Here is a 144,179-nt window from a genome sequence, read left to right on the forward strand (position 1 = left end):
GAATTGCTCATTGTTCCAGATATGTCCCCACGAACACATCTCGTCCACAGTGGCTCCTCTTTAATTCCGGTTCCCGACTGTCCGAGGGGGGGAGAGACGCACAGGACCCCGCGGATCCCTCTCCCGCTGACACACGGTCCCCGTCTTGCGCCTGCTGATTGGCTGCCGGTGGTCAGGCTGCGCTCGCTATTGGTGCGCTGTCGCCGGGGCGGGGTCCGCCGACAGTCGTGAGGCGGCGGCAGCTGGAGTTGGCGTCAGACGGGCTGCTGTTTCGGGACATCCTGCAGCCTGGGGCTTTCGGCGGTCGGGGTGGGCCTGTTACCCCTCAAACCTCACCCAGAGTCCGGGGTCAGGTACGAGGAGAGAGGATAGGCTGTTTGATACTTCTGTTTTGGGGGGAGCGTATAGGCTCCCTGTACCTGGGGGGAGTGAGTCAAGGGTGGGGAGGAGGAGGCTGCCTGTAACGGGGAAGGGTGGGGGTAAGCTGCAGGTAACTGGGTAGGGGGTGGGTATGGGTGCGATAGGCTGCCTGTATCTGGGTAAGGGGGGAGGGGTGTTGGGAGAAAGGGTAGTCTGCCTATACTGGGGTGAACTGAGGCTCTCTGTATGGGGGCGGAGAGGAAAGGCAGACAAGGTTGGCTGCGGCTAGGTAAGGGGGTGCAAAATGAGTTTGTTTCTACCTGGGGTGGAGGGCAGGGGCTCTGTGTGTATTGTAAGAGGGGTCTGTGTCCAACTGCCTGTGTCAATGTGGGGAATGATCTTTTGCTTAGGACCTTCACTGTCTGTGAAGGTCTTGATTAATTTTGTCTGACACTGGGTATTTTCCCCTTTCTCTTCTTGGGTTTCAGTAGTCATTAGTGTGTGTGTGTGTATTTCACATTTTTAGAAGGAAGTTGCATAGTTGGCCATAGTGTATTATACTGTGGTGTGGGTAGGAAGCAAATCAGAAGACATCTGGTGCTCCTTCGACCAGCTTTTGCTTTGCCTAGTGGGGTGATGGGGGATGGAGCTTCCCTGCCACAATAACTGTGTGCAATTTCTGCGCAATAATCTATTTTTTGTTGTCTACTTCTCTAACCACCTCCCCCTTTCCTTTCTCCAGGAATTTGACTGCCTGCTGTCTTCAGCTGTCACATCCTCCAGCCATGCCTGTCGATTTTGCCAGGAAGCTCTGCCTTAATCACTCCCCTCCCTTTCACAGTTTCTTGAGCCACCAGGACTTCAGAGGAGTCAACAAATCCAGACTGAAGCCTCTGCGCTCGTGCCTGAATCTTCGTAATGCAGAATGCCTGGACAAGGAGGGATGGAAAGTTTGCCCCCCTAGTAGTGTTGAGAAAAAGAAGGTAGTTTTCGCTGATACGAAGGGTTTTTCACTCACTGCTGTTCAAATGTTCTCGGAGCTTGAGGATGATTTGTCAGACCTTCAGTTTGAGCTCTCTGACCTCGCAGATTGTGATCCACAACCTACCAAGAATGAGAAGCTGTCTTTAGACTTTCACCTCCCCACTGAAGATTATTTAAGCTTCCGTTCTCGATTGCAAGAAAACTTTGTCTGCCTTGAAGACTGTGTGATCCATGAGAAGTTCATTTCTGGAACAGTCAAAGTTAAGAATCTTGACTATGACAAAAAAGTTATGATTAGAATCACCTTTGATTCCTGGAAAAGCTTCCAAGACATTGAATGCATTTACCTGAGCAATGCATATGGCTGTGTAGACACAGACACCTTCTGCTTTCAGATCCACCTGCCAGAAAGACTCCAAGCTCTCTCAAAGATTGAGTTCTGTGTATGTTTCAAATGTGGCCAAGATACCTTCTGGGACAACAATAATAAAGAGAACTATAGAATTGTTGGTGGAGGTGGGCAGTCAGCTGGTGGAAAAACTCACTATTCCCAGGAATCATCTTATTATGACATTCGGGGGAAAGCACAAGAAGTAGATTTTGAACAGTTTGGCAGTCCCCGATTGGCTGACTCGATATTCTCCCAGTGGCAGAGCTGGGGTAGGTTTGACGGTGGTCCCTTCTGGTGAAAGCTTCTGGTCCCCGATTGGGAATCAGCTAATTATTTTAAAATAATAATTTAAGTTTGGGTTGGATGTATGATGTCCACTGACTCAAGGTTTGGTGGGCGTTGCATGAACACTGAATACTAAGTGTGATGCTGTAAGACTATAGCTTCATCGCTCTGTTGCTGTTGACGAGACTTGATTTTATTGTGACCCTGATCTTCCTCATCTTTTTGCCTGGTTTACAAAGTGGCAGGGAATGTCCAGCATTTGGCTAACAGGATGATGAGGACGTGCTTTGGAATAAGTGTACTGTTTTGATTAGAATAACATAATACTGTACCTGATATCTTAAAATGTCTACTGTAGTAAACTTCTGGCCTGCTGTCAATGACTTGCAAAAGCAGAGGCGGCGGTACCTGAACTTTGAACTTCACAAGTCAAACTTGCACATACAGGACACATTTGTTTAACTATTTGTCACTTGTTCATTGTTCTGTCCATAATTTGTCACATAATAGGACAATTATCTTTTGCTAATGGTGATATCAGTGCTCCCAGCAAGCTGTGGAAAACTGGGCTGGTGTTGCAGTGATCACTGAAGTTAAAAACGATTTAAGGTTGCAAATCAGGACCACTTTCTTGGATCTGGTGGCACATTTAAACAGAGAATGGATAGCTATTGCATAGCTAGCTCCCCATGGTATTCTCAGCCCTCCTGATGTTTTCAGAGTGCTTGTTTTGTTAAATGTACAATAATACTGTTCTTTTAGTTGTATTAACGTTTTGGTTCTTATTGCAATGTCTTATCTCGGACAGATGCTCAGAGCATCTTCAAATCCTGCCTACCTTTGCATCTTTCTGCACACGAAGCAATAGAGATAGCTCAGTCTTCATGCCAGTGAGGAGGGCGATACTCTTCAAAGGGCTGGAAGGATTGGAGTTTTGCCTCTACGGCTTGAACTGTGGCTAGTTCGGGGTGATGAGAACGCATGTTAAATTTGCCAGTTTGTTCATACTTTCAATGAGGCAATTCCGAAATTGTGTGGCTTTGAATTACGAAATGATGACGAGGCTTCCTTCATGTTTTAACACTTTTTGAATAGTTTTATTGAGTGCTTTGATTTTCATTGAGGCTGCAAAGTGGGTGCTCAAACAAGATTACCTCTTAATGTTCAGCTATCCAACATAAGTAAAATGAAAAATGGATAAAACGATTTAATAAATGAGACTGCTGGGCATTTACAGGCAATGTTTGCTTTACAGTGCTTCTGCAGAGTTAAGGGAGATTGAAGTGACTCAGCTGCATGAAGTGTGAATCTGTTAATCGATTGCTGTTAACAAAAGGTTGTTATCTTCATAATGAAAACTTAATTCATTGCGGGGGGGGGGAGGAAGAAGCTTAAAATCTTTGCCACTGGTACTTCTGGCTCTCCACCCCCCCCCACCCAGTTTGACTTTGTTAGTTCCTGAGCGCAGCATCAGACTGTCACTAAGAGTGGTATGCTGTGTCACTAGGAGTAGTATGCTGTATCATTCACCATGATGTCCTGGTGGGGACTGAGCAACTGGTCTGGATCAGCACTCTCACGGGACCACCTGGGATTGCCCACTCACTTGCTAAAATGACATCTGATTTCCAGTTGCTCAAACAGCGTTTGGCTGCAGGCGAGGAAGATGTACAAGATGTTAAATTGCAATAGTTTGTAGATTGGGGTTGATTTCATGTATAATGCCGGCTGATTTTTTTTTGAGTTGACGCTTCCAGTGTTATTTTAAAAATAAAATCTTTTTCTGAACTTGGGGGGCTTTTTGCACTATTTGATGAGCCGCTGGCAGATTAGGAACCAAACACTAGAAAACAGATGAACTGAATGAGGTTTCTTTTGCATGAACCTCCCTGCTGGAATGTTAAAACCAGCGCACCGTGATGGAAAGTGATTCTGGGACTCACAGGACAAAGTGAGGTGTGGCAAAAAGATTCCCGTGAATTTATAAATTCTGTGAGACCCACTGATCCCAAGATTTGTTTTTTTTTGTTCATTGGGTGGCAAATTTAGGGGGAAAGTGCAGGAGGAAAAACGTTTTGGGAAAGTGAATCTTTCCATCAATAAAGACTTGAAGTAATAACACTACGATGAGCTGTGACATCTCCAGAGGTCTCGAACACTGCAATAAGTTTATGGTGGGCACTTAGGAAAGGTTCAATACAGAGTTAACTCAGTGGTGTAGGAGAAAGATGCTTTCCTCATTGGTTTTTTTGCACTATGTACAGACATTTGGTAATGGGGCCTCATAGTATGAAGCAATGGTTATTGTCACCTGATTAACTCCCTGTGTGAGATAAGAGAAATATTAGCTGTAACAGGGAATGTGGTTCTGTTTTATAACTCTGATGCCTGCCTGTTCTGAAGTATTTATGTTTGTATTTGTTATGCTTGAATATTAAATTAATGCTATTTTGTATATTTAAAAAATAAAGGTTACATGGAGTTAATAATTAATTTGGTGTGTTTTTTTCCTCTGCCGACCTTTTGCAGGGCCACTAAATGGTAATCTTTTGTCTTGCACAGTCTGGGGGTGATTTCTTTAGTCATCTGTGATTTGGTGTTGAAGTGGGCATTGTTGACCATGGCTAAATGGGGGTGGAATTACCAAGTTCTTTAGTATTGCCTTGGATTCTACTACTACATACAATACGCCGCTCACTAGAAATGAAAAGTGAATTCCTTTGCACCTCCAACAATTTGGCATCTTCCGAGGTTTCTGTCCCCATATAGTGGTGCCCTAGGCTAATACAGCTGAGCACTGGCTCTGTCATTGTGCAGTGTTTACATTCCAAACTCCTTGATGATCCTGAAAACAATGGAAACCAGCTGATGCAGCTCAAGCCAGCACATAATTGAGATGCAGCTGTTGATATTGACAGGGAGCTGGTCTTCCAGGTGCTGGGTGTAACTCGAGAGTGAGTCCCTCTTTTTTCTTTTACTGGTTCAGTTTGAAACTAGTCTTTGGGCATTGTTCGACCAGCAGCGGAGGTCTCTTCCCTAAACCAATAATTAAAATAATTCCTAGTCCTTGATGGATGAGCAGTAGAGGGGGGCACCAAATGAAGGAAAAGCAAGTTACAACAGGGACACTTCTTGACCGTAGGCTGTAGGAAGTTCATATGAACACGTAGGTTTGCTCAGCACAAGTTACGGATAAATGGGGTTGAAGCTAGTTAGGATGCAAGTGTACTAAGTTCCAGATGGGATAACGTTGGAGATCGTCAAGGGCATTGAGAGGGTTGAATCATGGTAACAAAGATTTTTGGCATTGAGATGGAGAAGATGTGGTTGAAGTGGAGAAGGTAATTTGAGATCTTGCTGTTGGATTGGAAATTCAGAATAGGATTAAGACAGATCCAGAGAATGCAAATGGTCTGGTTTTTCTGTGATGATTGGAAAGCGGCAAAAGAAACTTGATGCAGGGGTTCGAAGAAGATGGAGTTGGTTTTTCTCCATTCTTTAGGCAGCCTTGGTTCACTCAGGACTAGATGTGAGTAGGGAGGGACGGAGGGAGCTTTAAGTTGAGAACAAGATCTAAACATTGAAATGTCATGTCTATTACAAGCCATGGTATTTTATTTGGGCAAGCCGTCCAAGAGTATTTTTTTTACTTGGGTTCTAGACCAGAAGACAAGAAGATCTTAAATGTTGGTCTTTCTATATGGAACCTTCTATGATGATTGTCTCTACTTCAGTGTGGCTCTTATTCCATGCTACTGCAACTAAGAAATATGCCTATCTGTGGCATTTAATTGTGGACATCTTTTGCCAGAAGATATATTGAATAGACCAGAATAAGTCTGGAATTTTTCCCCTCTATGGTAATTTCAATGTACACCCAGGAGCAGCCTGTTAAGTCCAGTGTTCTGCTTTGTAGAAGTACAGGATGTATGTACCCTGACAAAGTCCAAAGCATTCCTTCCACATCTTGGTGTACAATTCAGTGGGCAATGGGCAGCTGTCAATCCCATTACAAAATCTTCAATAGTGAACCTTTCTCAACTTGAGGGTGACTAATCTTTGTACTTCTTTCTTTTTTTTCGCGAAGAAAAAGCATTTCAGGATGTATATTGTATACATTTCTCTGACATTGAATTGAACCTTCTGAACCTTTGAACCAACATGATTTTGGAGACCCACATTCAAGATGGATCTCAATAGATTTTTTTTTGTAAATTAGTGAAATTGAAGGGTATTTGACGAATACACAAATAGTAATGAACTTTAAGGGTCCAATGACCTTTTGCCAACATATGTTAAGTGTTGCTATGGTTTATGTTGGAGTGTAACGAGACCACACCTGGAATACTTTGTACAATTTTTGTTCTCCAATAATGCATATGATGCATTGCAGCAAAGATTCACTGATGGATATCCGACCTTTCGGTACTTTGCACCTGCTCTGCCATTCGCTGACCTAATCTACTTTCTTTGCTTGGTCTCCATAGCTCTTGACTCCCTAACTGAGGTTTGTAATCTCTGCATTAACAATATGTACTTTCAACTCACTTGTCTTAAATGGGCACCGATTTATTGAGACAATGCCCTCTGGTTCCAGTTCTCTGCTCAACATCTACGACGAATATTGCGTCAAGAAAGTTAACTCTCATGCTTCTAAAATCTCTTTTCTATACGCAGAATCACCCTAGTGTTCCTTCCTTGTGCCATTCAACCAAATCAATAGAGACTCAAGGTTCAGTCCTATCCCTGATCTTGCTGGCACCTACGTTAGGTTAAATTACAGTGGCCAATTCGTCCACCAGCATAGTTTTGGGATGTGGAAGCCGAGGAAACGGAATGCAAACTCTCCACACACACACCGCGCCAAAGATCGGGATTGAACCCATGTCATTAGAGCTGTGTCACTGCTGCACAGTCTCTGCCATCTTGCGCTTTCTGTTGCTTGCATGGAATGGCTTGAATATCTTTCTCAATGTATGAAGTGTCACTTGGAGCGAAGGTTTGCTGGTGATGAGAGAAGGAGAGAGAGTTTGGAGATTTGCACGATTTTAAACATTTCTCAATTTGCTAACAGTAAGTGTTGCAGTGATGCAAACTGGAAAATGCTGACTATAGATTGATCTTTGGAAAGATTCCTCGCCACAGATGTTGCCCAACCTGCATTTTCTGGCGGTTTCTATTCATTTCAGATTTCCATCAATTGCGTTTTCATTACTTTAATTTTGCGTTTGCTGCTGCAGCGCGCGCTCAGGGCCGCTGGGGGGCGCTCGCTCTCGCCCGTGCCCGCCGTTCCCCGGCGGTGCGCACGCAGCACGCTGGGAGCCCGCCCACGTGCGCGCGCGCGTGTACGCCGCCCCGCTCAGTGATTGGTGGGTTTGTGACGCGCGCGCAGCCCGGGCAGAAGCTCCGGGGTCGCGGGCCGGGGGGGAGGGTGGTGGGGCGAAGCTGCGGGGACGCGGGCCGGGGCACGGCGGAGGCTCGGGCTCGGGGAGCGGGGCCTGCGGGGCGGACAGACCGGAGTACTGGCGGCTCCTGCCCACGCGGTGAGGGAAGGCGCCGGGTTGAGGGGGCAGCTGTGGGAGACGGCCCGCTGGTTCTGAGCCCATCCTGGAAGCATGTGGTTCCTCATGCCCTTCGACAGCCTGGTCTGTACCCTGCTGGGCATCTCGCTGACCGTCTGGATCACCCTCCTGCTGGTCTTCATCATCGTGCCTGCCATCTTCGGCGTGTCCTTCGGCATCCGCAAGCTCTACATGAAAACCCTCCTCAAAGTTTTTGAGGTAGGTCAGGCTGCAACCGGCCTCGCTGAGTGGGCAGTAAACGACCCGGGCTGGAGGGACAGACCCTTGGCCCAGCAAGCTATTTTAATGCATGCCCTCACCTGTTTCTGGGGACTCTTAAAATAGCCAAGTAGCTCCATGTCTGGCGGCAGGAAAAGATTGGTGATGGAAACGGTATTGCAACTTAATGGGATGAATTTGATCACTAGCTTTTCTTACCCAGTTTGTGTAAACCTCTGAGATGGCAGGATATGACTAGCGGGCTCTTTCAAAGGCAGATGGGGTCCTTAATTGTATAAACTGAGACTAAATTAGAGTACAGAAGCGAGTTACGTTCCGCTTTTCGAATAGATAGGACCAGAATGAGTATCTTATTTAATTTTAGGCATGATTTTGGAAAAATGTCAGGTCTTTGTAGACAATGCTGGAACTTACTAACATGGTATAAGGAATAAGAGACTTCCATGTTAATGAATGCATTGCAGTAATAAGGTATTTTTCAGAGAACATTCTCCAGAGCATAGGAAGAAACAAGGATGATTGCTTTGCTGGGGATGTGCTGTCAAGCATGCTGACAATGAATAGTTGTGTTGGAAAATCACAGAGGGGTGTGAGATGAATGGGGCTATAATAGAAGAAAATTAAAGCTTATCCCGTTGTTAACTAGTTTTCCTTGGTGTGAATGGCTGAAGAAGGCAAGGAATTACTAAAGAGTGCCCAAAATCTTTGAGCTGGAATAGAGGGATAGTAATAGACCTAGTCTTCAGGATTGTGGTTAGATTAAATCCAGTACTTAAGTGTCAATAGGAGAACATTTTGAAGGTAGAAAGGATGAGCTCTAAGTTTAGTATTAATGAAAAGTTTAAGGATTGTCCATAAGTACTTAATTTGGGAAATGTTACTAAAATCAGTCTCGACAGAACCAGGCAGACATACGCTGGCAGTCGCTTACATGTACAGTTGCAAGAAAAAGTTTGTGAACCCTTTGCAATTACCTGGTTTTTCTGCATTAATTACTCATAAAATGTGGAATCATCTTTGTTTAAATCACAACAATAGACACGTGCAATCTGCCGAAACTATTAACGCACAAACAATTGTACTAGTTTTCGTCAATACTGAGTACACCATTTAAACAATCACAGTCTATGTTCAAAAAAGTATTTTTAACCTCTGGGGTCTACAAAAGCCATTTGGAGTTGGTGTCCAAATCAATGAGCTGAGATTGGAGGTGTGGGTTGTGGAGGTGCCCTGACCTATGTATTTTTAAAAAAAGGACCTGCAAGGTCAGGTTACTGACAGAGCCTGCTCTTGTCAAGAGAGATCTGTTTACCTCAATCAAAACAACTTTTAGAGGACTTTAGAAGAAGGATTGTCGTGATGTATAAAGCTGGAAATGGCTATAAAAGCATTTCTTAAAAACCCAAGTGTTCATCAGTCTACAGGAAAAGAAAATGTCTACAAGTGGAGGAAATTCTGTACTGTTGCTACTCTCGCTAGGAGTTGGTGTTCTTGCAAAGATCACACCAAGAGCAAAGAACCCAAGGGTAACAGGAAGACTTGCAGAAATCTTTAGACCTTGCTAAAGTCTCTGTTTATGTGTCTACTATACGAAAAACACTGAACAAGAGTGGTGTTCATGGAAGGATAACATAGAGGAAACCACTGCTCTCCAAAAAACAAACATTGCTGCATTTGCTTCAAGTTTGCAAAAGACTACCTGGGTGTTCCACAATGCCTCTGGGACAACGTTCTGTGGATAGATGAGACAGAAGTTGAACTTTTCGGCAGAAACGCCCATTGCTGTGTTTGGAGGAAAAAGGGCACTAAACACTAACACCAAAACCTCATCCCAACTGTGAAGCACGGTGGAAGGAGCATCATAGATTGGAGCTGCTTTGCTGCCTCGGGGCCTGGGCAGCTTGTAATTGTTGAAAGAACAATGAATTCAAAATTGTATCAAGACATTTTACAGGAGAATGTCAGGGTAGTGGTCCGTCACCTGAAGCTTAATAGAAGCAACAAGCCAATGATCTGAAACACGAGAGTAAATCAACAGCAGCATGGTTTAAAAAGAAGAAAATTCATGTTTGGGATAGCCAAGTCAGTCCACAGCTTAACCCAATTGATATGCTGTGGCATGACCTGAAAAGAGATGTTCATGCAAGGTATCCCAGAAATATTGATAAATTGAAACAGTTTTGTATGGAGAAATGGTATAAAATTGCTCCTCGACATTGTGCAAGTCTGACCAGCAGCTACAGAAAATATTTGGTGGAGGTTGTTGCTGCTAAAGGAGGTTCTACCAGTTATTAAATACAAGGGTTCATGTACTTTTTCCAGCCTGGACTTAGAATCATTAAACATTGTGTTCAATAAAGACAAAAAGTACAATTGTTTGTGTGTTATTAATTTAGGCAGAATGTGTTTGTCTATTATTGCGACTTAGATGATCTGATCACATTTTGAGTAATTAATGCAGAAAACCAGGTAACTGCAAGTGAAGATTATCAGTTCCTTGTTGACAATGTTGAGATTTATTAAAATAGTATTGAGAATATGCAATTTCTAAATTAATTATAGAATGCATTACTTCACTAATGGCTGGTTGGCGGGGGTGATAATGTTGGGAAGAATAAAAAAAACATGGACTATTGTTTGTTTGGAAATTAAACACCAGCATCGTCTGTTGTAGGCAACCAACCTGCTACTACCTCATCACTGCATAATTCAGTTCACTGCTGCTCAATACTCCACCTTTTATTCTTTCTTTTAAACATCCACATCCTTTTTAAAAGCTATTCTGAATTCTGCAAAATTACTGATTCTGGTCAGGAAATTCATTGTTTAGTTCATTGGTATAAATTCTACCTGCCCTTCAGTTCTTCTAGTGATCCATTACTAAAAACCTTTCATTATCAGTTCGACATCCACGGAAAGAGATTTTGGCCCATCAAATCATCTCAGTTTTGCACTGTTCTCATAGATAATCACAAATACTGTTCTGATGCAAGATCGCAAGCCAGATTAAGCAGCATCTCATTTCAGATAGTGTCACAGACCTGATGTATTAATGCTACCCGATCAGCTGAGTGCTTTTGGCAATTTCTGATTTTATGCCACCTAACCTTGTCCCAATGAAGGAGGCTGAAAATCTTTGCTTTTTGATAAGTTTACATAATGAATTTCTCCTGCTTCCTTTCTCAAGTAGGCCCATCTATAACAACATATTATGTTGAAGATTAATGAAAGTTATGTTTGGGTTCAGGCCTGCATTAATTCACTATACACCCTTTTAAAGATTTTGTAATCTGAATGTGGAGTCTTAGAGCATGGAAACAGGGCCTTCAGCGTAACGGGTACATGCCAGTCAAGGTGCCCGTTTAAGTGTTTGTCATTTGCCCATATCCTTCAAAAGCTTTCCTCTTCATGTACCTGTCCAACTTTTATGCCTTTTAAGAGGCACTGTACCTATTTTGACCATTTCCTTTGGCAGTACATTCTACATATGAACTGCGTAATTAAAAAAAAAAGTCCCTCAAGTTTCTATTAAATCTCTTACTTCACCTTAAACCTCTGCTGTGTAGTTTCTGATTACCTATGAACAATTCTATGAAAATCTGCAAAGGATAGGACTGATAAAGGAGGAGACAGCTGCTAAGAGGTGCCCTGTAAGCTTAGGATAGTACAGTGACCATAGCGAGTAGAGCAGCTACTGAGTCCAATTCCAAACTTTTGGCCCTGTGTGTGTGGTGGTTGCACTTTCTCTCCACAACTGTGTAGGTTTCTTCCAGGTGATTGTGTTGCCTCCCACATTCGAAGTACGAGTCTATGACGGCGAATGCACTCTGAATTGTTCTCACACAATTACACAGCAGAGGTTTAAGGTGAAGTAAGAGATTTAATAGAAACTTGAGGGACTTTTTTTAATTACGCAGTTCATATGTAGAATGTACTGCCAAAGGAAATGGTCAAAATAGGGCCAAAGTTTGGAATTGGACTCAGTAGCTGCTCTACTCGCTATGGTCACTGTACTGTCCTAAGCTTACAGTGCACCTCTTAGCAGCTGTCTCCTCCTTTATCAGTCCTATTCTTTGCAGATTTTCATAGAATTGTTCATAGATTTAAAATCAGGGCGCTAGATTTGGGAACTGGGTCTATGATTTTCCACAGAAGCTTGAGTTGCATTGTGGAGGAAATTCAGACTATTAATTGTTTACATGTTGTAGGCATGGAAGATGAGGTCAGCATGGACTGGATGGGCCGACAGATCGGTTTCTATAATTCTAGATATCTTTCACTTGCTGTGCAATAGCAGAATAAGTTTGTCATGTTAGTGTTCTGGAGTATACAGGTCACAATCCCACAGAAAGGCGAGCCCCTTGGATCGGATCATATAGGCAGCAAATCTGCTTTGGTCTATAGCTAATTCCTTTCAAGTTGTATAATGAGTAGTGTTAATACTTCGTGCTTAATGTTGCAGTAGCATCAAAACAGCTGTAATCTAATCTTGGTTTTCATTTTTATGAAAACAAAGTTGTAATCATATAACAATTATATATATCATTCGAGAGATTAGATAACAATTTAGCACAAGTATTTTTTTTAATACCCCAGTACATACTGTGCAAGTTGTATTGAAGTTTGGGGCGCTGCCTTTTTGTGTGCTGGAAATGTTTTTTTTTCACATCAGACCCTTGTGTTTAAACGAAGACATTGACATATTTTAAATAGAAGATACTGTTATTTATTTAATCAGTATTTCTGTTTTCAAGATCACAGACAATGTGATTTTAGGCAAGAGTTATTGACAGTTTACTACTATGAACTCACAAGGTAGTGAGCCCAGAAGCAGAAAACTCCATCTGTTTTCATAAACTTGAAACTGAATGCAGTTTTTCCAAACTTGTAGGAACTAGCTCCTTCTGCATTTAAAACGTCATTGACAAGCTGGCACGAGGAAACCTGCAGATGCTGGAAATTCAAGCAACACACACAAAATCTTACTATCTCTTCTTTCAGTTAGTCCTGATGAAGGCTCCCGGCCCGAAACTTCGACTGTACTCTTCCTATAGATGCTGCCTGGCCTGCTGCGTTCACCAGCAATTTTTGTGTGTGTTGCTTGTCAAACTGTTTTCAGTTCCTCAATACAACTCTCTCTTAGGAAGCATCTTAGAGTCATGCATTTATTCACTGCTAGGTATCTGGCAGTCCAGCACCATAATGGTATACTGTATTTTTATATCCTTAGTGTGGCCCATCCAGGGGTGTAGGACTGTCTGTTCTCAAAGTTCAAAGTCAATTTGTTATCAAGTACATATATATCAATTTGAGATTCATTTTCTTTTGGGCATTCACAGTAAATACTAAGAAACACAATAGAATCAATGAAAAACCGCACACAAGCTACCAATGTGCAAGTCAACAATATACAAAAGGGGAAAAAAAAGATGAGCATTAATTATGGAGAACTTGAGATGAAAAGTCTTTGAAAGTGAATCGATAGATTGTGGGAACTGTTCAATGTTGGGGTGAGTGAAATTGAATGGAATTATCCCCTCTTGTTCAAGAGCCTAATAGTTGAGAGGTAATAACTGTTCCTTAAGCTGGTGGTATGGGTCTTGAGGCTCCTGTACCTCCTTCCTGATGGCAGCAGCGAGAAGAGAGCAAGGCCTGGATGGACAATGTGGCATACTCTCTAATTCTGGCACTCAGTTCTTCATTCCTTCACTGTCAACCGGCATTATGTGCTAAAATCTCTGGAGTGAGCCTCGAAGTCAACAGCATTTCATTTTGGGGAGCGCTATTTATTGAGGCACAGCTGACGTGAAACAGTGGAATTTGATTCCCTTTAGATAATGTTGTCAAAGGTCACGTTGATGTGGAAGTGATTATGTGGAGGTTGTGGAGAATTGTTGCATAATTTGTCAGAGTACTTGCAGAACTGGACTAAGTCTACTTCAGTACGTAATTTAGCAAACAAAAAATGTTTCTGTTTTGGTACAATCAGTTTCTGAAAAAGCATAGGAGATATATGGGTAATTTATTGGTCGTATTGTAATTTTTTTTGGTGTTAGGCTAATTAGAGAAATGGAACGATGACTCCCAACTTGAGACTAATCAGCCCATCATGCTTATGTCAGCTCCTGGATAAGCACTCTAGTGAAATTTACAAAAGTAATCCTAATGTTGACCTCTGGGGAAGTGACATTATAAATGGCTATGCTGTTTGTAAATTATTTCCTTCTCTTTTTCCAGATTTGCATTCAGGCTACCACTGTCTGTTATGTCGTTCATTGTCAAACATGTTTTGAAACATCACACAAATCTCATCAGTACTTTTGTAATGCTGGCACTGCAGCCAATGCTTGACATTGATTTCCCGTTCCTAATTGCTATAGAGAACAATTTGTGTAGCGAAGTTGCTCCTACTGTAAGAAGTAGGATCCTGGATCTTTTTCAGCATCTGTGAAGGATTAGAGATGTATTTCTTCAAGATTCACAATTGTTTAATGTAATTTCCTGTAATTGTAAGGAGAATGAAAAAATTGTTAGTCTGGATCCAATGCAGCACAAAAAAAAATAAAAGATAAAGAATGCAATAATTAAAAAAACATAAATACAGTAATTATAAATATATAAGATAGCTTATATGCATAGATTGGTTGTATGTCCATAAAGTGACACTAGGTTATACATAAGGTGGCTGATGGGAAGTGGTGAAGGTAGTGAGTGGAGGTGTTGATCGGTCTTACTGCTTGGGGAAAGTAACCGTTTTTGAGTCTGGTAGTCTTGTTGTGGATGCTATGTAGCTTTCTCCCTGGTGGCTCATGAACAGGGTGTGTGGGATCGTTCAAAATGTGACTGGCCCCTTTCCAGCATCTTTCTGTATGCACGTCCTTGATAGTGGTGCCAGTGATAAATTGGGCAGTTTTGACTGCACACTGTAGAGCCTTCCTGTCTGCTGCAGTGCACTTTCTAAACCAGCAGTAATGCAACTTGGTAGGATGCTCTCTGCTGCACATCTGTTGAATGACATGAATATGGATGTGCAAAGTCCAGCTCTCTTCAGCCCCCTCAGAAAACAGAGCCATTGGTGAGTTTTCTTTAGTGTGTCAGATGTATTCTCGGACCAAGAGAGGTTGTGTGTGATGTGCACTCCCAGGAGTTTAAAACTGCTTGCAGTTTCTGCTGCCGTCACCAATGTAAAAGGGGGTGTGTGTTCTCCTGAACTCGATAACCATCTCCTTTGACGTCTTGACATTAAGGAAAAGGTTATTTACCTGGCACCATGCCTCAAGGTTTTCTGCCTCCTCTCTGTAGGCCACCTCATTGTTGTTGGTGATGAGCCTCACCACAGTCCTGTCATTAGCAAACTTGATAGTGTTGCTTGGGTGTTTGGAGCAGAGTGAGAGCAGAGTGTACAGCAATGGGCTTTGCACACAGGCTGGGGGGTTGGGGGGGAGGTGGAGGATGTTGGGCAGTTAGGAGCAGCTATGCATCCTGACTGATGTCTGTTCTTTAGGAAATCCGACACTCAATTGCACAGTGATATGTTTAGACCACTGAGCAGGAGTTTGTTCACGGTCTGTGGGACAATAGTGTTGAATGCCGAGCAGAAATCTAGAAACAGCATTCTGGCATAAGCGTCCTTGTTTTCTAGGTGTGTCAGGGCCAGGTGCTATGGCTGTAGTGGTTCTGTCGGTAAGCAGGTGTCTAACGTGACAGGATTGGAGTTTGTGATATGTGCATTGATCAACCTAACAAAAGGGATCATAAATTGGAGAGGAAGGCTTGGTGAGCTGCTGTAAAGCATCGTAATGATGGTTTACACAGGTGTGTCAGTGATGAATAGAGTGAATGTGTAGGATATATTGATGCTTTGTCCTGGGTGGTGTTGAATTTGATTATTGTTGGAGCTGTCTTGTTTTAGGTAAATGAAGAGTATTCTATCACTTGTCTGCAATACCTTATAGAAACAAAGTCTTTAGAGAGAGTCATTCATCGTAATGTTCTCAGCTTGTGACCTCTTGTAATCACAGTGTTTGTGTGGCTGGTCTGGTATTGTTTCTGGTCAATTGTAATAGATATAATTGCATGTTACTTGCCATGTATTAGTCCAAGCCTATGTACAAGCCAGCTCTGGCTGCAAACAGGCCTGTGTTACTTCACTATCTGTGACATTTGAAGTTGAACAGCATCCTGGTGGAATTACCACTGAAATGGTGAATAGGCCATTGAACTAGTTCGAGGTGGTCAGGCCTCGGACAGTTGTCTGAGGAACTCCTGCAGCATTGCTCTAAAAACTACAGATTATGTGCCAGGGAACACCCCCGCCCCCCCCCCCCCGATTCTTATTGGTTTAAGTTTTACTGGTAGCTCTACACTCAGTCAGATGCTGTCTTAATGTGAAGGACGGTTATTCTCACTTTTACTCAGCATATTTTGCTGTTTTTGGACCAAATGTTCAAAGAGGTTTGGAGCTGAGTGGTCCTGATAGAAAATCCTAACTAATGTTTTTAGCTGGGAATAGTTAGATACATTCTTTCTGTGGTGTTGAGTGTTTTGCAATTTCTTTCTGTATTTAGAGAAAAATCCTACCTTCTATTAACAATTAACTTTAGCTGTCACACATGCATCAAAACTTGTGAAATGCATTGTCTTGTTTCAATGACCACCATTGTCTGAGGATGTGGTGGGGGGCAGCCCACAGGTGTTGCCATGTTTCAAGCACCAACATAGCATGCCTACAACTTGTTAACCTTAATCCGTACGTGTTGGAAGGTGGGAGGAAACTAGAGCACCAGGAAGGAACCTACGCAGTAGTGGGGAGGGCATACAAACTTTACAGACAGTGGCAGAAATTGAACCCTGATTCTGGTGCTGTAAAGTGTTGTACTAACCTCTACGCAACCATGCCACCCACATTGTGGAGTAATACCAGAGGGCATGTATTTAAGGTGACAGGAGAGGGGGTCATTTTAAAGAAGCTGTGTGAGGCAAGCTTTTTAGACAGGAGTATGTCTGGAATATATGTTGCTATTGGTAGATACATTAGGGCCTTTTAGAGACGTTTAGATAGGCATATGAATGTGAGAAAAATAGAGGGATATGGACATTGTGTAGGACTAAGGGATTAGTATAGTTGGCTGTTTGATGACTAATTTATTTGGTTCTGCACCACATTGTGGGCAGAAGGGCTTGTTCCTGTGCTGTACTGTTCTAAGTTCTATTAGATTCTTTATGATGCTCTGGGTGTGGTGTTTACAGAAATGTGAGAGAAAAGACAATATTCCTGTTAATTAAAAGCACCAGTGGATTTTAGTAAGATTTATGCATTGTCGTTTGTAGGGCTCCCCTGCTGTTATCGCAAAACAGTATGTGAAAAAGGGTAAACAAGATATTCTGCAGATGCTAGAAATCTAGAGTAGCACAGATGAAATGCTGGAGGAATTTAGCAGGTCAGGCAGCATCTTTGGAAAGTTTATTCCTCTCCATAGGCGCTGCCTGACCTGAGTTCTGTTTATTTATGTACTTAGCAATACAGCGTGGAGTAGGCCCTTTGAGCCTTACTGCCTGGCAACCCTACAGCTGTGGTTTTACCCTAACACCTAATTACAGGACAGCTTACAGCGAACAGTTAACCTACCCGGACTGTGGGAAGAAACTAGAGCACCCAGGGAAAACCCACGCATTCCACAGGGAGGACATGCAGAGAGTTCTTACAGAATGGTGCCGGAATTGAAGTGAATTGAAGACCTCAAGTGCAAAGTTTAAACTTAGTGACAACAACTTGATTATTTTTACTGTATGATTATGGAAAATGCGTGACAAGTTGGTTTGAAATATTTGCAAAAATCATCAGTATACCACGCCATGACAGAATTTAATCAGCTTTTAACCTATACTTGCACGGGCAAGTTTCCTTCATTTGCCTTTTTGGATGCCAGTCTCACCTTCAGGCTTCACCTGAGAATGAGGCTGGGGTAGTTCAGTGTTATGGTACTGGAATGTTTTTGTTTGGTTCAGTTCAGGATGTAGAATGGAGTAATAGTTCTCAGTTACTGCTTTCATTAATAGTTATTAAAATAGGTACTTTTGCTTACTTTAAAATTCAAACAGATCAAGTTTAGGTGTCTATAATAGCAAATAACACATAACATCAGTATATTTAAAATCCATGTTTATACTAATTCGGCATATTCTTTGCTCTCAAACATTGATTTTTTTTTGTATTATTTAACTAATACAGACCTGAACAATAGCCAGATTGTGGGGCACAAATTACAACAGGAGACAGAAAAAGGCAATGTTACAATGGTTTGGGGGGGGGGGGTAGTTCAATATATAGGTATATTGGAAAAATTGAGACAGTGCTGGATTCCAAGGAAAGGAATTTGTAGAATGCCTATGAGATGGCTTTTAAGAGCAACTTGGAAAAGAGCACCGAGAAAAGGCAATTCTAGTTTGGGTGTTGTGTAATGAGCCAGATTTGTTTAGGGAGCTGAAGGTAAAGGAGCTCTTAGGAGACATTGATTATAATATAAATTTCACACTACAGTTTGAGAGAAGCTAAAATCGGATGTATTGCTACTACAGTGGAGTAAAGATAACTCCAGAGGCACGAACAAGGCGCTGGCCAACGTTGATTGGAGGGGGACACTAACAGGTATGATGGTACAGCAACAGCGTTCGGAGTTTCTAGGAGTATTTTAGAAGGTGAAGGATCACTTCATCCCATAGAAGAAATATTCTAAAGGGAGGATGAGGCAACTGTGTTTATGAAGGAAAGACAAAGACAACACAAAAGCAAATAAGAGGGCATATAATATCGCAAAACTTAGTGAGAAGCTAGAGATTTGTGAAGTTTTTAAAATCCAAACTGAAGGCAACTGAAAGAGCCATATAAGGAGAGAGAAGATGAAATATGAAATTAAGCTAGCCAATAATGTAAAAGAGGATACCACATGGATTTTTCAGATATATAATAAAGGAGATCAGAGTTTAGCACTGGAAATTGCTGCTAGACAGATAGTAATGGTTAACAGAGAAATGGTGGACAAACGTAATAAGTAGTTTGTGTCAGTTTTTACTGTGAAAGATGCCACTAGTATGCCAGAAATTCAAGAATGTCAAGAGGCAGAGGTGAGTGTGGTTGTGATTATTAAGGAGAAGGAATTTGGGAAGCTGAACGGTCTGAAGGTAGGAAAGTAATCTGGATCAGCTGGACTACACCCCAGTTTCTGAAAGAGGTAGTTGAAGAGACATTAGTAGTGATCCTTCAAGATCCGATAGATTCTGGAATGGTTCTGGAGGACTGGAAAATTGCAAATGTCAATCCACTTTTTAAGGAGGAGGGGAAGGCAAAGGACAGGAAATTATAGGTGCGACTTCAGTTGTTGGTAAGATGTTAAAGTCAATTATTAAAGATGAAATATTTGTGTACTTGGAAGCACGCAATAAAATAGGCTGAAGCTGGCATGGTCTTTGAGGAAATAACAGTCAGGATGAAAGAGTCAGTGGACGTTGTTTACTTAGATTTTCATAACATCTTTGACAAGGTACCACTTTTGAGGTACCTTGATAAGATAAGAGCTCATGATATTGAGAAAAGACAGTAGCGTGGCTAGAGGATTGATTGGCGGAAGGTGAAGAGTAGGAATAAAGGGGACCTTTCTGCTTGGCTGCTGGTGGCTCATGGTGTTCCGTAGCAGTCAGTGTCAGGTCCACTACTTTTCACTTTATATATAAATGATCTGCAGGATGAAATTGATGACTTTGTTGCTAAGCTTGCCGATGATCCAAAGGTAGGTGGATGAGCAGGTAGTGTTGCGGAAGCAGGAAGTTTGCAGAAGGACTTGGACAGATTAGGAGATTGGGCAAAGAAGAGGCAGATTGTGTACCGTGTAGAAGGAATAAAGGCATAGACTATAAAGCAAATTCAGAAATCGTAAGTGCAAAGGAGCTTGGGAGTCCAAGTGCAGGATTCTCCAGTGGTTGACTTCCAGGCTGAGTCAGTAGTAAGGAAGGCAAATGCAATATTAGCATTCATTTTGAGTGACCTACAATGTAAAAGCAAGAATGTAATGTTGAGGCTTTATAAGGCATTGGTCAGACAACGAAGGGTTGTAGAGAGAGCTTTTTGGCACATTAGCCTACATAAATCAAAGTATTGAGTACAGGAATTGGAATGTTATATTGAAGTTATATAAGACATCAGTGAGGACTAATTTGGAATATTATATGCAGTTCTGTAAACCTACCTACAGGAAGGGTATCAATAAGATTGAAAGAGCACAGAGAAAATTTACAAGGATATCTCTTGGACTTTATGACCTGAATTACAGGGAAATGTTGAATAGGTTATGTCTTTATTCTCTAGTGTGTAGGAGAATGTTGGGAGATTTCATAGAGGTACACAAAATTATGAGGGTGTATGAGAGGTTTTAAGGGGAACATAAGGGGAAACCACTCAGAGGGTGGTGAGTGTGTGGAACAAGCTGTCAGCGAAAGTGGTGGATGCAGTTTCGATTTCGACATTTAAGATAAGTATGTGGAATGGAGAGGTCTGGAGGCTTACGGTCCAGGTGCAGGTCAGTGGGACTAGGCAGTATAATAATTTGGCACAGATTAGATAGGTCAAAGGGCCTGTTTCTTTGTTGTATTGCTGCATGAATGTGTGACATACTTGAAGTGTTGTGAGCAGTTTTGTCTCCATATCTAAGAAACTATGTTTACAATGAAAGGCTTAACGTATGCCTAGCATTTACTGGCTCTGGGCCTGTACTTGTTGGAGCTAGAAGAACAAGGGAATCTCATTGAAACCTACCAAATTTTTAAGGCCAAGGTAGAGTACATATGGAGAGGATTTTAATAGTGGAAGAGTCTAGGACCAAAGGGCGTAGCCTCAGAATAGAAAGGTGCCTCTTTAGAGCAGATGAGGATGAATATTTTCAGCTAGAAGGTAGTGAATCTGTGAAATTCATTGCCACAGACAGCTGTGGAGGCCAAGTTATTGTATGTATTTAAAAGCAGAGGTTGATAGGTTCTTGACTAGTAAGAGAGTCAAAACTTGCAGGGGAGAAAAAGAGGAGTAAAGTGGGGTTGAGAGGGAAAATAAATCAGCAACAATTGAGTGGCAGAGCAGACTCAACAGGCTAAATAGCCTAATTCTGCTCATTTGGATTATGGTCTTGTGGATAGCAAATTTCTGAACAAGTGTGCTATTCTCAGCGTAGCCAATCCAAGCTATCTCAGGATGATTGAAGCTATGCTTCAAAGACATCGTCAAAGCCTTAACTTCTGTGCTAGCTCATGGGAATCCCAGTGCTACGATAGAATCGAGCATTGATGAAACATGTGGAAACCAAGCACAAACAATGGAAAAGTGTTTGCAAGAGCTCTAACCACACCCAGCTGTTTTGCCAAAAGCCGCCTGCTTTACATGTGGTAGTGTCTATGTAAGCCACTTGGTACCCATGGAGCTCAAAGATGGGGCTGTTACTGAAGAATTTATTTTTATTGAGCGTTGCAGCAAGGTACAGGCCCTTCTGGGACCACCCACCCTCACCACCCAATTACATTCACGTGACCAATTAACCTACTGACCTGCACACCTTTGGGATGTGGGAAGTAACCAGAGCGCCCAGGAGAAATTCATGCGGCCACAGGGAGGAGTTCTACAGACCAAGTTAATAGCACCAGTAGTTAATTGCAGTCAAAAACAAGCTTACTCCAAGTGTAGGAGTCTAAGAACAGACTCAAATCATCGTTGAATTTTAGTGGATGGATTAAATATTCATTCACCCAGTATGGAGTTCCTGGACTGTCCTCAAATTACAAATGCAAAATTGGTGGCATGTGAACTTGGTGGCACATAGAATACTCTATGAGATAGCCTCTGTATTCTAAGTCTACTTGACATAAAGGCAAAATAGGGAAATAATCAGCTTGTGTAGTGTAGGGCAAATGGTAGTGAGGACGCAGTAGGCAGAGCTGCGTGGATCAATGTGGACTGGCAGTGTTATAACTGGTTGTGTTATAGAGCATCCCATCATTCTGGGCAAGGTTTATATAAACAATCTTCTTTGATATTGATGAAGGGGTGGATTTGTAGCAGCAGTCCTTTATATTTTGTGTTAGCAGACATTGAATATAAATAACTCAGTGACCAACAGGATTCAGCCACGGTGCCACATTTGTAACTCAGAATAGATTTATGCTTCGGATTGAATTTCTGAACCATTCCACGGCCTGTTAGATGAAGGATTTAAAATCTGCCTATTTTTATCTACAGATACTCAGTAATAACTGAGTCCTGATCAAGATTACTCACTGAATTTGCAGCCTGATAATCTGTTTAAACATAAATCAAAATTTAAATTCTGACATGAGTGGTTCCTTAATACTAGAGTTGTCTATTAAAAGAGGTGCCAAACTGGTGAAGCTGCAATGTAGAACTCTGCTAATACACATAAACAGCGTGATGGATTGGAAAAGCTAAGTGATCTCACACTCAGTAGTTCAGAACAAAGCTCAGGTCATACTACAGCTAGTTATGAATGCTTAGGACTGCTGTGTTGAAGACCCTCCAAGAGTATTCCATCCTCCATAACAACAGGTTGAAGCAGCTGAATGTCATAGATGAAGCTGAAGCATTGACATCTGCTTTCAGTCAGAAATGCAGGATAGATGATCCATATTTGCATCCTCCTAACATTTCTACCATCAAAGAAGCTAGTAGACAGCTAATTTGGTATTGAGGGGACTAAGCACTGAATATAAATGAATGTAAATTCACTTACGGATGGGCAGGGGAGTGGAACCCTGAGCTGGAGAGACACTTGAGAAATCAGGGGGACATATTGCAGTGAATGTGAGTAGGTTTAGCAGACATGATAACTAGCAAAGAGGTAGGAGACTGGTGGTTTGAACTATATTTATTTCAATGCAAAATGTTTAGTACACGAGGTGAACAAGCTCATGGCATGGATTGGCTTTGTAAATGTGACTGACAAAACAGCAGGACTGACAGTTGACTATTCCAGTTACAGTATTTACTTATTTATTGGGATACAGCGTGGAATAGGGTGCCCAGCATTTGCCGATTTAACCCTAGCCTAATCTCAGGACAATTTACAATGACCAATTAACCCACCGTTCAATACATCTTTTGGACCGTGGGAGGAAACCGGAGCACCCAGAGGAAACCCACACAGTCACGGGGAGAACATACAAACTCCTTACAGGCAATGGCAGGAATTGAACCGGGTCACTGGTACGGTAAAGCATTGTGCTGACCATGCCACTACCGTACTGGCCCATGACAGATCCAGGTAACAGAGGAAAGGGGCAATGCCTTTCTGATGAGGGAGCGCTTAAGAACATAGGATATTCTTGGAGGGAATCGTTCAGTGAGACTATATTGGTATTGGTTTATTATTGTGATATTTACCACGATGCAATTTAGCAACCATCTATACAGAACATTTCCAAATACAAGTATTCTGAGGTAGTACAAGGGAAAAGCATAAGAGAATGTAGAATATAGTGTAACAGTTACAAAGAAAGTGCAATGCCTGTTGACGATAAGGCACAAGGACAATGATGAGGTAGATTGTGAGGTCAATAGTCCATCTTTAACATGTGGGTAAAACTTGGAAACAAAAATGTGATGATCATTTTGATGGGTCTGTTTCAAGCCTTCTCATTATCAATGGGAATTGGAGGACATAGAGGAAGATTTCAAAAGGTGGTAATAAGGTAATAGAACTGGGAGATTTTAACTTCCTATTATTGACAGAACCAGCCACAGTGCAAAGGGCTTAGCTGGGGTGGAACTTGTTAAATGTATCTAAGTATGTTTCCTTAGTATATAGAGAACACATCATTGAACCCCCTCCTGAGAAATGAGGTAGAGCAAGTGAAAGAAGTGTCAGTCAGGTACCACTTTGGGACCAGTGAACATAAATATTTTAAAACTGATAGAATTGTGAATGAAGATAGGATGGTTCCACAAATTATTAAGGACCTAAACTGGGGCAGAGCAAATTTTGGAGATATTATTTGGGGTCTTGTGTGAGCCTGCTTGCAGGTAAAGGGACAAGTGGAAGGTGGGAGGTTTTTAAGTGTGATGTTAAGAATCCAGGGGCAGCATATCCTGTTGGGTTGAAGGCCAAGGCTGGCAAATTTAGGCTATTGTGGTTGTCAAGAGGTGTTGAAGCTTTGGTTGGGAAATAAGAGAAGCCGTATATTAGATTTAGCAATTGGGAATGAGTGACTCTTGTGTAGGAGTATAGGAATACTTTAAGAGGGAAATCAGGAGGACAAAAAGAGGGAATAAAATGGATCGAATAGGCAGGGTTTTGGATAATCTTGAGATTCTAAAAGTATATTGAGAGTAGAGGAAGTAGATTCCCTTAAAGATCAGCATAGCCATCTTATGTTTGAAGCCAGAGGAGGAAGATGTGATTTTTTTTAGTGAATTTCTCTGATCAGTTTTTACTGTGAAGAAGATCATGGTTGCTAAGGAATTGAGACAAATGGACCACAAGTAGGTTACCAAAGAGAAGGTATTGGTTGTTTCAAAGCACATTAAAGTAAATAAATCCCTAGGAATTGACCATGTGTATCCTCAGACCTAGTGAGGCCCATCGGAGATATTTCCTTTATCTTTAGCCACAGGTGCAGTTCCAGATGACTGGAGGGTGGCTAATGTGTCATCATTTAAAAAGGGCAGCAAAAACAAGCCAGGGAACTACAACCAGTGGGCCTGACATTGGTGATGCACAAGCTTATGGTGGGGTTCTAGGGGACAGGATATACTAACATTTGGACAGACGCAGTTTGATTAGGGTTAATTTGCATTGCTTTGTGTGTGGGAGATTGTATCTGATAATTTTATTAGATTTGTCTGTATGGATTGTTAGCAAGGCCTTTGACATGGCCCACAGGGTAAGCTAGTTTGGAGGGTTAGATCGTATGAAATCCAGGGAGAGCTAGTTAACTTGATTTATATTTGGCTTGATCGTAGGGAGCAGAGGAAAATAATGGACCATTGTTTCTCTTGAGTGGAGAGCTATGACTAGTAGTATGCCACAGAGATCATTGCTAAGGCCTTTGTTTACACTAAGTGGTAAAGTAGATAGTGAAGAATGATATTATAAATTACTGGAAGATCTTGTTCAACTTGGTAAGTGAGCTGAAGATTGTCAAATGGCTTTCAATCCAAATGAATGTGGGGTGTTGCATTTTCAAAGTCAAACCAGGGTCAGGGCATTAAATAGCAGTTCCCTGGGGAGTGCTGTGGAACAGATGAGAGCAAGTATTTAGTTTGCTGGAAGTGGTGGCTCAGGTAGACAGAGTAGTGAAGAAAGTGCTAGGCACATAGCTGTCATCAGTCAAGGTATAGAGTATGGGCCATGATGTGACAGTTGTACAAGGCATTGATGATGTCACACTTTGAATTTTGTGAAGGGTTTTTTTGGTCATCTGTTCTAGGAAAGGTGTTATTAAGCTGGAAAGAATGCAGAGAAGATTTCAAGAATGTTTCCTGGCGTCAAGGAACTGAATTGGGAGAGTTTGGGCATGTTGGGACTTCCTTGGTGTGTCGAAAACAGTGACCTTAGAGGTGTATAAAATCACAAGGAGATTAGCTAATATGACTCCTAGCCTGTCCACAAATTTCTTGTACCATTTCTGATACTTCTTTCCCTTTTATTGATCTTTCTGTCTCCATTTCAGAAAACAAAAGTAGTGCAGATGAAGGGTCTTGACCTGAAGCATCAATTGTCCATTTTTCCTGTGTAGATGAATTTCTCCACAGGCTTTTTTTGTTAGTGAACAGCTGCTTGTCCCATTGGATTCAACTGGAGGCGACGTAAATACACATATGAATTGATAGATGTCCTTGATGTGATTTTAAAGCTTGATCTGACTTTTAATTGCACTTTAAGATTATTTTTAATTTTCAGTAATTCTAGCTGAATTAATTATTTGAATAGAATGTTTTCCCATATTGCTCCCAGCCAAAGGGAATTTATTGTACAGGTATATCTGACAAGGTTTAAAAAAAAAGAACAAGAGGGGCTGGCTAATTTGATTGTATCTTCAATATGCTGTGTAATTCAGTGCATTCAGCTATTGCAACAAATGTGTGTGGTATGGCTTTGATTATTAATTGGAATCAAAGAAGAACCTTCCATTCTATGAATATTTTGCCTTTTCATGTTCCCTGATATTGTCACTTAGCCTGTAGTATTCCTAAATTGTAGGACTGTTAATTTGTAGATAGTTTTGAGAAATGTAATCCTTTAGAAAAGAGATTGTTGAAATATTTGAATCTGGAGCTGACGTTCATAAATTATGCTTTTGGCACTAACTGCCTGGAGGCAATTATACCGTTCTATGTTTATAGTGTACGAACAAGCACTTCAGCCCACGATGCTGGCATCAAACACAATGCTGAAAATGTCTATACATGATCCATGTCCCTCTATTTCCGATCTTGTGTGACTATCTTTTGGCCTCTTAATCACCACTATCATATCTGCTTCCATCACTCCACACAGCGACCCATTCCAAGCACCCACCATTCTATTTAAAAAAAACAATATTGTACACACATCACCTTTAAATTTTCACCCTCTCACTTTAAAATACATGTCCTGTAGTACTTGACGTTCTTACCCTGAGAAAAAGTTTCTTATATTCTTATCTATGCCTCTCATAAACTTATAAACTTCTTTTAGGTCTCCAGAACTCCAGAGATGGATAGATTCAAAGTGCATTTATTATCAAAGAAAGTATAAATTATACAACCTTGAGATTTATTTGCTTATAGGCAGTCACAAAGCAAGGAACCTGAAAAAACCCAATTTAAAAAAACAATTCATCCAACAATCTCTTTTGACTCCCTGCCATCAGCCAGGGGTACTGTAACTGTAGTGTTCTCGTGCAGTGTGTTGAAACTCTGACTAAACTCCCAGTTAAACCGGAGCCAATGAAGACAGAGTCGTAGTAAGGTTAACCATTTACTGTGCACTCTTCCACATTAACATCGTATGGTGAAAACGGTTGATTAAAACAATACAAACATATGCAGTGTCTGATTCATTCTGGAGACCAGGCGTGCTCTCTTCTTTTAGCGAGTGTCTCCAGCCGCCCCGAGTAGTGGGCGAGTTGGTTACGTCAAACCGCCATCAGGCTCGAGCCGATCCTGTGTTTGAAATTGAAAAGCCGGCACGTGCACCACCCCAACCGCCGCTTCCTTAACAGAAACTGCGTTAATATTTTTACTTCAAATACATTCTTATGAACTTACGGCGCTGCTTCTATAATGTTTCTTTGTGGGTTGACACGGAGCTCTTCACGATCATGCTGCACGCATGGCACCCACCTTTTACACCTTCTCTGAACCGGAGGTTACACATAAGACGCGGCGAAACCGGAGGTGACGTCATCACATGCCATGATATACCGTAGATAATGAATGTACCTTTGTTACACTGTAACTTAATTATCAACCTTTAACTTTAACTAGAAAATAGTTACAAACAAATCATTTAAAACGTAGACCCAACAAAGTCAAATAAATGCCCTAAGGGCAACACAGTAACATTAGGACAAGGACTGTTAGGATGGGAAATGGCTTCTGCCCCTGGACTGTGAGACTACTGAACTCCCTTTCACCACCTGTCTCATTATGTATGAAGTGCCAGTGGTGTTATACTGTTGACTTTTTAACTTGTGTTAATTTATTTGTGGTATTATTACTTTGTGTTATGTGTGTGATTATATGTACTATGTTGTGTAGGAATGTTGTTTCGTTTGCCAGTGTACATGTATACAGTTGAATGACAATGAACTGAACTTTTTAACAGCTACAGTGAAAATGTAGCGCAGGGATTATGCAATTTCCATTTAAAAGTCCATTTTACAGACTAACTGCATACTTTAAATCTTCTCTATTACTTCATCAAAAAAAATACTTGGGTTACCTTAAACAAATTGCTGCTATCACTAGTTAAATCCTTTATTTTCTCCTGGATTTTTTAAAAAAGGTTTGATGTAATTGACTAGCATGTAGTTAATCTCCCTTCATTAGACTGAGCTCCAAAACTTTGAGTCTTCAATTTATCTGGTATCCCTTCTCGTCCAGGACAAATTCAAAGATTCTGAACAGCCATTCAATTTTTACTGTTACTTCCCCCCTAACCCAGAATGTATCCTATCTGCGCTAGTTGTCTTGAGTATTGCCATTATCTTGAGTCTTCTCTTTATCTAATAAAAATATTTAAATTCTGTACTGTTTTCCTATTTCTGCTATGTTGAATGCAATGTTTGTCATTTCAATTGTCTACCACAACTCACTTTGACTTCTCAAATTTTGGCCTTGACTGTACCAGCAAAACCTAATATCATTTTGAGGAGCAGGAATGTTAAAACCCTCTGAATATTCATCAGTTTCAGATAATCAGCGTTTCAAGTTTGTACAGTTCTATTTAGTGATCAACTAGTGAATGTTAACGAAGTTTCTCCCTCCCTCATTTCGAAACGTGCTCGTTTTCGAAGTTTTCTGAGCTTATATCAAAGCCCCACCCATAATACAAAATGATTATCTTTAGTGCCAAATGAAAGATTTTTTTTTAACAACCCGAGAGTAGTGACATGTTTTCTCATGCTAGATTGGCATCAGAAAGACAGTTTCAAGAACACGTGATGTTGGATAATATGTTTTGAGTATCTCGCAGACTGGGTGTACACATTAGTATTTGGATATAAAAGATTACAATAACAATACTGTTCAGAAATATTATTTTTCAGTTGTCTTTTTAAAAGATTGCTATTAATAGTTTTTGAACAGATTTTCTAAAATGCTTCATTTACTTATCATTAATCTCTGCTCAATATCACCATGGCACACGAAAGAATTTTTTTAGAAAATTATCACCAATTTGGGCATACATTCTCGAACATTTCACTGCCCCGATTTACAGCATTTGTTTTTATGTTATATTGGTGCCATATGAAATGTTGTGCTTTTGGATTCCTTACTAATAGTCTGGTTAACTTCTAAGCTTTTGACAGAAAAGGGAATGATCAGGGAGGGAGTGGCATTTGTGACAGTGACTTCAGCCCCTGATTTAACTTTCCCAGCATTTGATGAGAGAGAATTTCTTATGAAGGTATTAGGCATTCTGGGCACAATGTACAATGTAAGGATTTAGAAGGCTGGTTCCTTTTTGTTTTTTTTTCTCCATTTCGTCATTTAAGGTACAAGTATCCTTTTATTGATCTGGGATCATTATCTAGACTGCATCAAAAGCAATTTCTTCAGGAAAGCTTTCTTTTCCTGTTTTAATATTATACCTTTCAATGTTTAATTTTTAATCCAACTGAGCTAGAACACTTCCTTATCTCATTAAAATTTGCTTCTTTCTAATTGCATGTCCTCACAATTGATAATTCTTTCATTCCTTTCCATTGTAAGAAATTGGTCCATGTTGTTCCCAGGAACTAGATACACTATTGTGTTATTACTTGTTCGGAAATATACTGATGACGAACGCTTTCTCAAATGTTTCAAGTATTCTAGTCTCATTAGAGATTTGTTGTTCCTTCCTTTTCTCCGCTCCTCGCCTCCACCCGACACCAAGGTTTCAATGTAAGATGAGAGGTACTGTATTTGCAATGAGCCATAATAGCTTTACTTGCACAGCTGGATGATAATGATGGTGAAAATATTTGAAGAGGAATCATCTCTGAATCTAGACCAGCATTCCACCCTCAACTTATACCACACACAAAACACAGTGAACTGGTCATTCAACACAAAAAAGCCAATGAACTGGATGGCATGGTAGTGTGGCGGTTAAGGTAACGCTACTACAGTGACAGCAACCCAGGTTCAATTCCCAGCACTGTCTGTTAGGAGTTTGTGCATTCTTCCCAGGACCGTGTTGGTTTCCTCTAGATGCTCTGGTTTCCACCCACGTTCCAAAGATGTACGAGTTTCTAAGTTAATTGGCCACCTGGTGTCACTCGGTTTTGTTGTGTCAGAAGGTCCTGTTAATGTGAATAAAAATTTAAAAATAATTATTTTGTGGAATCTTGTAGTGTGCGAATAGTTTTTTGTCTCTGAGAGGTATGATGAGTTCAGGTATCAAAAACAAGAAGGCATAATTTTAAGTGAGTGGTAGGAGTGGATCATAGTGGTATGTTTTAAACATAGTGCGGTTGCTATTTGGAACATGCCATCAACTGAGGTGGTGGAATTGGATACAGTCACTATATTTAAGAGGCAGGAGGATAATTGTATAAGGCCAGAAAGATCAGCATGGGCATGGTGGGTTGAATGTTATGTTTCTGTGCTAAATGACTGACCTTTTCAAAGCATATGGTGTGATAATATTTTACAATAATCTGAATTGTACGGTTCATCTTGGGGTTTACTGTAGTTCATTGAACCCAGTTGTGATCTGTAATATTTACCCAATGTTCAAATACATGTATCTCACCATATACAACTCTGATAATCATTTCTTTGAAGGCATACTTAATAAGTCACTAATAGATTAATAACCATAATGGAATCAATGAAAAACTGCATCAGTCGTGCAAAATGTGTGCAAAAAGCAACAAAAAGAAAGAAGTAAATAAATAAGCAATAAATATCAAGAAAATGAGGTGTGGAGTGTTTGAAAATGAGTCCATAAGTTGTGAGAACATTTTTGTGATGGGCAAGTGAAGTTTGGTTCAAGACCCTGATGGTTGAATGGTAATACCTGTTCCTGAACTTGGTGGTGCAAGCCCCGAGGCTCTTGTAACAGCTTTCTAATGGCAGCAGTGAGAAGAGAGCATAACCCGGGTGGTGGGGTGCCTGATGATGGGTGCTGCTTTCCTGCGACAATGCTCCATGTAGTTGTGCTCAATGGTGGGGAGGGCTTTACTCGCAGTGGGCCCTGTATAACTGTTACAAGACCGAAAGCAGTGAGCATCCAGTCAGCATTCTCTGTCAGCGGATACATTTACTGCTGTCTTGGCTTCGAATTCTTGCTGGTGTACTTGGCTGATAGGGGACGCAACTTTTCAAGCTGCACAAGTAAGAAATGGGAGAGCAACCTCTGAGCCAAGGTTTCATTTGCACTGTTTATGGACAGGCTGTTCTTGTCAATTTCAAAATTCTTTTCTCCAATGCTGTGATTAATTGAAGTATCAATTGTCCAGCATTCTTAGAACAGTCAGGGATTTACAACTGTGAGGATTCCAAAATGTTGGATCTCCACAGTTGTTAAATAGCTTCGTTGGAGTTGGTGGCTATTTATTGCTGAGATTATGTTGTGTCATCAATGTTTAATGTTGAAATCCATCCAGGACTTGTAGGTAAAGTGAAACTGAGCCATATAGGTCAGAAACGTTTGATGTCGGGTCTTCACCGAATTCCCTGATCTCGGTCAGGCTGATGGCAGACATGTGACCTGATGCTTCTGGGCTGTGGGTAAATCACCCAAGATTCCCTTTCCTGAACACTTTTCAGTGATACCCTGTGCAGAAAAATATGTTGTTTATCTATAAGATAAAGGAAGAGTAGGGCATGACTATGTCATTATGCAACAAATGGATTTAAATTGAAAACAATGCAAACTCTGTCATCATATAGCCTTGAAGAAAGACTTATTTTTAACACTGAACTGATTCATCAAATGCACCGATGTCTTTGCTTGGAGCAGCAGTTGTCCATAGTACATTAGGTGGAGGAGTGCTGCCATAATCTTGTAGCAAGTATGGAACCATACAGTTCCCAGCAAATCCAGGCTGACTGTTGTTATCATTTATTGTAATTCAATCCACTTGGATTAGATCTGTGCTTGGTGATTCAGTACTTGTTTAGAGGCTTCTTCATTGTTGAGAATAACTGCCTCCATCTGTGTTGCAGATTCTAGCCACTGCTTTAAAAAAAGCTTCTCAGCTGCCTTCTGTAGTTCTTGCCTCTCACCGTAAACTTACATCCTCTTGTCCTAGATAGCCACATTGTGGGAGAAAAGATTCTTGTTATCTACCTTTTAAATCACTCCCATAATTTTGTATACCTTTATCCAATCACCCCAAAGCCTATTCCATAGCATAATTTCAAAACTCAGTATGAAATATCTCTTGGCAACACACTCAACATGCTGGAGGAACTCAGCAGGCCAGGCAGCATCTATGGAAAAGAGTAAACAGTTGACGTTTCGGTCCAAGGCCCTTCATCTCTTGACCAGTTTCTATCTTTATAAGTTGGGATTGTCACCAAACAAATTCCTACAGATGTAGTATTGATAGTACCCTGACTGGTTGTATCATCATCTGGTACAGCAATTTGAATGCACAGGAACACAAGAAGCTGCAGAGAGAGGTGGAAGCTGCCCGGTACGTTACTGGCATATCCCTCCCCACCACTGGTCATATTGAGAGGAGACACTGTCTCAAGAAGGTAGCATCTACCTTCAAAGATTTACCACAATTCAGGCCACGCCATCCGTTCACAGCTATCATCCGGCAGGAGGTACAGAGCCGCAAGTCCCATACCACCAGGTTCAAGGGCAGCTCAACCATTTGGTTTTTGGATTAACTGGCAAAGCCCTAATTGCCAATTGGGTTTAGCAACACTATAGCCACTCTGGAATTTTTTCCCTCATATACAGATTGTATATAATTTATGTTTAATTTGTGTTTTTCTTATGAATGCTTCTGATATGATGCTGTGTGCCTGTGATGTTGCTGCAATTAAGTTTTATGTTAAACTTGTGGAATAGTGCTTTTGACAATAAACTCTACTTGACCTTTTCTGAAAAGCAGATCTTTGCATATTACCAAGTTGTGTAAGTTTAATCACAGGACAATTTACAGTGATCAGTTAACATACTAACCAGCCAGTGTGTCTTTGGACTGTGGGAGGAAACCCACGCGCACAGGGGTAGGAATGTACAAACTTGCTCACAGAGGATACCAGAATTGAACTCTGAGCTGTAATAGCATTGCTCTAATCACTACACTGCCATTTATTCATGTTGAGCAGAAACACTGGAGTTAAAGACATTGCTATATCGTTGATCAGTAAGAATTGAGAATGTATGTTCTTACCTAGAAAGCCAAAGTTAGGCAGCATCTATGGAAAGAGAAAGACATTACATTTTGAGTTAGAGATCCTTAATCAGACCTTCTGATTATTGCTACCAGTTCCAGTAGATTTGGACCCTTCTTATTGGGGCCAAAAACAAATTCCTCTGCCTGGTCAGTAGTTAAAACACAAAATGTTTAAGCAGATGAAATTTATGTCTTTAACCTCTTTTGTACCTTTGTAATTGTTTTGTCAATCTAAGTGTCTTTGCAACAGATCTTTGTTTTCATTATAGAACATTTATCAGTGGATGTGTCTGTTTTATTTTTCAGTGGGCAACACTGCGAATAGAAAGAGGAGCCCGTGAAAGAAAGCACCTGATCTATAAGACTAACTCTAATGGTAAGTGCCAGATGCTAAATGGACTGCTATTTTGACAATGTGTTGCTTTGAAGAAACAAGAGGTTATCAACTTAGCAATCTTTAAAGTTAGGGATGGGTTAGTCGAAAGCTGAATTTGATTGATTTGTGTGGGAGTTTAGTGTCCTGTTGAACAGTGAGGTACCAAGTCAGTACTGAATATTGAATCTGTAGGAATTGAGGAATGTGGCCTATCACTCTACCATTCTGGTGTTTATACTGCATATGAGTTCAGTTGGTTTTGAAACTTTCCCAAAACTATGAGTCATAGAATTATATCGTTATGAGACTGTTCATGGCAAGCATCATCGGTTCATTCCTGTTCACGGCTCTAATCCTGTTGATCTGATTATTTTCTTATTCATTCCTCTCTTGTTGAAGACACTGGTTTGATTCTGTTTCAATTCCAGAAAATTCTATTTTGGTTTCTTTATTAATTTTTCAGAATCAGGGGTTTGGATAAACCAGTCTTTCCTACCCATCTTTAATTACCCTTGTGCATTTCGTACATGATACACTCTTGTCACTACTACCTTCTGACGTGCTCTTTATGTGACTGGTCTGTTTGAGTTTTAATCAGTTAGGTCACTCACGATGTTGAATACCATTGGATGTAAGGAGTAAATGGTGAGCCTTTTTCTGGAGATCGTCATTGCTAGGCTCCGAGCCGTACAGCATGGAAACAGGTCCTTCGGCCCACCTGGTGTCCTGGCAACCAAGACTCCCAGGTGCCTGCATTTGGCCATATTCCTTTAACCTTTCCTATCCATGTACTTGACAAAGTGCCTTCTCAATGTTATTAATGTACCTGCCTCAATCACTTCCTCTGGCAGCTCATCTCATATCAAAGATAATCTTCAACCGTTACCCTTTGCTTCCTACCATCAAGCCAATTCCTATCCAATTAGTTAGCTCCCCATGAATCTCATACAATGTAACTTTCCATGCAGCATGCTGTATGAAACTTCTATCAAAAGCTTTACTGAAGTATTTCTAGGCTATGTCTTCCACCTTGCCCTCATCGATCTTCTTGATTACTGTAAAAAACTAATCAAATTTATAAGATGTGATCTCCATGTTGATTATCCCAAATCAACTCCTATCTTTCCAATGGCTAAATCATATTCCATTTTTTAAAAATCCAGCTACAGAAATAATTTCAGAAGGATATTGCTGGGACCTGAAGGCTTGAGGTATAAGGATACATTGTATAGGCTGAAACTGTTTTCCCTGAAACATAGGAGGTTGATGGGTGACCTTGGAGGTTAATAAAATCATGAGGGACCTAGAAAAAAAATTGATGTTCACCTGTTTTTTCCCAAGCTGGTAGAGTCTAAAACTAGACTACATAGATTTAAGGTGAAAGATTTGACTGTCGAAACATGGAGGAACGATCACAAACTCCCACGGTCCTCGATGCTCCTGTGATATCAGTCTCTGAGGTTGATGTACCACTGCTGGAACCTCTGGTGGGTCTGACCTGCTAGTGGAACAGAGCAGATACTGAGAAGACATAATGTCTGCAAGATTACTTTTTTTTGAAGATAACTATATCAGATTGTTGCGTAATATGTCTCCCAGTTTGGACACCGGTCCCTAGATGTTTGACACAGGTTTTTGCCTAGGGTGGGTGCAGTTTTTGTCATGCTTGAACTCATTGCTGAGGCCAATGCAGGGTGATCCGTTTCACTTTATTCTTTATTGGGTTTATGGTATATTAGAGTAGTTTGGTGGTTATTTAAAGTCAACCAAATAATTCCTGTCTATGTAAAAATATTATTCTTCACATTGCTTTTGCGTCTTTTACTCAGAACTGTAAATCTGTTTCCAAGTCCTTGTACTATAGAATAATGGGAATATTAAGTCAAGTTGATCCAGAGGGACCATCAAGAAGAAAAACAGGAACAGCTTCCCCCTATTTACTCTATCTAAACCAGTTATAATCATCTTCACGCAAACACGAGGAGACCTGCAGATGCTGGAAATTCAAGCAACACACACAAAAAATGCTGGTGAACGCAGCAGGCCAGGCAGCATCTATAGGAAGAGGTACAGTCGACATTTCGGGCCGAGACCCTTCGTCAGGACTAACTGAAAGAAGAGAAGGGTCTCGGCCCGAAACGTCAACTGTACCTCTTCCTATAGATGCTGCTTGGCCATGCTGCGTTCACCAGCATTTTTTGTGTGTGTTGCTATAATCTTCTTCACCTCTGAAATTTCATCTCACTTTTTTTTCCTGAAAGGAGGAAAAACCTCAGCTCCTCTAAGTCTGACATTACAATAAGACATCTCATTCTTGGAATCAATCAGCACCCTCTCTAGAACTTACACATCATTTCTATCGGCAGTATCTAGAATTAAACATACACTTCAGTTGTGCTTGTATTCAATGATCTGATTTTGCACATTTTAACTCTGTTTATAGGTTCCATATGCTTCAGTAACCAGTCTCTCTAAATTTTCTATGACAGACAAGAACTTGTATACTTATACACTCAGATCTTCAGTTTCTGCACAGACATAAGAACTGCAATTTAGCCTGTATTGTCTCTCATTTTTTTTTATCTGCCATGATATGGTACTTAACTCTTTGCTATATTAACTTTCATTTGTCACTTATTTGCCTATTCAGCCAGCCTCTTGTTTGCACATAGTCTATTACTATATTTGCTATGCTTTCAAATTTTGATTCATCTGTAATTTGGAAATATTGCCCTAGCTAACTATGCTAAGTCAGTAATAGATATCAACCACAGCAGTGGTCTCCAGAACTGACCCCAACGAGCAACAACCCTTTACCATTGCTGTCTTTCTGCTGGTGATTATTAATTTTGGAAACCTCAATCTTGCAGTCACAAGTTTGGGGATCTACAGGTTCACTTGCTTGGTCTTTCGTCAGTTCAAAATTGGATAACCACAACCAACAATGTTCTAATAGTGTAGAAGGCACCATTAGAATATTGGTTGTGGTTATCCAACTTTGGGTGCCCATGGAGTGCCACGGTAGTTTAGTGATTAGTGCAACGCTATTACGGCTCAGGGCTTCGGAGTGCGGAGTTCCATTCCAACTTCATCTGTAAGGCGTCTGTATGTCCTCCCCGTGGAATGCGTGGGTTTTCTCCAGGTGCTCTGTTTTCTCCCCACAGTCCAAAGACATACTGGTAGGCAAATTGGCCATTGTAAATTGTCCCGTAGTTTGGCTTGGGTTAAGTCGTGGGTTGCAGGGCGGTGTGGCTCAAAGGGCCGGAAGGACCTATTCTGTGCTGTACATCAATAAATAAATGCAAGATCTCCCTCCCCTTTCTTGATCTCTGTCTCCAGCACTAAAGACAGGTTATCTACTGATATCCCTTGTAAACCCATTTATTCTCACAGCTACCTGGGTTATACCTCTTCCCACCCTGTCGCCTGTAAAAATGCCATCTGCTTTCTGAGTCCTGATGAATAGTTTTGGCCCAAAACATTGACTGTTTACTCTTTTCCATAGATGCTGCCTGGCCTGTTGAGTTCCTCCAGCACTTTGTTTTGTGTTGCTTAAATAGATACAAGGCCATGGCAATTTGCGGAGGAAGGGAATCGGAAATTCTGGATGTTTAGCAACTCAGAGATTTAGAATAACAGTCAAGATGCCAGAGTTCAGTCCCACAAAACAATGTGGCATTTTAATTCAGTTAATCATCTGAATTTTAAAACTAATGACAATGGAAGTGCCTATACATGAGTGGTCCCCAACCACCAGGCCGCAAAGATGTGCTACCGGGCTGCGAGGAGATGATATGATTTGGCAATATGAAACGATATGAATCAGCTGCACCTTTCCTCATTCCCTGTCACGCACTGTTGAACTTGAACACCCTCCTTCCCCTGTCGGCCAGTCCGCAAGAATATCGTCAATATTAAGCCGGTCCGCGGTGCGAAAAATGTTGGGGACCCCTGCTATATGTGACTCCTGACCTTACAGCAATGTGGTTGACTCTGAAATGTCCTATGTAGCCACTGTACAGTGTTATAGCTGCTGACCTTGCCAGTGCTAGCACTTCCAGAGTTCATATCACTGGCAAGGCCAGTGAGGTCACTGTTAGTCTTGAGTTGGGTGCAATTCACATTCACAGGCTTTGTTCCCTTTTGGAAGCAGGTGCACATCTCTTTTTAAATAAAAATATGTAAAAGAACAAAGTGAAAAAGACATTTTAATTGGTCAAGTGGGAGGTGTCAATGGCCATGCAATTATACAGTAAAAATCTTATTGCAACATTTGTAACACGCTTCAGGTATGTGTCATCTGTGCAAGGTTTTTCAGAGGTCTTTCACATTTCCAACCAGCAAAAGTGACACTGTGTTTTGTTTTATATTACAGGGATTATAGAGAAAGAACCCACATCTCTGGAGGAGGAAATAAAGCAGATGAGACAGAGTGGCAACAACAGAGCCCTGGACAGTCGAGAATTTGAAATGTCTGATATCTTCTACTTCTGCAGGAAGGGTGTTGAGACTATTGTGGATGATGAAGTAACAAAACGATTTTCTGCTGAGGAATTAGAATCTTGGAATTTGTTGACAAGAACAAATAATAATTTTCAATATATTAGCCTTCGTCTGACTATCCTCTGGGGACTGGGTGTTTTTGTACGATACTGCTTTCTACTTCCATTGAGGTAGGTATATATTTGTGATATGTTATTGTCTCACATTACAGCTGCTGGTGGAATGAGACTTTGTGCATCATTAAATGCGGTTGCAGATTCTCGGAATTTCTCCTGACTTTTCAGTAGCTTTTATGAAATACTAGGGGTTTGGCTTGTTCAAATTAGGATCACTGGGCAGACATGCATATGGATGGCATGTTTGAATAAGTTGCCCTGTGACTGAGCAACCTACTGCCATATTATCTCCTGTCCAGGTTTTCTGTACTCCATTCCTCTTCCGTAGCTTTGACGTCGAAGGTAGCTAGTGTTGACACCTGGATTTCAACAGAAGAATGGAAGAGATGGAAAAAGACTTTAATTGTCACACTAGCAGAGTGGATCTTGGAGTGCATTTAGATTCCCACACTCAGTTGCAAATTTCAGAAGTTTCAAAGGTACATTTAATGTCAGAGAAATGTGTACAATATACATCCTGGAATGCTTTTTCTTCCCAGCCATCCACGAAAAGTTAAATGTTAGAACCCCAGAGCTCCCCCCGCCCCCACCAGCTCCCCTCCTTCCCGCCTGTAAGCGACAGCGAGCAATGATTCCCCCCTCCGCCCACCGGCAAAAAAAGAAGCATTGGCATCCGCCACCAAGCCCTCAAGCGTGTAACAAAAGCAACAGCTAAGACACAGACTTGCAGTTCACCTGGTATTTGACATTTCACAGGTTCCCTCTCTCTCCCTAATAAGGGGGAAAGAGATGTCTCTGTTTCACAGCGAGAAGGGAGACATAACAAACAACTTACTGGTTTACGATGTTAAAAGTCCATTGCGTCGCTTTTTCTGAGCTCTGTGTCCAAAGATCTCAGGTCTCTGGGTACACAGCCAAAGACCTTCCAGCTCCCACAACACACTGGTCTGGGGCACCAACCTTGTTTCCGCCTGTCTCCAGAGCCCCAAGATCCTAGGCCTCCAAAAGCAAGCTAAGCTGCACCCTTGGCATATCGGATAACGGCCAGTCGTGACACCCTGAGAGCGGGTCCCATTCCTGCAAAGAACGGAAGTCAGTGTGTAACTCCAGGTCAGGGTCTGCAAAAGAAACCTGAAAGGGAAAAATAGAGATATTCGAGATGGAGATAGAACTGTTTCCAAAGATGCAAGCAAAGGAGTGGCCGTTTAGCGCCATCTTGACGAAGCTCCACCCTCTGACAGTGCATTACTGGAGCAGTGCAACGTATTTGGTGGCTACTACTTTGTTTTAAAGGGAAAATGGGTTAGTATTGGGAAATCAAGCTTTGCATCACAATAAATGATGCAGATTAACTCTATATTGCTCACACTAATGTGAGGTTTAACGATAGCTTTAAATGCGAACTAGCAAATGCATGATAGAAGTGGCTTGTGAGAGTGAAAATAAAACTTATGATGACAAGAAGAAAGATTTTTATAAAGGAGTGAACAGATGCACAATTTTTATTTTAATCTTTGTATGTAAGTCAGAACTTCAATGACTACTTCCAAAAGTAATTCAGTAGCATCATCATTGATGAAACTGGCTGAGACCTGAAGATTAATTACCAGAACAGATCTGGCAAGTGTTGAGGCGAGCTGCATGTTGGCATTTCTGATCACTGTGCAGTCTTTGTGTCTGCAGAGTCCCATCTTTGAACAGGGTTTAATTTCTCATGTTACTTGGCAGTGTTATTGAGCTGAATGGGAGATTCTAAATGGGTATGGCGACTCAACACAGCTTAAGCTGAATGAGAGATTCTAAATGGGTATAGCGACTCAATACAATTTGATAATGAGTCACAGCAGGGCATCAGCAACAGAAGAATTACATTCTACCGCAATCTCATGGTTGGTTACATTCCCTCTCTTTCATTGCAATTAAGCTAGAGGACTGAGCAGCCCTGGATGTCACAAAGCATGCCAGAACCACCTCTGAGTATACATAAGAATGAGGGGCTAACTTAGTGAGTTTGTAAAAAGGCATTTATGTGTGAGCTAATGTGCTAAGCAGCAAACGCTGCATGGAATATTCAACCAAGTGTCCCACAAGCATCAGTTTGGATCGAAGTACTGCAGTCCAACTACATCTGGTCACAAGTTGGTAAGAGGAAGAGATTGTTCCTGGAAACATCTTCTCAGTGATGACCTCTCCTTGACATTTAGCTGCATTACCATTGATATGTGCCCTACTATGAGCAGAAAAGTGTGGAGGCTAAACTGGAGTGCTTGCAACTACCTTTGGCCTGAAATGCTGAATGCATGATCTATCTTGTTGTTTTCCTGAAATCCCTCCTGTATTTCAGCCTGTCTTGAAGCAATTTGATTAATCAGGAAATGGTAGAGGGTATTGGATGCCATTAGCCTGCCAGTATTTCTGTTAATGGTAGCACTGGAACTACCTCTCTAGCTGTTGCACAGTGTGGAAATGTGCTTAGTTATGTCATGTGTAGAGAATGTATAAGTTCAGACAGGCTAAATTGCTGTCCAACCATTTAACTACCAATCATTAGCATGAGGATAAAAAGTGCTGTTGACAACACCATTCGCCAAAACTTGTTCATTGATTGCTAACCACTCGCCTCTAGGTCTTATAACTTTGGATTAAACATGGACAAAAGAACCAAATTCTAAGGAGGAGGTGAGAGCAACTTTACTGTGACATCAAGGGAGATTTGATAGAGTGTTCCACACCAGCAGCCTCAGTAAGACTGAAAACAATAGAAATCAAGGACTAGGCTATCCATCAACTGGACACCATCTGTTCCAGCAGACTCAGGAGGAAAGCAGTCAGCATAACCAGAGACACCACACACCCCGGCCACTCCCTGTTTGACCCACTGCCGTCCAGCAAAAGGTTCAGGACACTAAAAGCCAGAACAAATAGACTGAGGAACAGCTGCTATCCCAGAGCTGTGGCCTCCATCACACCACTCTCACAGAACAATAACTGAAACTGTGAGCATACACAAGGACTCAAATACTTGTACTGATGGCACTTTGTGCATTACTGTGATATTCTGGTGCTGCTGCAACTTATTTTCTGCTACTTATCTATTTAATACTGTTTTTCTATTACTGTCTTGTTTTTATCTACCACTTTATTTAATTGCCTGAGAGGAAGCCAAACATAGTTTCATTGTACCTATGTATAATGACAATAAAAATCATTCAATTCAATTCAATCAAGTCTCCTTTTATCTAAAGAAAAGTGGCATCAACCATCTCAGCTTGAATACTAGGGTAAATGTTTCAGTTATAAGGAGAAACTGGTCAGGTTGGGTAGGTCTTGTTTTCCTGGAAAGAGAATATAATTGAGATATATAATATTACAAGATAGACCACAGGATTTTTTTTCCTCGTGTCAGAGATGAATAAAACTAGCAGATATACAGTGCCTTGTAAAAGTATTCAACCTCCAACCTTTTGTTCACATTAATTAGTATTACAACCAGGGATTTTGATCAATTTAACTGAGAACTTTAACTTGTGAATCATATGCTCCTTTTTTTCACAGTAGAACCCAAAAGACGAGGAAAATTGTAAAGCATGAGAAACTAAGAATTCAGAAACTGAAATGTCAGTGGTTGGAAAGTGTTCATTCCCCTTTGCTAATTGAACCACCTCTTACAGTTATTATAGGCAGTAGTCTTTCTGGATAAGCCTCTATTAGCTTTACACAACATGATGGAGCAATATTTGCCCATTCCTCCTTGCAAAATTGCTCAAGCCTGTGCCAGGTTTGTTGGGGAGTAGCGGTGGACAACAGTCTTGCCAGAGCTGTTTGATCAGGTGAAGGTCGGGACTCTGACTGGGCCACTCAACATCATCAGTTGCTCTGGCAGTGTGCTTTAGGTTGTTGTCCTGCTGAAAGATGAACTTCTTCCCCAGATTAAACTTTCTGGCACAAGCTAGCAGGTTTTTATCCAGGATTTCTCTATTCATTTGGCACTATTCACCTTCCCATCAATCCTAATCAGATTTCCCTTCACTGCTGCTGAAAAGCATCCCCGTAACATGATGCTACCTCCACTACACTTTACAAAAGGAATGGTATTACACGGTCTTAGGTTTTTACCACATGCACCACTTAGTGTTAAGGCTAAAATGTTCCAGTTTGGACTCATCTCACTAGAAGACCTTCATCCACATCTTTCCAGCATCTTCTAAGTGACGCTTTGCAAAGTCTTTCTGGGCAAGGATATGCTTTTTTTTTTAGCTAAGGCTTCTTTCTTGCCACTCTCATAAATACCCTTTTTGTGCAAGACCTTAGAGATTGTGAAGCCATGAAATTCATCTCCAGTTACAGCCACTGACTTCTGCAGCTCACTCAGAATGACTGTTGGCGTCAGTAGCGTCTCTTCCAAGGGCCATTCTTCTCTGGTGATTGAGTTTAGAGGGGCGGCCTGATCCTTTTGGAGGTAGTTTCATATTTTTCCGCTTTTTCACGATGGACTGCACTGAGCTCTGAAGTATGTTCAGTGCCTTTGAGATAGTCTTGTATCCAACCCCAGATTTGGCTTCTCTATTATCTGTCTTATTTTGAATGCTCTTTTGCCTTTGTTTTGGTTTGTCTGTTGAAAATCTACCATACTGTTGGATCTTACAGAAAGAGGGGGTACTTACTCTTATGAATTCAGTGAAAACAGGTGATCCTGCAATTTTCTACATCAACAAATTGTGTGAGTTGGTATAGTAATGCTGTATATTGCACCTGAGGAAAGTTAGCACAGTAATTACAAAGGGGATGAATACTGTTTCAGCCTCACAATTTTGGTTTTTAATTTTTATTAAATTGTTGACAGATTTTGGAACTTTTCTTTCGATTTGATATGATGCACAATGTTTTGTAGTTTAGCTCCAAAAAAACAACTGCAGTATATTTTAAAATTAAGAAAATTAGACAGTAAAATGCGAAAATAGTTGTGGGGACTGAATGCTTTTTCAAGACACTGTAGATTTAGGGTAAGGGTGAAGGGCTTTAGAGGAGATTTGAAGGGGAACTTTTTCAGCCCAAGAATGGTGAGTACCAGAAATGAGTTGCTAGAAGGAATGGTGGAAGCAGAGTTGCTGACAGCATTTAAGAGGTATCAAAATGTGCACTTTATTCATAGAAGGTAGAATTCTATGGTTGGATTCTCTCTTACTTAGTGCATAATAACAGATCTGAGACAGCTTTGGTATTGCTTGCTCAATATATTGCTTCAAGAGGCTATTCGAACATACAACCTGAGCTTATCTTCTAGATTGCCCTTGTCAATTTGAATTTTCAATCTATATTCCAATACATTTCTTACTAGCCCCCATTATTTCTTGAGCCCTTCAAGCTCATCCTTCAAGTGTTTCCAATGTACTGTTTAAGATTAAAACAATGGTGACACAAACATTGCCGCAAGAGATGGCTGGTTGGCTTGTATTGGACATTGGATCATGAATGTGCCATCTTGTGTGCTCCCTTGAATGAAAGCAGGACTGTCAGGTCCTTGCAGTTCATAGGAGGCTGATAGAGTCAGATTATGATATAGACTTCCATTCTGCTGCAGCAAAAATATTGTAATAGCTGGAATGCTTGTGTTAGGATCCTGGAAATGAATCCCACTGCCTCTGAACTCCGAAGAAGTTTCCCCAACTGTCCATTATAATGTATAATTTCACCTTTATCAGTGCCTTAATATTTTATGTACTCATACTGGACAGTACTTTGCTCCACCCTCTCCCGTCTGCCGTCTGCAGCCATCCAGTACTATTAACATTTTGGGTAGTATTGCTTCAGAATCAGGTTTATCACTGACACGTTGTGAAATTTGTTTTGTGACAAAACATAAAAATACTGTAACTTGCTGTAATAAATAAATATTGATTAAATATATTCTGCAAATAAGTTGCAAAAGAGGAATGGCGAGCTCGTGTTCATGGACTGTTCAGAAATGCAAGGCAAGCTTTTCACTGTATCTACTAAACTAGTACCAAATCTGATGGTAGAGGAGAAGAAACTGTTCCTAAAACGTTAAGTGTGGGTCGTCAGGCTCTCCTCCCTAGTGAAAGTAATCATGATTTTATCTGCAGGTGCATGTAGCATTGTATTTGTAGGGCTTTCTGACTATCTCTCAGACAGTTCCATTCAGTTTTTTTATGATTTAGTGAAATATCAATCAATTGTGAGACTTTATCATAATGGTATTTAAAGCCTGACGGTTAGCTGTTGATAATTACACTGGCTGATTACATGTTCTATGATGTGATTAAAGTGGTTACTTAATCTTTTCTAAAATAATAACTGTTTTGGACGAGTTTCTGCACTAGCATTAAGTGAAGCAAATTTTCTTGTGGCTCTGAGGCTCTTTTTTTCATTTTCTTTTATGTTTTTAGTCTATAATCTTACAGCCTCTAATTTTATTTATTTTTCTGTTTCTTAGTCGCTGATGCTTTAATGTGACATGGTGCCATAAAAGCTGACAGCTCACTGGTAAATCATCAAGGTACCACTGTTTATGAATAGGCTTTGTTAAAGACAGACTGCTCAAAAGGATGTAAATGAAAAATGTATAGAAAGATAAAATTATGAATGTTTGTAAATCTAATTGCAACATTTTTATTTAGGGTTACCCTGGCTATCACTGGCATTAGCATGTTAGTGATTGGAACAACCATTGTGGGATATTTACCAAATGGATGGTAAGAATGCTGCTTTCCTTGTTAATAGTGCAGATTTTGTAGATGTATTTACACCAATTTTCATCAGTGTCATTTTGGTACTAGTGATTTATTTTTTGGCAATAGTGGCTTAATTCAAAAGTGTAGGCAATAGCTGGACAAATGCAGGAGGGTGTGGGGTTGCAGTATGAGGGCATGGCTTGGATCAGGTGGAATTTGTAAAGTGCACCAGGAGTGTGTTAAAGAGGTACAGTATGTAGAGAATCCTACTAACCCTACTTGATCTTGCCTTAGGGATTTGAGGACGGAAAAGTGATGGAAGTGCCCTTGGGGGAACCTTTGGAAACAGTGACCTTAAGTCACGATTTTTCAAAGTCATCAGGGAAAATGTCAACATTGGTCCTTGAGATAGACCCCTAAACTAGGAAGATGATCCTACAGGATAGGTCCTGAGGTAGTTAGATTGGGAGCAGCTACTGTGGGGGAACATCTGATGAGTGAGAGATATTTAGATGCAGGAAAATAAGAGTTCAAGGTCGGCATGTAAGTGTAAGAAACAAAAACGGTAAGTAAAATTTGGGAACTATGGTTAACAAAGGTTATTGAAGGCTTACATAGACCAGTACAGTACAGCACAGGATCAGGCCATTTGGTCCATGATTTTGTGCTGAACTAATTAAACTAGTAATTAAATGCTGAACTAATTAAACTATTAATTAAATGCTGAACTAAACTAATCCCTTCTACCTACTTATTGTTAATGTCCCTCCATAATCTGCACATCCACGTGCCTACCTAAGAGACTCTTGAACACCTTGATCATATTTGCCTCCATCACAACCCCTGGCAGTGTATTCCACTCACCACTCTGAGTTTTAAAAAAAACTGCCCATGCATCTTTTTTCAACATGCCCCTTCTCACCTGAAATTGCATGTCCTGTGCTATACAGATTTTGACCCTAGGGAGAAAGATTCTAGCTGTCTATCTATACCTCTCAAAATCTTATAAATCTCTATCAGATCTGCCCTGAACCTCTGCTCCATTTAAACCCAAGTTTGTGCAACCTCTCTTCTTAACAAATGCTCTCTAATCCAGGCAGCGTCCTTTCTTCTGCACCCTCTCCCAAGTATCCACATCCTTCCTCTGATGAGGTGACCAGAATTTAATGCCCTACTCCATATACAGCCTAACTAGAACTTTATAAAGCTGCAGCATAATTTCCAGAAGTTAATGTTTCTACTTTGGAAGGCAAGCATGTCATATGTCTTCTTAACCACCATATAAACCTGTGTAGCACCTTACAGGGAACTACGAACTTGGACCCTAAGATTTCTTAGTAATCAACACTGTCTTGCCATTAACAATATGCTGCCCTTTATTTTTGATCTCTCAAAAGAGCAATTGGCCAGTTAAACTCCATCTGGCATTTTTTCACCCATATCTGAAACTGATCTGTATCCTGCTGTAGGATCTTGCCCATCTTCTACGCTGTGCACAACACCACTAATCTTTGTATCATGTACAAGCTTGCTTAATTCACCCGTCTACATTTTCATCCAAGTCATTTACATATATCACAAACAGCAGAGGTTCCATTATTGATCCCAGCGGAACACCACTAGTCATGGGCCTTTTACCAGAATAAGTCCCATAAAATAACAGACATATCGCTTTGGATACTGTTGGGGTGAGGAAGGGGTGGGGAGAAATGACCTACCAGGAGCGAGCCAAGTGACTGGGTCTATGGCTGAGAAGGGAAGTGGTGATAGAGGATTCATTAGTTAGGGGAGCAGACAGGAGATTCTGTGGATGTGAAAGAGACTCTTGATGCTATGTTGCCTCCCAGTTGGCAAAGTCAGGGACGTCTCAGATCATGTCTACTGCATTCTAATAGGGAAGGATGAGCAGCCAGAAGTTGAGGTACATATTGATACGAGTGACATCGGTAAGAAGAGGGATGAGATCATATACGGAGAATATGGGAAGTTGGGTAGGAAGCTGAAAAGCAGGACCTCAAGGGTAGTAACCTTTGGATTGCAGCATATGCCATGTGCAAGTGAAAGTAGGAATAAGTCGATTTAGCAGGTAAATGTGTGGCTGAGGGGGCTGGATTTCAGATTTGTGGATCATTGGGATCTCTTTGGAAGATATGACCTTTACAAAAAGAATGGGTTGTACCTGAACTTGATGGGGGCCAATATCCTTGTGGGCAGATTTGCTAGAGCTGTTGGGAAGGGTTTAAACTATTTTGGCAGAGAATGGGAACCAGAGCGGATAGGTCAATGAATGGAGCAGTTGGTCTACAAATAGGTGCTAGATGCAGCATCTAGTGAAATTGTGAGGAAGGGTAGGCAGTTGATAGGACAGAATTGCAGTCAGTGAGATGCGTTGAAGTGTGTCTTTTAATGCAACATATATCATAAATTACAGTGGTGAATGTAGAGCATTGTGGAGAGGTAGCTGTCACAAGGGCAGGTATGATTGCTAAATGTTCTGGGGTTTAGATCTTTCAAAAGGGACAGGGAGGGAGATAAAAGAGGTAAAGAAGTGGCATTGATGATCAAGGATAGTATCACAGTAAACGGAGGATATCATGGAGGTTCATCTTCTGAGTCAGTGTTGGTGAACTCAGAAACAAGAAGGGAGACATTCACTCTATTGGGAGTACTCTATACTAACTTCTCCCCACCCCCAAATAGCAACAGAGACACTGAGGAACAGATCGGGAGGCACATTTTGGAAAGGTGCAGTAGTAACAGTGTTGCTGTCATGAGGGACTTCAACTTCCCTAATATTGATTGGCACCTCCTGAGTGCAAAAGGTTTAGATGAGGTAAATTTGTTAAGTGTGTCCAGGAAGGATTCCTGATGCAATACGTAGATAGGCCAACTAGATCTGGTGCTAAGTAGTGAACCAAGTCGGGTGTCAGTTTTCTCAGTGGTGAGTATATTTGGAGACAGTGACCACAAATCCCTGACCTTCACCATGGCTTTAGAGAGGCATAGAAACAGACGACATGGAAAAATATTTAACTGGGGGAGGAGGAATTATGCTGTTAAGCAGGAACTGAGGTTTATAAGTAATTGGTCAAGCTGCACTGAGGGTATTGCAAGCAGTTTTGGGCCCCTTGTCTAAGAAAAAATGTACTAGCATTGGAGAGGGTCCCGAGGAGGTTCATAGGATTGAAAGGGTTAATGTACGAAGAGCATTCGGTGGCTCTAGGCCAAATGTAGAATGATGAGAGGGGAACTCCTTGAAACCTATTGAATATTGAAAGGCCTAGGTAGAGTGGATGTGGAGAGGGTGCTTCCTATAGTGAGGGAGTCCAGGACCAGAGAGTAGTGAATCTGTGGAATTCATTGCCATAGATGGCTTTGGAGACCAAATCTTTGGATATATTTAAAGCGGAGGTTGACAAGTTCTTGGTTAGTCAGGGTGTCAAAGGTCACGAGGAGAAGGCAGGAGAATAGGATTGAAAGGGGTGATAATCAGCCATAATGGAATGGAAGAGTAGACTCAATGGGCTGAATAGCCTAGTTCTGCTCCTGTGTCTTACGGTCTTCACTTGAGAGCATTAATTGGGAACGGATGTATTCAGGGAAACCCATAATGGAAATTTGGAGGTTGTTTAGGGAGCACTTGCAAGGGATTCTGGATAGGTTTGTCCCATTGAGGCAGGGAAAAGATGGTAGGGTTATAGGAACCATGGCAGCTTGGCGCCAAGGTGCAGGAAGTGAAGCTGGAGATGCGAGTAAGGGCTTCATCAACTGTAGCATGAAGGAAGCTACTTTTTCTGAAAATGGAGGACAAACCAGATTATCTTTGAATAGTAGGCCTCTTATTAAGAAGAGGTGCAGTGAAACTGAGAGAAAGGGATGGTGTCCTTGCAAGAGACTGGATGGGAGGATATACAGTGAAGGTAGCTGTGGATGTTAGTCAGTAATTGGTATGACTCCTAAGATGGAGATAAAGAATTCTAGACAAGGGGGAAACGTATCAGAAATGGCCCAAGCAAATTTGAGAGTGGGATGGAAGTTATTAGCAAAGGTAGTAAGATTGCTGAGTTCCATACAGGTGCAGTAAGCAGTATCATTGCCATCGTCGATGTAGCAAAGAAGTAGTTGGTGAGTGGTGCCAAAGGTAATTTAGAACAGGAACTGTTCTAGATAGACAATAGAAGAATGGACGACGTGTCCATGGCTATGTGTCTGATCTGTAGAAAGTGAGAGGAACACAGAACACCACAGCACAGTACAGGCCCTTTGGCCCACAATGTTGTGCCAAGGAGTCAAGAGAGAAGTTGTTCAGGGTAATTACAAGTTCTGTCAGGCAGATGAATAAAATCCAGGTTTATAATCACTGACATACGTTGTGAAATTTCTTGTATGAAGCGGGAGTACAGAGCAATACATTAAAAGGTTACTATCAGTTACAAAAGAAATTTATTTTTAAGAAATGTATAAAGAGAACAAACAGTGAGTGTTCATGAGGATCAGTGTCTGTTCAGAAATCTGATGGTGGGATGTAAAAGTTATTCCTAAAACGTTGTGTGTGTCTTCAGACTCTTGTCTCGCTTCCTCGATGGTAGCAATCAGAAGATGGCATTTCCTGGAAGCTCAGGGCCCTTAATGATGGATGCCACATTCTTGAGACTTCGGCAATTGAAGGTGTCTTCGATTGTGGGGGTAGGGGGTGACTAGTGCTCATGATCGAGCTGGTTGAGTGTACAGCCTTCTGTAGGCTATTCTGATTCTGTGTACTGGTGCCTCCATATCATACAGTGATACAACCAGTCAAAACACTGTCCATGGTACATCTGTAGAAATTTGCTAGTCTTTGGTGACATACCAAATCTCCCAAATTCCTAATGAAGTATAGACCGATGAGACTGTTGCTGGAGTGAAGCTGCTTGGATCTGTGTACTAGGAAGAAGCAATGGGTCTTGACCTTTCTGATAGGTGACAGAGGTGTATACGTGTGCAGGATGCAGATGGAAAGGGACTGCTCAAGGAGAGAGAGGATAGAGCCAAGGTATGAAGAGATACATTCAGGGGTCAAGTGTAGTGATAGAAGCTGGAAGTATGAAGTTGAGGTACTCTCAGTTTGGAGGTGGTGGAGGGGAGATACCCTAATGTGGTGAGATCTCCAGTCTGAAAGGCAGTCAGCTGGTGTACATTGATAGTGTCCTGGTCCAGGGATAGATATCAAGAGTCGTGTCTAGCCTCGGTAAGGTATATGTCAGTCCACCAGACTACAATGGCACTGTCCTTCTCTGCGAGTTTGATGACAAGGTTGAGATAGTTGCAGGTTGAGTGGGGAGGATGAGGTTGGAGTGAGTAAGTGATCTGTGGAGAATCAAGACAGTTGAAATAACATTGGCATTTGGAAATGCAATGTTCAAAGGAGGTAGAAGGCCAGAATAGAGTGTCCATGAGGAGGGGGAGAACTGGAGGAAGGGGTCATCAGTGGTGGTTCAGGACTCCTTGCCAAAGAAACAAGCACAGAGGCAACATAAGAGCTTGACATTATAATTGGTGTTACACTTGTCACCTTCACATTCCAGCGCTCATTGAGGTGTGAGCGCAGGATTGTGAAGGTGATGCGCTCACCTCCAAAGGGTGAGGCATTGAGTATAAGTTCTGGTTGCTTAACCTATAGGAAAGTTTGGTATAACAGAAATAGTGAGGAGAAGGTTCACCAGGATGTGAATCTACACCAGGTGTAATTTTTATAAGGAAAGATTAGACAGTCTAGGCTTATCCCCTTCATGGAAAAAAAGAGGCTGAGGGTTGACCTTGTAGGGGTTTATAAAATTATGAGGGACAGAAATAAGATCTAGAGTGACACACATGGGCAAAGTGATGAGAAAGCATGTGACACACTTTCCTTTATCAGTCAGGGCATTGAGTACAAGAGTTGGGATGCCTTGTCCAGCTGTTCAGGGGCCTGTGTCCATGTTATGTCGCTCTGGTGTTGTATTAATTGAGTAATCTGGTATTGAAAAAGTAATGTAGGCAATGAAACAGTGAAACAATTGAATTGTGATGAAAACACATCTAATTTACTAATGCCTTTCCAGAATAGAATTGGAGGGGATTTCGTCTTGTGGTTTTGAGTCATACTCAGCATTTATTATTTTAGCTACCTCTTTTTGTCCAACTTTCCGGTGGTCATTGGAAACTCGGGGTGTGGAATGGTGAGAGATTATAATGCCCAAGTGACACACGTTTCGAAGAAATTTTTCAGAGACCATTTGACTTGTCAGCTTGGTGCTAACCCTAAATGCAATTATATGTCAGCTTTATGGCCCAACGGTCCAAGATGATTCAAAGACTGTGTTGATACAGGATTCATTAGGAATTGACTGTAGTATCTCAATGAATCTGGTTAAGAGAAGAATAATGCAAATTTACTGAAAAGTTTGAAAGGAAGTTTAAAATTTTTCGTTCTGTAGAAACTTATCTACTAACTTGTATTAATTGTGCCTTATCTTCAATTTTCCTTTTGCCTAGGTTGAAGGACTTTTTGAGCAAGCACGTACACTTGATGTGCTACAGGATCTGCGTGAGAGCGCTGACTGCTATTATACATTATCATGACAGGTTGGTATATATTGCTGACAGAGTAGGTAGCATTATCCCAAAATTTACTTGTCACTGGGTACTTGAATTTCATTTGGCAATTAAAGTCAGTAAGTTTAAAAAGTTGCACATTTTATCATGGAAACCAGATAGAAGGAAGATATGGTTTGTTGTAGCACTGTAAGTATCAACACTTACCATTTTTAAAGTTATGAAACACCCCAAGTGACGTAATATTTGTATTATCAGATAAGGTTTGACATCATGCCTAAGAAAGGAATTTTGGGACTGATAGCTAAGATCTAAAGGTCAATGTAGAGAACTTAAAAACCATAAATAAGGAGAGAGAAGGAAATATTCAAGGAAACAGTTCAAAGCCGAGGGTAAGACAGCTGAACATATGACTGTCAGCAGTTGGATCATTGTGCTAGAACTGAAGGAACATGGATGTACAGGTGGTAGGTGTGATTGAGAAAGGGAAATTTGACAGCATGAATAAGAATTTTAAATTTAAAAGTGTGGACTGGGTTTGGGTGCAGAGGGGGTGTGCAGGACAAAAGTAGGTCAGCAGAAATGGAACAGCTGATAAGGTAGACTTATAGCATGAACACCAGTATTTTGAGCAATAAATAATAAATCTGCTCTTACTCCATCTGCATGCACTTTCCCCATGGTTATGAATTATGGTTATGAACTTTCCAAATGGTCATGGTTTCATGAATTATTCCAATTCCATCTTAATCATGTTCAAGTACAATATATGACATTTTCTGTAATTTTAATAACTAAGGAAATTGTTTTTTTTTAAAAGCTCTTTTAGTCTTGTTCAACATTTGAAGATCTAGCATGAAGTTGTGTGGACAAGTTAAGTTACGAGTTTTTTAAAGAGTAGAATTACTTTAAATATATTAGTACTACTTTACCAGTATCTATAAACAACAGCCCCGTTTTGGGCAGAAGTGGCTACCCAGCTAAATTCAATTCAGCTTCCCATTCCCACTCTGCCATGTCTGCCCATAACTTCCTCTACTGCCATGATGAGGCCAAACACAGGCTGGAGGAGCAGCACCTCACATTTTTTCGGTGTCTCTTCCAACATGATGGTATGAACATTCATTTCTCTAACTTATGGTAATTTCTCCTCCCCTTTCCTATCTTTTTCCATTTCTTATTCTGGTTACCCTCTAGCCTCTTCTCTTCTGTCCTGCCCATCGCCTCCCTCTGGTTACTCCCTTTCTCTTTCTTCTATGGTCCGCTGTCTCCTCTTATTAGATTCCTTATTTTCACCCCTTTACCACTTTCACCTGTCCATCCCCCGTCCAGCTACCACCTCCTAACCTGGTATCACCTATCATCTGCCTAGCTTGTACTCCTTCCCCTTTGAGTATACAGGTCCTCCCCAACTTCTGTTTCCGTGAAGTGTTCATAACCCAGATAGTTTGCAATTCAGAAATGTGGCCATGAACTGAGTTCCCACAGGGTAAAAATGCATGTAGCCCCACAGCAACTGGCATGTGCATCTTGCCGGTCTCCAAAATACTTCTTTGTACAAAGCCAGGAAGGACCTGTATTGATTGCTAGAGTACATCTTCAATATTTCTTTAATTTTGCAGTGTATGTAATTGTGGGATCTGTAGTTACTTGGGATTTTTCTATAGAACCCTCCCAATGGGAACAGAGATGCAGATTGGGAGGCAGATTTTTAAATGATGTAGCCATTATGGTAAACTAGCCAAGAATATAAAGGAGGATAGTGCAAGCTTCTTTAGGTGTGTGAAAAGGAAAAAAATAGTTAAGACCAAAATTTGGCCCTTGAAGACAGAAGCGGGTGAATTTATTATGGGGAGCAAGGAAATGGCAGACGAGTTGAACAAGTACTTTGGATCTGTCTTCACTAGGGAAGACACAAACAATCTCCCAGATGAAAAAAGTGGCCAAAAGACCTAGGGTAATGAATGAATTGAAGGAAATTTATATTAGGCAGGAAATGGTGTTGGATAGGCTGTTGGGTCTGAAGGCTGATAAGTCCCTGGGACCTGATGGTGTGCATCCCAGGGTACTTAAGGAGGTGACTTTAGAAATCGTGGACACATTGGTAATCATTTTCCAATGTTCTATAGATTCAGGATCAGTTCCTGTGGATTGGAGGGTGGCTAATGTTGTCCCTCTCTTCAAGAAGGGAGGAAGAGAGAAAACAGGGAATTATAGACCGGTTAGCCTGACGTCGGTGGTGGGAAAGATGCTGGGGTCAATTATAAAAGATGAAATTACAACACATCTGGATAGTAACAGGATTGGTCCAAGTCAGCAGGGAAATCGTGCTTGACTAACCTTCTGGAATTTTTTGAGGATGTAACTATGAAAATGGACAAGGGAGAGCCAGTGGATGTAGTGTACCTGGACTTTCAGAAAGCCTTTGATAAAGTCCCACATAGGAGATTAGTGGGCAAAATTAGGGCACATGGTGTTGGGGGCAGAGTACTGACATGGATTGAAAATTGGCTGGCTGACAGAAAACAAAGAGTAGTGATTAACGGGTCCCTTTCGGAATGGCAGGCGGTGACCAGTGGGGTACCACAGGGTTCAGTGCTGGGACCGCAGCTTTTTACAATATATATTAATGATTTAGATGAGGGAATTAAAAGTAACATTAGCAAATTGGCCGATGACACAAAGCTGGGTGGCAGTGTGAAATGTGAGGAAGATGTTATGAGAATGCAGGGGGACTTGGACAGGCTGGGTGAGTGGGCAGATGCATGGCAGATGCAGTTTAATGTGGATAAATGTGAGGTTATCCACTTTGGTGGTAAGAACAGGAAGGCAGATTATTATCTAAATGGAGTCAAGTTAGGAAAAGGGGAAGCACAACGAGATCTAAGTGTTCTTGTACATCAGTCACTGAAAGCAAGCATGCAAATACAGGAGGCAGTGAAGAAAGTTCATGGCATGCTGGCCTTCATAACAAGGGGAATTGAGTATAAGAGCGAAGAGGTCCTTCTGCAGCTGTACAGGGCCCTGGTGAGTCCACACCTGGAGTACTGTGTGCAGTTTTGGGCTCCAAATTTGAGGAAGGACATTCTTGCTATTGAGGGAGTGCAGCATAGGTTCACAAGGTTAATTCCCGGGATGGCGGGACTGTCGTATGTCGAAAGATTGGAGCAACTGGGCTTGTATACTCTGGAATTTAGAAGGCTGAGAGGGGATCTTACTGAAACATATAAGATTACTAAGGAATTGGACACACTGGAGGCAGGAAGCATGTTCCCACTGATGGGTGAGTCCAGAACCAGAGGCCATAGTTTAAGAATAAGGGGTAGGCCATTTAGGACGGAGTTGAGGAAAAACTTTTTCACCCAGAGAGTGGTGGATATATGGAATGCTCTGCCCCAGAAGGCTGTGGAGGCCAAGTCTCTGGATGCTTTCAAGAAAGAGATGGATAGAGCTCTTAAAGATAGCGGAATCAAAGGTTATGGGGATAAAGCAGGAACTGGATACTGATTGGGGATGATCAGCCATGATCACAGTGAATGGCGGTGCTGGCTCGAAGGGCTGAATGGCCTACTCCTGTACCTATTGTCTATTGTGGAGTCCTGGCTGTCACAAGGGTGGGATTAGCTGCAGGGTATTTTGGGATTTAGATGTTTCAAAAGGGACAAGGTGGGGAAATGATATTGCTAATTAGGGATAGTATCACAACTGCAAAGGGAGGATATTGTGGAGGAATTGCCTTCTGAGTCAGTATGGGTGGAAGTCAGAAACAGAAAGGGAGCAATTACTCTATTGGGAGTATTCTATACACCCTCCAGTAACAAGAGACACTGAAAAACAGATCAGGAGGCAGATTTTGGAAAGCTACAAAAAGCAGGGTTGTTGTCATTGATGGCTTCAACTTTCCTAATATTGACTGGCATCTCATTAGTGCAAAAGATTTAGATGGAGCAGAATTTGTCAGATGTGTCCAGGACGGATTGCTGGTGCAATATGTAGGTAGGGTGGCTAGATGAGGGGCCATAGTAAATCTGGTGTAAGGCAATGAACCAGGTCAGTAGTCAGATCTCTGAGGCTTATGGAGAGAGTGACTGCAGCTCCCCACTTTCACCATTACCTTGGATAAGATAGGAACAGGTTTTATTGGCGGACAGTGAACTATTTTGCTATTGGGCAGGAACTTGAACTGTAAATTGGAAACGGATGTACTCGGAAGCAGAAATGAGGAGGTTGTTTTGAAAACGCTTGCTCGGGGTTGTGGATTGAGACAGGAAAATGATGGTAGGGTGAAGGAACCATAGCTGATGAGATCTGGAACATCTAGTCAAGTGGAAGAAGGAAGCATACTTAAGGCTTAGGAAGCAGGGATCATGCAGAGCTCCAGAGAGTTGCAAGGTAGCTAGGGAGGACCTTAAAAATGGACTTAGAAGAGCTACATGTACATGAAGAACATGAGAATTACTTGAGTGAGGCTAGGACTAATTAGGGTCAAAATTGGAAACATACCTGGAGTCAGAAGAGGTAGAGGAGGTCCTTAATGTATACTGTGCTTTAGTATTCACCAGTGAGAAGTAACTTTAACAAATGTGAAGTCAGTATAGAACAGTCTGATGTGCTGAAACATGTTGATGTTAAGAAAGAGAACATGTTGGAACTTTTGAAAAATGTTAGGATAAGTCCCCAGGGCTCTTTGGGATATACTCCAGTTTACTATGGAAATTGAGGGAAGAGGAGATTGCTGAGCTTTTGGCGATGACCTTTGTGCCCTCACTGGTCACAGGAGCAGTACGAAATGGTTGAAGGGTAGCAAATGTCATTCCTTTGTTCAAGAAAGATATAGGAAACTCTTGGGAATTATAGATCAGCAAGTGGTGGGAAAACTTGAAGAGAATTCTTAGAGACAGGATTTTGAGAAACATTGTTTGATTAGGGATAGTGAGCATGGTTTAGTGGGAGGCAGGTCTTGCCTCACTAACCTGATTGAATTCTTTGAAGAAGTGACAAAACAAATTGACAAAGGCAGATCTCTATATATGGTGTGTATGAATTTTAGTAAGGCATTCGACAAGGTTCCCTATGGTAGGCTCATTCAGAAAGCAAGGAGGCATGGGTTCCAGGTTTTCTTGGCTGTGTGGATTCAGAATTGGCTTGCCCACAGAAGGCATAAAGCATAAGACATCGGAGCAGAATTAGGCCATTCAGCCCTTTGAGTCTGCCCTGCCATTCCATCATGGCTGATCCTGGATCCCACTTGACCCTGATATCTTTTGATACCCTGACCGAGGAAGAAACAATCAACTTCCGCCTTAAATATGTACACGGGTTTGGCCTCTACCATAGTCTGTGGCAGAACACTGCACAGATTTACTGCTCTCTGACTTAAAAAAAAATCTTCCTTACCTCTGTTCTGAAGGGTTGCCCCTCAATTCTGAGGCTGTGTCCTCTAGCTCTGGATATTCCCATCAGAGGAAACATCCTTTCCACATCCACCTTATCTAGTTTTATCAACATTCGGTAGGTTTCAATGAAATCCCCACACATTTTTCTAAATTCCAGTCAGTACAGGCCCAAAACTGCCAAATGCTCCTCATATGTTAACCCCTTCGTTTCCAGAATCATGCTCGTGAACCTCCTCTGGACTCTCTCCAATGACAACACATCCTTTCTGAGATATGGAGCCCAAAACTGTTGACAATACTCCAAGTGAGGCCTGACCAGTGTCTTATAAAGGCTTAGCATTATCTCCTTGCTTTTATGTTCTGTTCCCTTTGAAATAAATGCCAACATTACATTTGCTGCCTTTACCACAGACTCAACCTGTAAATTAACCTTCTGGGAGTCTTGCACGAGGACTCCTAAGTCACTCTGGACCTCTGATGTTTGAACCTTCTCCCCATTTAGATAATAGTCTGCATTATTCCTTTTTATTAAAATGCATATCATACATTTCCCAACACTTCCTTCTGCCATTTTTTTTGCGCATTCTTCCAATTTGCCTAAGTCCTGATGCAATCGCATTGCTTCCTCAGCAGTACCTACTTCTCCACCTATCTTTGTATCATCTGCAAACTTTGCCACAAAGCCATCAATTCCATTGTCTAAATCACAGATGGATCTTGGAGTCCACATCCATAGATTCCTCAAGGTTGTAGTGCAAGTTGATAGGGTGGTTTAGAAGGTGTATGGTGTGCAGGACTTCATTAGTTGAGTTCAAGAGCCAAGAGGTAATGTTGCAGCTCTGTAAAATTCTGGTTAGACCACACTTGGAGTATTGTGTTCATTTCTGGTCACCTCATTATAGGTAGGATGTGGAAGCTTCAGAGGGGGAACAGAGGAGATTTACCAGGGTGCTGTCTGGATTAGAGAGCAAGTTAGGGCTTTTCTCTTGGAGGGAAGGAAGATGAGAGGTGATTTGATAGAGGTCATTCAAGATGATAAAAGGCATAAATTGAGTGCACAGCCAGACTTTTCCCCAGGGTGAAAATAAGTTATATAAGGGGCAAAACTCTAAGGTGTTTGGAAAAAAATATAGGGGGATGTCAAAGGTAGGTTTTTTTTACAGAGTGGTAGGTGCATGGAACCTGCTGTCTGGGGTGGAGTTTGAGATAAATTCTTAGGTGGGATGAACAAAAAATGGAAGGCTATGTGAGAGGAACAACTAGATTGATCTTAGAGTAGGTTAAAAGGTCAGCCCAATATTGTGGGCCAAAGGGCCTGTACTGTGCTGTATTGTTCTATTAGAAATGCTTTGTTAAATGGTGCGCATTACATCCCACAAACACAATGGATGATACTGAGAACCTGTAAAATGAGGATTGTTTACCACCTGTATTAAACTCCTGAAACAGGTAGCAGATCAACTGATGATCCCACTGGTGATAGCACAGGACAGTTAACATCTTAGCCCATGTGTATTTTTAACACAGAAAATCCCAGCAATGCTTGGCAGGTCAGTCTGAATCGATGAATTGCAAAAATATTAATGTCTTATGTTAGTGGTCTCTTTCAAAATCTTGGACTGATATGTTACCTCTCTTGACATCCTTCTGAAAGTTGCTCAGGAAACTGGTTCTAGTCACCTAAATTTATTTGTATCTCAATAATCTTTGTTTCTTAAGATTCTTGCTCTTCAGATCTCTCTACTACCTTTGTCGTTTCCACCCCTATGAACCTTTTGTGGTGGTGTCCTCCTATGGTTACTTTCTTTTCCAGTGATTGCCACACAAAGCCCTGTATTCATACTGAGGACATGCTTTATATGTTGTATAAAAGTATGGTTGCGCTAAATGAGGTGAACACATCAGCAGCTTAAAACTGAGCATCCGAGAGGTGCTGTGAATTACCATCAGGAAAAGAAAGGTACACCATCACAATACAACCTTGTGATCTGACATGTACAAATTCTGCAGTACTATCAAGCCAGGGATAAATAAGGAGTACAGAATTACATGTGCCCAGCAGGCATAACTAAACATGCTAAACAAAAAGGCAGTGTGAGATAGAATTAACACTACCAACAGATCGGGTTCAAGTTTTGCATCCCTGCCACATCGTGTGAATGGTGGATAATTAGCAACCGTTGGGATGAGCAGGAAGCTTCAAGGACTTTGACCTCTCCCATTGTGTCCAATCCCAGTACAAGTGCCAAAGCTGCAGAGTATTTTATGGGGGAAAAAAAGACACCATATTTAGCAAGCTTTGTTGAGAAGATCCACCTGAGCATCCTGCTGAGATCCTCACCCCTATAGGAACCTATATTCAGCCAATTTGAATCAGTTCATTTGATATCAGTAAAAAGCTGAGACACTGGATATAGCAGACAACATGCAGTATCTGCGAGAACATAGAACGGTATAGCACATGAACAGGTCCACCATGTCTGAACCAACCATGACCACAGCGCAACATCTCGTTTGCTTGCATGTGGTCTGGATTGTCCTCTATTCTAATGTGCTGCCTGTTCATGTGTGTATGTTTAAATACCTCTCAAAAACGTTGCTATTGTAACTGTTTTTACCACCTCCCCTGGCAGCACATTCCAAGCACCTCCAGTTAATTGAAACATCCTTCTGATACAGATGTGCTTAAGAATCTCACCAGTATCTATGCCCTTTGGTGAACTAAAGCAAACTAATTATTTAGGAACTCGCCCACTTCCTCAACCTTCACATTTAAATTCCCACTTTTGTCCTTGAGTGGACCTATTCATTCCCTAGCTACCTTCTTGCTGCTTATAAATTGCTGTGGGATTCTCCTTAATTCTACTATTTCATGGCCTCATTTAGCCCTCCTGATTCTTGTTTAAGTTCTTTGCTGCTTTAATTTCCTAAGCCTGAAAATATGCTGCTTTTCCCTTTCTGACAAAACTTCAAATATCTTTTTTGTCTTCCAAGGATCCTGGACCTTGCCATGCTTTCATTCTCACAGAAAACACTGTCCTGAACTCTAACCAGCTAACCTTTAAATTGCTTCCCACATGTCAGATGCAAATTTATCCTTAAATAGATATTCCAAACTACAATCCTCAGTTCCTGCCTGATACTATAGTAATTAGACTTCTCCCAGTTTAGTACTTTTATCCAAGATCCAGTCATATCTTAATCCATAACTGTCCTAAAGCTCACAGAATTATGATCACTGTTTGCAAATTCCACCCCCTCTAAAACTTCAATCACCGGGCCAGGCTCATTCACCATTTCAACTGTAGTATGGCCCCTTCCCTTGGTGGAATATCTGTATATTGTTTCAAGAATCCTGCTAGGATGTATCTACCAAAGTCTACCCCATCTATGTCGTTGGCACTATGGGAGTCCCTGTTTATACTGGGCAAGTTTGCATCATCCATTACAACAATGCTGTTTTGTATTATTCTATGATACATCTCCAGCTGGCAGTTGGAAGGCCTGTAGTGGTAGCACCTTGATATTGTACTGTATTGAAGTTGTTCGCTTGAGTGTGCTTCAGCCAAGCTGTTCCACACAATTACAGCATTGGATTATACTTGACAGTGTGGAATATTGCCCAGGTACAGTGTGATATCAAGAAAGAGAACACATCTTTCAGTCACCAGTAGAGTGATGTCAGGTGCCAAAGATAGCTTCATCAGGTGCCATTTACTCACTAAAGAAATAGTTCACAGGGGTGTACTTTGCATTTTGCTTCTTTACCTCAATGGCAGAGTTGAATTCCAGAGATGACACAAGTGTGACTACTGTTGACAACAAAGGAATATTCAACCAATTGTGACATCGGGGTGGGGAGGAGGTTGGAATAAATCTGAAATTATGGGCACCTGGGGGAAGGACTCTGTTTATTAGAGTTGTATGTTGTACACAGGGAAATCATGAGGAAGTCCTGCCTTAGGACATCACTGCTGCAATTCTTGAGGGCAGTATCTAAGACCAACCAGCTTGAGCTGTGTCATTGGTGACACAGGATATTCATTGGCTGTTCTGTATTCAATTCCATCTGCAACTCCTCACCAAATAGTGATCCATCCTTGCATACAAGATCTAAACTCCATCAGCATGAACTGATAAGTAACATTTATACCCAAAAGTGTTAGGCAATGGCTATCTCCTACTGGGAAAAAAGTCTGACCACTTTGATATTCAATGGTATTAATATCAAAATACCGTACCCTCAAAGTTCTGGAGATTGCCATTAACCAGAAACTCTGGATCAGCCACAACAATATAGTGGCTACAAGGGCAGGTCAAAAATGACTCACCTGACCCTCCAAAGTCCTTCCACTATATGTAAGACACAAGGCAGGAACATGATGGAACACTCTCGATTTGGCTGAATGAATATAGCTTCAATAGTACTTGAAAAGTTAGACACTATTATGACAAAGGAGCCCACTCAATTGATAGCTCACAAAACCACTCAACATTTACTACCAGCACATTGTGACTGCAGTGTGTAGCATGTATAAAATGTACTGCAGTTGCTTACCCAAGCCACCTTGATTACACCTCCCAAACCAAAGGGTCCAATGCTAAAGAAAAAGGACGTGGGCAGCAGGAGAATGGGAATGCCACCCGAATATTGTATTCCAAGTTGTGCACTATTCTGACGTGGAAACATTGCTATTCTTAGTTGCTGGATCTAAATCCTAGAAGTCCATTCCCAACAGCATGACAGGCATATTTTCACTGGAAGACCACAGCAGTTGAACAAGGCAGCTCTATAACAATATCTCAAGGGCACTTAGAGGTGGGTAATAGATGGTGGTCTAACCAGGAATGTCCAGATCCCAAAAATAAATCAGTAACAGCTCCTAATACCACCTCGTCAATGTCCTTTACAATTCTCCAACTCCTTACTTGTCTTAATTTTTTCGAGATATCTGTTGTTGCTTCTGGCCATTTGCCATCTGTTGTTCTCTGAAGCTTTTCCCAGGTGCATTTCTATATGTAATGAATACGAAGCAGAGTTGTTTTATAGTTAGTGGACGGGAAAGAAAAGGTGAGATTGCTGGGAGAAAGATGCTGGACTGATGTGCTGTGGGAAATTGCTGGATCAGAGGAAGACTAAAAGACTGATAAACAATAAACATTTATCCCAGCCTGTATGTGAAATAGAAGGGGCTGGCTACAGTGTTTAAGCCAGCAAGATATTACACAGACCTGCAGACACTGAGCTTTCCAGTGATTGTGTTGATATTTGTGTATTTCCTTGACAGTGAAAACAGACCCAAAAATGGAGGTATATGTGTTGCAAATCATACTTCTCCAATTGATGTCATCATTCTGGCTAGTGATGGCTTCTACGCTATGGTGAGTAATTCTCTATGTGCAGATCCATGTAAAAAGCTGAATAGATGTAAATAATGCCATGTACCTTGGATTCTAAAACTAGCCATTTTGTTTCTAGATATTGTCATCTTCAATCTATCATATTCTTATATTGCTCAGCAAATGGTCTACATAGTGCATACCAGCCTTTGTCAGTAAACTGAATAAAAGCATATTAACTCATTGCTGGCTCTTGAACCAAGTGGGTTTCAAATTGTTTTCAGAATCAAATTCTAACTCAGATTAAGCATTCCATATTCTGACAACTTTAAATAAAGCCTTGTCAATCTTACTTCCAATTATTTAAAATTTATGATTATAGATTCATAAGGCACAGAAGAAAGCTGTTTAGCCAACCATGACCATAATGACCATAAATACTGTTCTTTCGTAGTTCTGTTTACCGCAACTTGGTCTTTTATGCTGTGATAATCGCAATGTTCACACAAAAATGTACTTTTTAAATGTTGAAACAACTTGCCTCCTCCACCTTCTTGGGCAGTGCTTTCCAGATCACAACCACTGTCTGGATGAGAAAAGCTTCTCTTTGGAACCTCCAGATTAAAGAGGTTTTAAGATGATTAGCTATTACTTTTATGTTCTATTCCTTTATTTAAAAACACTAATTAGCCTTACGGGTTTTAAGGGCTCCATGATAATGTAGTGGTTAGCGCAACACTATTAGAGCAACATTTGAGTTTGAGTGTGATGAACATTTTTTTAAAATTGTTCAGCAAATTTTCTTCAGTTTTTTTTAAAGTATAATTTTAAAGGTGCTCAGAAAATGAATAGCATCTAACTCTAGCTGTGAAGTGGTTCGCACTTAATTCTGTGTGAGTTTCAGAAAGGACAGAGGATAAGACTAGAGTGGACATCCACAACATACGGTATACAGTGGCATGCAAAAGTTTGGGCACCCTGGTCAAAATTTCTGTTACTGTGAATTACTGTGTGATAAGTGAGTAGAAGATGAACTGATCTCCAAAAATCATAAAGTTAAAGATGAAACATTCTTTTCAACATTTTAAGCAAGATAAGTATTATTTTTGTTTTGTACATTTTAGAGTGAAAAAAGGAAAGGAACACCATGCAAAAGTTTGGGTACCCCAAGAGATTTGAGCTCACATATAACTCTTACCAAGGTCTCAGACCTTAATTAGCTTGTTAGGGCTATGGTTTGTTCACAGTCATCGTTAGGAAAGGCCAGGTGTTGCAAATTTCAAAGGTTTATAAATACCCTGACTCCTGAAACCTACAGAAAGCATTTACGAGCTGTGATACTTGCCAAAGGGGGTGTTACTAAGTACTGATCATGCAGGGTGCCCGAACTTTTGCTTCAGACCCTTTTCCTTTTTTGTTATTTTGAAACTGTAAAAGATGGAAATAAAAAAGTAATCTTGCTTAAAATATTAAAGAAATGTGTCATCTTTAACTTAATGCCTTTAAAAATCAGGTCATCTTTTACTCAGCTATTCACAGAAACAGAAATTTTGACCAGGGGTGCCCAAACTTTTGCATTCCACTGTATATGGCAAATCTTTTGCATTTATTCATTTTCAGTGTCACCTTTCTTTCTATTACTACTTTGTCTAGAATACATCCAGTAGATTTCTGAAGTTTAGTTGACCACTTCATGGTTTTTCATGGCACTAAAATCAGCTTGGCTGAATCAGAATTTCCACTCTTGGGCAGGAGATAGGAAATTTGAACACATGAACTGGATGTATGCAAAGAACCTGGAATGTTACTAAAATATATGTATTGCTAACTGAGTATCTTGAGTGCTCCTGACAGCATTTGTAGATCTGCCTATACCAATACTATCAAAATAAGCAACTTTTGTATTGTAATTCTTCTTGTGGGGTGCTGCTGGATGTCATGATAATTGTAGTTCCCTGCAAGTTAATGCAGAACGAATTACTGTATCCTTTTTGAAGTGCGAGACATACTGTAAATATAACAATTTACTCTGCGTTCTAAAATTCTCATTCCCTTCACATAAGCAGTGTTGCTTCTCCTTTCCCTAAAACAATAAGCAATCTGAAGATAAAGATGATTTTCTTTACTTGTCAGAAAAATCTATAATAGGTTGGGAAAGGAAGAGAAAAAGTAATCACTCTTCTAGTCAGATAAATAGAACTTGTTACCTGAAGAAATGAGCCCTTTCCTAACCCTGTGTGTGACTGGATTTTGTTTAAACAGGTTGGGCAGATTCACGGTGGGCTGATGGGTGTCATTCAGAGAGCCATGGTCAAGGCTTGTCCTCATATCTGGTTTGAGAGATCAGAAGTCAGAGATCGCAATCTAGTTGCAAGAAGGTGAGGAGTATTTGGCAACTTTTCAGTCCTTTAGATTTACCGTCCAACTTATTTGTAAGTTGCCACAACATACTTAATTTTAACTGTGTTAAATCAAATAATGTTTCCTGTTAGTCCAAAAGGATTAGCTATCTACAAAATTCACTGTCTTTTTAGTGGCTCCAAGATCCAATTGATCTTGTTTTAGACTCAACAGAGTGTGAAGAATTAAAGGAGGAGGGATGGTGTTACTAGTCAGGGAAAATGTCATTGCAGTGCTCAGTCAAGATGGACTGAAGAACTCTTTAGTGAGGCGTTATGGGTGGAACTGAGAAATTAAGAAAGGTGTAACCACGTTAATAGGGCTATGTTAGAGACCACCTACGGGATTTAGAGGAACAAATGTGCAGAGCAATCACAGACTGTTGCAAGAAACATAGATTGTTGTACTATGTCATTTTAACTTTCCACATTTTAACTGGCACTCTCATACTGCAAAAGGACTGAATAGAATAGAGTTTGTCAAGTGCGTTCAGGAAAGTTTCCTTAATCATTACGTAGAAGTCCAAACAAGAGAGTGTGCAGTACTTGATCTTCTATTAGGGAATGAGATAAGATAGGTGACAGAAGTTCGTGTAGGGAAACACTTTGCATCTAGTGATCACATTGCCATTAGTTTCAAAGTAAATATGCAAAAAGATAGGTCTGGTCCGTGGGTTGAGATCCAAATTGGAGAAAGGCCAGTTTGATGGGATCAGAAATGATCTGGCAGTTATGGGTAGGGACAGTCTGTTTTCTGGAAAAGGTGTATTTGGTAAGTGAGAAGTCTTTAAAAGTAAAACTTTGGGAGTACAAAGTTAGTAGGTGCCTGCCAGAATAAAAGTTAAAGATAACAGATGCAGGAAACTTTGGTTTTCAAGAGATATTGAGGCCCTGGTTAAGGGGGGTGGGGGGGGGAATGCATAGCAGATCGGGACAAATGAGGTGCTTATGGAATGTAAGAAATGCAAAAGAACACGTAAGAAAGAAATCAGGAGGGCTAAAAGAAGATACGAGGTTGTCCAGCGGACAAGGTAAAGAAGAATCCTAAGGACTTCGACAAATATGTTAAGAGCAAAGGGATTGCAAGGGACAAAATTGGTCTTCTGGAAGATCACCATGTGTTGAAGCACAAGAAGATGGGGGAGATCTTAAATAAATTTTTTGCATGTGTATTTACTCAGGAGATGGACACGGGGTCTATAGAAGTGAGGTAATGCCACATCAACTTCATGAACCCTATACAGATTACAGAAGAGGAGGTGTTTGCTGTCCTGAGGCAAATTAGAGTCATAGAGAAGTACAGCACAGAAGCAGGCTCTTTGGGCCATCTAGTCCATGCCGAAAACGTTTTCCCATCGACCTGCACCGGGACCATGGCCCTCAATACCCCTACCATCCATGTACCTACCCAAACTTCTCTTAAACATTGAGATCGAGCTCACATGTGTGCTTGCAGCTCATTCTCAGTTGGTCCTACCGAAGTGGATACTCCAGGCCTGACAAAGTGTACACTCCAACCCTGCAAGTGCAAAAATTACAGAAGTTCCAGCAGAGATATTTAAATCATCCTTAGCAACAGGTGAGGTACAAGAGGACTGGAGGATAGCCAACAGTGTTCCACTGTTCAAAAAAAGGTGTAAAAATTAAGCAGGAAATTATACGCCTGACATCAGTAGTGGAAAAGTTTTTCGATGGTATTCTGAGGGACCAGGTATATAAGTATTTGGATAGACATAGACTGATTAAAGATGGTCAGCATGGCTTCATGCATGATATGTCATGTCTAACCAATCTTTGAGAGTTTTTTGAGGAAGTTACCAGGGAAGTGGATGGAGGCAAGGCAGTGGATGTTGTCTACATGGACATGTAAGGCAGTTGACAAAGTTGGTCAAGGAGGTTTAGTCACTTAGCATTCAAGGTGAAGTATTAAATTCATTGGCCTTGTGGGAGAAGCTTCTCTGACTGGAGGCCTATGACTAGTGGAGTGCTTCAGTGATCAGTGCTGAGCCCATTATTGTCTGCCATCTAAATCAACAGTCTGGATGATATGTGGTTAACTGGATCAGCAAATTTGTGGATGACACCAAGATTAGGGGGTGTAGTGGACAGTGAGGAAGGCTATCATGGCTTGCATAGATCTGGAACAGCTGGAAAAATGGCAGGTGGAATTTAATGCAGACAAATGTGAGGTGTTGCATTTCGGTAGGACCAACCAGGGTTGGTTTTACATAGTGAATGGTAGGGCACTGAGGAGTGGTAGATGAAAGGGATCTGGGAATACAGGTCCATAATTCAGTGTAAGTGGTATCTCAAGTGAATAGGGTCATAAGGAAAGCTTTTGGCACATTGGCCTTCATAAATCAGTGTATTGAATACAGGAGTTGGGATGTTATGCTGAAGTTGTATAAGACTTTGGTGAGGTCTAATTTGGAGTATAGTGTGCAGTGTTGGTCACCTACCTACAGGAAAAATGTAAGTAAGTTTGAAAGAGTCCAGAAAAACTTTACAAGGATGTTGCGGTGTCTGGAGGAGGACCTGAGGAGTTATACCTCTGGGACTACAACCAGAGGTTGTGGGTTAAGGGTGAAAGATGAAAAGTTTAAGGGGAAACTTCTTCACTCAGATGGTTGTGAGAATGTGGAATGAGCTTCCAGCACAGGTGGTGTGCATACAAGCTAGATTTCAACAATTAAGAGAAGTTTTGATAGGTACATGATTGGTAGGGGTATGGGAGGCTGGAGTCCTGGTGTAGGTTGATTGGATCAAGCAGTTGAAATAGTTTGTCATGAACTAAATGGGCCAAAGGGCTTGTTTCTGTGCATAGAGTCATAGAAAATTACTCTATGCCCTCAAAGAGAGTATGAGAGAGCCAATAAAAATTTTATATTTGCAATTTTTTTCTTTCTTTTGCCCAATTCTGTTTTTTTTTTCTCTGCAGACTGAGTGACCATGTAAGAGACCAGGTTAAACTTCCAATTTTGATATTCCCAGAAGGTAAGTGAAGGCTGTTAAAGTAGAATAAGAACAAACAGTCATTCCATGTAATTATAAACAACTTCTTATGTGCGTTATGGAGAACAAAATTTAATGAGATAGGAGGTGGAATATATTGAAATTAAGCCAATGAGTCAGTTGCTGAGGGTCCTGTTTAGCTGAGCTTTATGAGCTAGAAGTCCCTCAGGATTAATTTTTGTTCAGTGCTCGGACAGAGCTATCGAAACCTTAGGAACATAAGAAATAGGAGCAGGAGCAGGCTATAATGTCTCTAACCTACTCCATTAAACAATCAGATCATTGCTAATAAAATCTTGACTTCAATTCTGCTGTCCTGTCTCCTTCCCATAACCTTTGATACCAGTACAGTCAAAAAGTCTGCTCGGCCTTCAATATATACGGACTCAGCATCAATGACTCCTTGGGTTAGAGAATGCTAAAGATTTTGTACTCCTCTGAGACAATAAGGTCCTCCTCATCTTTCAGATGGGAGACCCCTAAAGTAAAATGCTGTCTTTTTCCTTGTTTCCCTTACGAAGGAGAATCATTCTGCGCTGTAATGCTCCATCGAAGTCTTGTGTTTCAGGAGGCCACATCTCATTTGTTTGGAGCTCCACCGGTCTCTGTGGATTAGATCTATCTCAGTCCTATTCAAAGAATTACTTTGTTGCCATTTTCTATCCTGCTCTCACCTTCTCAGGTGGGTAGAGTTGAGAAGCTGCATTGATAATAGACCCTAATGGGAGTTATGTACAGACCTCTGAATAGTGATCAGGATATGGGATACAAAATACACTAGGAGATAGAAAAGGCATGTAAGGCAATATTGCAGTGGTCTAGGGTAACTTCAGTCTGTAGGTAGACTGTGAAGATCAGTGGACCACAAAGAAAGGTATTTGTGGGTTTTTAGAGCAGCCTGCCCACTAGGAACAGGCAGTGTTTGGTGTTGTGTAACAAGCAGACTTGATCTGGGAGCTTAAGGTGAAGGAAATCTTTGGATTTGGTTTGAGAGAGAGACTGAAATCTGAAGTTACAGTATTACAGTTCAGCAAAGGTAAACTACAGAGATATGGAAAGGTTGGCCAGAGGATTCTAGAAGTGAAGAGGGTGGAGCAGCAATTCCTGGGAGTAATTCGGGAAACGCAGCAAAATTTCATCCCGAAGAAGCACACTAGGGTGAGGATATGGCAACTGTGGATGATGGGAAGTCAGGGACAACATAAAAGCAAAAGAGAAGGCATACAATATGGCATAGATTAGTGGGAAGTCTTTGACAGCCAACAGAGGACAGCTGGAAAGCCTATAAGGGAGAAAAAGATGAAATAGGGTGACCCATCCATTAATATAAAAGCAAGTTCCAGGAGTTTTTTTTTAAAGATACATAAAAAGTAAGCAAAAGCAGGGTTAGAATTAAGATAATTTCCTCACGTCCTGAGACATCACCATGTCCAAAGCATGGGCTTCATCCTTGCCTATGAAATATATATACATGTCAACTAGAGGTCTCTACTTCAGATATTCCTGTGGAACAAAGTGATCCATCTCATACAAGTATGATGCATAACTAGCTGTGCTACGTCCACTGTAATGTATTCAGATACTGTTTCTCAATAGGACGTGTAATTTTAATCATAATTTGGTCTAGTTAATAAGCTTGCTTTAAAGTAGCTGTATTGCACTCTAGATAGCAACTTAGAAGAAACATTTTAGGAATGAGACTTCCTGCATTCCTGTAATGCCAGATATGATTCTTTTGCCTCTTCTGTTTTCAAACTTGTGCTTTAGATTCCTCTGCTGGTGTTTCTTATAATTTCAACCCTTTTAAAATTTCCCACACATTCATTCAAGGACTCTTCATCTTGTATTCTTTATATTTTTTGCTTATTTATTTATTATTATTATCTCTCTTATATTTGCACAGTTTGTTGTTTGCCCCTCGCCCCCCCCCCCTCCTTTTTGGATGCGGTCTTTCATTGATTCTATTATGGTTCTTGGAATTATTGAGTATGCCCACAGGAAAATGTGTCTCAGAGTTGTATATGGTGACATATATGTAATTTGATTATAAATTTACTGTGAACATTTCCCCAAACTTTGCAAAATGATTATCTCTGCCTTCTGTTCAAAATGCATTTAGGTGAGGTGCAGCCACTCTGTACAGTTGCAAAAAAACAACTCTCAGCCTCTAAGTCAGGTTAGTTAGGGAGCGGCGGTGGACAGCAATCTTGAAATCTTGCCAAGGATGTTCGATTAGGTAAAGGTCAGGACTGACTGGGCCACACAAAGACATCAATTTTCTTCATTTGAAGCCACTCCGTGGTTGCTCTGGCAGTGTGCTTTGGGTCGTTGTCCTGCTGAAAGATGAATTCCCTTCCCAGTTTAAGTTTTTTGGCAGAGGCTAGCAGAATTTTATGCAGGATCTTTCTGTATTTAGCAGCACTCATCTCACATCAATCCTGACCAGATTTTCAGGCCCTGCTGTTGAAAAAGCATCCCTATAGCATAATGCTACCTCCATCATACTTGGTGTTACCTGACAGATGTGCAGTATTAGATTTATGTGACATATACCACTTAATGTTAAGGCCAAAAAGTTCCATTTTAGTCCTATCCAACTGCAAGACCTTCTTCCACATCTTTGCAGTATCTTCTAAGTGATGGTTTGCAAAGTCCTTATGGGCAATGATATGCTTTTTTTTAAAAGATTGCTGTGCACTGCAGCTTCATACTGGACTTATGTTCCTTGGCCCAGTGAGCACTTTCCTTGGGTTTAGCATAATGCCTGTTTTCTTCTCCAGTTTTATGAACAGACATTCCGAGATGGCTGTGACATCTGGCCCAGTGTCCATTTTGTAGTTCATTGTATTATTTTGCAACTGAACTGTGGTACACCAGCCTTGTCTATTTGAATCTAGAGCCCCAAGGAATGCTCTCTCTTTGTCTGAATCATGGTCTTCTTTGACCTCCTGAAGAACTCTTTTTGAGTGACACTGGCTTTTATAATGGCCAACTCTATCGCATTGGTGGCATTTCACTTCTTTTGCTGGACGGGGATCTTTGATGTGAAATGGACACTTGCCATATGGTAATGATTTGCATCCAACTGAAATCTCTGTGACAATTTGATGTCTAGTAGTCTGACAACAATCCTGTCTCTAATGAGCTCACCTCTCAGATTCAGACTTCAATCTGGCTCCTGTTTTATGGAATTGAACTTTGCCCTCTCATATATCATATTTTGGTTTCCTGTAGAATATTATTTGAATTTGTCCTGCACTGTTTTGCACTCCTTTTTCTGAGCATCTGTCAGTCCTAATCCACCCATGATGTCATCGCCATTGTCACCTGTGCAGTATAGAAACATAGAAAGCCTACAGCACAATATAGGCCCTTCAGCCCACAAAGTTGTGCCTAACATGTCCCTACCTTTGAAATTACTAGGCTTGCCCATAGCCCTCTATTTTTCTAAGCTCCATGTACCTACCCAAAACTCTCTTAAAGACCCTATTGTATCTGCCTCCGCCACCATTGCTGGCAGCCCATTCTATGCACCCACCACTTACCCCTAAAAAAACTTACCCCTGACATCTCTGTTTACTCTCCAGCACCTTAAACCTGTGTCCTCTTGTGGCAACTATTTCAGCCCTGGGAAAAAGCTTCTGACTATCCACACGATCAATGCCTCTCACTATCTTATACACCTCTATCAGGTCACCTCTCATCCTCTGTCGCTCCAAAGAGAAAAGGCCACATTCACTCAACCTGTTTTCAGAAGGCATGCTCCCCAATCCAGGCAACATCCTTGTAAATCTCCTCTGCACCCTTTCTATGGTTTCCACATCCTTCCTGTAGTGAGGCGACCAAGAACTGAGCACAGTACTCCAAGTGGGGTCTGACCAGGGTCCTATATAGCTGCAACATTACCTCTCAGCTCCTAAATTCAATTCGACGATTGATGAAGGCCAATTGCACCATATGCCTTCTTAACCACAGAGTCAACCTGCGCAGCTGCTTTGAGCGTCCTGTGGACTCGGATCCCAAGATCCCTCTGATCCTCCACACTGCTAAGAATCTTATATTCTGATAATATATTAGATACTATATTCTGCCATCATATTTGACTTACCAAAATGAACCATTTCACACTTACCTGGATTGAACTCCATCTGCCACTTCTTAGCCCAGTTTTACATCCTATCAATGTCCCGCTGTAACCTCTGACAGCCCTCCACACTATCCACAACACCTCCAACCTTTGTGTCATCAGCAAACTTACTAACCCATCCCTCCACTTCCTCATCCAGGTCATTTATAAAAATCACGAAGTGTAAGGGTCCCAGAACAGATCCCTGAGGCACACCACTGGTCACTGACCTCCTGTCTGTAACCACCCTTTGCCTTCTGTGGGCAAGCCAGTTCTGGATCCACAAAGCAATGTCCCCTTGGATTCCATGCCTCCTTACTTCCTCAATAAGCCTTGCATGGGGTACCTTATCAAATGCCTTGCTGAAATCCATATACACTACATCTACTCTCTTGCTTCATCAATGTGTTTAGTCACATCCTCAAAAAATTCAGTCAGGCTCGTAAGGCAGGATCTGCCCTTGACAAAGCCATGCTGACTATTCCTAATTATATTATGCCTCTCCAAATGTCCATAAGTCCTGCCTCAGGATCTTCTCCCATCAACTTACCAACCACTGAGGTAAGAGGCACTGGTCTATAGTTTACTGGGCTATCTCTACTCCCTTTCTTGAATCAAGGAACAACATCCGCAACCCTCCAATCCTCCGGAACCTCTCCCGTCCCCATTGATGATGCAAAGATCATCGCCAGAGGCTCAGCAATCTCCTCCCTCACCTCCCACAGTAGCCTTGGGTACATCTCATCCGGTCCCGGTGACTTACCCAACTTGATGCTTTCCAAAAGCTCCAGCACATCCTCTTTCTTAATGTCTACATGCTCAAGCTTTTCAGTCCACTGCAAGTCATCAATACAATCACCAAGATCCTTTTCCATAATGAATACTGAAGTAAAGTATTCATTAAGTACCTCTGCTATTTCCTCTGGTTCCATACACACTTTCCCAGTGTCACACTTGATAGGTCCTATTCTTTTATGTCTTATCCTCTTGCTCTTCACGTACTTGTAGAATGCCTTAGGATTTTCCTTAATCTTGCCTGCCAAGGCCTTCTCATGGCCCCTTCTGGCTCTCCTAATTTCCTTCTTAAACTGCTTCCTGTTAGCCTTATAATCTTCTAGATCTCTAACATTACCTAGCTCTCTGAACCCTTTGTATGCTTTTCTTTTCTTCTTGACTAGACTTATTACAGCCTTTGTACACCACAGTTCCTGTACCCTACCATAACTTCCCTGTCTCATTGGAACGTACCTATGCAGAACTCCACACAAATATCCCCTGAACATTTGCCACATTCCTTCCGTACTTTTCCCTGAGAACATCTGTTCCCAATTTAAGCTTCCAATTTCCTGCCTGATAGCCTCATAATTCCCCTTATTCCAATTAAACGCTTTTCTAACTTGTCTGTTCCTATCTCTCTCCAATGCTATTGTAAAGGAGATAGAATTATGATCACTATCTCCAAAATGCTCTCCCACTGAGAGATCTGACACCTGACCAGGTTCATTTCCCAATACCAAATCAAATACAGTCTCTCCTCTTGTAGGCTTATCTACATATTGTGTCAAGAAACCTTCCTGAACACACCCAACAAACTCCACCCCATCTAAACCCCTTGCTTTAGGCAGATGCCAATCGATATTTGGGAAATTAAAATCTCCCATCACGACAATTCTGTTATTATTACACCTTTCCAAGGTCTGCTTCCCTATTTGCTCCTCGATATCCCTGTTACTATTGGGTGGCCTATAAAAAACACCCAGTAAAGTTATTGACCCCTTCCTGTTCCTGACTTCCACCCACAGAGACTCCGTAGACAATCCCTCCATGACGTCCACCTTTTCTGCAGCTGTGACACTATCTCTGATCAACAGTGCCAGGCCCCCATCTGTTTTGCCTCCCTCCCTGTCCTTTCTGAAAAATCTAAAACCCGGCACTTGAAGTAACCATTCCTGTCCCTGAGCCATCCAAGTCTCTGTAATGGCCACCACATCATAGCTCCAAGTACTGATCCACATTCTAAGCTCATCCACTTTGTTCACAATATTCCTTGCGTTAAAATAGACACATCTCAAACCATCGGTCTGAGCGCGTCCCTCCGCTATCACCTGCCTATCCTCCCTCACACACTGTTTCCAAGCTTTCTCTATTTGTGAGCCAACCGCCTCTTCCCCAGTCTCTTCAGTTCGGTTCCCACCCCACAACAATTCTAGTTTAAACTCTCCCCAGCAGCCTTAGCAAACCTCCCCACCAGGATACTGAGATTCAAGTGCAATCTGTCCTTTTTGTACAGGTCACACCTGCCCCAAAAGAGGTCCCAATGATCCAGGAATCTGAATCCCTACCCCCTGCTCCAATCCCTCAGCCACGCATTTATCCTCCACCTCATTCTATTCCTCACTGTCACATGGCACAGGCAATAATCCCGAGGTTATTACCTTTGCGGTCCTGCTTCTCAACTTCCTTCCTAACTCCCTGTAGTCTGTTTTCAGGACCTCTTCCCTTTTCTTACCTATGTCATTGGTACCAATATGTACCATGACCTCTGGCTGTTCCCCCTCCCACTGCAGGATATCATGGATGCTATCTGAAACATCCCGGACCCTGGCACCTGGGAGGCAAACTACCATCCCAGTTTCTTTCCTGCGTCCACAGAATCGCCTGTCTGACCCCCTAACTATAGAGTTCCCTATCGCTACTGCCTTCCTCTTCCTTTCCCTACCCTTCTGAGCCACAGGGCCAGACTCTGTGCCAGAGGCACGGCCACTGTTGCTTCCCCCAGGTAAGCTGTATCCCCCAACAGTACTCAAACAGGAGTACTTATTGTTCAGGGGTACTCTCTATTACCTGACTCTTCCCCTTCCCTTTCCTGACTGTTACCCACTTGTCTGTCTCCCGTGGCCCCGGTGTGACCACCTGCCTATAACTCCTTTCTATCACCTCCTCACTCTCCCTGACCAGACAAAGGCCATCGAGCTGCAACTCCAGTTCCCTAAGGCAGTTCCTTAGGAGCTGCAGCTCGATACACCAGGTGTAGATATGGCTGTCCATATATCAGTGTATTTACTTGATGCTCTTCTGAATCCTGAGTGAGCTGTCTTGCAACCCTAAATCTCTCAGTGTTTGAGCCATCTCTGAAAGATCCATAGTTAGGAGAAATCAAATGTCTCAGAGGCTTTATTAGGAAAACAGATGTAGGTACTACAGGTATTTGCCCCATTTTCCTGTTTGTTTATTTCTTATTTATTTGAATTCCAAAAGTCTTCTCTGCTGTATCTGTGTCTCTGCGCTTCCCCAGGCTAATGGCCCACAGATTATTGCAACGTATCCACTTTTGGGTGTAGCTCGAAGGTGTTGTTTAGCAATCCTGGCCAGGTCTTAGCTCAACCTCAGAGTAACTAGCATAGGCAGTCCAGACTGACAAGTTCCTCCCACAGATATATGTGAACAAGAATAGACTTGCTGCATTCTTCCTTGTCGAGGGTCACCTTTGGTCTGTAGCCTGAATTCATCCACCATCAACCATGTCTGACATCATGTTGTGTTCGATATGAGGGAGAGTGCAGAGCACGCCAGCAGGCAGGATGTTCAACTGAACTTTATTGATAACTCTGCTTGTACAGTATGTGAACTCCTCCCATGTGTGAGTGGCATAAGAATACTGCTATTAACTACTACAACAGTAACTTCCTCAAAATTCTTTAAGGTTGTTTAGACATGACCTACCACGCACAAAGCCATACTGACTATCCTTAATCAGTCGTTGTCTATCCAAATAGTCATATATCCAGTCCCTTAGAATACCTTCCAATAACTTACCCACTGCTGATGTCAGGCTTGACGGCCTATAATTTCCTAGTTTATTTTTAGAGCCTTTGTTAAACAGTGGAACAACATTGGCTATCTTCCAATCCCCTGGCACCTCACCTGTCACTAAGGATGATTTAAATATCTCGACTAAGGCCCCAGGGGTTTTTGCACTTGTCTCCCGCAGGGTCCGAGGGAACACCTTGTCAGGCCCTGGTGATTTATTCACTCTAATTTGCCTCAAGACAGCAAACACCTCCTCCTCTGTAGTCTGTACAGAGTCCACGTTTTGCCTCACTTCTATAGACTGTGTCTGTCACCTGAGTAAATACAGATGCAAAAAATGTATTTAAGATCTTCCTCCATCTCTTTTGGCTCCATGCAGAGATTACCATTCTGGTGTTCCAGAGGACCAATTTTGTCCCTTGCAATCCTTTAGCTCTTGACATAGCTGTAGAATCCCTTAGGATTCTCCTTCACCTTGTCTGCTTAGTCTTGTCTGCTCATGTCTTTTTTTAGCCCTCCTGATTTCTTTCGTAAGTGTTCTCTTGCATTTCTTGTACTCCATTAGCACTTCATTTGTTCCTACCTGCCTATATCTGCAATGCACCTCCATTTTTTCTTAACCATGGTCTCAATAACTCTTGAAAACAAAGGCTTTCTACACTTGTTATCTTAACCTTTATCTTTATCTTCTGACAGGCACTTACAAGCTTTGTACTCTCAAAATTTCACTTAAGGCTTTTCATTTACCCAGTGCACCTTTGCCAGGAAACAGCCTGTCTCAATCCACACTTGCCAGATCCTTTTTGATACCATCAAAATTGGCTTTTCTCCAATTTAGGATCTCAACCCCCAGGCCTGATCTATCTTTTCACATATTTACTTTGAAACTAATGGCAATGTGATCATTAGATGCAAAGTGTTCCCCTACATGGACTACTGTCACCTATCCTGTCTCATTCCCTAACAGCAGATTAAGTATTGCATATTCTGTCATTAGGATTGATTAAGGAAACTTTCCTGAACGCATTTGACAAATTTTAGCCCATCTAGTCCTTTTACAGAACGGGGGTCCCAGACAATATGTGGAAAATTAAAATCACCTACTATTGCATCCTTATGTTTGTTGCAACAGTCTGCAATCTCTACAAATCTGTTTCTCTAAATATCTGGGACTGTTGGGTGTTCTGTAATATAGCACCATTAAAGCAGTTATATCTTTTTTTTATTACACAATTCCACCTATAATGCCTCACTAGACAAGTTGTCCAGTCTGTCCTGAAAGAGCACTGCTGTGAGATTTTTCTTGACTAGTAACACCACCCCCACCTCCTTTAATCCCTCCCTCTCTGTGGCGTCTAAAACAATGGAATCAGGAGTATTGAGCTGCCAATCCTACCCCTCCTGCAACCAGGCCTCACCAATATCTACAATATCATTATTTCAGGTGTTGATCCATGCCCTGAGCTCATCTGCCTTTCCTACGAAACTTCTTGCATTGAAATATACGCAGCTCAGGACATTAGTTGCCCCATGCTCAACCTTTTGATTCCTGACTTCATCTGAGGCCTTAACAACCATCTGTTCTGGCACTCTGGTTCCCATCTCCCTGCAATTCTAGTTTAAACAACCTCTCCTCCCCCGTGGAGAACTAGCAACTAGAACTTTTACCTCCTGATCTCATTGACCTAAATCTATATTAGTGGAACAATAGCTCGATGTTTGGAGAAGATGTGCTGTTTCGGAATTCTGTTGTCATTTTCTTTTCCATGTGCTCCCCCTTGATCCCATTTGATAAATAGATATGCAAAATCTTGCAGGATAATTCTTTTTCTCTGTGATCATACTGCAGATTTTCCTTTCCCTTTCCTTCCCTGCTATTTGAAAGTCCATAACAGAGTGTTGTCGCTTCTCATTCAAAGTAGGATGGTCATGGATTCAAATTGTACAATTCAGAGGATTTTCTGTGTTCTGTGGATCTGTTCCATCCGTGGAAGGCCTGAAGCAGAGTGGCATGGGCTGCCACTGCAGGCTATGTTTTATCTTTAAATAGTCTGACATCCGACTCTCCGTGTAGCTCAACCTCAAATGCAGCGAAACTAAAAAGGTGTCCTAAAGGATAAAATAAGAGATCTAGGAGGGTTCTGAAGGAGAATATTTTTCACCAGTGGTGGAGGCAGAGACTCTCCAATTTCAGATTTCAACTGGAAATTCCCCTTGAATTCTCCACACTATTTTCACTCCAACTTCTGCCTCTGTTGCTTGTAATCAAAGTGTAAACAATGGGTCCAGACTGTTGTGTATTTAATATTTCAGTAATGTTTCTATTACAGTATCAGAACCACTTCTGGCAGCCCCAGAGTCAACCCCCACGTCCACCATGAGGGAGGCCGGAGAACCTGAGATTGTTTCACAGCCATAAGTCTCACTTGCTAAGCAGGGTGACCTCTCCCACCCCACCCCCTTGTCAGGAAAGCTGTTATTACACAAGAGTAAGAAATCCTCCACAGTGATTAAATCTTTATGCCTGAATGGGACAATTTAAAAGTTATTATCAAACAACAGGAATTCTGCAGATGCTGGAAATTCAAGCAACATACATCAAAGTTGCTGGTGAACGCAGCAGGCCAAGCAGCATCTATAGGAAGAGGCGCAGTCGACGTTTCAGGCCGAGACCCTTCGTCAGGACTAACTGAAGGAAGAGTGAGTAAGGGATTTGAAAGCTGGAGGGGGAGGGGGAGATGCAAAATGATAGGAGAAGACAGGAGGGGGAGGGATAGAGCCGAGAGCTGGACAGGTGATAGGCAAAAGGGGATACGAGAGGATCATGGGACAGGAGGCCTAGGGAGAAAGACGGGGGGTGGGGGGTGACCCAGAGGATGGGCAAGAGGTATATTCAGAGGGACAGAGGGAGAAAAAGGAGAGTGAGAGAAAGAATGTGTGCATAAAAAGGAGTAACAGCTGGGGTACGAGGGGGAGGTGGGGCCTAGCGGAAGTTAGAGAAGTCAATGTTCATGCCATCAGGTTGGAGGCTACCCGGACGGAATATAAGGTGTTGTTCCTCCAACCTGAGTGTGGCTTCATCTTTACAGTAGAGGAGGCTGTGGATAGACATGTCAGAATGGGAATGGGATGTGGAATTAAAATGTGTGGCCACTGGGAGATCCTGCTTTCTCTGGCGGACAGAGCGTAGATGTTCAGCAAAGCGGTCTCCCAGTCTGCGTCGGGTCTCACCAATATATAAAAGGCCACATCGGGAGCACCGGACGCAGTATATCACCCCAGTCAACTCACAGGTGAAGTGATGCCTCACCTGGAAGGACTGTTTGGGGCCCTGAATGGTGGTAAGGGAGGAAGTGTAAGGGCATGTGTAGCACTTGTTCCGCTTACACGGATAAGTGCCAGGAGGGAGATCAGTGGGGAGGGATGGGGGGGACGAATGGACAAGGGAGTTGGCGCTGCTTCCTGCACGCATGCAGAACTCGTTGACTTTATTAACTTTGCCTCCAACTTTCACCCTGCCCTCAAGTTTACCTGGTCTATTTCCGACACCTCCCTCCCCTTTCTAGATCTTTCTGTCTCTGTCTCTGGAGACAGCTTATCCACTGATATCTACTATAAGCCTACTGACTCTCACAGCTATCTGGACTATTCCTCTTCTCACCCTGTCTCTTGCAAAAACGCCATCCCCTTCTCGCAATTCCTCTGTCTCCGCCGCATCTGCTCTCAGGATGAGGCTTTTCATTCTAGGACGAGGGAGATGTCTTCATTTTTTAAAGAAAGGGGCTTCCCTTCCTCCACTATCAACTCTGCTCTTAAACGCATCTCCTCCATTTCACGTACATCTGCTCTCACTCCATCCTCCCACCACCCCACTAGGAATAGGGTTCCCCTGGTCCTCACCTACCACCCCACCAGCCTCCGGGTCCAACATATTATTCTCCGTAACTTCCGCCACCTCCAACGGGATCCCACCACTAAGCACATCTTTCCCTCCCCCCCTCTCTCTGCATTCCGCAGGGATCGCTCCCTACACAACTCCCTTGTCCATTCGTCCCCCCCATCCCTCCCCACTGATCTCCCTCCTGGCACTTATCCGTGTAAGCGGAACAAGTGCTACACATGCCCTTACACTTCCTCCCTTACCACCATTCAGGGCCCCAAACAGTCCTTCCAGGTGAGGCATCACTTCACCTGTGAGTCGACTGGGGTGATATACTGCGTCCGGTGCTCCCGATGTGGCCTTTTATATATTGGTGAGACCCGACGCAGACTGGGAGACCGCTTTGCTGAACATCTACGCTCTGTCCGCCAAAGAAAGCAGGATCTCCCAGTGGCCACACATTTTAATTCCACATCCCATTCCCATTCTGACATGTCTATCCACGGCCTCCTCTACTGTAAAGATGAAGCCACACTCAGGTTGGAGGAACAACACCTTATATTCCGTCTGGGTAGCCTCCAACCTGATGGCATGAACATTGACTTCTCTAACTTCCGCTAGGCCCCACCTCCCCCTCGTACCCCAGCTGTTACTCCTTTTTATGCACACATTCTTTCTCTCACTCTCCTTTTTCTCCCTCTGTCCCTCTGAATATACCTCTTGCCCATCCTCTGGGTCACCCCCCCCCCCGTCTTTCTCCCTAGGCCTCCTGTCCCATGATCCTCTCGTATCCCCTTTTGCCTATCACCTGTCCAGCTCTCGGCTCTATCCCTCCCCCTCCTGTCTTCTCCTATCATTTTGCATCTCCCCCTCCCCCTCCAGCTTTCAAATCCCTTACTCACTCTTCCTTCAGTTAGTCCTGACGAAGGGTCTCGGCCTGAAACGTCGACTGCGCCTCTTCCTATAGATGCTGCTTGGCCTGCTGCGTTCACCAGCAACTTTGATGTATGTTGCTTAAAAGTTATTATATTGTATATATTCAGTATTTACAGTATTGTGCAAAAGTCTTCACACTATATATAGCTAGGGTGCCAAAGAATTTTGTAGAAATTTTATGTATTGCACTGTATGGTTGCCGAGGAAAACAGACTTTCATGACAATATGTGAGCGATAAACCTAATTCTGATTTGGGTCTCTATTGTGGACTGAGAGTGGGAAGGGTGCAGAGAGAGGGGAATCATGGTTGAGAAAGGGGAAACGAGAGCAGAGCAGAGGAAGCAGGAAGCAACAGAGAGACATTCTGTAATGATCAATGAACTAATTGTTTGGAATCAAATGACTCTGTCCTGTGTCTCAGGGCCGGGTGTGTTTGCACTCATGCCACCCTCCACCCCTAGTACTCCTTTGCCACCTGTCTCACACCCCTCCTGCAGTGCTCTACCTGAGTCATTCCCAACATCCTTCGCTCCCACCAGATTTACAAACTCCTTCTCTGCTCCATGTTGACAAATATAGTACTGTGCAAAAATCTTCGGTGCCCTACCTATATATCTGTACGTAAGAATTTTGCTTACAGTGCTGTATATATGTATACAAGTTGAGATGCATTCTATATTGAGTTGGAGCTTGTAGCTAAGCAGAGAGGGGTGCGGTTTAATTAGTTGTGGATTATATGTAAAAGTACATGAATGGCATACATCATCATACCACCACATCGTAAGTGCGCGGCTTGCTAAAGTAAAAATTAAATATATAGTTATTTTCAGCTCCTTTCGGTTAGTTTTATGTCTTAGAGTTGCAAAACATAACATAAACCATGTCTGTATTATTTGGAAAAATCCTACTTGAGCACACTCCCCAATACTTTTACCATACTTAATGAGGGTCATCGAGTAACCATAGAGGCCAGGACTGAAAAGTAAAATTTCTCTTCCATTTCTAATGTCTTCAATTCAGCAATGGTCTTGTTAATTCTCCTGTCCTTTCCTGTTCAAAAGCAGAGTGGGCGGGGGAGGAATAATAATCTTGAGAAATATTGCAAGATGTCCTGCTTCCAAACTTCCTTAATTTTTTAAATTTGTTGTTCAATACTTCAAAACTGTCTGTTATTACATCCTTGAGCCCCTCATCAACCTGTGACTGCTTTCTGTCACACATTCTTCTCAATTCAGTCTGATCTGTTCAGAGATGAAAGAACATCCAGGACAGACAATCTGAAATGCAAAAGATCATCCTGAAATTTAACAGTTCAAAAGTTAAAAGTTCAAAGTAAATTTATTTTCAAAGTACATGAATGTCACCATTTGCAACCTTGTGATTCATTTTCTTGCAGAGTTACCCAATGAATCCATGATAGAGTAACCATAATAGAACCAATGAAAGACCGTGCCAACTTTGGCATTCAGTCACTTTGCAAAAGACAACAACCTGTGCAAATAGAAAAAGAAAGAAATAATTATAATAAATAAATAAGCAATAAATATCAAGAAACTGAGATGGAGAGTCTTTGAAAGTAACTCCATAGTTGTGGGAACATTTCAGTGATGAAGTTAAGCTGAGTGAAGAGCCTGTTGGCTGAGGGGTATTAACTATTCTTGAACCTGGTAATGTGTGTCCTCAGGGACCTGTACCACCTTTCTGATAGCAGCAGTGAGAAGAGAGCCTGACCTGGGTGGTGGAGGTCCCGGGTGATGGAGGTCCCGGGTGATGGATGCTGCTTTCCTGCGACAATGCTTCATGTAGATGTGCTCAAAGGTGGGGAGGGCTTTACCTGTGATGTACTGGGCCATGTCCACTAATTTTTGTAGGATTTTCCGTTCAAGGCCGTTGGTGTTTTCATACCAGGCTGTGATGCAGCCAGTCAATATACTACCCACCACACATCTATAGAAGTTTGTCAGAGTTTTAGATATCACGCTGAATCTCCGCAAACAACTAAGGAAGCTGCCATGCTTTCTTCTTAGGTGCACTTGCGTGTTGGGCCCAGGACAGGTCCTCCGAATTGATAACACTGAAGAATTTAAAGTCTCCACCTCTGATCCTTCAGGCTCATGGACCTCTGGTTTTCTCTTCCTAATCAGCTCCTTGGTTTTGCTGACATTGAGAAGAGGTTGTTTTTGTGGTACCACTCAGCCAGATTTTCAATCTCCCTCCTATATTCTGATACGTCACCATGTTTAATTCGGTCTACAATAAACAATGAAGAGACGTGTAAAGGTGGGGCTGAGCCACGCTGGTGTGATGCAAAGTTGGAGCGTGGCATGGCTGAGACGGTGTCAGGGCCAGAGATGGAGTTGGAGTGAGTGAATCGGAGAGGAGTTTCAGAGTCCATCCACCTAAACTGGGAGCAAGGTTGAATTGATCTAAGTGCTGAGCCGATTTGGAAAAGTCGAGAATAGCCTTGGGCTGGACGGCAGGGTGCAGGCCTTGAGCATATCGCTACAGCAAGACCAGGACCTAGGTCCTAGTGCAGGGATGACCCACTGTGTGGATGATATAAACGCTGGCCCAGGTATTCTGCAAAGACAGCGTGTCAGAACCGGAGGTGAGGGTTAGGGTGATCCTGTTTGTTCTTCTGTGACATTTATATCACTCTCCACAACACTGAGGTTGAAAGACTGCTCCAGTTGCTTGGTGCTCTGCGGCGATTTGCCCTGCTGTATGATGAACCGAGACTGAGATTATGGGCCTACTCCAGCGGCTCCGGGCTCCAGGTCTATGGACTCAACTTGATTCGGAGTGCTGTTGCTTGCTTTTATTGTTTGCATGATTTGTGTTTTTTCCCCCTCTTTCTCTGTGCATTGGGTGTTGATCTTTTTTTAAAATTGGGTTCTTTCAGGTTTCTTGCTTTGTGGCTGCCTGTAAGCAGATGAATCTCAAGGTATTTTGAATCCTTTGAACAAAACTAAATATGGCATTGAAGCTGTGCTTAGTTTCGCAGTTATAAGTGTAAAGCATGAAGAGCTGTGCTGATGGCGATTGTGGAGGTGATGTTGTTGCCAATCCGAACTGACTAGGGTCTGTGAGTGAGGAAATCGAGGATCCAATTGCACAAAGAGGTATTGAGGCCAAGGTCTTGAAGCTTATTGATTAGTTTTGAGGGGGTGATGGTATTGAATGCCGAGCGATAGTCAATAAAGAGCATCTTGATGTGTGCATCTTTGCTGTCCAGATGTTTCAGGGTTTAGAGAAGAACCAATGAGATGGTATCTGCTGTGGACCTGTTGCACTGGTAGACCAATTAAAGCAGATTTAAATTGCTTCTCAGGCAGAAGTTCATCAACAATCTCTTTAAATACTTCCATCACTCTTGATAGAAGTGTTACTGGATGATAGTCATTAAGGCAGCTTACCACGTTCTCTTAGGCACCAGTAAAAGTGAAGTCTGCTTGAAGCAGGAGGGTACCTCAGCCTGCCAAAGCAAGAGGTTAAAGATCTTAGTGAACACTCCAGCCAGTTGAGTAGCACAGGTCTTTAGTACTTGGCCAGGTACCTCATCCAGGCTGGATGCTTTTCATAGGTTCACCCTCCTGAAGGCTGCTCACACGTCGGCCTCAGGGACTAAAATCACAGGATCATCAGGGGTTGTGGGAGTTTGTGATGGTTCCTCCATGTTTTGACCATCAAAGTGAGCATAGAAGGTATTGAGTTCATCTGGAAGCGAAGCCCTGCCACAACTGTCGAGCATCCTTCGTTGATTCAAGTTTAGTCTGGAATTGCCACTTCATCGGTGAGATGGCTTTCTGGATATCATACTTGGACATCATGGTCACCAGACTTTAATGCCTCTGATCTGACCCTTAGCAGATTGTAGGTTTCTTGGTTCAACCAGGGCTTCTGGTTGGGGAAGACTGATGATTTTGTGGGGACACACTCATCTACAATTGTTTTAATAAAGTCTGTGACAACTATGGTGTATTCATTTGGATCCATAGATGAGTCCTTGAACACAGACTTGAAGCAATCCCATAGCCACTCTTCTGCCTACTGGAACCACTTCTTTGTTTTCCTAATCTCTGGAGCTTTGCTCTTTAGCCTCTGCCTGTATGCAGGTAGGAGAAAGACAACCAGGTGATCAGATTTACCAAAACGTCGTCTGGGCATGGAACAGTATACATTCCTTATCTTAGTATAACAGTGGTCTAATGTGTTGAGACCTCTGGTGCTACAGGTTTTGTGTGCATGGTAAATGGTAATTGGTAACAAGCTTGGTTGAAGTCCCCAACTATGATAAGAAATGCATTGGAATGGACTGTTTCTTGTTTGGAGACAGCATCATGCATATCTCAAGCCTTGATTATAGTCAGCCACTCACTGCTGAACTGCAGATCTGCTAATAATCACTTCTCCTCCCCCAGTACCACTTCTTATCCAAAGGACCTGTTCTTTTTGTATGGATCCTGACTGGACTCATTTGAATCTCTACCAAAGAGGACAGTAAAGGCTCAGTTGCTGACCAAAGAGGACAGTAAACGCTCAGTTGTTCAAACCAAATCAGCAGAATTGTAGATAGGAATAGGAATGCTGATGCTAAATTAGCAAATTTCACGACATATGCCAGTGATATTAAACCTGATTCTGATCAAGGGGAACAAAATTACTTCAAGAAAGTAGAGTTGAGGTAATTGTTGCCCAATTGATCTGATTGAATGGCAGGACAGGAACAGAGGGCCCAATGGCCTCCAATTGTTTATTTTCTTTTTTTGATTTGTCAAAATATCATCCTGGAAAAGAGGTCTTGTGGACCATCAAAACATGTTCACCTAATATGATGTCATTCACCATGCACTGTGTGTTTTGAAAACCATTGCACCTGAGCCACCAACCTGTTTAGTTAGGGTTGATGCCATTTTCCATTGGATTTATGATAACAGCTTCAAATCAGCAGTTATGGATGTAACACAAAATGTGTCAAGATTGTTATGAACTGAAACATATTTTAAAAAGATACAAGAATGATTCAATTATATCTTCTGTGTAAAGCAGTGAAGAAAACAAAATATGGGGTTTTTCAAGTAATTGTGAGATATGATAATGAAAAATAAGTGTGTTGAGCAAACTATCACCTCCAGTTTTGCCCTATGGGAATCCAATCTTGCAACATTCTAGCCTTACACTGTTCCTCTCCACAGGAACTTGTATCAACAATACCTCTGTTATGATGTTCAAGAAGGGCAGTTTTGAAATTGGAGCTACTGTCTACCCTGTTGCTATCAAGGTAAGGCAACAAAGTTCATGTAACTGGGCACATGACAAGACCCCATGACTCCCTCATAGTTCAAATATCTGTCAGTTCTGAGTATATTCAATGACTGCATCTCAGAAATTCCATGAAATGGAGAATTTCAAAGATTCAGTCCTCTAAAAAGATTATTTCTCATCTCATCAAAGATGATTCCTGATTCTGAAGCTATGCTATCTAGTTCTAGATATCCCCATTTGTGGGAAACATACTTTCGCTATCCACCCTGTCAGACCCAGTCAGAACCTTTATATAAATCACCTCTCATTCTCTGCTGCTTTAAGTGTAGCCCACCAACCCATGCTCAGCCCAGGGACAGTACAGTGGCAGAGCTAGGAGAGCTTACTGACTTGCAGTGCCAGAGACCCAGGTTCAGTCCTGACCTAGAGTACTGTCCGTGTTCTCTCTGTGACTATATGGGTTTCCTGTGTGCTGTGGTTTCCTCCCACATACCAAGGACATGGGTTGGTTGGTTAATTGGCTACTGTAAATTGCCCCAGATAATCTGCAGAGGCTGGATAGGCTGTGTGGAGCCTGACAGGGGTATTCAAAGGCAGAAAGGTATACAAATAAAAAGAAGGGATTAATGTTAAAAAGAGGGTGCTTGATGATTAATGCAGACTTGATGGACCAAAGAGCATGTTTCTGTGCCACATTTATGAATCCATAACTTATTTTTTATGCAACATCCCTTCAACCCAGGAGTCAATCTTGTCAATTTCCACTGCACTGTTTCCTATGCATGTGTATCTTTCCTTAAATATGGGGACCAAAACTATGCAGTAACAGTATCAAATGATTCTATTTTCTTCTGCAAATTGATGTCAGAAGGGACTCCCAGTCCAATCCATCCAAATGGACTTTGATTAAGTTATAGCTTCAAAGATGAAAGGATAGGTATTAAATTTATTAGCCAGGCTGTTGCTGGTGCTTTGATGTGCTGCCTTTTTCCATCCTTGTGTTATGCTTTTCTTGCCAGTATGATCCTCTGTTTGGAGAAGCCTTCTGGAATAGCAGCAAGTATGGAATGGTGAACTACCTGCTGAGGATGATGACGAGCTGGGCAATTGTATGCAGTGTCTGGTATCTGCCGCCAATGACGCGTGAGGTAACATCTTGTTTCACATGAAGGAGAGAATGATGTCTTTTGGGAATATTGTTTTTCCACTTGCTGATGTTTTATTGTTTTAGATTTTTCTTTGCTCTCCTCCCCTAAAAGTGCTAAGTATGGGTTTATAAGGTTAAAAGGAGTCTGCTCTTCATGTGCTAAGGATAGTCAGTGTTAACAGACAGCTTAATCAGTGTGTTCTTGCTTTCTATATGTCTGACTGCCTTAATCTTAATTTGTTGCATGAATTTGTCTGAGGCACTGCAAACCTCATTAGGCCTCCTAATTCGTTCTGATTACGAATTTAAAAAAATGTACAGGAATATGTTAGACTTAAAACCGATTAAATAGCCAGCCCGTGGGGTAGTGGCATCCGCACCGGACCTTGAGGTGAGTGGTCCTGGTTCAAATCTGGCTGGCTCCTTGCATGCATTCCATCCATGCTGGGTTGAGAGTTGAGCTAACAACTCGGCCTCATAAAGAACAGACAAATGCTAAAGAAGTGGTAAGAAATGCCACCTGATGCACAAGGCACAGAAAGGAACAAGAACAAAACAGGTTAGAGGAGTAGAGGAAAAAGACAGGATAGCATTTTTTCTTCAGAAAATTGCTAGTTAAACCCCTTTACCAGAGACCAATTGTATCCCAGTTTTCTATTTCTCTGCAGTTTTCACATTTGTGCAAGTTTAAACTTACTTGCTAATTAATCTTTCATCTGTGTTATTGCACTGTTCAACACTTTTATTGATGTTACATTATTCACTTGTAAGGATGGGTATTTCGGTTTCATATGTTTGTTCAGTGTCTAGAAGGACAGTTCTGTCTTCTGGTTTACACCTGCACTACAATTATCATTCAACAGCACCTCCACCACCATTATCAACACTTGTGCTCCGCAAGACTGTTCTCAGCCTCCTACTCTGCTCCTATACACGCATAGCTGGTTTGGCTCTAACTCCATGTACAAGTTTGCAGATGACACTACTATAGTGGGGCAATTTTCAAATAACAATGCATCTGAGTACAGGAAGGAGGTAGAGAGCTTAGTAACATAATATGATCACAACATTTTACTAAATGTCAGCAAAACAAAAGAGCTGGTCGTTAATTTCAGGAAGGGGTGTGGTGCACATGTTCCTGTCTACATCAATAGAGCTTCAAGTTCTGAGGAGTGTACATCAGTAAATAGCCTGCCCTGGTCAAACCACATTGACGCCATGGCCTAGAACGTTTACCAGTGTCTCTACTTCTTCAGGAGGCTATGAACCTCTCCAACCTTTACCTGTGCTCCTAAGAAAGTATGCTATCTGGATGCATACTAGCAACACACAAAAAATGCAGGCCAGGTAGCATCTATAACAAGAGGTACAGTCAGAAGTTTCAAGCCGAGACCCTTCGTCAGGACTAACTGAAAGAAGAGATAGTAAGAGATTTGAAAGTGGGAGGGGGAGATCTGAAATGATAGGAGAAGACAGGAGGGGGAGGGATGGAGCTAAGAGCTGGAAAGTTGATTGGCAAAAGGGATATGAGGCTGGAGAAGGGAGAGGATCATGGGATGGGAGGCCTAGGGAGAAAAAAAGGAGGGGGGAAGCCCAGAGGATGGGCAAGGAGTATAGTGAGAGGGACAGAGGGAGAAAAACGAGAGAGAGAGAGAGAAAAAATAAAAATAATTAATAATAATAAATAAATAACGGATGGGGTACGAAGGGGAGGTGGGGGCATTAACGGAAGTTAGAGAAGTCAACATTCATGCCATCAAGTTGGAGGCTACCCAGAGGGAATATAAGGTGTTGCTCCTCCAACCTGAGTGTGGCTTCGTCTTGACAGTAGAGGAGGCCGTGGATAGACATATCAGAATGGGAATGGGACGTGGAATTAAAATGTGTGGCCACTGGGAGATCCTGCTTTCTCTGGCGGACAGAGCGTAGGTGTTCAGCGAAACAGTCTCCCAGTCTGCATCGGGTCTCGCCAATATATAGAAGGCCGCATCGGGAGCACCGGACGCAGTATATCACCCCAGCTGACTCCCAGGTGAAGTGTTGCCTCACCTGGAAGGACGTGTCTGGGGCCCTGAATGGTGGTGAGGGAGAAAGTGTAAGGGCATGTGTAGCACTTGTTCCGCTTACGAGGATAAGTGCTGGGAGGGAGATCGGTGGGAAGGGATGGGGGGACGAATGGACAAGGGAGTTATGTAGGGAGCGATCCCTGCGCAACGCAGAGGCGGGGTGGGGGGGGAAGATGTGCTTAGTGGTGTGATCCCGTTGGAGGTGGCGGAAGTTATGGAGAATTATACGGAGGATGGGGTGAGAGCAGACATGCGTGAAATGGGAGAGACGCGTTTGAGAGCAGAGTTGATGGTAGAGGAAGGGAAGCCCCTTTTTTTAAAAAAGGAGGACATTTCCTTCGTCCTGGAATGAAAAGCCTCATCCTGAGAGCAGATGCAGAGGAAATGGAGAAATTGTGAGAAGGGAATGGCATTTTTGCAAGAGACAGGGTGGGAAGAGGAATAGTCCAGGTAGCTGTGAGTCTGTAGACATCAGTAGATAAGCTACCTCCAGAGATAGAGATAGAAAGATCAAGAAAGGGGAGGGAGGTGTTGGAAATGGACCAAGTAAATTTGAGGGCAAGGTGAAAGTTGGAGACGAAGTTAATGAAGTCAACGAGCTCAGCATGCATGCAGGAAGCAGTGCCAATGCAGTCGTCGATGTAGTGAAGGAAAAGTGGGGGACAGATACCAGTATAGGCTTGTGACATGGATTGTTCGATAAAGCCAACAAAAAACCCAAACGGGTGCTCATGGCTACATGCATACTAGTCCCATTTTTCCAGCACATGGTCCATAACCTTGGTGATTCAAGTTTTTAAATGCTGTGGGAACATCTGTCTCCACAATTTCCTCTGGATGAAAGCAGTCTTTCTCAAATCATTCTAAGTTCCCTTTCCCTCAATTTAAACGTACATCTCTACTATTGGAAAAATGTCCTTACTATCTACCTTATCTATATTCCTCTCAATTTTGTATACCTCTGTATAGAAAACTTCCCCTGCTTCAAATAAAGCAAATCCAGCTTCTTACAACAGAAATGTTCCATCCCAAACAACATTCTGTTGAATATCCTCTCTTGTCCTGTGTCATCTTATAATATGGTGACTGTCACTCCATACAGAACAAACCAGAGACCTAAACTGTTTTACCTTAACCCATGTTCAGTAGCCCAGCTAATGCAGGCATGTATGCTGCCTTAATCACCCTCGTCTTCTGCTGCAGCCACCAGGGATTCTTCGTCTTGTACATCAAAGTCCTTTCCCTTCGTACTTCCTTGGGGCCTGCTATTCATTGAGACCTTTAAGTTATGGCATATTGTAATTCTCTGTTACTCTCAAAATTTAATTTATACTAACTGGAAAATAATCATGACTACTACAGGCCACTCTGGTTATAGCTGTATTGAATAACAGAGTTACTATGTAGTTTATAATCCTGCCTCTGTGTGCATGTGTGTGTTCTTCTCCCCCCCCTTCCCCTACTTCTCTTTTTCTCTCTTTCTTTGTCTCACAGATGCTCTCATTATACTGTATACACCTTTTCTCTTTACCTTCCGTGCGCACTATCAATTCTTATCCCTAATCATTGCAAAAATGCATTTTATATTTTGTTTTAGCCTCTTCTGCAGATTGAGCAATGCCTTGTCATTCTTGTTAGGAACACAGCTTGACACGAAATGTTTCACATTCCATCACTGATATTGTTTGCTTCATTAATGTGGCCCTTTAGATATTTCAGCCCTGTTCTACCTTTTAATTGGCATCCTGCCCCTAATTTACTTGTTTCAAGTCCCATATCCCAACACAGAGAACGAGCGCCCTGCTCTTTTAATCTGCAAGGTTTAAACACAAATTTGTTGCAGCCATTCTTTGCTGTTAGCGTCATTCTTGGCTTACGATGCTTCACAAGTATTTGTTTTGCTGTTTTACCATGTTGTTAACAAGCAGTATTCCATTGTAACAATGATATTACAATGCTAAGTCACATTAGAAGCACTTACACATTTAAAACATTTTACCCTACAGATAAGCTATCTCGCCTTTCTGTAGTCTAAAGCTTTCTGTCTGACAGTCAACCACACAGCCTGTTTATCTATTATCTACAATTCCTTCCCTTGTCACTGCATTATGAATATTATAGAAAGCTGGAGACTGAGTACTAGGACTTGTTTATCTCTGATCTTTCAGTCATTTGCTGTCAGTGGACCTTATTCAGTACAGTTTCAATTGATTTGGATGATAGCTTACACTCAGTGGCCACTTTATTAGGTACTCCTGTACACCTGCTCATTAATGCAAATATCTAATCTGCTGACCATGTGGCAGCAACTCAGTGCATTAAAGCATGCAGCTGTAGTCAAGATGTTCAATACTTGTTCAGACCAAACATCAGACTCGGGGAAAAAATGTCATCTAAGTTTCTTTGACCCTGGAATATTGTTGGTGCCAAACGGAGTGGTTTAAGTGTCTCAGAACTGCAGATCTTTTGGGGTTTTCACACACAACAGTCTCTAGACTAGCAAAAGACTTCTCCAGGTTCCACCCCTGTACTTAATAACTTGGCGAATGAGTCTATTTTGTGAGCTAAGCAGTAGAGTTAGAAGAAGGAAGGAAATGGTAGGATGATACAGGGAAGTGGTTGGAAATAGCCTGATCTGAGATGCAAATCTTTAGAATAGGAATGCTTGAAAATCCAAGAGCAAAGGACTGTTTATAAGAATGGTTGGGAAGGATTATATTGTACAAAGGTTAAGAGAAAGTAACTGCATTATACGGGTGCAGATTGACATAGAGTTTGTTGAAGCTTAAAAAACACTCTGCAGTCATACAGCATATATCTTAGTGAGAATTTATTGTGTAAGAAGGTTTAGGCTTAGCAGTGCATCAGTTCTGATATTCAGGTTAAGCTTGCCACTTTGCATTACATCGTCATAAAGCATGTGTCACACCCCTCTATCAACTGTGGGTAAGTGTGCCTGACAAGAGTCACCAGTTGGAAAAAAACAGATATTAAGCCTTAACAGCACATTAGTACAAAGGGTTTTATTTGGTGTCAGGTGAAAAAAGTGCAAAATCTGCACAAAAGTTGTGAAAAGAAATATTTATAAATAGACAAATGAAAGCAAACACGTACGTACAAAAAATTACAAATATACAGAGGTTTTTTTCCACAAAATACTTTGTCTTTAACTTTCCAATATAACTATTCACAAACCGTCAAATCTAACCTCCACACCTCTCTAGCAAAGCCAGACTGAGGGTTTAAATCTGCCTCCGCCTGGCCTAGAAGGGCCAGGAAATTCTTCTGTTGGTCTGGATGGGAGTTGGTTGGGGGGGGGGGAGGGAGAGATAATCATGTGACCAGGCCTTAATAATTATTTCAGATGCAGAATTGGAACATGTTAAACAGGGATTATAACATCCTACAGTTTTATTCCACAACAAATGCCTTAGCAAAACCCATAGATCAGTGTCCACAAGCTCAGATGATTATAAAAGAATAATGCCTTCCCACTAACCCAGGCATTAGGATGCCCCAAACTGTCCCTTGGTCCTTTTGGGGCCGTTCTGCTGTCTACAAACTGATGTAATGGTGTAAGTGAAAATAAATGAAACTGTTTGGAATGCCTGTGTCTAGAATCGTTATTTTTATGAGTTATGAACTAGTAGAGCACATTAACTGAAGGGATTGCTTTGATTAGCCAAGCCAGTAATTGTTTTACTGTTGGGCTGTGTAAATGTTGAGCTCCCAAGAACTGCAGAATCAGAGCGCATAGTGTATGAACTACTTGGGAGACTAGACCAGGGACAGAACGAGGAGTGACTAACCGGGCAAAGTGCCAAGGTTAGCAGCAGAATTAACATTGCCAACCTGTTCTGTTACAACACCCCCCCCCCACCCCTTCTGGATTGCACAAGGTGGGCAATCGGGAGAGATGGTGTGCCATAACGTTGTCCTGACCTGCCTTGTGACGGAAGTTGAAATAGAATGGTTGAGGGAATTGGGTACCATCTCATGATGCGTGCATTATGGTCTTTCATGGAGTGGATCCAGTTGAGTGCTTTATGGTCGGACTCCAGAACGAATTCTCTTCCTAGCCTCCAAGGCCCATTTTATGGCATGAGCTTCGTTCTCAACATTAGAACATCTTGTCTCCCATGGTAGCAGGATGGTATTGCTGCTTTATCCCTCAGTACTACTAGTAGAACTGACGCCGAAGTCTGCAAAGAATCTGGTCCAGTTACCAAAGTATATGAGGAAGCCTTTGTGACTCTGAAGGAGGCTTTGTATTCCTGTCTGGTCGTCACCAGAATTCATCAAACCATTCACCATCCAAGTCGACACCTCAGCAGTGGGGATTGGAGCAGTCCTGGCCCAGGGGAAAAAACAGCCAGTATTGTACCTTAGTCGGAAGTTGATAACTTGACTCCTGTGATAGCTGCTACCTTAGTCAGTAGCTGTTAGCATGGGAGACAAGGTATTCACTGTTGAGAAAGAAACTCTTGCCATAAAATGGGCCTGGAGAGCCTCTGGTATTACCTGCTTGGCAGGGAATTCGTTCTGGAGACCAACCATAAAGCATTCACCTGGATCCACTCCATGAAAGACCACAATGCACGTATCATGAGATGGTAGCTGGCTCTACAACCATTCAACATTGGTCACAAGGCAGGACAGCACGTCATGGCAGACTCTGTCTCCCGATTGCCCACCTTGTGCGATCCAGAAGAGGTGGGGGGGGCAGGGGGATGTGACAGAACAGGTTGGCAATGTTAATTCTCCCGCTAACCTTGCCCCTTTGCCTAGTTAGTCACTCCTCCCCATTCTGTCTCCAGTCTAATTTCTCCAGTAGTTTTCAAACTTTGCCCTCCCGTCTGCAGTTCTTGTGAGTTCACCATTTATACACCCCAACAGCAAAAGAATCGTTAGCTTGGCCATTCAAAGCAATTCCTTAAGTTAACGTGCTCTACTGATTTATAACACATAAAAATAAGGATTCTAGAATTGTTTTGCAATTCTGCTTTTGGATGATTTGGGCTGCAGTTGTTCAATATTTAAAATAAAACAGAAATGGTAATGACTTTGAAAAGCACCCAGAAAAGGTACTCAAGTGATGGGGGCCTAAAGCACAATAATGCCTGAAGAAGTGACTGATGATATGTGGCAATTTGTGTTCATCATTTTAATATGTTGCCTTACCTTTCCTCCTCCTCACCTATCCTGAGAATCTACCTCTGCTGTTTGTTGACTGTATATTTACAAAATCAGAATGGTTACAACATGAAAGGAGGTTGTTGAATGCACTGTAGCTTTATGTGAAAGCAATCCAACTAATCACCCCATAGCTCTGCAACTTCCTTCTTTTCACTTTGAAGGCAATAATTGAATCTGCCTCTACTACTTTCCTTGGCAGTACATCCCTGACCCCATCTACTTGTTGCACAAACAAAAAAAATCCTCTTGGTGTCATCTTTTGTTCTTTTGTGAAACACCTAATTCCTGTTTAAAACCAAGGTCTTGTTGGCTTTTGAATCATTTTCTGAACCAACCCTGCAAATGAAATCTAAATATATCAAATCCACTGCTTCCAGTTATCTAGCCCACTTGTACTCAAAGGCTCCAGCAGATTAGTCCATAAAACCACAAATGTGATTCATCCATCATAACACATTTGGTAGGAGGAATGAAGTTGTCTCATTGAAGCCTTCTTGCTCACAGTCCCACCAAATCCCTGTTCTTGTATCCCTTTTAGCATTGTGCTCTCTAGTTAATATTGCCTTTTTTCATTCCTCCTACCAAATGTGTTATGATGGATGAATCACATTTGTAGTTTTATGGACTAATCGACTGTAGCCTTTGAATATGACAAGTGGGCTAGAAAACTGGAAGCACTGGATTTGGTATATTTGGATTTTCAGAAGGCTTTTAATAAAGTCCCACACAGGAAATTGGTCAGCAAGTTTTGACACATAGAATCAGCGTAACGCATCTGGCATAGCTATAAAAAAAATATCTGCTGGAGGAACTCAGCGAGTTGAGTAGCGTCTGGGGAACGGCAAGGAGTTGTCATATTACGTGTTGAAATTATGTTGTTTGGCTGAATATTGCCCCAGTCATTCACAGTCTATATCAGTGATTCCTCCATGGTGAAGACCGATGCAAAGGAATGATAAAGGCCATTACCTTTTGGCCCACTGTGTCTATGCCAATCATCGCACCCGTCTATACTAATAACACTTACCTGTATTAATTCCATGTGCCTCTGTGCCCAGCTCGTTCAAGTATCTGTCCAGATACTTTCTAAATGTTGCTCCTGCCTCCACCACCTCCTTTAGAAGCTCATTCCAGATGAACATTAAACCTCCTGCCTCTAACCTTGAACATAGCTTTAGACTCCCCTACACTGGGAAATAGACATTGACTACCTATCCTATTTGTGCATCTTATAATTTTATTCATCTCTTTCGCATAATCACAGCCTCCATTGCTCAAGAAAGACCAGACCTAACCTACCAGAGCTCTCTCTGTTACTCAAGCCCTCAGAGGGTCAGAGATATACAGGACAGAAACTGGCCATCGGGTCTATGCCAATCCATTAAGCAGCCATTTAAAGTAATCCAGTTTTTTAAACTTTTCTCCACATTCCCATTAACTCCCCCTAGATTCTACCACTCTCCTACATATTGGGACAGTTTACATTGACCAATTAACCTTACCAGCCAGCACATCCTTGAGATGTGGGAAGAAACCAAGAGTACCTGGGGAATATCCACATGATGGCAGGAATAACATGCAGAACTCCACATAGACAGCACCTGCAGTCGGGATAATAGCACCCGAGTTATAAACTCAGCTAGCATTATAGATTCAGTTAGTTTCTTCACAGGCGCAACCCTTCCCACCATAAAGGGCATCTTCAAGAAGGTAGCATCTATCACTGAAGGCCCTCACCATCTAGGACATGTCTTCTTGCTTCTGCCATCGGGGAGGAGGTACAGGACCCAAACTCAAAGATTATGGAGCAGTCTCCTCCCCTCTGCCATCAGATTTCTGAACAGCCCATGGAGACCACTTTGTTGTTCCTTCTTTTACACTGCTTATTTTTGTAAATTCTAATAAGTTTTGTTACACTGTATTGCTGTTGCAAAACAACAAATTTCTGTAATTTCAGTCATTGATAATAAATCTGACTCTGACTCAGAAGTCAGGCTAACTGGATCAAATGCAGGTTGTTGAAACTATAAACCAATCCTTTGTCTTTCTACTGGAATCCCTCTTTCAGGTTGGGATTAAATTTTGCTAAGTCATTCTCATAGCTGTTTAAATGTCTGTCTCTTCCGTTCCTGTTCCTTAGCCCTTTTTTTTTTCCTTTTACCTATTTCTTTAGATTCTTCAAATATCTGGAATTTTGAGTTGTTAGTTCTGCTTATCCTACAGCTACATCTCTGTTATAACTGTCATATATTAATGTCTGTACCGTGTGCCATCAGCTTGTCTGTCTGGTTACAAAGGATGCAAACATCCAATAAAGAGCCATAAGTTTTGACTTTTTACACTTCAATTCTACTTTCTGCCACACACTTTTATGTTTTTTGCTGTTCCGTCAAGCTTTGGGGCATTCGATTTGCAAGTAGATGGACTGTGTAGCAAGACTGTGTGTAGAGCAATCGGCAATCGCCTCTGATCTGGGCCAACATTTATGTGCCCGGCGGCACCTAATTAATTAGCTTGTTTATTTCGACTTTTTTCTTAAAGATGCGCTGAGTGTGTCCCACCTACCGCTGCATTCTCCGTGGATCGGTATTGGTCCGCGGCCTGGGGGTTGGGGTGGTGGGACACTGGGGTGTCATCTCATCGTCTTTTTCCATCAGGGCAGGCAGGTCAGCTTCTTCACGTTCAGTTCCTGGACAACTTCGCTTTTGGTCCGTTGGCTACTGCATTCAGTTTCGATTGTTAGATTATGAGAACACTCAGTCCTCTTTTATTGTCATTTAGAAATGCATACATGCATTAAGAAATGATACAATGTTCCTCCAGAGTGATATCACAGAAAACAGGACAAATCAAAGACTAACACTGACAGAACCACATAATTATATAGTTACAGCAGTGCAAAGCAATATCATAATTTGATAAAGAACAGACTATGGGCACGGTAAAAAAAGAAGTCTCACGTCCCAATTGACTCCCGAGTCCCTGATAGCAGGTGGCAAAAGGGAGAAACTCCCTGCCATAAACCTCCAGGCACCGACAACTGCCGATCCATTGGAAGCAAAGCAACCGACCACAGCCAACACCAAGTCTGTCCATCCGAAAACTTCAAGCCTCCGACCAGCCCCTCCGATACAGCCTCCCGAGCGCCATCCTCTGCCGAGCGCCTTCGACTTAGCCCCGGCTGCCGAAACAAGCAAAGCCGAGGATTTGGGGCCTTCTGCTCCAGAGAGTCCGGTTACCACACAGTAGCAGCGGCAGTGAAGCAGGCATTTCAGACGTTTCTCCAGATGTTCCTCCGTACTCTCACATCTGTCTCCATCAAATCAAGATTGTGCACGGTCCCCCTACTTGACAGATTACAGATATCATTCCCCGGAGAAGCCGCGTGCGCTGCGTCACGCCGCCATCTTCTCCTCCTCCTCCTTCCAATCCTTTCCTCTTCCAATTGCATCAGCTCTTCATCTATCGGTTCTTGGTCATGCGATGCCAAAACCTCCTCAACATCATCTTCGTCAACTTCCACCAGCCAAATTCGCTTTGTCCTTGCTTCGTTCACCATGATCAAAATGCTTAATTATGTCTAGTTTTATACTAAGTGTAACACCCTTACGAGCTCTTTTAGGCTTTTCCGATACCGTAGAACTCATCTTGCAAACGGCTGCTCACAGGCACGTGTTTAAGCAATGCTGGCTAGAATGCAGTTCCGGGGGAGGAGCTTGGCTGCTTGGGATGTGCGCTGCTTTTTCCGCGCTCTGCCTTTTCTCGTAACAGTGAAAACACCTTCTGTTAGCGAAAACAGGTAACTAATGTAGGTCTTTCATAACAGCGAGGTTTCGTAAAGCGAACGTTCGAAAAGCGGGGGACACCTGTATGCAGGTAGATTGGGAAAATCAGGTTGGTGCTGGATCCCAAGAGAGCAAATTTGTAGAATGCCTACAAGATGGCTTTTTAGAGCAACCTGTGGTTGAATCAACTAGGGAAAAGGCAATTCTGGATTAGATGTTGTACAAAGATCCAGATTTGATTAGGAGGGGCAGGTAAATGAACTCTTTTGAGGCAGGGATTATAATATATAATTCACCCTGCAGTTTGACAGGGAGAAGCTAAAGTCAGATGTATCAGTATTACAGCGGAGTAAAGGAAATTACAAAGGCATGAGAGAAGAGCTGGCCAAAGTTGATTGGAAGGGGACACTAGCAGGGATGACGACAGAACAGCAGTGGTTGAAGTTTCTGGATGCATTCAGAAGTGGCAGGATAGATCCATCCCAAAGAAGTTGTAGTATTCTAAAGGGATGGTAAGGCAACAGTCGCTAACAAAGGAAGTTAAAGACAGCATAAGAGCAAAAGAGAGTGCATATAATATGGCAACAAAAGTTAATGGGAAGTTACAGATTGGGAATAATGTAAGAGAAGGATACAAGAAGTTTTCAGATATATAAAGAGAAAGGAGAGGAGAAAGTGCATATTGGATCGCTGGAAAATGACACTGGAGAGGTAATAATGGGGGAGAAAAAAATGGCAGATGAAATTAATAAGTAATTTGAGTCAGTCTTCACTGTGGAAGACTCCAGAAGTCTGCCAGAAATTCAAGGTGTCGGGGGGCTGAAGTAAGTGTAGTTGCTATTACTAAGAACGTGCATGAGAAGCTGAAAGGTCTAAAGGTAGATAAATCACTACATCCCAAGGGTCTGAAAGAGGTATCTGAAGAGATTGTGTAGGCATTAGTAATGCTGTTACAAAAAATCACTAGGTTCTGGAATGGTTCTGGAGTACTGGAAAATTGCAAATGTTACCCCACTCTTCAAGAAGGGAGAGAGGCAGAAGAAAGGAAATTATAGACTAATTAGCCAGTGGTTGAGCAGATGTGGAATTCATTATTAAGGATGAGGTTTTGGGGTACTTGGAGGTACATGATAAAATAGGCAAATACTCAGCATGGTATCCTTAAGGGGAAATCTTGCCTGTCAAATCTCCTGGAATTCTTTGAGGAAATAACAGGCAGGTTAGATGAAGGAGAATCAGTAGATGTTTTCTTGGAGTTTCAGAAGGCCTTTGACAAGGTGCTGTAAATGAGGGTGTTAAATAAGATAAGGGCCCATGGTATTATTAGAAAGATACTGGTATGGATAGACGATTAGCTGACTGGCAGAGGGCAAAGAGAGAGAACAAAGGGGCCTTTCCTGTTTGGCTGCTGGTGACTAGTGGTATTCTGCAGGGGTCAGTGTTGAGACTGCTACTTTTCACGTCAGATGTCAATGATTTGAATGATGGAATTTATGGCTTTGTGGCCAAGCTTGCAGACAACATGGGGGAGGGGCAGGTAGTCTTGAGGAAGCAGGGAGACTCCAGAAGGACTTAGATTAAGAGAATAAAACGGGGAGGAAATTCAAAACTCTGAAGTGCAAAGGGACTTGGCAGTCTAGTGCAGGATTCCCTAAATGTTAACTTGCAGGTTGAGCCGGTGGTAAAGAAGTCAAATGCAATGCAAGCATTCTTTTCGAGAGGACTAGAATGTAAAAATGAGTATGTAATGCTGAGACTCTACAAGGCATTGATGAGACAGAACTTGGAGTATTTTGAGCAATTTTTTGGCCCTTAATCTAAGAAAGGATGTGCTGGCATTGGAGAGGGTCCAGAGGAGGTTCACAAGAATGATTCTAGGAATAAGAGAGTTAACGTATGAGGAGTGCTTAAGGGGTGTGGCCCTGTACTCGCTGGAGTTTAGAAGAATGAGGGGGCATCCTATTGAAGCCTAAAGGTCTAGATAGAGTAGATGTAGAGAAGGTGTTTCCTATAGTGGGTGAGTCTATAACCAGAGGGTAAAAGTTCAAAGTACATTTATTATCAAAGTATGTATACATTATACAACCTTGAGATTCATCTCCTTACAGACAACCACAAAACAAAGAAACCTTGAAAGAACCCATTAAAATAATGACCAAAACATCCAATGTGCAGAAGAGAGAGAAAAACAAATTGCACAATCCTTTCCAATTCACCCTGGCTCTTAAATCAATCAGGTGTCGGGATTTTCCTTGTTCTTGGGGATGCCACGACTCTGCTTCAACCCTGACTCCACTTGCCATGACTAGGCCTTCCTTGTGCCTCTGTCACCACTTACCTCAACCACCTTTTCCTTGCCTCTCCATTGTTATTGTTGTGAGCACAGCTTGAGAATAAAAGGGCGTCCATTTAGAACAGTGATGAGAAATTTCTTAATCCAGAGGGTGGCGAGTCTTGGAATTCCTTGCCACAAACAGCTGTGGAGGCCAAGTCATTGGATATATTTAAAGCAGAGGTTGATAGGTTCTTGATTAGTCAGGGCGTCAAAGGTTACAGGAGAAGGCAGAATGGGGTCAGGAGGGATAATAAATCAACCATGATGGAATTGCAGAGCAGACTCATTGGGCCGAATGGTCTAATTCTTCTGGGTCCTCAAGTTCTTAGGTCTTTTTCATGGACAAGATGCCACACAGGAAATTGGTTCATGGATGAAAATCAGAAAAATGCAGAAGCTTTGTCTGAATTTAAAACAGAAAATAATGGAAAAAAGGATTCTCATTTCCTGTTGAAGACAAAGAATGCCACTCGATCCACTGTATGTGTCCAGCGTTTTCTATTTTTAGGTTCGGAAGGAAGGAAGGCTGTGCTTGTATAGACAAATTCTCTCTTTCTTTTAAAATCTTTTTATTGAATAAGTGTACAAAAATGTAAGCCATATAGGCACTAATACACTGTTAGAATATAATAAAATTACAAGAGATGTTAATACAAAAAAAATGATACAAACAATGTAGTTTAAACATAACATACCAAGGTAACATAATAGTATACTAATTTATATATATATATATATATATATATATATATATATATCAATAGAGAAAAGGAAAAAAAAAACCCACCGTGCAACTAACTAAAAGCAAAGCAAAGCAATGGGCTAACTTGGAACCAAACAGAGTTAAAAAACTTAAAATCACGTCCTCAATCCCGACCTCTATTAAAAACAGTAAAAAAAAAACAAGAAGGGTATATAAATACAGAACAAAAAAAGAGGAGAAAAAAATTACATTAAATGAAAATATTGAATAAAAGATCTCCAGGTCTGTTCAAATTTAAATGAGGAATCATAAAGATTGCTTCTAATTTTCTCCAAATTCAAGCATAATATCGTCTGAGAAAACCAAAAAAAGGTAGTTGGAGCATTAAGCTCTTTCCAATGTTGTAAGATATATCTTTTCGCCATTAAAGTAAGAAATGCAATCATTCTACGGGCTGAAGGAGAAAGCTTACTGGAAATTTTAGGTAGTCCAAAGATAGCAGTAATAGGGTGAGGAGAGATATCTATATTCAATACCTTTGCGATAATATTAAAAATGTCTCTCCAAAAAGTTTCCAGAGTAGGACAAGACCAAAACATATGAGTTAAAGAGGCTATCTGCCCCGGACATCTATCACAAAAAGGATTAATATGAGAATAAAAGCGAGCTAATTTATCTTTGGACATATGTGCTCTATGAACAACTTTAAATTGAATTAGGGAATGTTTAGCACAGATAGAGGAAGTATTAACTAATTGTAAAATCTGCCCCAGTCATCCACGGAAATGATAGACCCCAATTCCTGTTCCCAATCTACCCTAATCTTATCAAATGGAGCTTTCCCAAGTTTCATAATAATATTATAAATCATAGCCAATGCACCTTTCTGACATGGATTAAGGTTAATTATAGTATCTAAAATGTATGTAGGAGGAAGCATTGGAAAAGAAGAAAGTATAGTACTTAGGAAATTTCTAACTTGTAGATATCTAAAAAAATGTATTCTTGATAAATTATATTTATTAGATAATTGTTCAAACGACATAAGGGAACCATCTAAAAATAAATCCAAAAACCGTGAAATACCCTTAGTCTTCCAAATTTGAAAAGCACGATCCGTAAAAGAGGGAGGAAAAAATATGTTACCTAAAATAGGAATCGCTAGCCCAAATTGGTTAAGATCAAAAAATTTTCTGAATTGAAACCAAATACGTAAGGTATATTTAACTATCGGGTTAGATGCCTGTTTAAGGCGTTTCAAATCAAAAGGAAGAGAGCCAAGTGTATAACCCTGAACAGATTGTAATTCCAATGCTACCCATTTAGGAATGGATAATATATCCTGGTCAAGTAACCAAAATTTCATATGATGAATATTAATTGCCCAATAATAAAATCTAAAGTTAGGTAATGCTAAACCTCCATCTCTCTTAGCTTTCTGTAAATGTATTTTACCGAGTCTCGGGTTTTTATTTTGCCAAATAAATGAAGAAATTTTGGAGTCAACTTTATCAAAAAAAGATTTTGGAACAAAAATTGGTAATGCCTGAAATATATATAAAAATTTTGGCAAAAAAAACATCTTAACTGCATTAATACGACCAATCAAAGTTAAATATAAAGGAAACCATTTAGATGAAAGTTGAGTAATATGGTCAATTAAGGGTAAAAAGTTAATCTTGAATAAATCTTTGTGTTTACAAGTAATTTTAATCCCAAGATATGAAAAATAATTATTAATCAATTTAAATGTAAAGTTATGATATAAGGGAAGTTGTTTATTAATCGGAAAAAGTTCACTCTTACTAAGATTTAATTTATAACCTGAAAAAAGACTAAATTGTGCTAATAGCTCTAAAACAGCAAGGATGGATTTTTGAGGATTAGAAATATATAAAAATAAGTCATCAGCATAGAGTGATATTTTATGGGACTTTAAGCCCTGAGTTAGCCCAGTAATATTTGGAGATTCTCGAATGACAATTGCGAGAGGTTCTAATGCAATATCAAATAATAAAGGACTAAGAGGACAACCTTGTTGAGTACCTCGAAAAAGAGGGAAAAAAGGTGAGCTTAGAGAGTTAGTACAGACCGAGGCCACGGGAGAATGATATAACAGTTTAATCCAGGATATAAATTTCGAGCTAAAATTAAACATTTCAAGCACCTTAAATAAGTATAGACAAATTCTCCAGCATCTCTTTTTGGCATACAAACTATTAGCAAGGCTCAGTACTAGCACAGGGATCCACAGCGTCTTGGACAGGAATTTCAGTCGGTTTTGTCCAAAAAGGAGTTTTGCATTATTGCTGAAGACCTCAAATTGCAGCATCTTTGTTATCTGTCCATTCTGCCAGCCCAAATATTTGTGTAAAATGCTCTTCTCTGCACATTATACCCCACTCCCTCAGCTTTGTGTCATCTACAGTACTGTACACCCAAGTCCAAATCATTAAAGTACCTTAAGAGACCCAGTTATTCCAGTACTGAGTTTTTTTACCTCTGGAATCACCACTCTAGCAACTGAGATTCAATCCGACTAGCACTGCTGTAAGTACTTCCTCTGATTGTAAGGATACTCTAGTTTCTTTCTGCATCCAAAGACCTGCTGGTCAGTGCGTTAATTGTCTGTTGTGAAATTAGATGATAAAAAGGGCACATGAAAGAATATGGGGAGGAGTGTGATTGTTCTGAGAGCCAGCATCGATTCACTGGGTTGAATGGCCTGCAGTGTCTTAACAGAACCAGCCTTCTGCCAGCACCATTTCTGTCACGTAACTAATTTTCAATCCTGCTGCTGCTGCCCTTTTTATTCCATGTCCTTCAGTTTGCGGGCACGTGGCCAAGTGGTTAAGGCATTGGACTAGCGACCTAAAGGTCGTGAGTTTGAGCCCCAGCCAAGGCAACGTGTTGTGTCCTTGAGCGAGGCACTTAATCACACATTGCTCTGCGACGACACTGGTGCCAAGCTGTATGGGTCCTAATGCCCTTCCCTTGGACAACATTGGTGTTGTGGAGAGGGGAGACTTGCAGCATGGGCAACTGTTGGTCTTCCATACAACCATGCCCAGGCCTGTGCCCTGGAGAGTGAAGACTTTCCAGGCGTAGATCCACGGTCTCGCAAGACTAATGGATGCCTTTCCTTCAGTTTTGATGACAAATCCTATTGTGTGGCATTATTTCTAATGCTTTTTGATGTCTAACTGTATCACATTAACTAGTCTTGAATATTTGTAGATTGTTTTTTATTCTTAGTCTCAATTGTTTCTCGTGCTACCAGTCTTTAGTTCTCTTGTGAACCTTCAGTCATCAGCCTGATTGTTATCATAAATTTTGTTTCCTGCCATATTCTCCCTGTATGTCATCCAGGGAGCTCTGGCTTCAGTTTCTCTACCCTTTTCTCTGAATGTGTAGAGATGTTATTGAAACATCTCCACTTTAATGGCCTCCTTTTCATCGATTATTGTGCTGTTGCCTTGGCCAGACCTAGAAATTGGCCATTCTCCAATCAATATTTTTTTATCTTGGAATGGTCAGTATCCTTTTCCATAATTATTCTTACCTTCGTTTCTTTGCATTTGACAGAACTTTGTTGCATGAATATCCTTAATTGTGTGCTATAAATTAAATAATAAACTGGTTTTGTTATCCAAATTCCTGTTCCACGGACTTGAGAGGTGTCTATTCCATCAAGATGAGGATGTTTATGTTCCCCTTGTGAGCATAGAAAAAAGTAACAGCTTTCAAAGTTCTCTCTTGGTGTCCCACAGAGTCTTCAGTCACTGTTGGTTCAAACCTTTTAAAAACAAAATGCATCCTTATTTCTTAAAGCATTCTGATTTGAATATGTACCTAGGTGGTATCCTAACTCACCTACGCAATTTATCAACACCAAATAAATAGATAATGCACAATTCCAAATTCATTTAAAGATTAATGATCTATATTAAATATGAACTAACATTTCTTGATTTCAGTCATTTTTGGGCTATAATTGATGTAGCACATGGGATTAAATTGACCTGAGTTCCCTTAGTTTGGCAAGCTGAAAATCTGAATTGGTCTTTGAAATTGATTTTCTTATTGTCAGATGTACCAAGTACAGTGGAAAAATAATGAATTGTTCATACAGTTCAATTCATTACACAGTGCAGTGAGGTGATACAAGGTAAAACATGGCAGAATAAAGTGTTACAGCTTCAGACAAAGTGCACTGCAGGTAAATCAAAAGGTGCAAAGTCATTAATGAACCCAGTATTCCAGTGGTATTTGGTGAAGGCAGGATCAGATTAAACTGTATGAAAATTAAACAATATTGATGAAATATTAGCCACACTTTAGTTTTATGAAATGTTGTTTAGTTGCTGCATAGTTGAAATTTCTAGCCACTTTCTGTTGCTAGTTGCATCTAATTTACTATGCAGGAATTTTCTGATCAAGTGTGCTATGACTGATAATCTGACTTAAATTTAAGACCATAAGACATAGAGCAGAATCCAAGTGTGGTCTGACCAATGCTTTATAAAGCCTCAGCATCACATCCGTGCTCTGATGTTCTAGTCCTCTTGAAATGAATGCTAACATTGCATTTACCTTCCTTAACCATTAATTCAGCTGCATGTTAACCTTTAGGGAATCCTGCATAAGGACTCCCAAAGCCCTTTAAAGTGATGTAATTTCCATCAGGTTCATTCAGTGCAAATTTACCCATTACTCCGACCTACATAAAATAGTGATTTTGGCAGACTGGCAGTGAAGTATTGTAACTTGCTGAGTAGCCCAGGAAAACAGTACTAAAATGACTTCTTTATGTTGCACAGGAAGGTGAAGATGCAGTACAGTTTGCTAATCGTGTGAAAGCTGCAATTGCCAGGCAAGGCGGTCTTGTTGATTTACTGTGGTAAGTAAATTCTTCCCATTACATTGTCTGAGATTAATTAACAATGACAATGACTTCAGTGTCACATATAGAAAATGTCATTAACAACAGCTTGCTCTCCATATTGTTCTGCCCTGGCTTGCAACATCCAAGGTGAACCTGACCAACACAGGGCCTTATGAATGTGTCCCTTCTCAAAATATATAAAGTTGATTGAATCACTTATCTAAACTTGATCACTTTGAGTTACATAATTTCAGGGAATAATTTGTAAATTGCTGTGACAGAATGATAGACTTCACGTCTTCTTGGTAACATATCTACAGTCACCTTTCCTTCTGCCCATGTCTCAAGGCTTGGCTTCTTCGTTATGTAAAATCATCAGTGGTGTATATTCCACCGCTGGTCAATGTCATGCAGGCACCAGGTGGGCTGAGCACCATGATCAGCAGTCAGGAAACAGTACACCCTGATGACTTCCCTATCATTTCAACCAAGCCAGCTTGAGGAAGTTCCTGACCAAATACGAACAACGTGTCACCTGTGGAACCAAAGGAGTCAACACATTTCACCACTGTTACACCACCATCAAGAACACTTCCTGTACCATCCCACACCTGCATTTTGACAAGTCAGATCACCTGCCTATACCTCTACTCCCAGCATACAGGCAGAGACTGAAGACTGCAGCACCGGTGATGAGGATCACAAAGTTGTGATCCAGGGAGATGGAGGAATCCTTACAAGACTGCTTTGAATTGGCGAACTGGAAGATATCAGGGATTCATCTTCGAATCTGAATGAATATGCTGCAGTTGTCACCAGCTTCATCAGGACCTGTGTGGATGAGTGTGTGCCTTTGAGAACATAACCAGACATTATCATCATCATCATCAGGTGCCATGCCCAGTTTGAGCTTTGACTCCTGCTTCAGGTCAAGTGGATCAATTCATTGGTATTCATTTCCAGCTCTCTGGCTGCTGTCTCCATCATCATTTGTCTTTGCCTTCCTCTTGCTTTCTTCCCTTCAGTCTTTCCCATAATTACCATGCATTCTAACTCTTTCCTAATCACATGTCCAATGAAGTCATGTTGCTTTTTCATGATCTCATACATTATTTCTCTTTTTGTGCTTGCTCTGTTCATGACATCCTCATTAGATATTCGTTTCATCCATGATATTCTTTGCATCCTTCTCAAAAACCACATCTCTGCTGCTTCAATTCGTTTCCTCATGTTAGTAGATATTGTCCTTGAGCCATATAACATAACTGGATAAACATAACATTTCAGTACTCTGAGGTGGGTTGTCATGCCTAGTTTAGTGTTGGTCAGTATACTCTTCGTTCTCGTAAAGGTGTCTTTTGCCATCTCTATTCTTCTTTTGATGTCCATGTCGCACCTGCCATCTGATGTCACCCAGCTTCCTAAGTAGCAAAAGTTCTTTACTTGTTTTATGTTTTCCCCATTTATTTTCAGCCTGCAGATAGGATTCTCCTTCTTTTTGGATATCACCATACATTCTGTCTTTTTACAATTGATAGATAGACCCATTTTCGCACTTTCTTCAACCACTATATCAGTTAAGTTTTGTAGTTCTTCCTCCGTACTTGCAATTAACACAGTGCCATCCGCATGTCTAAAATTATTGATGTTTTCACCACCAACTTCGATACCCAAGATGTCTCTTTATTTTGGTAATATTGTTTCACTGTACACATTAAAGAAATCAGGGGAGAAAACACACCCTTGTCTAATGCCTCTCTTGATTTTCATAAATTGACTCACTTCTCCATCTATTCTTACAGCGGCAGTTTGTTCTCAGTACAGATTTCTGATTGGCAGAGGTCTTTTGAATCTAGATCTAGTGTTTCCTGTAATATTTCGAATAACTTATTGTGTTTCACTTTATCAAATGCTTTTGTGTAGTCGATAAAACAAACAAGTTTTTTGCACTTGAATAGTTCATTCTGATAGTATCCTTAACATCAATATTGCATTTCTTGTACCTTTGTCTTTCACAAAACCACATTGTTCTTTACCTATTTCAGCTTGTATCTTACTTTTAGCTCTTGTCATCAAAATTCTTAGAAGTATCTTAGTGATATGACTCATTAAACTTATGGTCCTATGTAATTTACATTCTATTGCTCCAGGTTTCTTGGGAAGAGTGATAAATACTGATTTTTTTCATCTCTTCTGGTATTATTCCAGTCTCATAAATGTCATTGATTAAATCAATAAGTTTTTCAATTCCATAATCTTCAAGGGCAATAATCTGTTTTATTACTGATTGATCAGGACCTGCTGCCTTTCCTTTCTTCATCTTAATTTATTGCATTACAAACTTCAGATTTTAAAATACTTGGACCTTCAATGTTCTTCTTAATTTCTGGTTTTTCGCCTCGATCATCTTCAAACAATTCCTGAATATACTCAGACATACCATCAGCTTAACACCTTTTATGCACGTTTTGAAATGGAGAATAAAAATATACGTGTGTGAATCGCTACAGCATCTGGTAACCCTTTGGTCTCTGCTTTGGAAGCTGACGTCAGCACGTCTTTCAAGAGGGTGAACCCTTCCAAGGTGTCAGGCCCTGATGGTTTACCTGGTAGAGCACTAAAAACCTGTGCCAATCAACTGGGAGGAGTGTTCAAGGTCATCTTCAATCTCTCACTGCTGTATTCAGAAGTTCCCACCTGCTTCAAAAGGGCAACAACCATTCCAGTACCCAAGCAGAGCTGCCTCAATGGCTATCGCCTAGTTGCACTCACATCTATTGTGATGAAGTGCTTCATGAGGTTGGTCATGGCCAGAATCAGCTCCTGCCTAAGCAACGACCTGGATCCACTGCAATTTACCTGTCCCACAATATGTCTACAAGCTGATGCAATCTCACTGGCTCTCCACTCAGTCTTGGACTACCTGGACAATGTCAGGCTCTGTTTATTGATTACAGTTCAGTGTTCAACACAATCGTACTCTCAGTACTATTCAACAAACTTCAAAACCTGGGCCTCTGTACCTCCCTCTGATCCTTGACTTCCTCATTGGGAGACCACAGTTAGGGCAGATTGGAAATTACTTCTCCTCGCTGACAATCAACACTGGTGCACCTCAAGGATTCATGTTTAAGCCCACTGCTGTATTCTCTCTACACCCATGTCTGTGTGGCTTGGCACAGCTCTAACACCATCTATAAATTTGCCAATGACACAACTATTGGCAGAATTTCAGATGGTGGCAAGGAGGCGTTCAGGAGTGAGATGGAGCAGCTGGTTGAGTGGTATTGCAGCAGTAAGTTTGTACTCAATGTCAGTAAGACCAAGGAATTGATTGTGGACTTCAGGAAGGGCAAGTCAAGGGAACACATACCAGTCCTCATTTAGGGATTAGCAGTGGAAAGAGTGAGCAGTTTCAGGCTCCTGGGTTCCAACATCTCTGAAGATATATCCTGAGCCTAACATGTTGATGTAATTACAAAGAAGGCATGACAGTGTGTATATTTCATTAAAAATTTGAGATTGGTATGTCACGAAAGACTCTCGCATTCTAACTGGTGTGGAAGGGGACACTACACAGGATTGGAAAAAGCTGCAGAAAGTTGCAAACCCAATCAGCTCTATCGTAACACTAGCCTCCTGAACATCAAGGACATCTTCAAAAAGTAATGCTTCTAAAAGGTAGCATCCATCGTTAAGGACCCCCATCAACTAGGACATGCCCTTTTCTTGCTACCATCCGGTAGGAGATACAGGAGGGTGAAAACACACTCAGCATTTTAGGAACTGCTTCTCTTTTTGCACTACTTTTATATATATATATATATATACACAGAGAGAGAGAGAGAGAGAGAAAAGACTCTTGTGTCAAAGTGAAAACAAACTTCTACAATTTGATCTATATTTATTACAATTATCAAACACAAAATAATTGATTGCATAATTACTCACCCCCTTCAAGTCAGTATTTAGAAGATGAACTTTTGGCAGCAATTACAGCCTTGAGTCTGTGTGGATAGGACTCTTTATCAGCTTTGCACATCTTCACGCTGCAGTTTTTTACCATTCTTTACAAAACTGTTCAAGTTCTGTCAGATTGCATGGGGATCATGAATGAACACTGCTTTTCAAGTCCAGTCACAAATTCTCAATTGGATTGAGGTCCAGACTTGGCTGCTCCAGGACATTAACTTTGTTGTTTTTAAGCCACTCCTGTGTAGCTTTGGCTTTATGCTTGGGGTCATTGTCTTGCTGGAAAGCAAATCTCCCAAGTGGCAGTTTTCTTGCGCCTACATCAGGTTTTCCAGGATTTCCCTGTATTTTGCTGCATTCATTTTACCCTCTACCTTCACGGGCTTACACCAGATACAGCATTTAGTCTGATGGCCAAAAAAGCTCAATTTTGGTTTCATCAGATCAGAGAACCTTCCAGCTGACTTCAGAGTCTCCCATGTGCCTCCTGGCAAACTCTAGCCAAGATTTTATGTGAGTTTATTTCAATAGTGGCTTTCTCTTTGCCACTCTCCCATAAAGCTGCAACTGGTGAAGCTCCCGGGCAACAGTTGTTGTATGCACAGTCTCTCCCATCTCAGCCACTGAAGCTTGTAACTCTTCCAGAATTGTCATCGGTCTCTTGGTGGCCTCTCTTACTAGTCCCCTTCTTGCATAGTCACTCAGTTTTTGAGCATGGGCTGCTCTCGGCAGATTGACAGCTGTGCCATATTCTTTCCATTTCTTGATGATTGACTTAACTGTACTCCAAAGGATATTCAGTGACACGGAAATTTTCTTGTGTCCATCTCCTGACTTGTGCTTTTCAATATCCTTTTAACAGAGTTGCTTGGGGTGTTCTTTTGTCTTCATGGTGCAGTTTTTGCCAGGATACTGACTCACCAGTACTTGGACCTTCCAGATACTGGTGTATTTGTACTGCAATCAATTAAAACACCTTGACTGTCTATTTGGAGATGTGGAGGTGATCTCCTTAACCAATTATGTGACTTCTAAAACCAATTGGCTGCACCAGTGATGATTTGGTGTGACATATTAAAAGGGGTGAATACTTCTGCAATCAATTATTGTGTTTTATATTGTAATTAATTTAGATCACTTTGGATCAATCTGTTTTCACTTTGACATGAAAGAGTCTTTTTCTGTTGATCAGCGTTTTAAAAAAAAGCCAAATTAAATCCACTGTGATTCAATGTTGTAAAACAATAAAACATGAAAACTTTCGTGGGGGGGGAGGAGATAAATTTACTTTGAACTTTGATTATGCTGAGGAAGTGAAATGAAAGGAAGTGTAAGCAGGCCACGGAGAGGAGGTTGGTTTCCCTGATGTGCTGAGCCACGTCTGCACCTCTGCTGTTTCCTGCATCAACCACATTGGTGGACCTAGAATAGCATTTAAATCACAGTAGGTAAAAACAGCTGATTTCCTTCTCAAGGTGTTAGTCAATAGATTTCAAACATTTGGTCCTTTTTGCCTGCCCTGTCAACCATGGAAAATATATCCTTGATACCATTGTACTTAATCCTGGTGTCTGCTTTTGCCGGACATGCAAACATTTGTTTAATATTTGATGTGGATTTCACTGAACATTCACTGCCACTGGGTGTAAAGAATTCCATAAATCTGCAGCCTTTTTAATGAAGTAATAGTATCTGGATAGTAGTGGTTTAACTGGTACTTTTGGTTCCTGGGTGTAACTGGGATGTCTGTGAGTTTACATGTTTAAATATTTGGAGAATTGAGTTTAGTTCAGGAAAGTGGGGCTGAAGTAGAGATCACCCTGCTAAATTAGTCTATGATTTTGAATGGCGGAACGAACACACAGTGGGATGGTGCACAGTGAATGGTCTATTTCTCATGTTCACTAGATTTATTTGAAACCCTTGTTGACCTGGATTTGACCTGATATGCTGACCTTGAGTTGATTTGTATGTTGGTTTCAGGGATGGTGGCCTCAAAAGAGAAAAAGTGAAGAACACGTACAAAGAGGAGCAGCAGAAACTCTACAGCAAGATGATAGTGGGGAGCCATAAAGACCGAAGCCGTTCCTGAAATCTCCACCGGAAGACCCAATCCACTGCCAGTCTGGGGGTGTCAACTGACACATCTTTGGCTGTGTTTCTGGCCCACAATAAATTAAAGGGCAAGAGTCTTTCCAAGTACTTTCTTTTCCATCTTATTGAAGAATTTAAACCTTGGCATCATGCAGTGGAAAGAAATCTGCTGAGAACTGGACTGTGTTTATCAGGAAATAGACATGGAAAATGTCCGTTAACAATGCGTCTGTGACTGGGGTTCGGGTAAAGTAATGAAAATGCCATAGATGTACCAAGGATGAAAGGGATTGTCCAGCTGGTGTGGGTTATGCCAAGCCTACTTTGACCAATTGGAACAGTTAGCCATAGCTTTGTGTTTTAGCTCACAGGGTTGTGGGAGCATCTCTGTTGAGGAGGGCAGCTCAAAGAATGAGAACAGGAAAGGAACAGAAGTACTAAACCTTTGAACAACTAATGGAAGAGGTGTGTTGAAGATACCTTCTGATGCATATGTACTCATTGTAGTTTCATTCTGGTTTAAGATCTGTACTTGCATGCCATTGTTTTTTTTCCTTTAAAAATCGCATAGACCTGTATTTGTCATTGTAATCAGGAAAGAGAAAATAATTCCTCTTCCTCACGGTTGGTCTGGCTGCAAGCAGATGTGAAGGAAACCTTTCTTGTACTTAGTTTACTTCACTCCAACAGAAGACTTGGGGGGAAACCTCCAATATACTAAGGGAGATCTCCTGTGTACATGGATCAGTACTGTTCCTTGGTGCTTGTTTTCTTTTCTTGGAAACTTATCCTGTTACTCTGTTTCATCATGTAAGGATATTAGCATCTGACTGTATTTTAGGAATGTGCCCTTAAGCAAAAGTTTTCCAGTTTCTGCCTGACAGTGATTTTTGACTGTCCCCTTTTCAAAATTTGAAAACTGCCTTGGAATCAACTCATGACATAATTCACAATGTTCGGTTTTATTGGCAGGGCCCATGTTTCTCTTCAAGGACTTCGTTGTCACATTCTGTGAATCAAATCAAATGACTAAGCATTAGTGTGGTGGGACTTGGGAGGAATTTGAGCTAAACCATTCAGGTTTGGATAAAAATGTTTACAGATATTTATGTCAGATGTATTAGATGTGTGTGGGTTTGTGCTGTTAGATTTCTACTTGGTTTCTCTCCCAAAATACTGTGTTGATAGCATACTGCACAGTGGTGGATATGTTCATTGGAATTTTCTGCTGGTCTCTTCTCCCGGGAATCTTGTGGACATATGGTTCTAAGGTGGCTTCTGCCCTTAACAGATGCAGGACTTCTCTGCTAGTTTTGCTGCAGAATCTTTTGAAACAAACAAGAATCTCAGAGTGGATGTGTCCTGTTGTGGGAGAGTCTAGTGCTTTAATGTTCAAAAATAAGCGATTGCTCATTTAACAGAGATGAAAGTGACTTTTTCTTGTCCCTCTGGTTTCATCCTCAAATGAAACAGTCTTTGTATATTTTCAAGAGATGGGTACGGAGACTCTTGATAAGTGAGAGGGTGAAAGGTTACTATGAATAGGCAATGTAGAGTTGAGGTTTCAGTTACGTTGGTTGTAACCGAATGAAGTAGTGAAGCAGGCCTGTGGGGTGAGTTATTGCTCTATTACATATTTAAATCCATGCATCAGTGGCGGGACTGCCAAGGACCCAGTGGTGAATGTTTAACTCCATTGTGTGTTTACTTCCCATGTGGCTTTCGTTAAGTAATGTTGAAAATAGCCGAGTAATGATGAGCAGATGGTGTGAAGAGCTAATTAACAACATACTCGGCGCTGTGTTTAACTGTGTCCCAAGATGCCTGACTGAAGGACCGTAGGAGTACGCACACCATTACTGTACCACCTCCAGGATGATGCTGCCAATGTGATACCATATGTTGAAGAGGAAGCTGGGTGACTTGCTGAAAAATGAGACAAGCATGTGGCTAAATTTGACCTTGGAATATAATTAATGAGGGCAATTTTTTCCAGATCGCCCAAATGTTGTCTTGGACTGATCCCGCTTTGCTTCCTGGATCCTTCCAAAATACCTCAATGTTTTGGAGTTTTATCTCAATTTTACCTTTCTCCTGCCCACCTCCACCATTTTCTCTGTAATAGCTGATAACTCACTGATCAATAAAATGGGATCATTGGTAATGAGGTTTGTTTCTAATCCAAGTTTCATAAATAATATGGTAATGTGCTTGGAACTAGGAGGCTGTCATCTTCAAGAGCAAGAAGAGTGAATTACTAAAAAAAAGTTAGACAAAATGTAGACAATGTGTGATGGGGAAATCAGTGTTAGTGTGGAACTCAAAAGTTCAGACCTGTCAAGTAGCATTACAATTCTGGGCAGTGTTTTGGTAATTCTGATTTTATTTCTATAGATATTCATTCATTTAGTAAGTAGATGATATTTTAAATTAGATTTCAACAGCCAAACTTATTTCAGATGTTAAAGCCATGAATCGTATTGCGGCTACAGATGAGGAGTACCCCATTTGTCATTTGCCCAGTTGTTAGTTTCTGATCATGTCAAGATTTTTACCCTCTGCACCACTCCCCCCCCCCCCACCCCGTTCTGGATTTTATCAGTCCATTTGTACTGAGTTAAGGAATTGTAAGAACAGAGCTAGTTTAAGCAACTACCAATGTGACACAGCATCCACAGCTAAAAAGATGTGAATATAATGAAAAGTAACATTAATTGATGAAACGGTGGTGGACTTCAGTGCAATTGAAGTCCAGAATCATTTAGCTGGTGTCCTGAGGAGGCTGTGTAAGGTAATGAAAGTCCACTGATTTTTGTCTTTAACACCATCTGGGGAATAAATACTGAGTGCATGCAAATGTGAAAACAAGTTCATCAGTGACATTTGTAATAAAGGGAACTGGCTGATTCTTAAACATTAGAATTAAGCTGATGGGTGAAAGAGGCATAAAGAAGAAAGTATTGCTTTACAGACTCTTTCAAGGATAATTGTAATGTGGGATGAAAAATATTTTTTACTTTGAACTGCACCTTGCTTAAGAAACATTCAGCGCATTTATGATTTCTTTACCTGTTTCTATCTAAAGGGAAGGTTCAAACAGATAAAGGAAGATAATAAGCCCCTGAGGAGTGCACATTTGGGTAACTTCTCATTACTCATGGAATGACTCCATGATCTTTGTTTTATACAGTATTAAGTTTAGAATGTAGAAACATTTGCACCATCAGTCTGGTTAAATCCGCTATTTAATCCAAACAATCAACAGATATTGTAAGTATTGTTAGAAAGAAAAGGAAAGTTTTATATGTACGACTGTTGTATACTCCTGCTGCCCTTTATGTGGCTGTATTTACCGGAATACAGACTTGTATATAGCTAAGGTGCCTAAGACTTTTTCACAGTACTGTATTTGTCAAGTGGAGCGGAGAGCAAATTTGTAAATGTGGTGGGGACAAAGGATGTTGGGAATGGCAAGGGTGGAACACCATGAAAGGAGTGTGGGACAGGAGGCAGAGAAGGAGTGCCGGGGTGGGGGATGGCATGGATGCAATCACACCCTGCCCCGAAACACCAGACAAGGAAATTTGATTCCAAACCGTTGGTTTATTGATCATTACAGAATGCTTCTCTGATGCTTCCCGCTCCGCCCCAGCTCCCTTCCCCTTTTCTCAACAATGATTCCACTATCCCTGCCCCCTTCCCATTCTCAGTCCACAACAGAGACCCATATCAGAATCAGGCTTATCTTCACTCACATATTGCATGAAATTTGTTTTTTTTTACTGTGGCAGCAGTACAGTCAATACATAACATTATGACTACTGTGCAAAAGTCTTAGGCACCCTAGCTAAGTAAATGTGCCAAAGGCTTTCACAGTACTTTATCACAAAGAAGTCATCCACCCCAGTCCAGGTGTTTGAGCAGAACTTAATTTCCTGTTAGCTCAAGGGTTCGTAACCTTCTCTTGCAGCAGCTGAAAGTCCTGAAGGAAAAGCAAAATTTTGAAGATTCTCAACAAGTCAAACAAAATCTATGGAGAAAATTAATGTGTAATCAAAACAGATGAAAGGTTGCTGACTTTAAATATTAATTACTTACTCTCTCCAGATGCTGCCTGACCCACTGAGTATCTCTCCAATTATTTCAGGTTTGGCCTATGCTTAATACAAATTATGCTATCTACTTGTCTGAAACAAGGCCTAATGCCTGATTTGTGCCTTCAGTTAATGAATTCATTAGCTTATGTAGTACCTGAAGTAATCTGCCTCTTTCTCTGCTTTAGATTCTTATTTTCCAAGTAAAGTGCCTTGCTTTACTTTTCAAAGTACATATTCCCATCCATGACCTGAGTCTAATTTACTATAGTACTCAAAAGTATTAACTATCCTCATTTAGTTTTAATTTACTATAGTACTCAAAAGTATTAACAATCCTCATTTAGTTTTAAGTGTAAAATTAGAAATCATTTAGTTTCTAAGTTTAAATTCTGAAGCCCACTTTTTATCAGAAATAGAAGCAGAAATACACCATTTGGCTTCTCAAACCTCCTAACACCATTTACTATCAGCCTATTTTAACCTCACTTTCCTGCAAAACCCCATATTTTGTAGTCCTTCAATATCTAAACATTACTTTATATCATCACCCTTTTGCCATGTTTTGTCAGTGAATGTTCAGTGCTACAAAAAGCTGCAAATGTGAAGTGTGAACAGAAAATATGAATCCACATTGTTTGTAGAGGGAGGGACAATGTTTCTGGTAAATGATTTCAGTTTTCTGAAATGGTCATTGCCTGTGATTTTAACTCTGTTTCTTTCCACATGGTTGCTCCCTGAGCAGAGAAATATTTACAGCAATTTCTATTTTTAGTTTAAATTGTAAAACTGAAAGCAAAGTGCAATGAAAGCAAACAGAAATTTCAGAGAAAGGGAATACAGAATTAATGAATCTGTGAAAACAGGTTGACACAGTGGCACAGCTGGTAGTTTCGAACTTAAACATTGACAATTCATTTCCTCCTACAGATGCTGCTGAATCCACTGAGTTCCTCCAGCAGAATGTTTATGGCACAATTTGTGGAGCTGCTGACTCTCAGCTCCAGAGGTCTGGGTTCAATCCTTATCTCAGCTGCTGTCTGTGTGGAGTTTGCCTGTTCTCTTTGTAACTGCATTGTTTTCCCTAATGTTCTAAAAGACCCATAGGCCAGTGGGTTAATTGGCTGCTGTACATTGCATTGAATGTACAGGTGAGTGGTAGAATCTGGGAGGCAGGGGTTTGATGTAAACATAGGAAAAACAGAAGTGGAATTGGTGTAATTGGATGCTTGATGGTCAGCACGGACCTAGTGGCCAAAGAGCCTGTTCCCATCCAGAGTCTTGATGCAGGGTGCTGACATTGCTTCCACAGATGCTGCCTAACATGCTGATTTTCTCTTTTGCTCTAAATTCCAACATCTGCAGTGTCTTGTGTCTCCAATATGACTCTGTTACAAGTGCTGGAAAATTGCTGAAGGTCTGACCATACCTCTGTAGAAGGAAATTAGATCAATACTTGTGAGGCATGAGCATTCTACATACAAGATGAAATGGGCTTTAGTCTGCCTTATTCCTAGAAGAATGATAAGGAATTTGATTGAAACATATAAAGACTCTGAAGGTCTTGGCAGGGGTTACTGCTAACTGGTGGGCAATAAACTTTGGGCTGTAATTCAGCCTTGATTTTGAAATGCTATATTCCTTGATTGGCCAATACCAGTCCTAATGCACTGAAAACAAAAAGTGAATTTCATTGTCGATGTCTTCCTTTGTTGAGAGACAGCATCCAAGATAAGAGAGGTGATTCATATTTTCCAGGGTGTTGTTATGGGCCTTGGTTATTGGAGGGTGCTCTACACTGGGGACAAGTTGATGGTTGGGGGGCGGGGGGCTTTGTAATGTACTGTGCAAGGTCCATTCTCATATTCAGTGTCTAACAGGTCAGTGAAGACTTGGAGCTCCAATATACACACATATATGTATCACCTGCAGATTGTAGCTCTAGGGGTGAAGTTAGGGCCAAATAGGTTCTGGATTGCAGGGGTAGGGGTTGATGTGGTTTGAACAAGTTCCTAATTTATCTTGTACTACAGAATCTTTCAAAGAACCACAAATATTACATCTTGACTCCATCTCTTAACTGCATGAAGGAAATCAAGCTGATGTCTTTGTAGTGAGTGGTAACCAGTTGTGAAGAAAACTAAGTACATTAAAATTCTACAGCTTTCATGAAAATTGAAATTTCAAAATAAACATTTTATAATATTTTGACTCTTCAACTTGTGTATTGGAAGCTTGTGTAGTACCATCCCAGTGCTGAAAACATCTCCAGCCATATACATTACCAGCAGGTGAAAGCCAACGTGAATCCTGTACCCAGAACCTGGCTCAGAAGTTGCATGTCAGAATTGAAAGTCAATGGGAAGGAACAGGAAAGAATGAAGAATTTTAATAAAGAAACAGCAGAATTGCTGCAAAGTTTTACCAAGTCCAGTTTAATGTAATTTAAGAGCTGGGTTCAGCTCAGGTCTCTAGACAAGAAAACTAATCCATTTAGTTCCCCAACTGTGGTGTCTGGCATCTTCTGTTTAGATTGCCATATTTTTCAGTGTGTGAATTAGTTTGCTTTCTGAAATAAAGGCCTTTTAATAGCTTCAAATTGCATTTTCTCCTTGGTGTATTGTACATGACTGAATTTGAAGACTCAAAGGCCAAATTCACAGCCCGGAAGATAGCCGTGTTCATTAGTACCAAACACAGGGTTGTTGGTGGCAGAAAAGTTGAGGGGGTTATGTTTGTAAGGTGATGTGCGCCCTCTAATCTCAGGGTCAACATGTACTCCCAGTATGTGGCCTGAAGGAGCTGAACACCATTCCAACGCTGCTCCTCCTTGGCCCAGAGATTCTCAGGAATCTGTGGGACTATGTATCCCTTCAAGGGGATTGAGCACATCGTTGAGCAAAACAAATAAAATGCTGGAGGAGCTCTGCCAATCAGGCAGCATCTGTCGGAGGGGAATAAACCATAGATATTTCAAGCTGACACCTTTCATCAGGGAAGGGACTCAATCCAATACTTAAAATATTTGCTCCCTTCCATAGATGCTGCCTAACTTGCTAGTTCCTCCAGTGTTCTGTTCAATATTTCTGGCATCTGCAAATTTTCTTTAAGTTTATTAATCTTTTCCCTCATTTTCTTGAAACCTCCTCCCATGACAAAGCTGGGAAGGGGGTGTTTGTTTCTGGGAGCTGGTGTTGTGCATGTGAAGCATAGCTATCCAACACAACTGAATGGGTGACATTGGTCTGTTTGTCTGTTAGGGTTACCCTAGCCCTATCTAGTGAATATGGTGCATATTGTAGCAACAGCACTGGTATGTTTCCATTACTGAGAGATGTCTGCTGATGGCAGTCCAGACTTAAAGGATAAAGGAGGACAGGAACTCACTGCTACCCAGTAGACCTTGAGATTTGTGCCAAGATTTGAGGTCACGTTCTTCAAATGTCTGCAACCATTTTGCCAGCTCAGTGACCAACCAAAGTTCCAAATAGCCAACTCAAACAACCAATATTTGCAATATTTCTTCAAATACCCTTTTCCTTGGTTGATGGATTGTGAGTGAATTTGAACATCAATGTCTTCCTTTATTGAAAAATGACCAGAGGAATGTGGTTCAAGTCTAAGCATATAATGCTGTGAACGTCAGGTATAGGGGACTCACCTTTCATGTGGATGTTAAGTTTTAGACCCATTTTCTTGTATATGTCAAAGTGTTAACTATGATTCGGAGCTCATGCAGAAGTGCAAGTCTAATCAGCGCACGGTAACCGGTCTGCTGAGATTTGGGTAACCTTTGTTTTAGAGTACAGTTGAACAGTTCTCTATTGCTTCCGAAAATCAGATTCATTCCCTTGAGAAATTTGGAGATGTTGTGCAACACCACTGCAAGAAAGGCCAAGAGAAGTGTTGGGCAATGATACAACTTTGTTTTAACACCAGTCTTCCCTGAGACTGGTTGTGTTGTACACAGATATCTAAATATGACTTGTGGAGCAAGGACGAGACTGTGGACAACCAACTGATGAATCCAAAGGTTTCCATGAAGTTGCAGAAAGCCATGTATTGTGACCAGTGCTGCTCCCTACATTATATTTGTGCCATTCATTGCTGAGCAGTGAAGATCACATCCATTGCATACTTGAGGCATTGGGAGAGGTTCTTAATGAATGCCTTGCTTCAGTCTTCACCAGTGAGAGGGACCTTGATGAATGTGAGGTCAGCATAGAACAGGCTGGAACATGTCTATGTAAGAAGGATGTGTTAGAACTTGTTAAAAATAAAATCAGTATAGGTAGGTGACCGTGATCAGACAGAATATACCTCTGGTTACTACAGGAAGGATGTGAAAAGATTACTGTGCCTTTGGTGATGATCTTTGCATCCTTACTTGGCCACAGGAGTAGTGCCAGGCAATTGAAGGGTGGTAAATGTTATTCCTTTGTTCAAGAAAGGATATAGAGATAACCTTGGGAATTATAGACCGATGAGTCTTACTTCAGTGGGCAAACTATTGGAGAGGATTTATGAGCACTTGGCAAAACATTGTCTGATTAGGAATAGTCAATGCAGCTTTGTGAGGGTCAAGTTGTGCCTCACAAGCCTAATCGAATTCTTTTGAGGAAGTGACAAAACATCGATGAAGCCAGAGCATTAGATGTGTTTTTGATTAATTTTCGGCATTTGACAAGGTTCCCCATGGGAGGTCCATTCAGAAAATCAGGAGGCATGGGATCCAGGGAAACTTGATTGCATGGAATGAGAATTGGTTTGCCCACAGAAGGCAGAGGGTGATAATAGATGGAGCATATTTTGCCCAGAGGTTGGTGACTAGTGCTGTTCCATGGGGATCTGTGCTTTACGATTTTTAAAAATGACAAGTGAGGAAGTGGAAGGCTAGGTTAGTAAGTTTGCAGATGACACAAAGGTTGGTTGTGTTATGGATAATGTAGAAGGTTGATGTAGAGGCTAGATTCTCAGCCGGGTTATGGCGGGACATTGAGAGGATGCAGAACGAGACTGAGAAGTGGCAGATGGAGTTCAATCTAAAGAAGTGTGAATTGATAAACTTTGGAATTTTGAACATGAAGGCAGAATACAGGGTTAGCTTTGAGGGATCTATTGACATGAACCCCAAGAATAGCTGGGGGAATATGTTCAAGAGCTGCGAGGTAATATTGCAGCCCTATAAAAGTGGAGCACAGTTGGAGAATTGTGTTCAGTTCTGGTTGCCTCATTACAGGAAGGATATGGAAGCTTTAGAAAGGGTGCAGAGGAGATCTGCATTGGTTAGAGAGCATGTCTTATGAGAAAAGGCTGAGCGAGCTAAGGAGTTGAGGTTTTTCTCTTTGGAGAGAAAAGGGATCAGAGGTGGCTTAATATAATGTACAAGATGATTAGAGTGGACAGACGGGTGGTTTCCCAGGGCATAGGCTTGCCCATTATAGGAAACATCCCCACATCCACTCTATCCCAGACCTTTCAATATTCGCTAAGTTTCAATGAGATTCCCCTTCATTCTTTTAAACTCCAGGGAGTACAGGCCCAGAGCCATCAAATGCTCCTCATGTGTTAACCCTTTCATTCCAGAATTATGCTCATATCTTCCTCTGGACTCTCTCTGATGCCAGCACAACTTTTCTTAGATGAAGGGCCAAAAACTGCTTACGGTACTCCCAAGAGCCTTCTGACCAATGCCTTATAAAGCCTCAGTATTACATCTCTGCTCTTGAAATAAATGCTAATTTGGATTTGCCTTCCTTACCACTGACTCAACCTGCAAGTTAACCTTTTGTGAATCCTGCACAAGGGCTCCTAAGTCTCTTTCACCTCTGATTTTTTTGAATTTTCTCCCTGTTTAGAAAATAGTCTATGCCTTTATTCCTTCTACCAAAGTGCATGTCCATACACTTCCTTCCACTATGTTCCATCTACCACTTCTCTGTCCATTCTCCCAATCTGTCTGTCTTCTTGTAGACTCCTGCTCTTTCAACATCACCTGCCTCTCTACTTACCCTCATATCGCCGACAAATATGGCCACAGAGCCATCAATTCCGTCATCCAAATCATTGACATCTAATGTGAAAAGAAGCAGTCGGAACACCACTAGTCACTGGCAGCTGACAGAAAAGGTCCCCCTTTATAACCACTCTTTGTCAATCAATCTTCTATCCATGCTATTATCTTTACTTTAATGTCATGGTCTCCTATCTTATTAAGCAGATCCGTGTATGACATCTTGTCAAATGCCTTCTGAAAATCCAAGTAAACAACATCCTTTGTTTATCTTGCCTGTTATTTCCACAAAGAATTCTAACAGATTTATTAGGCAAGATTCCCCCTTAAGGAAACTATGCTGACTTTGGCCCATTTTATCTTGAAACCTCATCCTTAATAATGGACTCCAACATCTTGTCAACCACTGAATTCAGGCTAACTGACTTATAACCTCCTTTCTTCTGCATCCCTCCCTTGTGGATATTTGTAACTTTCCAGTCCTCCAGAATCATTACAAAATCTCATGAATCTTGAAAAATCATTACTAATGCCTCCAAAATCTCTTAAGTTACCGCCTTTAGAGCCCTGGCATGTAGTCAATGTGGCCCACGTGATATCTACCTTCAGACCTTTCAGCTTCGCATGCACCTTTTCCTTAGTAATAGCTACTGCACTCACTTCTGCCCCCTGACACTCAAATTTTCCGCAGACTGCTACTGTCTTCCACAGAGAATACTGACACAAAATACTTAAGGTCGTCCACCATTACTACCTCTCCTGTCTCATTCATTCATAGATACACTTTTGGAATCCTCGTTATCCTCGTTGCTATTACTGGCTAGCTTACTTTCAAAATTAAATTGACTGGTTAATCTCTTTCAAACTACAGTGTGAATTCTATCAAATGATCACCTCATCCAAAGGGTTCCTTTACCTAAGCTCTCTAATCAAATTTGGTTAGTTGCACAACACCCAATCCATAATTGCCTTTCCCCTGGTAGGCTCAACCACAACCTTCTCTCTCGTAGGCATTCTGCAAATTCCCCCTCTTGGGATCCAGCAGCAACCTGATTTTGCCAATTTACCTGCATATTGAAATGCCCCATGACCATGATAACCCTGCCTTTGTTACATGCAGTTTCTATCTCCCTTTATGATTCATATCCTACATCCTGGCTACTATTTGGAGGCCTGCATATAGTCTTTTTACCCTTGTAGGTTCTTAACTCTACCTGCAAGGGTTCTACATCTTCCTATGTCACCTCTTTCTAAGGATTTGATTTAATTTTTTACCTACAGAGCCACCCAAACCCTTCTGCTTACCTGCTTGTCCTTTTGATATAAGGTGTATCCCTGGATATTAAGCTTCCAACTATGATCTTCTTTCAGCCATAACTCATTGAGGCCTACAATGTTTACCTGCCAATCTCTAACTGTGCTACAAGATCATTTGCTTTAGTCCGTATACTGTGTGCATTCAAATATAACACCTTAAGTCCTGTATTCATTGCCCTTTTTGATTGTGCTGCTGTGTTACACTTCAACTCATCCCATTGACTGCAATTTTGCCCAGTCATCAGTCTGACCTCCACTACACACTGCATTTACAGTGCAAAAGTCTTAGTTCAATGAAAAAAATGCTATGAAGCAAAAACGCTTTCAAAAATAATGGAATGGAAAGTTTCTAAATATAAAAAAAATATGAAGAGTAGTAAACAGTAAAAAAAAAACTAAAATCACTATTTGGTGTGATCACCCTTTGCCTTTAATTCTGCATAAATTGTCTTGGGTACATTGTTGTGCAGTCTTATAAGAAAATCTGCTGGTAGGTTGCTAACCATCTTGGAGAACTTGCAAAGTTCTTCTGCAGACTTTGGCAGTCTCACTTTCCTCTGTCTCTCCAGGCAATCCCAAACAGCCTCAATGATGTTGAGATAAGGGCTCTGTGCAGGCCATTTCATCTGTTGCCGAACTCCTTGTTCTTCTTTTCGTTGAAGGTAATTCTTTATACTTTGGTTGTGTATTTGAGGTCATTGTCCTTCTGCAGAATGAAGTTTGGACTGATCGGGTGCCTCCCTGATGGTATTGTGTGATGGATGGGAATCTGCTTGTACTGTACTTCTCAGCATTGAGGATTTAATTAATTCTGACCAGATCACCAACTCCATTTGCAGAAATGCAGCCCCAAGCCTTGCTTCACTGCCGGCTGCAGACACTCATCCATTTAGCACTCTCAGAGGTCAATTCGTCAGTCCAGAGTACTTGCTGGCATTGTTCAGCACCCCAGTCCTTGTGTCTTTGTGTGTAGGTGTTTTGTTTCCAGTTTGGAGAATGGCTTTTTGACAGTAACTCTTCAATTAAGTCATCTTCTGGCACAACTTCTCTGGACTGTAGAGGGGTGCACTTGGGTTCCAGTGGTTTCTGTGAGTTCAAAGCTGATATCAATGCTGGACTGCTTCCAACTTAGAAGGGACATCAGTTTGATGTATCTCTCATCACCTGCACTTAGTTTCTAGTCCTTAAGCTTGCCCATTTCTTTTTGCTTCTTCAAAAGGGCTTGGACAGCACATCTTTATACCCCTGTCTGCTGCGAAATTTCTGCTTGGGAGAGACCTTGCTGATGCAGGGTGACCACTTTGTGTCACTCTTGCCATGCTCACTCTTGCCATGGTGTAGGAATTGATGATTGAAGGTTAAACTGTCACATTGGGTTTGGTTGTCCATTGCCCAATTTGATTCCTTCTGCATCCATCTTTGTTTCCATTAATCAGTGTAGTTCACTTAACTCATTATTTCATTGATCATTAGCACCCTGTTGGTTATCTTTGTTCAATCATGCACTGAGCTATATACTGTACCTACAAAATAATCAAGTTTTTATTTGAAAAATGGTCTATTACTTAATATGATGCTTTCTTTAACAAAATACAAAAATGTATCTAACATTGTTTTTGGAAAACAAACGTTTGGAAATTAAAATTTGCTCTTTACTACTGACACCCTAATGCAGAAGACAAAGAAATAAACATCTAAAACTATTTAGTAAATTTTAAAGAGAATCTAGGGTGTCTCAGACTTTTGCACACTATTGTACTTCTATACCAACTTCCCCTTCCTCAGCCCTGTCATTATGGTTTCCATCCCCTTGCCAAGTTAGCTTAAACCCTCCCCGACAAGGTGCATAACTTGAAGGTGTTTGGAGGGAAGAATAGGAGGGATGTCTGTGGTAGATTTTTTTACACAGTGTATGGAATGCACTGCTGGAGCTGGTGATAGAGGCAGATACATTAGAGACATTTAAGAGACTTAGAATGGCACATGGAGGAAGGAAAATGGAAGGTTATGTGGGAGGGAATCACTAGATTGATCTTGGTGTAGGTTAAAGGTTAGGCACAACATCATTGGTCAAGGGTCCGTATCATGCTGTAAAGTTCTATGTTCATTTTCCATCCTGGTTGGACAGTATCTGTGATTTGGAGAACAGCTATCTATGAAATGTGACAGATAGGAAATAAACCCCTTTGTAGTTACCACAGTTAGATTTGTGTGCTTGCTTGAAGATGGTCATGATATCTAGAATCTCCAAAGTCCCAGGATTTTTCCCCCTTTACTCAATTGTGGGTATTGAGATGCCTAACCATGAAGATCATGGTACATAGGCTGCCAGTGAGAGTTCTATCAGATGGTGGCACAGTAGTGGTTCACACAACACTTTACAGGTTCAATTCCTGCTGCTACCTGTAAGGAGTCTCTCCGTGACTGCGTGTATTTCCTCTGGGTTCTCCAGTTTCCTCCCACAGTCCAAAGACCCACCAGTTGGTCATTGTAAATTGTCCAGTGATTAGGCAAGGATTAAATTGGGGCAACACACATCAAAGTTGCTGGTGAACGCAGCAGGCCAGGCAGCATCTCTAGGAAGAGGTAGTGTCGATGTTTCGGGCTGCGACCCTTCGTCAGGACTAACTGAAGGAAGAGTTAGTAAGAGATTTGAAAGTGGGAGGGGGAGGGGGAGATCCAAAATGATAGGAGAAGACAGGAGGGGGAGGGATGGAGCCAAGAGCTGGACAGTTGATTGGCAAAATGGATATGACAGGATCATGGGACAGGAGGCCCAGGGAGAAAGAAAAGGGGGGGGGGAAACCAGAGGATAGGCAAGGGGTATAGTGAGGGGTCAGAGGGAGAAAAAGGAGAGAGAAAGAATGTGTGTATATAAATAAATAACGGATGGGGTACGAGGGGGAGGTGGGGCATTAGCGGAAGTTAGAGAAGTCAATGTTCATGCCATCAGGTTGGAGGCTACCCAGATGGAATATAAGGTGGTGTTCCTCCAACCTGAGTGTGTCTTCATCTTGACAGTAGAGGAGGCCGTGGATAGACATATCAGAATGGGAATGGGACGTGGAATTAAAGTGTGTAAATTGGGGGTTTGCTGGCGGCGTGGCTCAGAGGGCTGCAAGGACCTATCCATGTTGTATCTCAATAAATGGTGGTTGGGGAGTATGGAATAGTATTTCAGGAGACACTTTCCTATAGCATAAAATGTGCAGGATCTCTTGAACATGATCCTGATGGATGGCAGCTACTATAGGTTGGATTATTTCAGACACAATTTTATATGTTTCATTTCAAGCACGCACTTCACCAGTCTTGCCTTTAGCAAGAGAAAGCTGAGGTGGAAAAGTTCAAAGAAAGATTCCTCACAGCATCATAAAGGGGTCATTTAGCTGTGTTAGATTTCTGTTGACCTATCTTCCTATCTCATTTTACCAGAGCCCAGCAGATTATTTTAGTGCACCTATCTCATTTCCTTTTAAAGTTTTTACCAGCACTGCAAATTATGAGTTCTGGAAGTGAAAAAATTCTCCTCTGTGAGATTAAGCCTGTATGTCTTTTTTATAAATGGGCAGAATGAGTTTTAGCATGTATAAGGAAGAAAATCTTGCTGATGTAAAGATTAGACCTTTTAAAATGAATAATATGGCCAGGTAGGCTGACATCTGTCACTGGGAAAATGCTGGAATCCAGTGTTAAGTATGAAATGGCAGGTCATTAAAAAGAGCCATCCAACGAGCAGAGGTGATGTGATCCAATAAAAGGGAAATCAGGCTACAGGTGATTTTTGAGTATTTCACTTGAGTATTGAGGAACCTTTAGGTGGATTTCCAAAATGTATTCAATAAAGAACTAAATTAGAGGACACTTACGAGTCAGTTTCAGGAACAGTTTCTACCTTACAACCATCAGGCTACTGAACCAGCATGGATAACTTCAATCACTACTACTATGAACTGATCCTACAACCTACAGACTCACTTTCAAGAACTCTACAACTCTTGTTCTCAGTAATTTTTTATTTGCACAGTTTGTCGTCTTTTGCAAATTGGAAAAAAAAATCTCAATGTAGTACTTTACTTTGAAGAGCTCAGGATGTTGAGGGTGATCTTTTAGCCCGGATGGAAGGTTTCCAATTACATTACAGTGCTGACAGGTTGCTTACAGGAGAGATCTATTAAATGGCAGGGTACTACAAAGAACCAAGTGATATTAGACTGATGTAACAGATTCCCCCAAGAGACCAGGAGAGGCAGAGAACATGACAGATGAAAAGCTCGACTTTGCCTTTTATTGAAGTCAAAGTCAAATTTATATGCACAGGTGCAATGAAAATTTTACTTACGGCAGCAGGGTATCATATAAGCAGCATTCATAAGAAAAATACAAGACTTTTTTTTACCCAAAAAAAAACAGAATTAGAACAAAAACAAAGTCCATTTTAGTGCAAAGTATTCATAGTGTTGCTTAACTGGTGATTAGGGTTTTGCCGGTTGGTTCAAGAACCAAACGATTCAGGGAAAGCTGTTCTTGAACTTGGGGTTGTGCAATTTAAGGCTTCTGTACATCCTAGCTGATGGGGGTTAATAAAAGATTGAATACTCTTGAGCATCTTTGATCTTAGATGTTTCCTTCTTGAGGCAGTACCTCCTGTGGATACTGCCAATGGCTTTGTTGGTTGATTAGGATGTGCCCGAGATGTATTGGTAATATGAGTAATGATGAGTTTGAGTATAGAGAGGAAATTAAGAACCTGGTGGCATGGTGTGAAGACAATAACCTATCCTTCAGAAGGAGTAGCGGACCGCACAACCCAATTTACATTGGTGGTGCGCAAGTGGAACAGGTCAAAAGCTTTAAGTTCCTCCAGGTCAATATCACAAATGACCTGACTTGGTCCAACCAAGCAGAGTCCACTGCCAAGAAGGCCCATCAGCGCCTTTACTTCCTGAGAAAACTAAAGAAATTTGACCTGTCCCCTAAAACGCTCACTAATTTTTATAGATGCACCATAGAAAGCATTCTTCTAGGGTGCATCACAACCTGGTATGGAAGTTGTCCTGTCCAAGACTGAAAGAAGCTGCAGAAGATTGTGAACGCAGCACAGCACATCACACAAACCAATCTTCCATCCGTGGACTCACTTTACACAGCACGCTGTCGGAGCAGTGCTGACAGGATAATCAAGGACACGACCCACCCAGCCAACAGACTTTTTGTCCCTCTTCCCTCCGGGAGAAGGCTCAGGAGCTTGAAGACCCGTATGGCCAGATTGGGGAACAGCTTCTTTCCAACTGTGATAAGACTGCTGAACGGATCCTGACCCGGACCCGGGCCGTACCCTCCAAATATCCGGACCTGCCTCTCGGTTTTTTTGCACTACCTTACTTTCCATTTTTCTATTTTCTATTTATGATTTATAATTTAAAATTTTTATATTTACTAATTTTTAATATTTAATATTTGTAATCCAGGGAGTGTGAAGCGCAGAATCAAATATTGCTGTGATGATTGTACTTTCTAGTACCAATTATTTGGCGACAATGAAGTATAAAGTATAAGTATTGGGCAGAGTACACTCACTCTCTGCAGCGTCCTGCACTCCTATACATTCAAATTGCCATTCAAAATCATGATGTGACTAGTCAGGATACTCGCAACCTGTATTAGCTGAGGTATAAATTACAGGTTTCTCTCACTCTCACTCACTCTGAGCATGAGTTTTTGGCCTGCCACTCATCTTTACAATACTGTTTCTATCTCATCCTGAATGCCAAGCGACTCAACCTTCTTGACCGATCTTCCCATTGACCTTGCTAATCTCCACGTAGGCTATATCCACTGCCTTTCCTACATCAACTTTCCTGATAACTTCCTCAAAAAAACTATCAAATTGTTTAGATACCACCTACCATGCGCAAAGCCATATCGACTATCCCTAATCAGTCCCTGTCTATCTGGTCCTTTAAAGTACCTCCCAATAACTTGTCCACTACTGATGTCAGGCTCACCTGCTTATAATTTCTCACCATATTTTCTGAACCTAACCTGTCACAGCTTAGAGTGTTTCAGAATTCAATTCTGGTGCTGTTCTGTAAGGAGTTTCTGTGCCGTGGAATGCATGGATTTCCACTGGGTGCTCTGGTTTCCTCCCACCACCCAAAGATGTACCAGGTAGGTTAACTGGTCATTGTAAATTGTCCTGTGGGGCGGCATGTCTCGAAGGGATTGCTCCGCATTGTATCGCAAAATAAACTAAACAAAATAACCTTTCTTAAACAATGGAACAACATTGGCTATCCTCCAATCCTCGGGCGCCTCTCCTGTGGCTAAGGACATTTTAAATACTTCTGCTAGCATCCCTGCAATTCCTGCACTAGCCTCTCACAAGGTCCAAAGGAACACCATGTCAGACTTTGGGGATTCATCTACCCTCATTTGCCTCAAGACAGCATCACCTCCTCCTCTGTAATCTGTACACAGTCTGTGATCTCACTGCTACTTTACCTCACTTCCATATGCTCTGTGTCATCTCCCTAGTAAATACAGATGCAAAAAGAAAATCCATTTAAGATCTCCCCCGTCTCTTTCCATGCATAGCTGACCACACTGATCTTCAAGAGGATCAATTTTGTTCCTTGTTATCCTTTTGTTGTTAATACATCTGTAGAATCCCTTGAGATACTCCTTCACTTGTCTGCTAGAGCAACCTCATGCTTGCTTTTAATCCTTCTGATTTCCTCCCTGAGTATTAGAAATGCAAGATAGCTCTCAAGTACCCCATTTGTTCCTTGCTGTCTATACCTGCTATGCACTTCCTTCTTAAGCCATGCCTCAGCAGCTCTTGAAAAACAATAACAAAGTACAGAAAAGAGTGCTATTTACAGAGGGAGTCCCAGACAGGCAGGCAATAAGGTGTAAAGCAATATAGACGAAGTCTGAGAGTGAGGTCAAGAGTTCATCTCATGGTACCAGGGCAATGTTGAATAGTCTTAAAATATCGTAAGACCATCAGATATAGGAGCAGCATTAGGGTATTCTGCCCACCAAATCTGCTCTGTCATCAGATCATGGCTGATTTATGGAATATAGAACAGTTCCGCACAAGAACAGCCCCCTTTGGCCACCATGTTCTGCCAAGCCAATTAGATTAGTAATCGAATAGGTAACTAAACTTATCTCTTCTGCCTACACAATGTTCATATCCATCTATTTTCCTCACATTCACGTGCCTATCTAAACATCTCTTAAAAGTCCTTAATGTATCTGCCTCTACCCCCACCCCAGGCAGCACATTCCAGGGACCCACCAATTTCTGTTTAAAAAAAGCAGCTCCTTTAAAATGATCCCCTCTCACTTTAAATGCATGGCCTCTGCTACTAGACATTCCAGCCCGAAGAAAAAGATCCCGTCTGTCTACTCTGTCTCTGCCTCTCGGAATCTTATAAACCTCTATCAGATCTCCCGTCAGCCTCTGCTACTCCAGAAAACACAACCCAACTCTGTCCAACCTCTCGTGAGAGAACATGCCTCTAATCCAGGCAGCGTCCTGGTAAACCTCTTCTGAACCCTCTCCAAAGCCTTGACATCCTCCTCTCATGTGGTGACCAGAACTGTATGCAATACTCCAGATGTGGCCAAACTAGAGTTTTATAAAGATGCAACATGACTTCCTTACATTTGATGCAACTAATAAAGGTGAGCATACCATAAGCCTTCTTAACCACCCTATCAACCTGTGTTTCAGGGAGCTATGAACTTGATCCCCCACTCATCAACACTGTTAAGGATCCTACCCTTAACAGTGCATTGTCTCTTTGCATTTGACCTGCCAAGGAGCAACACTTCACATTTGGCTGGATTAAACTCCATCCACCATTCCTTTGCCCAGATCTACAACTGATCAATAGTCCGCTGTATTCTTTGCCAGTCCACAACAGCAACCATCTTTGCATCATCTGCAAAATTACTAACCCCCACCCAATTACAACTTCATACAGGTCATTAACTGTATATACATCACAAACACCACTAATCACAGACCTCCAGCTAGAATAAGTCCCTTTGAACACCACCCTCTTGTCTTCTATGGGCAAGCCAGTTCTGAATGTAAGTGGCCAATTCACCATGGAACCCATGCATCTTAATTAAACTCAAAACAGCACAGCAGAGGAACAGACCTTTCTACTCACAATGTTGTGCTGTGCCAGCTAAAAAGTATATATTAATTTTTTTTTAAATGTGCACTTGCCCTACCAAGGTGCAACACCTCACATTTATCTGGGTGAAACTCCATCTGCCATCTCTGTGCCCATGTCTGCAACTGATCTACCTTGCCCTGTACTCTTTGCCAGTCTCCTACACTATCCACAACTCCACCAATCTTGGTGTCATTCACAAACTTACTAATGCACCCATCTACGTTTTCATTCAGGGCATTTATACATCACAGACAGCAGAGGTCCCAGCACAGATCCCCGCGGAGCACCACTAATCACAGACCTCCAGCTCAAATAAGTCTCTTTGACCACTACCTTCTGTCTTATATCTGCAAACCAGTTCTGAATCCAAACAGCCAATTCACCATGGACCCAAAGCATCCTAATTAGCCTCCAATGAGGGACTTTGTCAAACACCTTCCTAAAATCCGTATAGAAAACATCCACTGCCCTACCCTTATCAATCTCTCTCATCATCTTATCAAAATACTCAATCAAGTTGGTAAGGCATGACTAATGACATCATAGGTTTCCAAATGTTCATATATCCCATTCCTAAGAACTTTCTGCAGCAATTTCCCTACAACTGATGTGAGACTCACTGATCTATAGTTTTGAGGATTTTCCCTTATTCCCTTCTTAAATATTAGCCACTCACCACTCTTTCGGGCCTTGCTTGTGCCTAGAGAGGACACAAAGATACTGGTCAATGCCACAGCTATCTTGTCTCTCACCTCCCTCAATAACCTGGGGGTAAATCTCAACAGGCTCCGGGGACTTATCCACCTTAATACTCCTTAGGAATCCAATACTTCCTCCTCCTCGACCTCTAAATGCCCCAATGTATTTACACACTCAGCACTGATCTCCTGGTCCTCCATATCCTTTTCCTTGGTAAATACTGAAGCAAACTACTCATTAAGTACCTCACTCACATTCTCACATCCAGACAAATGTTCCTCCCTTTATCCTTGAGGGGTCCAACCCTCTCCCTAGTTATTCACTTGCTCTTGATGTATGTATACAATGCCTTATGATTCACCTTAATCCTTCTTGCCAAGGACTTTGCATGGTCCCTCCTGACATTCCTAATTCCCTTCTTGATTTCCTTTTTACTTTCCTTATCCTCCTCATGTGCTTCATTCGATCCTAACTTCTGAAGCTTTATATACTTTTCCCTTTTCTTCTTGACTAAACTTATCACCTCTCTGGACATCTAAGGTTTCTCTTATCTTTCTATCTCTATCCTCCCTTCTAACAGGAAAATACTATTACTGGGCTCTGTGCAATTGATCTTTAAACATCTTCCACGTGTCTGATCTGAACTTGCCAGAAAAAAAAAGTATTTCCAATTAATTCTTCTTAGTTCCTGCCTAACGCCCTTGTAATTTGCCCTACCCTAATTTAGGAGTGTTTTGCAAGGACTGTACCTATCCTTATCTATAACTATCCTGAAAGTTAAGGAGTTGTGGTCACTGTTTCCTAACTGCTCACCCACTGAAAGGTCAGTCACCTGGCCAGGTCCAGTACAGCCCCTCCTCTCATTGGATCATCTATATATTAATCTTCTGGATGAGCCTCCCATGAGGGACCTTGTCAAGTGCCTTACTAAAATCCACGTGGTCAACCTCCATGGCTCTACCTTCATCAATCCCTTCTCCTCAAAAAAAGACACAACTTGCCCCACACAAAGCCATGCTAATTAGGTTTCCCAGATACTCATAAATCCTAACCCTAAGAATTCTCTCCAGTAACTTTCCCACTGGTCAATAGTTTCCAGGATTATCCCTAGTTCCCTTCTTGAAAATGAAACAACGTTAACTTCTCACCAGTCCTCTAGGACCCCACCTGTGGTTAGAGAGAACACACAGATATTGATCAAGGCCCCAGCAATCTCTTCACTTTGACATATTTCCCATCAAGCCTTGGGGACTTATCCACCTTAATGCTCTTTAGGAGACCCAATGCAACCTCCTACACTTTAAATGCCCTGGCATATTAATACTCTCGGCACTGACCTCCCTATCCTCCATATCCTTCTTAGTAAATATCGATTTATCCCATGATGATGGAATGAAAGTTGTTCTTCAACCAGGTGGTATGTGCTTTCAGGTCTTTGTATCTGCTGCCCAATTATCATTGGGAGGAGCAGGGGAGAGAATATCTGGGGTATGTGGGATCTTTGTTTACGCTGACCGCTTTATGGAGGCAGCGAGAAGTGTAGACAGAGTCCACAGAGGTTGCTTTCTGTGATGTGTTTAGTTGTGTACACAACCCTGTGGTTTCCTGTGGTCTCACGCAGAGCAGTTGCAATATTAAAGCCATGGTGCATCGGGATAGGACAGCGGCTCTATGTCCTTACATCTCAGCTCGTCCTTTATCGTCAGATCTGCCCCGCCTCATTTTGTAGCCATCAAAGACTGAAAAGCGAGACCGCTGCTTTTAAAGTGCCTGAGTTGCATTTTAATTTTTTTCTGGTAAATTATTCAATTTTATTTACGTTAGCCGCCTTAATATATTCCCTAGCTGTGTGTTTATTCTTCATATCGGATTATTGTTCAGGGATAATATCTGTATCATCCCACTGCTCTCTGACCCCATTTCAACTTGTACATTTTAATAAAAACGCTGTTACAGATTAGACCATAAGACACAAGAGCAGAATTAGGCCATTTATGCCATTTCATCGTGGCTGATCCATTTTCCCTCTCAGCCCCAATCTCCTGCCTTCTGCCCACAAAGGACACCCCTCTATTCTGAGTGTGTCCTCTGGTCTTAGACTCTGCCACCATTGGAAGCATCCTCTCCACATCAAGGTCTTTCACCGTTCGATCGGTTTCAATGAGGCCACCCCCTCATTATTCTGTATTCCAGCAAAAACAGGCCAAAGGCCCATCAAATGCTCAGCCATTCAATCCTGGAGTCATTTTTGTGAATGCCCTTTGAACCCTCTCTAGTTTCTAAGATAAGGGGCCCAAAACTGCTCACAATACTCCAAGTGAGGTCTCACTAGAACTTTATAAAATCTCAACATTGCATCCTTGCTTTTATATTCTAGTCCTCTTGAAATGAATGCTAACATTGCATTTGCCTTCCTCACCACCGACTCAGCTGACAGATTAACCTTTAGGAAATCCTGCACGAAGACTCCCAAGTCCCTTTGCACCTCAGTTTTTTGTACTTTCTCTCCATTTAGAGAATAGTCAACCCTTTCATTTCTTCTACCAAAGTGCATGACCATACACTTCCCATCACTGTATTCCATCTGCCATTTCTTTGCCCATTATTCTAATCTGTCTCTCTACTATCTGTCCCTCCACCTATGTTCATATTGTCTGCAAACTTTGCAACAAAGCCTTCAATTCTATCATCCAAATCATTTACATACAATGTAAAGAGAAACGGATCCAACACAGGCCCTTGTGGAACACATGTCACCGCAACCAGCCAGAAAAGGCTCCCTTTATTCGCACTTAGTGGCCAATCAGCCAATGCTTTATCCATGCTGGATCCTTTCCTGTAATACTGTGGGCTCAGAGCTTGTTAAGCAGCCTCATGTGTGGCACCTTTTCAAAGGCCTTCTGAAAACCCAAGGCCTTCTGGTTCTCCGTTGTCTATCTTGCTTGTTATTTCTTTAAAGAATTCCAACAGATTTGTCAGTTAAGATATTCCCTTGAGGAAACAATGCTGACTATCTATGGCCTATTTTATCATGTGCCTTCAATTAGCCTAGGACCTCATCCTGAATAAGTGACTCCAACAATTTCCCAGCCACTGAGGTCAGACGAACTGGTTTATAGTTTCTTTTCTTCTACCTCTCTCCCTTCTTGATGAGTGAAGTGACATTTGTAATTTTCCAATCTTCTGGACCATTCCAGAATCTAGTAATTCTTGAAAGATTATTATTAATGCCTCCACAATCGCTTCAGCCACCTCTTTTAGAATGCTGGGGTGTAGACTATCTGGTCGAGGTGACTTATCTACCTTCAGACCTTTCAGTTTCCCAACGACCTTCTCTCTAGTAATAGCAACTTCTCACACTTCATGACCCCTGACACCTGGAACTTCAATCAAACCGCTAATGTCTTCCACTGTGAAGACTGCTGCAAAATACTTATTCAGTTCATCTGCCATTTCATTGTCCCCCATTACTACCTCTCCAGGATCATTTTCCAGTGGTCAATATCCACTCTCTCCTCTTTTTCACACTTTATGTATCTGAAGAAACTTTTGGTATCCTCTTTAATATTATTGGCAAGCTTACTTTCGTATTCCACCTTTACCTTCTTAATGACTTTTTAGTTGCCTCCTGTTGGTTCTTAAAAGCTTCCCAATACTCTAACTTCCTCTAATTTTTGCTCTATTATATGCCCTCTCTTTGGCTTTGACTTCTCTTGTTAGCCACAGTTGGGTCACATTTTCTTTCAAATACTTCCCTTCCTCTTTGGGATGTAGATATCCTGTGCCTTCTGAATTGCTTCTAGAAATTCCAGCCATTGCTGCTCTGCCGTCACCCCTGCCAGTGTTCTTTTCCAATTAATTCTGGCTAACTCCTCTCTTGTCCCATTGTAATTCCCTTTACTCTACTGTAATACTGATACATCTAACTTTAGTTTCTCCTCAATGATCACTTGCCCCTAAGAGTTCTTTTACCTTAAGGTCTCTAATCAATTGTGGACACGTGGCCAAGTGGTTAAGGCATTGGACTAGCGACCTGAAGGCCGTGAGTTCGAGCCTCAGCCGAGGGAACGTGTTGTGTCCTTGAGCAAGGCACTTAATCACACATTGCTCTGCAACGACACTGGTGCCAAGCTGTATGGGTCCTAATGCCCTTCCCTTGGACAACATTGGTGTCCTGGAGAGGGGAGACTTGCAGCATGGGCAACTGCTGGTCTTCCATAAAACCTTGCCCAGGCCTGCTCCCTGGAGAGTGAAGACTTTCCAGGCGCAGATCCATGGTCTCGCAAGACTAACGATGCTTTTATCTTTATCTTTATCTAATCAATTCTGATTCATTGCACAACACCCAATCCAGAATAGCTGATCCTCTAGTGCGCTCAACCACGATCTGCTCTAAAATTCCCCCTCCTGGAGTTCAGCAGCAACCTGATTTTACTAACCTACCGGCATATTGGAATCCCCCATCAGTATTGTAATTTGGCCAATATCTTCTTACAACTAAAATCCTTTGTCTTCAGATTGTTTTAAAAATTGTGTTCCTTTGCTTATGTTTTGTTTCTCTTTCTTTCTTTCTCTTTCTCTCACACACACACACACACACACACACACACACACTCTTTCTCTCAAAACATTTGCTACCTCCCTTTTTTCACGGGGGCTGCCTGCACTACCATTTGTTTTTTGCTTTAATGTTTTGAAAAATATGAGTGTCAAATTCTCAATGTGATCCGTGGAATTGTGATCCGTGGCATGGATTGAGTAATAATTCTGAAGGTTTTAAGTGTTCCGACTCAATAACTGACTCGCCTGTCTTTAAGGAATTGACGAAGGTTCGGGGAAGCGGAAGAGAGGTGTATGGCAAATTTAAACAAAGATGACAAAACTCGCTATTTCTGTCGCAAATCAATCTTATACGTCCATGCAAATATGACTGGATTGAAATTAGTTAATGATTTGGTGCACGGCGGGACGAGGCTGGGCACCGGGACCCCGGCACAGCTTTGTACTCGCCGCCACCAATCGGAGAGCGACACCGGGTAGAACATGACGCGCCTCCAGACCGCCCAATCATAAAGCGAGTTCTCGCAATCCTTCATTAGCATATGACCATGCGGGCAGTGTATATAAAGCTGGCCCGGCGGCCGCCTCGCCTCATTGTTGCGCTGCGAACCGCCGCCGAAGATGCCGGAGGAGAAGAAGACGGCTCCCAAGAAGGGCGCTAAGAAGGCCATGAACAAAACGCCGGTGAAGGGCGGCAAGAAGCGGAGGAAGCTGAGGAAGGAGAGTTACTCCATCTACATCTACAAGGTGATGAAGCAGGTCCACCCCGACACCGGCATCTCCTCCAAGGCCATGAGCATCATGAACTCGTTCGTCAACGACATCTTCGAGCGGATCGCGGGCGAGGCTTCCCGCCTGGCCCACTACAACAAGCGGTCGACCATCAGCTCCCGGGAGATCCAGACCGCCGTGCGCCTGCTGCTGCCCGGGGAGCTGGCCAAGCACGCCGTGTCGGAGGGCACCAAGGCGGTGACCAAGTACACCAGCTCCAAGTGAAGGCCCGCCGCCGCAAAACAAAGGCTCTGCAAACCGCCGGAAGCCTGTGTTAGAGGATATGGACTGGGTTGTTTGAGAACTATGTCTTTAGTTGAGAATTTCTTCTGTATTTTTATGATTCAATGTTCTGGGAATTATTGCCTCCTGTTCACGGACTGAACGGTTGTGATTGCCGTTCGAACGAAGGAGCCGGTGCCGTGATTGTGTTGTCTGAAGGCTCCCGGCAGTCCCGTGTAGGCTAGTCTGCAGCTGCAGGCTGGCGTCGCTCTGTCAATGTTTATTGTGACTGTTGTTCATTAAACTAGACCCTTTTCTCTAGCACTCGAGTGTTCCATTCAATCCGGGCGGCCTGGCTTCCCTGTCGCGCAGGCATGGGCCGCAGGCGCGGAAACACGCAGCAGCAAATTCCCGGCACGATGGGTCCGGCGGCGGCTGCGGTAGGGGGCACGGCGGAGTGCGCCCCTCTCCCGTCTTAACCCCGGTGGCCGGCGTCCCTGGGTTCGTTCACGGTAAATCACGAAACTCCGCCGGCGTTCCGCTCCGATCGCCCGCCTCTTCGGAATTGTTCCTTTCACGGTATCTAGTGATCCCTCCGGTGCAAATGCACCCCACTGAACTCTAAATCCCGTGGGAGATGTGGCGAGGCGAGGGTTAAACCTGTGCACCCGCGCAGAACAAATGTCGGTGCCCCGGGGAAATACCAAAGATGTGACCGCTCACTTCCAGATGTTAATGAAGCATAGGGACACCCATCAGTTTTACTAAAGCTAAAATGTGAATAACGCCTACTTTCTATCGGTTATTAATACCTGTAGGCCCACTTACTGATTTCTATGCTAATAAGGAATGTGGAAGAGAGTAAGGTTCTCAGTTGGCATAAAATTGACAACCCTAGCCGGGTTCTGAGACAACTGCGCCCTTCTGCAACTGTAGGAGAATGAGGGGAGATTTGCTGGAGGTACAGAGAATTATCAGGCTTTTTCCACTGAGGTTGTGTGCGACTTCATGGGAAACATTTAAGGGGAACTTAATTCACCCAGGATGCTGAATGTGGGTTCAATTTCAATATGCAGATAGAACATAGAAATCTACGGCACATTACAGGCCCTTCGGCCCACAGTGTTGTGCTGAATATATAATCTACTCCTAGAATTTCCCTAGTGCATAGCCCTTTATTTTTCTAAGCTCCACGTACTTTCTAAGAAGCTCTTAAAAGACCCAATTGTGTCTGCTTTTGCCGGCAGCCCATTCCACACACTCACTACTCTGTGGGGGAAAAACTTACCCCTGACATCTCTCTGCCTCCTTCCAAACACCTTAAAACTATGCCCTCTCATGCTAGCCATTTCAGCCCTGGGGGAAAAAGCCTCGACTATCCACAGGATCAATGTCTCTCATCATCTTGTACACCTCTATCAGGTCGCCTCTCATCCTCCGTCACTCCAAGGAGAAAAGGCCAAGTACACTCTACCTATTCTCATAAGGTATGCCCTGAAGTATCCCTTGTAAATCTCCTCTGGACTCGTATAGTATCCACTTCCTTGAGGTGACCAGAACTGAACACACATATTTGGATAAGTACATGGGTATGAAGGATGTGGGGATCTATGTTCCATGTGTGGGTCAACAGGATTGGGCGGAACAACAGTTTGGCATAGACTAGATGGATCGAAGGGCCTGGTTCTAGCTGTTGCTCTGTGACCTTATGACAAGAAGTAAACGATGGGGGGGGGAGATTGGGAAATGACTGTGAGATGTCAGGATGCTGTTAATTGGATACCTTTCTCAGAGGTCCCACCAAGATGACCAACCTGTGGTTTTGCTGTATGGGTGAATGGAATTGAGCCCCACGGCCGATCTGCCCAGGTGCATGTGTAAGCAGGCTGGGTCTGTCACTGGAACACAGACTTGCAGAGTGTGGACGTCTGGTGGTCACTTTGGTCCCTTTGGGTAGCGGCTATTGGCAGCAGGTTCAAGGCCCCGCCAGGAGATCCCGTTGATCTCAGCTACGAGTCCCCAACTGCAGGCTTGAGAATAGGGAAAAGGATCATTGTAGGTAAGAACGGGAGTTCCTGATCGTGAGCCGGTGTGGGTGCGACTAAAACGGGAGGATCTCCATCAGAGGACTCTCCCCAGGGGAACGCTGCTGCTTGGAAGTTTTAAACTATGGCTATGACAGTGTCCATTATGTTGGCAGGTGGGTAATGTGGACAAAATGAGCAACCTCCACTCCACATACACACACATACCCTTCAGTCTTCAGATGGCCAGGAGTGCTTACATAAGGTGAACGCAGGTGGGCCTGTTTTACGTTACTGGAGAAGTAAATGAATCTTGCAGAAGTGAAGTACAGAAGGCAGAAGGGACAGAGAAAGATAAATGTCTTGGGGGTAAAAAAAACAATAGGGCACAGGAATCCGGACCCGACCAACCTTCCTGTCATGAGCAAACTTAACTAACCCAGCCTGCCACTTCCTGGTGCAAATCATTTATAAAGTTCAGGAAGAGCAGGAGTCCCAGAACAGACACATCCCTGCAAAACAGCACTGGTCTCTGACCTCTAGGATACTCTCCACTACTATCATACTCTGTCTCGAGCAAGCCAATTCTGACTCCGCACAACCAAGTTTCCCTCTCAACTTTCTGACTGAGCCGACCCTGGAAAACCTGAAACACCTTATTAAACCCCTGTAGACTGCATCCACTACTCTTATCTTCACCAATGTGCTATAGCTGGAGACATTATTGATGCACAGGAAGTTAGAGCAGCTTTGCAAGTGCACAGACAGGCAAATACAGAAATAAAAATACAATAAATCCGAAAATGCTGGAACACACCAGGTCAGGCAGCATCTGTGGGGAGATCACAAACCAGAAAATCTTCTGCTGGAAATCCAAGCAACACACACACAGGGAGATTCACTTTTTCCAAGTTTGAATGAAGGGTGCTGGGACTGCAATGTAACTGTTTCTCTTACGGATATCGATGGGCCTGTATGAGTTTCCAGCATTTTTTAGGGCAGTAGTGGAGGTTGAGACAAAAATCACCCACCACCAATGCCCTCAGCATTTTTCTCAGCGCTAGTCATAAAGGCAAGTGTTGTGCAGAGTAAAACTGAGAGCAGTGGAAAACGTGTATTTAGTTTCAACTACCATTATGCAAACTCAAATACAAATTAAAAACCAGATCTCATACTGCAAGGAAGTTGCAGCCTGATTATGTTGTTTAGCGGGATGTGTCATTTTCAATTGCTGTTTATCGACACTGCCTGTCATATTCAATGAATTACTAGCCATTTCTCAGGACAATTAAATCCGCCAGATCGGACTGGAATATAGGTCGGAGCAGGCAGGAACAACAATTTCCCGCTTAAGGGACATCACGATGTTTCCTTTGAAACAGAATGGACTAGTTTCAGGACCGCCATTATCTTTTTCTGACAGTCGCTTCTTATTCCCTATGACTCAGTAAGGGCGATGCATTGATAACCCAGGCTTGTGGGTTCCGAGGATTTACTCCGTTTGCCACCACACATGAACAGAATCCCATCTGAAGCACCGGTGGAAGTTGTAAAAGAAACCTGCTGACGGAGGGTGGAGGGGGGACAAATGTGCACTTAGAAACACACACACAGACCCCCCCCCCACCCCCGCTACAAATAGTGGTGCAGAATGAATCCCGCAAACATGTTACACAGGCTGAAATGTGCAACATCGTAAGCATGGAACAGCACCCGGCGAGTTGGCGACAAGACCCAAAGCACAGAGAATTGAGGGTCATTTTTGTAGAGTCACCATTCAGTGAGTTTGATTTGTGGCTTTGTTCCACACGGCTGGTTTAACATAATAGAAAATGTACGACACAGATGGAGGCCCCATTGTCTCTGCTCCAGTCAGAAGGAACAGACCAGCCTAGCCCTGTTCTTCTTTATCTGTTACTGCTTTGCCTTAAATAACTTCACAACTTCAGATTTAAAGTTAATAAAGCCTGAAAGTATTTCCCATTTATAGACCGAGTTACATACATTTATCGTCCCGTGTGTGTGTGTGTGTGTGTGTGTGTGTGTGTGTGTGTTTCTTAACTGAGAATCGTGACAGCAGGATTTAGTTTATAAGACAATGAGCAGTAAACATCGGGGAATTCCCATACCCGTGAGTATCCCTCAAAATCCAAGTATATCAAGTTATTCCATGAAATTAATTCCACAATCTGAGTAACAACTGCCTGAATTCTGACACTCGGCGTTTCCACCGTGCACTCTCTCAGTGCGATACATCTCAATGCCACATCAGCTCAGATGTGGTACTATGCAGTGCATTATACAGCTGGTGTACGTTTGCAGCATTTCAAAAGATTCCCTAAACAGGAGACGTCCACGTACTTAAACAAGGTCTGGCATTTGACTGCATCTACTTCGGCAAGATTTAGGAGACACACGGTTTCACCATTCGTGTCCAAACTAAAATCTTCACATTTGTCCAAAAGAACACCCTCCCACACGTTTGCCCATTTTATTTAGAGTTACAAGGCTATACAGCACAGTTAGGGTCTCTTCAGTCCATCTGGCCTATGCTGACCAAATGCCTTCCTGAGCTGGTCCCACTTACCTGCGTCTACCCATATCACCCTAAACTTTCCTAACCATGTAACTATCCAAGTGACATTGTAATCATACCCACGTTTAACCTTTTCTCTACAGCTGATTACACATATCCACCAGACTCTGGGTGAAAAACCTGACCTTCAGGTCCCTTTTAAAATTACCCCCTCTCACCTTAAACCTTTGCCCTCTAGATGTAGGCATCCTTGCCCTAGGAAGAATCCTCATGATTTTATAAACCACTATTGTTGGCACATGGCCAAGTGGTTAAGGCATCGGTCTAGTGATCTGAAGGTCGCTAGTTCGAGCCTCAGCTAAGGCAGCGTGTTGCGTCCCTGAGCAAGGCACTTAACCACACATTGCTCTGCGACAACACTGGTGCCAAGCTGTATTGACCCTAGTGCCCTTCCCTTGGACAACATCGGTGTCGTGGAGAGGGGAGACTTGCAGCATGGGTAACTGCCAGTCATCCATACAACCTTGCCCAGGCCTGCACCCTGGAAACCTTCCAAGGCGCAAATCCATGGTCTCACGAGACTAGGGGATACCTATGTAAGGTTTATAACTCAGCCTACTATCAGCGAGGGAAAAAAGCCCCAAATTATCCAGTTTCTCATTTATTCCTCAAGCGGTCCAGACTTGGGCACAGCCTTGTAAATCTTTCTTGTACCTTTTCCAACCTAATGACATCCTTCCTGCAGCTGGGTGACCAGGACTGCACACAATACTCCAAGTGTGGTCTCACCAATGCTTTGTACGGCTGTAACATGATGTCCCAACTCCTGTTGTCAATGCAGCAGCCAATCAAGCAAAAGTGCAGGGCTCCTCCCTCACTAACCTATCGACCTGCTGATATCTTTGTAGTTTAATATTCCATTCTCAATGCGAATGATTTTGCCGAACTTGATGTCAGTTTCAGACATGTGTGTCTCCATCCGATTATGTTCAGCCATTTATCAGATCTTGGATAGTAATGCCCCAACCACAAGGGCTCGGTGCTGCTACAGTAAAGCCAGTGCCTCTCGACTCCAGAGACAACCCTGACCCCTGGTGCTCTCTGTGTGGAGGCCACACATTCTCCTTGTCACCGGATAGTTAGAAATGAGGTATTAGCATTTCAAAGGCATTGCATCTTCTGATTAAAACCAGCACTAATGCTCTTTCATCCCACATTCCAAAGACATACAGGTCAGTGAGTTCATTGGCCACTGCAGCTTGCCGCTGATGTGTACACAGGTGGTAGAATCTGGCAGAAGCTTTTTAGAAAATCTGGGGAGAATAAATGGGTGATTTATGTTTGGTATGAGTCCAGTGGCCTGTATGACAAAGGTAGAGGAGTGCCAAGAAACACATGCTGTTACCTCCACTCTCTGCTAACACTGGTATTTGAGTCACCTAACTAAATGAACACATGAACAGGGTGACAAAAGTTGCAGGAAACATTGTGAAAGAGTCCCAAGACCCTTTGCAGTTCTGATTTCTGAATTTGTTCTTTGTTTAGAAAACAGTCAATATTTTTATTCCTCCTCCTAGGGTGCATGACCATACACTTTCCTGCACTGTATTCCATCTGCCACTTCTTTAGATTAGATTAGATTCAACTTTATTGTCATTGTGCCGAGTACAGATACAAAGCCAATGAAATGCAGTTAGCATCTGACCAGAAATGCAAAGAATAGTGTTATTTACAAAATAACTGCGAATAAAAGAAGTGCTACAGCACACAAATATAAAAGTACTGAGACAGTACAACACAGATGCAATACTGCTTAGCGCTGTGATGAGAGGTTCCCAGTCTCCCAATCTAAGTCCTTCTGCTCCCTTAGCACTATGTACCCCTCCACCCATCTTTGTAATGTCTACAAACTTGGCCAAAAGGGCCATCAATTCCATCATTCTGATGATCGACATACCATAAAGAGGAGAGACACACACACACACACACACACACACAAAATGCTGGAGGAACTGTTGATGTCTCGGGCTGAGACCCTTCTTCAAGACTGGAAAGGAAAGGGGAAGATCCCAAATTAAAAAGGTGGGGGGAGGGAAGGAGGATAACTAGGTGATGGGTGAAGCCTGGTGGGTAGGAAAGATAAATGGTTAGAAAGGAAGGAATCTGATAGGAGAGGAGAGTGGACCATAGGAAAAAGAAAGAAGAGGTTTCC

At 41.8% G+C, this 144,179-nt stretch overlaps 3 protein-coding genes across 3 annotated transcripts; all 3 read left to right on the forward strand.

Moving 5' to 3' along the window:
- Positions 1–232: 232 nt before the first annotated feature.
- On the forward strand, positions 233–4,497 carry LOC134350259 (protein phosphatase 1 regulatory subunit 3C-like). Its single transcript, XM_063055277.1, has 2 exons — positions 233–353; positions 1,103–4,497. Exon 2 carries the CDS (start codon positions 1,146–1,148, stop codon positions 2,031–2,033), a length of 888 nt encoding a protein of 295 aa, XP_062911347.1. The 5' UTR covers positions 233–353; positions 1,103–1,145; the 3' UTR covers positions 2,034–4,497.
- A 2,967-nt stretch (positions 4,498–7,464) lies between these two features.
- Positions 7,465–118,241, forward strand: gpat4 (glycerol-3-phosphate acyltransferase 4). Its single transcript, XM_063056809.1, has 12 exons — positions 7,465–7,800; positions 33,232–33,301; positions 37,677–37,974; positions 44,559–44,633; positions 51,126–51,215; positions 61,870–61,963; positions 64,184–64,299; positions 67,259–67,314; positions 85,281–85,366; positions 86,370–86,498; positions 105,403–105,482; positions 111,423–118,241. The coding sequence occupies exons 1-12, from the start codon at positions 7,636–7,638 to the stop codon at positions 111,529–111,531; spliced, it is 1,368 nt and encodes a 455-aa protein (XP_062912879.1). The 5' UTR covers positions 7,465–7,635; the 3' UTR covers positions 111,532–118,241.
- An 18,758-nt stretch (positions 118,242–136,999) lies between these two features.
- LOC134350935 (histone H2B 1/2-like) lies at positions 137,000–137,728 on the forward strand. The gene has a single exon (XM_063056794.1). It carries the CDS (start codon positions 137,036–137,038, stop codon positions 137,408–137,410), a length of 375 nt encoding a protein of 124 aa, XP_062912864.1. The 5' UTR covers positions 137,000–137,035; the 3' UTR covers positions 137,411–137,728.
- The last annotated feature ends 6,451 nt before the right edge of the window (positions 137,729–144,179 follow it).

The sequence above is a fragment of the Mobula hypostoma genome, chromosome 8, assembly GCF_963921235.1.
Source record: "Mobula hypostoma chromosome 8, sMobHyp1.1, whole genome shotgun sequence".
NCBI classification, from domain to species: domain Eukaryota; kingdom Metazoa; phylum Chordata; class Chondrichthyes; order Myliobatiformes; family Myliobatidae; genus Mobula; species Mobula hypostoma.

Coding starts and splice junctions, on each gene's coding strand:
- gpat4 (XM_063056809.1), top strand. CDS start 7,636: ATGTGGTTCCTCATGCCCTTCGACAGCCTGGTCTGTACCCTGCTGGGC. Junction 33,302..37,676: donor CTATAAGACTAACTCTAATG/GTAAGTGCCAGA, acceptor TTTATATTACAG/GGATTATAGAGAAAGAACCC. Junction 67,315..85,280: donor AATTTTGATATTCCCAGAAG/GTAAGTGAAGGC, acceptor TCCTCTCCACAG/GAACTTGTATCAACAATACC.
- LOC134350935 (XM_063056794.1), top strand. CDS start 137,036: ATGCCGGAGGAGAAGAAGACGGCTCCCAAGAAGGGCGCTAAGAAGGCC.
- LOC134350259 (XM_063055277.1), top strand. CDS start 1,146: ATGCCTGTCGATTTTGCCAGGAAGCTCTGCCTTAATCACTCCCCTCCC.